The sequence below is a fragment of the Callospermophilus lateralis genome, chromosome 6 (genome assembly GCF_048772815.1).
Source record: "Callospermophilus lateralis isolate mCalLat2 chromosome 6, mCalLat2.hap1, whole genome shotgun sequence".
Classification (NCBI taxonomy): domain Eukaryota; kingdom Metazoa; phylum Chordata; class Mammalia; order Rodentia; family Sciuridae; genus Callospermophilus; species Callospermophilus lateralis.
Window position 1 is genome coordinate 65,224,444 of NC_135310.1, and position 144,179 is coordinate 65,368,622.

Below are 144,179 nucleotides of genomic sequence, written 5' to 3' on the forward strand. Positions count from 1 at the left end.
GGGAATTTAAAGGTTAAATGAATTTGGAAGGATCATCCTCAGCTCTTAACATGACCCTAATTTTTCCTCAGTAGGTAGTGGATACTGTTGCTGAAAGCTTGGTCCTTGTCCAAGATGCTAATCCAATAATGAGGACAAGGTTTTGAGAAAAAAGAAAAAGAAGGTTTATTGCTTGGCTAACAAAGGAGAAACACAGGGGACTCCTGTCCCAAAGGCAGGGGGCTTTTAAAGAGGTGACTCATGGGAGTTCATAACCCACTTGAGTCAAATGTATGAAAGATGATATGTCATGAGCTTTGTAATGTTTTGAACAACCAATAAAAAAAAATAAAAATCTGAAAAAAAAAAAAGAGGTGAGTCAAAGGCTACATTCCAGTGTTCTCTGGAGTTGTAATTCACTTGTTAATTTGGGAGGTAGTCATTACTGAGATCTTTCAATACCCTCCCCAAAGTTTCTGCCTAGGATGGGGAAGAAAGGTAACCCTGTTTCCCCTGAGATTAGGGAGGGGGAAAGATTAGGGAGGAGCAGGAAAAGAGGAAGAGAAAGAAACATGTTCATTTTAAAAATAAGTTGCAGTGGCAGAGCAGCAAAGATTATATTCAAAGCATAAAGTGAACACGGTTACAGTTCCAGATAATAAAAAGGAAAGGAAAGAAAAGAAAAACATGGAGTAGAAGTTAGCATTGGTATTAGATCTGGGTTGGAAAATAAAGGCATATCTGCCAGCATTCCTCTGCTTTATGGCACTTGAAATTGACCCCATTTGTCATCTTGGAGTAGATGCCTTTTAGGACTCTTCTAATTACATCATTACCCTTCACTTCTTAAGTGCTTCTGAAAATTATAGAACAGTAAAATTTCTTTTCCAGATGCTATTTCAGTTAGTTCCCCTCCCTAAGTGTACAGAAATGTGGTTGTTTTTCTAAACAGATAACTTAAAGTAAGTAAAGTAGTACAACATATCATATCAGCAGCAACAGGTAAGAAAGCAAGATGCCCCCTACTTAGATATGTAAACAGCAAAGCTTACAGAGATTGTGAAGTGACTGATTGAACATGTTTCCAGAAGATGAAGCTGCATTTCCTGAAGAAAACAAGGTTGAGGAAACTTTGCCCATAAATTAGCAATTACTGGTAGTTAGTCAATATCACAGGTTTGATAAAATGCCAGAACTCACTAAAGGTATGAGAACATTAAGTCTTCAGTCACAAAGTCATAGCAAGTCCTTGCTCAGATTTACTTTGGAACTGTCTGGACTTGGAGTTGTTGTTGCTATGAATAACAAATCTGATGTTTTTCTTATGCCCTCATTTCTAAGGCATTGTGCTACAATTATATGTGGTAAAGACAAAGGTAGGCCAGATTGGAGCAGCAGGAGATGTGATGATGATACCGCTGTTGACCGGTGAGGAGTTCTTGCTTCCCCAATGTTGAAGAATAACACCAAAGAAGCACGCCGAGGCAAGGTCAGAACAGAAATTAGAAGTTTATTAAAGGACAGCAGAAAAGACTTCTCCCGGAGGAAGAAGGGGACCTAAGAGGTGGGAATCCGTGGAAGTGCGGTTGTTTCCCCTTTTTATAGTTCTTTCAGTGATGGAATGTAGGTGGGAAAGCCCGAGGGGTGGGACACAGGTGGGTCAAATATGTAGTCTGAGCAGGAAGGACTTCTGAGTCAGCACCTTCAAGTTTGCTGGGGGCTGTTTCCTGGGCTCCATTAACATTTCTTTGAGGTGGACTTTGGCCTAGGGCCTTTTCAGGACTTCATTAACATTCCTTGAGTTGTGCTGCGTTTTCCCTGAGTCATTCCCAGCAGGGCCTCCATTTTAGATTTCACTCCATATTAGACCCGATTTACCTAACTACACTGACTACCTAATTTTAAATCTGGCTTCAATGATACAAAAGTTAAATTGGTCAAGCTTATATATTCATAGACATGCCAAAATTCTATCCCCCAAATTCTAAGACTGACTACTGGATTCAAAAATTGCTTGCAAGATAGGTCAGCTATAGTCCTCTGAGATTAAAGGGATGCCTACTTGTGCATCCCATCACCTCATAGGTTTTTACTTTGCATTTGCCTTTATAGAAAAATGAAAATAGAATATGGATTACCTCCCACTATTCCCAAGAAATTCAAAACTATCTAAAGGAGTCAACAATAACTGTTTAACAAGAGTCCACCCGTTGTCTTTCTTGAGTCTCCAGTTGAAGTTCAGGTGTTACTTTGTGAAACTGCTGGCTCATAGTAGGTCATCATAGTTTAGATATAGTATTCTGTAAGTTAAGTGGATTTAAGCTTTCTACTCAGGATGTAGTTCAGAATTTGGTCACATCTGCATCCCTGGGAGTTTGTTATAAATGCAGAACTCAGGCCCCACCCATAATCAAAATCTTCATTTTAACATGATCCTCAGAAGATTCATAAGCCCATGAAAATTTGAGAAGTGTTGGCCTATATGACAATTGGTATTTGTCAGGCATTTCATATTAAAGAATGCTTGCTTAGATCCCTATCCATACTTGAAAGCACAGATATAGAATTGTGTTGGTCAGATATTTTGCTCACTTTGATAAATACCTGAGGAAACCAACTTAGAAGAGATTTATTTTGGCTTGTGGATTCAGAGGTTTCAGTTCATGGTTGGCAAACTCCATTGCTTTGGAACTGAGATAAGGCAGAAGATCATGGGGAAGGGCATGGCAGAGGAAAGCAGCTCAGCTCATGGCAGCCAGGAAAGAGGGAGGGGCCCGGGGGCCCAGAGGAAGTGGGGAAGAAGAGGTGGCCATAGACAAGATTTAGTCTCCAGGGCATATCCCCAGTAACCTACTTCCTCCAGCCCTGCCCCACCACTTCCCAGTAGTTCATCCAGTTATCAATAGATTAATCCACTGATGAGGTCAGAGCCTCGTGTTCCAGTCACTTCCCAAAAGCTCCACTTCTAAACATTGCGGCTTTGGGAACCAAGGCTTCAATACATGAGTCTTTGAAAGACACTTCATATCCAAAGCATGACAAAAACAGACTACAAATAATTTGGTTTTGAGGTATTCACTAGTAAGAAGTAAATGAACATAAATTCTTACTAGTAAGAAAATAAACTACTAATATTATGATTACCAAAAATAAACCCCACCACTCATCAAAGTGTGACCTTCAAAGAAAGTATTTGAAAAATCTATTATTCTGTATTTTAAGTACTTGTGTTGGTTGTTTTGTTATGCCAGATTCATGGGACCCCAATAGACCTGTTATGCTCGAATTCGGGACCCCCAAAGACCACCAGAGACCCAAGATGTAAGCAGCAAAGAGGTGTTTATTGCGAGCTAGTTTGTCATGGAAACAATATCTTAGCTCCTGGTTCTTGGTACTTCTTGGTGGAAAACATTGCTAGTCTTTGTCTTTGCCATCATACTCATTGGCATATTCCTGTGCTATGGGATTTATTGCTGCATCAATCTGGTTCCAGTACTAATGAATTCTTGTTTCTCTTATAGACCACCCATCACTCAAATGGCCTTCCAGTCTATTACTTCTCAATCAGACTTTTATCATGGACCACTCGATAGACCCGATTTTTAAAGGGGGACTCCAAACTGCTTGCCCCACACCGTCCCTTTTCAGCCTGAAGAAGCCAGAAAGATCTTCTTCGCCCCCTTTCCTTACAGCAGTAAGGAGTTCCCAAATTAGAGGGGGGAATGAAGCCAGATTTAAAGCCAGGTAGTCAGTGTAGTTAGGTAAATCAGGTCTAATATCGAGTGAAATCTAAAATGGAGGCCATGCTGAGAATGATTCCAGGGAATGCAGGACAACTCATGGAATGTCAATGAAGTCCTGAAAAGGCCCTAGGCCAAAGTCCATCCCAAAGGAATGTTAATGGAGCCCAGGAAACAGCCCCAACAGATTTGGAGATAGCCCATCCCAGAGAAGTAATAATCCCATCCCAAAAGGTGATAATTAAGCCCACCTGTGTCCCACCCCTCGGGCCTACAACCTATATTCCATCACCAACACTATAAAATGGAGAGACAACCACACTTCCACGGATTCCACCTCTTGGGTCCCCTTCTTCCTCCGGGAGAAGTCTTTTCTGCTGTCCTTTAATAAACTTCTAATTTCTACTCTGACCTTGCCTCGGCGTGCTTCTTTGGTGTTATTCTTCAACATTGGGGAAGCACGAACTCGTCAACGGTCAACAGCGGTAACACCAGCTTGGTCCTCTGCACGCACACACAGCAACTGGTGATGCTGAGAGGCCCCGAGCCCAGGATTTGCAGCAGTTTTATACATTCTTTGGAGAGGGCAGGGATTTCACATACATCATAGCAAATCATCACACACTGCGGGAAAATCAAATAACAACTCTAAAACATGATTAGTACATTCACTGGTGGGAACAAGTTGGGTAGGGGTGATTGGTCAGTACAAAAGGGGTATTCATTTGAACTGATTGGTTTAAGCCAAGAGGGGTGTACATGCTGAACTACATGGTTTCCCAACTTGTAATCAACCACCATAAACTGCTGGGAGGGTCATCTGGCATCCCAGATATTTCCCTGTCTCATGCTGATTGGTGGCTGCTAGGGGGCTGCTATGAATCCCCACCTAGCCTGACTGAGTGAGGGACACCTGGCACAGCAGATCTCTCCTGTAGATAAACAACTTAGCAGGGTGGGAATGTGCCTAGGAGTGCTCTTTGGGTTTTTCCAAGGACAAAGGCATGTCCCTTCCTTGGACAGGCTTTGCTCTGAGATAGAGGCTGGTTTTTCAGACCTCCAGGAGCCGAATCCCATGCAAGCACTCTCAACAGTCTTTATTGCAAGCTCAAGCCTGGACTCACAACCATTCCCAACGCCGCGGTCCCAGAGAGTGAGTCCTGGTCCTTTTGAAGCCAGATTTAAAATTAGGTAGTCAGTGTAGTTAGGTAAACCCGGTCTAATATCGAGTGAAATCTAAAATGGAGGCCATGCTGAGAATGACTCAGGGAAAACACAGGACAACTCATGGAATGTTAATGAAGTCCTGAAAAAGCCCAAGGCCAGAGTCCATCCCAAAGAAGTGTTAATGAAGTCCTTCCTGCTCAGACTACTTTTTGGCACACCTGTGTCCCACCCCTCGGGCCTTCCCATCTACATTCCTTCACTGAAAGAACTATAAAAAAGGGAGACAACAGCCCTTCCACGGATTCCCACCTCTTGGGTCCCCTTCTTCCTCCGGGAGAAGTCTTTTCTGCTGTCCTTTAATAAACTTCTAATTTCTACTCTGACCTTGCCTCGGTGTGTGCTTTTCTGGTGTTATTCTTCAACATCGGGGAAGCAAGGACTCATCACCGGCCAACAGCGGTATCACTTTGTTCAGTGAGATTTTATAGGTTTTGGGGGGGATACTCTATGTGTCACAACATCACAGAGCAAATCACTCCATACCGCAGGAAAATCAAACAACAACTCTTAACATTGATTAGCACATTCACTGGCGGGAACAAGTTGGGTAGGGGTGATTGGCTAGTACAAGAGGGGGGTTCGTTTGAACTGATTAGTTTAGGCCACGAGGGGTGTACATGCTAAACTACTTGGTTTCCCAACATGTTATCAACCACCATAAACTACTTGGGGGTCATCTGGCATCCCAGGTATTTTCCCTGTCTTATGCTGATTGGAGGTTGCTAGGGGGGTTGCCATGGGTCCTCACCTAGCCTAACTGAGTCAGGGACACCTGGCAGACCTCTCCTGTTATTTACAGACAAACAACTCAGCAGGGTGGGTATGTACTTAGGAGTGCTCTGTAGGTTTTTCCAAGGACAAGGGTCATGCCCCCTTCCTTAGGACAGGCCTTGAGGTAGAAGCTGCTGTTATTTATTTATTTTTAAAAATTGAGTCACATTAGTTTCTCAGTCTAAAGAGGTATTTGCATTAAGGGTAATTCTAGATGCTCTAAAGGCTATGGAAATATATATGTAATTAAGGAAATAGGACATGCATAAATGAAATTAGCTTCAGTTTTTTTTATCTTATAAAATGGCTCAACACTATATGAATGGCAATCTACTTAGTAAATAATAAATAAAGTGCTTGGTTCTATAATGAATCGATCCCAACAGACCATTGTTAAATTTCATCTGGCTCACCTTCAAGTTGTCTGTGCTGTCCTGGCAGTAGCAGGCATCCCCAGAGGTAGGAGACCAGGAGGCAGGTGGAAGTGGGAATGCTGCCCACAGCTCTTCCTGGCTTCTCAACTTCTTAGTGGCATGCTCCCTTAGTCATTTGATTTAGAAGAAAAACCTCCTACTCTAAAGCTATCAAATCTCTCACTATCAAAATCCAAAATGATAAGAAAAAAACAAGAGAACAGTGTGTAAAATATGGAGGTTTATGGGGCTGGGGATCTGGCTCAAGCGGTAGCGCGCTCGTCTGCCATGCGTTCGGCCCAGGTTGGATCCTCAGCACCACATACAAACAGAGATGTTGTGTCCGCCGAATACTAAAAAATAAATATTAAAATTCTCTCTCTCTCCCTCTCTCACTCTGTCTTTAAAAAAAAATAATATGGAGGTTTATCCTTGGTAACATTTTGGCAAGCCCATTGAAGAGGTTAAGTCAATTTCTCCTCAAACTTCTGAAAACCTCCTACCAATTTTTAACTGGGAAAAAGGAAAGCTTATTTTAAAACTCATTTTTATTTCTTTTTCAATGACTTTGAAATAAAGAATTTTTTTTTTTCAAACATGGCACTGAAGAATCTATCCAAGAAACTCTAAATAGTTTCAGTATCACAAGGATGATATTTAAAGATGTTCTTTTAGGGTCTTAACAGATTATAAAAAAATTGTCCTTTCACAAACTTCAAAAGAGTTATAGGGCTGCTGGATGAAGAAAATCCATCATTGAAGGGTACTGGGTTTAGCAGAAACTTTATAATAAAGTTTCACCAATTATTGTAAAGATTTAATTTTAAATTACACTTAATAAATTATTGTTAAATCATTCTATTTACCATGCAAGTTATATTACTTATATTAAGGGTATAGAAAAATATTTATGGCTCAATGACAAAAACAGGAGAAACTTCTTCATGTTTGAAAGTAGATGGTAACCCTGAGAATAATTTTCTTCAGTATTTTTTTTTTTAATACACAAGCTGTGTTATCACAGGGAAGGGCCATGGTTGTGCAAAGGTACAGATAAATGAACACTGAAAGTTTATCTATACAACCCAGTCTCCTCAAATCTTCTGTTGTGAACAAAATAGTTGCAGGAAGTTGAAATCTTGAAGTATATGGCACATTCAGATTTAAACTCTCAGATAACCCCTTATCACTTTTGATTTGCCTGTATGAACAGAAAATTTTCATATTCCTGTGGTGTCACAGCTCTAGGTCTGAGATGAGGTGGAACATTATGGCAGAAGGGCATAGTAGAAGAAAGCAGCTCAGAACATAGCAACAGGAAGCAGAGCGAGCTCTGCTCCCTGGGCACAAAATATAAACCTCACAGGCACACCCCCTGTGACTTAGTTCTTCCCACCCAGTTAACATCAGTGGATTAATCTACTGACTAGGTTAAAGCCCTCATAACCTAATCATTTAGCCTCTGACCATTCTTATATTGTCTTACACATGAACTTTTTGGGGAGACAACCCTTACCAACCCATAACTTATGGATGCCATGTCATTCTGTAAATAGACCCAGGGACTTGCCTAATATTAATGTAGACACACAGGGACTCTTTTAAAAGTATATTCACTTAAAGAAAGGAAAAAGGAGGGAGGAGGAAGAGTGTAACCTCTATTGGTCTTACCTAAATTCCTAGCTATCAGCTTTATTTTCCTGGCTGTGGGTTCTGCCCACCCTGCTACCATAGGAGTGAAGTTATCTCAGAAGATGATCTAGTTTGTCCTCTACCTCCGTGTGATATTTCTCCCACATTTTCTCCAACCACTGACAAACTTCATTAATGCTCAATTTTTAAGGATATAATGCAAGCCACAGAAAAAAAAGTACAAGTTAAAATGGTACAATCTGAATAGATTATGTTTTTATTTTTTAAATATACTTTAAGATATTCTTTGTAGTTCTGTGTAAATGCAGTTCTAAGTTTTGTCAGATTATTATAGGCCATCTCATTGATTTAATCAGTATTCACTTTTTTAAATTATTAGAAAATTTTCATTGAAAGCTAAAAGTTAGGAGGAGTACATACTAAAGTCTTGGCTTTACAAGCAACTTGCTATAAATCTTTGGGTAGGTCATCCATTCTTTTTAGACTTTTCTCTTCTTTGGTGACAATTAAGAGGGTTAGAGTAGAATGAATTTGTAGGTTCTATGCTGACATTTTGTCCTCAGTTATGGATTTTCAACTGATAATTTTCAATTAATATTGTAATAAATATTAATAAAAACAGTATGCAAAATTCATTTGCATACTACTCTATCACTCACAAAGTGATTTTACATATATGACCTGTTTTAAATCTCTCCAGTGTCTGTGAATTAGGCACATTTCATAGGGGTGCAAACAAGTTCAGAGAAAGCTGTTACTTATCCAAGATCACAGGGTTACTAATAAGGCAGGACTGGATAGACAGGTCTTCCTGCTTCCAAGTTCAACTTTTCCATCAACTGTATTCAATTACTTCAAGGTTATGGCAATAGAAGAGCATGCTTAGTTTTTTTTTTTTTTTTTTTTTTTTTTTTACATTTAGAATAAAAAAAATGTAATGTAGAAAGAACATTGAATTATACTCTGTTTTTGAGTAAATTGTATGACACATGAATTATATATCATGAAGCTTTTTTTGCATGCTTAGTTTTTAATGAATTGTAAAGTAATCTGTTATCATAAAACAAAACTCTGATTTAAAGTTGGGAGATTTGGGGAATTTGTTTAACTTTTTCAGCCTCAGTTTCCTCATTTGTTAAAAAAAGAAGTTTGGGCTTCATGAGTTTTGAGCTTTCTTCTTGCTTAAAATTCTGGTTTTCTATTCATTGGCTTTGATCATTTTTAGATTAATTTGTGAAAGATTAATATTAAAATGCAAACTTTTAGGGTCTATAAGAGTTTTTAAATAAACTAGATATCTAGTTTTTAGATAAACTAGATGATTATTTCCCCTTGTTATTATTCATGCTTTTTGGCTACTGGCATATTAAAAACCTGGAACTGATATTATTGATCTTACTGACTGAACTCCACTTTCTAACAAACTAGTTAGTTTAAAAAATCATGGAATGGTTCATGATTTTGGGCTGAATTGTGTATAAAATGTATTTTCGGAAAGGTCTTTTCTAGAGAAAACTTACTTGGGAACTAATGCTAGAGAACCAAAGGGTTACTGTAAAGACATTTTCAGCCCTCTTTGCAGTATTCTGAAAGATATATATGATATGGAGTTTTATTGTCATGCATGCTCACAATTCAGAAAGTTTATGGTTGATAAACATCTCATTTTAAAATAAAGAAAAATCACTTGAAAATAATGAAAATACAATGGTCAGTGTTTCAAGAGTTTGGGACAAAGAGGGGTTTTGAACCTGCTGCTTCTTTGGCTGCCTCCCCACTTGAGTAGAACATTGTAACTTTTGAGGGAACATAGAATGGATCATAACTAGCTTGCTGAGCTGGTGACTTTATGCACAATTAAGCCTTGTTGAGACTTTCTTTATTTGTAATAGTGCTGTTACAGCGTGGGATGCTATTCAGCTCCAAACAACATTCCATTTAATAACTAAGCAATAGTTCAGCCACTAAATCAGGACCATCACTAACTGATAAACATCATCCCCCCTTTTTTTTCTTTTTGACCTCGCTTGGCTCTCCTGTCTAGCAAAGTAAGTATGGCCACAGCTTGAGATGAGAAAGTTGGAGGAAGGGTCATCTGAACAATAATGATCAAAATTCCATCTAGTTACAGAAATGGCACTTCCTCTTAGGCTTTTCTTTTCTTTAAATTTGAAGTTATCTACTTTCTGAGCAATAATTTAAATGCCATTGAAAACAAGACTACACAAGGCCCTTGGTTTGATCCCTAGTACAAAAAACAAGCAAGCAAAACAAAACAACAATAAAAACTGGACAAACAAACAACAACAACAACAACAAAAAACCCCAAAACCACAGCATTAACTACCACATCTCTTAGACATTGAGGAGATCAAAACCCAGAAGGGCATGAAGATATATACACCAAAAAGATATGAACGAGAATGTTAATAGTATTTTTCTGCAATAATCAAAAGTAAAAACAGTTCAATGTCCATCAAGAATAGAATAAATAAATGAACTCTAGTATATTTATTTACTAAAAACTCAAGCTAGAAACAAAGAAAGAAACTTCATAGAAACCACACATAAAAGCCCACAAAAATAAAGGTAAACAAATCATTGATTAGAAAGGCAGAACCAAACCAAAACTAAAAACTCAGATATAACTAGCTTCTGAACACTAGTAAATTATTAATTTTTGATGTGATTGGTGAGTACACAAATGCATTCACTTTTCGTCAAACTCTACATATTTTGTGCCATTTTCTGAATAAATTTTACACATTAATAAAAAAATTATTTAGAAATTATGTTAGAAATGAGAAACTGCCACGGTTAAACAGGACTTGAGTGCCTTAATAGCCATCAATTCAATTAAGACTTATCAGCAAGTATGAAAGGGTCAGTACTAATATTATTAACTTATTAATACATTAACTTATTATTTTAATTCAGTTTTTGTTTTAGAGCAGATTTAAGTTTACAGAAAAGTTGCAGTGACAGAGTGTTCCCATACACTACTCATCCACTTTCTCCTATTGTTAAGGAGGCAGAATGCCCTTCTCATAACACCATATCGGAGTGCATGTTATCGACTTACTACTGATAGTCTTAACCTTTATCTGATCAAGGTTATGTTTATCAGGCTCCTGAAATAAAACTATTTTTCTCTCCTTTCCAATACTGAATTTTTAGGAAGAAAGTCATTAAGTGCTGGGTCACACTCAAGGTTGAGGGTTATGGATTAAACTTCAATTCCTTTTTAAATTTTTCATTTTCGTAAACAATTTACACTATATATCATATATTGGGTCAGCTCATTTACATAATTTATAAATAAATATCCTTACTATTTTGCCTTTTTGCAAGCAATTAGACAGCAAATAATGCGTGATTCCACATATTGTTAAAAACTTTCCATTTTAACGGAAACTTTGTAACAAGATAAATACGTCCAACCTAAAGAAAGGGTCATACTGCAACTAATGAAAATAAATGAAAATGATTAAAGGAGAAGGTGAGAGCACCTTCTTTATCAGGGGTAATGGTTATGGGCTAATCTATGTTAAGATGGAAATGGGCCTGCATTAAGGATTTGTATCTGGGGCTGAATTATGCCTTTAGAACACTTATGATGCATAGTCTACTTTTCCTCTGTGGACGGGTCTCACGCATACCTATGCATCACCTTAGCCACCAACTCTGGGTTGAAGAAGCCCTAGCAGAACTTCTACACGGGCTGTTATTTGGAAGGCATTATTCCATCAGAAGATTTGTAGCCAGCGAACCTGGGCCATTTCTAAGGCACTACACGGTACGCTAGGAAGCCAGCAAGAAGCTCCTCCCCGCGGCGTAGAAGAGGGCGTTGCGGAAGTCTGCGAGCCCCTTCGGCCGGAGCAGCGCTCGCCCGGCCCCCAAGCCCCGCCCCACTTCGTCTCTGGGCCCCGCCCCGAGCCCCGCTCCTCCTCCAGCCCCGCCCCTCCCCGCGGCCTCCCTGTCTTCCTTCCGGGTCGCGCTGGGCCCGGCTTGCCGCGGTGGTGCCGCAGCGCGAGAGCCTGGGAGCGGTCTCGCGCCCAGGCCTTCCCGCGCCTCCTGGTCGGGGGTGAAGCCCTCGGCGCGTGCCACTCCCGGACCCTGCAGGGTACGGCCCTTCCTTTACTTCTCCCTCATGCGGGTCTCCGTCTTCCTTCGTCGCTGGGGCGGGGCCGGGAGGCGAGCTGTTTGGGGGGAGCGTGGGCGTGAGGCTGAGGCCCCCTCCACTCGCGCCTCCGCCTCCTGCTGCGCGGCGTTTGTGGGGCTTGCTGGGACCTTTGAACTCTGCTTAGGTGCCAAGTGCAGCTTCCCTGCACTAGTGTCCCTGCAGGGCTTGAGTCGTAGCACTGCGCAGAGTTGTTGACACCGGGGAGTCTGCGGGCTGCCCACACCTGCCGCTCCTTCCTGACCTGGTCTTCAGCCTGAGCCACTTGCCTGCTGAAGAAAACTTGTTGCTGGTGTACCTGCTGCCATTATTTCCCTGTGACATCTGATGGTTTCTGCCCATGCCTTTCTTCTGGACTGCCACAAGATGATGGTTGCAACCTCGTTTCCAAGTTTAGGGGTGCACCTAGAATCTGATGATGACCATCCACTTGTCCTTGTGCACATGTTTGCAGTGTGGGTCGTTTTGTGTTTCCTTGGCCCAAAAGCTCATTGCCAAAAAGACTCCCCCCCACCCTCAAGTTACTTGGAAAGAAGTTAAGATGATATAAACTTGTGGTCAGGTAGTTGCATTGATAGTTGATACTGTGTCTGGCTTTGTGCCCTGGAGGTCTCACTACTTCACCAGGTGTGGGTTTTTTGCTTGTGTCTATCTCAAGATATAAGCTGACTTTTCTGCTTTCTGCATGCATTCCTAGGTTTCTTAAGTTCAGAATATGGGTACCTTTTTCTCTTCAAACTCACCTCATGTCTCTCTTTTATTACATATTTTACCTGTTGGTTGAATACAGGGGCCTTTTTCCAGTTACCTCAAGGCACCTTTATCAGATATTAAGTTCTTGAGGGAAAGTAAAGTTTTCTTTCTAGTGGCAGTGTGCATCACCCCATAGTAGGCACTGAATTGGATTGAATTGGATTCATTTAATACTTTCAATACCAACTTTTACTTGTCACCTGCTGTCCCAAATTTTGGGTTTTCTGAACCCTGCATTTTCATATCCTTCCTTTTGTTACTGACTTGAAAATCAGAGAGTTCAGCTAAGTATAAGGTGGTTAATTTCTTTTGCTTATGCCATGATACAGTTAAAAAAAAAACACACAAAAAAACCCAATGTTAACAGATTATCTTTCACTTCTGTGTGTGTGTGGTCATCTAACAAAAACTGCCCTTTCTTTTTCTGTGTTAGAATCATTGTCTTACTCTCATAATTTTGATGTAGTGTACAATTGCCATTTAACTTCATGAATTTAACTTTGGTGTCCTCTTAGGCCACTTATCATCTAAATTTATATGAATATCCTCTTCTTTTTTCTTTTAGTACTCTTGCTGGTTTTTTTCATATATAAGGTAGGAAGCAAGACTACACCTTTTTTGTTGCTGTTAACCAGTCATGACAACATCATTTGTTGAATTCTCTTTTTCCCTTCTGATAAGTACTCTGTATATATCGCTAACTCCAGTGTATTCTTGGGACTCTTTCTGAACTGTTCAGCAGTGATTCTGACTTTTTGTGATGATGCCACACTACTCTTGTTACTCTAACTTTGCAATATGTTCTAATTTCTAGTAATTTGAACAATGTATATTGTACACATTCTTAAATATTTTGGGAATGAACTCATTTAGTTGGGACAAGTTAAGTCCCCTTCTTTACATCTTATGCCCCTAAGTTTCTTGCCTATGTTGGAACTTAATATTTTTGGTTTGCCTTTACCACAATCAGTTGAATTAGTAATGCTTGTTAAATAAATCCCTTCTGTTGCTCACTCAGTATTCACTATGTAGAGTTGCTCCCTAGAGTTGTACATAAGAGAAGCAGCCTGATTAAAAATGTGCAAATCTTTTGACTTTGCTTTTTTGTCTTTAGTACCTGTGATATATCTCTTTGTCAGTTACAAAACAGGACATTCTATACCTGTTTTCAGTATCACTTCTATAAGTGATCCCTCAGCCTTGTGTCCATTTTTATATTACCATCTCAACTGGATATCCCAAAATAATACATTTTCAAGTGTTTTTATTAATAAATACTTAAAAACTCTATTAGGTCATAAATAAATATGTATGTTCTCTTTAAAAATTAAGCAGTACATAAATAGCCAAAGGAAAATGTGATAGTGTTCTGTGCCCACCTGTCCAATAACCATGTTTCACAAAAGTCATAACTGTTTAATAATTTATTCTTACATTCCAGATTTTAAAATGAGTATAATATACATTTGTTTCATAATTGGCAGTCTATTCTGTGTAATTTTTCTGCAAGTTTTAGTTATAGTTGAGGAACATCTTTTTGTGTCAGTTCATGTAACATATTGTCCTTTTTTTGTGATACTGTAGGTTAAACTCAGGAATGCTCTACATCTGAGCTACATTCATAGGTTTTTGGAAAATTTTTTTTTTCCAGACAGTGTCTTGCTAAGTTGCCCAGGTTGGCCTCAAGCTTGTGATTCTCCTGCCTTACCTTCCTGAGTAGTTGGGACTATAGGCATGTGCCACCATGCTTGGTTCAACGTTATCTTGTCTCTAAAAAAGTCTTTTTGGCATTTAATTGTAGGAATAATCCAAAATTTATTGAACCAATCCTCTGTTGATATTTAGACTAGTATAAATTTATATTGTGTTTATAATATAAACAAAATTACAGGATAATTTTGTATGTGCAGTAGTTTCCCCTTCAGTTTTATTTTCTAATGGTTTCAGTTACCTACAGTCCAGCCTTAGTCAGAAATTATTAAATGGAAAATTCTAGAACTAAACAATTCATAAGTTTTAAATTGTACACTATTCTAAGTAGCATGATGAACTCTTATGCTTTCTTACTCCACGAATCATATCTTTGTCCAGCACATCCTTGCTGTGTCTACCATCCACTTGTTAGTCACTTGGTAGCATCAGGGTTATTAGATCAAATGCATAGTTTTGTCATTCTTGTGTTCAAGTAACCCTTTTATGTATGTATGTATGTGTATATATATATATATATATATATATATATATATATATATATATATGTATGTATGTATGTTACTAATGGCTCCAAAACTCAGTAGTAGTTATGCTGGGAATTCAGATATGCCAAGAGAAGGTATCAAGTGCTTCCTTTAAGTGAAAAGGTCAAAATTTGTCATAGATATGTGTACATGAGAAGAACAAGTATATACATGTGTTCCCTGCTATTTGTGGTTTCAGGCATCCACTGAGATCTTGAAACTTATTCCTTTAGGTGAGGGAACTACAGTATATGTTTGCACATTCATTTTCTTTAGTGCAAATACTTAAATTGCTGGGTCAAAGACTATATATATTTTTAAGTTCTCAGAGATTCTGCCATAGTGCTCTTCAAAAAGGTTGTTAAGAGTAGACATGTACAGTTTATAAAAATGCTCCTTTTGCCATCATATATCATTGCTAAGAATGGCCAAGAGTCTGCAATTGTATCCAGCTTGCAAGCTAAGAGTTTGCTAGCAGAAGACATGAGTCTTCTGGGTCAGAGACAAAGAACACAGCAGTAATGGCAGCCAGAGCATATCATCTTGTGCTGAGCCCTGGTGCCCCAGTTTCTACAGGATGATGTGACAAAGGCCAGATAACACTAGCACATGCCACAGGTTTCCTCCTGAGTTTAGAGAATCTGAATTTTTCATAGTGGAGTACAAGTAAACATGCCTGATTTTTGCCTTAGAGGGAGACATCATTTTTCTTTAAACTTACCCACTGCTCAAGAGGAAGACCTCTTTTTATATCCCAAGGCTGTTTACTATATAAATGGTATAGAAAAGATAATCTGAAATGAAGATGATCAGTGCCTCTGTTAAGACATGTAGAAATTGATGTTTCTGTATTATCTCATATAACAGTTACTATCAAGATGAAATGGTCATTTGCATTTCTTTGCTTAATGATGGGGTTGAATATCTGTATGTTTACTGGCCATTTGTATTTTTCTTGCATGATCATATCCTCCTTTTATTTTTCTGTTGAATTTCTCTTTTATTGATTTATAATAGCTCTTACATATTGTGACTATTATTGAATTGGTAAATCATTTATTAGTATTTTTTCACATTTTTTAATAATGTGATTATTGGGAATTGTTGCTACATATAAATCTTTAGATTGTTTGTTTTTGTTAGAACTTAACAAACTGTACTCTTGAAATATATGTTTTTTTGGAATGCAGTTATGTCCTGAAGTAAGTTTTAATAGTATTACACCATTTTAGGTAATTACTCTTTTAGCTATAATGGCTATCCATGACAGACTTAAAATATTGTGTTTTGAGTTTTTTTTAGTCAGGATAACTGTAACTCCTCTATATTTTTGTTAGGTAAAATGTTCTCTTGTTTTAGTATGTAAAAAATGTACAAAAATATTTAGATAGTATTTGGCTAAAGCAAATTCATATAATTAGTATGCTTTTAACAGAGATATCATTTTTTTCCTCTTCAACCAGATATGATTCATTTAAAATGTTTTAGAAAAACATATAGTATGTATTTATGAAAGATTTAAGGTTCTTTTGAATTCACCAGTCTCCTCATTCCTATAGTTTATTCTTATCTATTATGAAAAATGAAGAAAGGGTAAGATATAGTTAATATACCATAATAGTATGTGTATCTAAGACACCTTGTAACTAGAAACATATCCTTCCTTGTCACAGTGTGAGATAGTATTTAGGTGGGAAGTGTGTTTCCAGATCCATTATGTCAGAAAATCACCATTCCACTAATTCTACAATCTGCTTGCTTTTTTTTTTTTAATCATTGATTTCTCTAATTCTTTTTTCTGCTTTTCTTGCTACTAAAGATTGGTGATGAATATTTCAGGAGTTTTAAATATGCTTGTTAAAGAAACTCTAGGAGAGAGTAGAGAGAACAGTTTTTGCAGTACTCTCTGTTGCCAATTTCTAGTTAAATGGAGTCTAAATCCTGACTTTGTTTTCTGATAAATCATTTTTAGTCTGACTTTGTATACATCTCTTGCTTAGTCCTTGCCATTTTCATCAACACAGAAGAAATTTCTGAAGAAGTTAACCATGTTCTAGATTTTTTGTGTCACCTCCTTACATTTTTGAGGGTTACATTGATCCCTGAAGTGAAAGACACATTGTTTCCTTCTGCCCTTAGGGTTTTAATCGTAGTTGGTTTCTCTACCTTCTCCCTCTACCTTCAGATGCCTGGAATTTCAAGAAGCTTTGAAGCTGATTAGGAATGTTTAGTCTCCATGTTGATCTACTTAGTTCATTTAGAAACTCCACCTGTTTATTCTGTATTGGGGCCTTGTGTCAGTTAACATTCCAGCACTATAACTTTGGACCTGCAAACATGAGGATGGATTTATTTTGGCTCACAGTTTCAGAGGTTTCAAGACATAGTCACTTGGCACTATTGTGGCACAGTCCATCGTGCCAGGAAAGTGTGGCTGAGGAGGCCTGTTCACATCATGGCATCCAGGGAGCAAAAAGAGAAAGGGGCAGTATCTGCTTCAAGGCCCTCCCAATAACCTAACCATCTCCCAGTAGGCCACACCTCTTAAAGGTTCTGCCACTTCCTAGGAGCACCAGAGGCTGCAACCAAGACTTTAACACCTGGGTCGTTGGGGGACACTTATCATAGCAAACCTTGTTGATTAAAACACTAATCATAATAAAAATGTTTTAACTGAAGATTAATTTACTTAGAGGAAAAGAGGTACATAAAATCTTAAGATGCTCTCCCTAGTAGTTTCTGTACTGGGCTGATAATTTCTCAATATGTTAGTTTTAAGCATATGGTGCATTTGGAATGTAAGTAATTATGATGAAGGCAAAGTGATATACTTTTGCTAACGTTCAGTATGTGCTCCCCCACAGCATGCCTAATACTAGATCAATATTAAACCTGTCTTTTTACCCTTGCTGTTATATTCTCGTCTCTGTCAGTCTGTCTTTTCTCTAAGCTCTAATGTTATCTCTTTTTTTAAGAACTTCTTTTTTATCCATAGTTTTTCCAGTTCTCTATAATCAATCTATGGTCTTAACATAGATTTGGAATTTTTAAGAAATCATCATATTTGAGAAAATAGCTTTCTTTTCCCTCTCCAATCATCTCTTTCATGAATCTTTCTTTAATTTCAATCAGAGTTTCTTTGTGGCCAGAGTCAAGTCTCTTTTATGTATTCAGGGGGCTGCTTTTATACTAACGGAAGTTATACTTTTTAATATTTTCTTTGAACAGTAAAATTTCAATATGTATACTATTCCTTCTTGGATGGCTTCAAAGACATTCACACATTTGATTCTTAACCATTGTGTTTCAGTTTTTGTTATCCATTTTCATTCTCTTTTTCTCTGTGCCTAGATAGGGAACTTTTTTTTTTTTCCACATGTATCTTACTTATAGAGTCACTGGTTTCGTTTCTGTGTTTATTTTAAACGTGTTTATTTTAATTCTTTCATGCCACCTCTCTGCCAATGTTTGTAGAACAAGAAATGGTTATTGAGCCTAAATTGGTATGCTTTAGGCCTTAAGGATATAGTTATAATTAAGGTACATTCTTCGAACTTGAGGAATTCATAGTCTGTTGGGGTAGAAAAATATATCAGCAGATAAGAAATAGCAGATAATATGTGACATGTAAGTGCAAATGAAAGATGAGTGGTGGGTAAATTCTGAACTTGACCTTGAAGGATGGGTGAGAGGGTGTCAAAGCAGAGGAGGAGGGAGGGTATTCCATCTAAACTCATTGAAGACTCAACACTGCTGAGCCATCAAAGCCCAAGTGCTGTTGAGGGCATTGTGGAGGTTCTGGGGGTCTATAGCAAAGGTTGTGGGCATGTGAAGTGAAGAGGAAAGAGGGAAGATAGGTACAAAGGTAGGTGGACCTTTCTTATATATCATATTATTAAAAAGTCAACTTTCTTTAAATGGTATATCTGTGTATTTGAGAAAAATGAGGAGAAAAGACCCATGAAGGAATCTTAGAAGAAGTTACCAGAGAGGCAGAAAGGGTTATGAGTATGTTATTTTCTATAGAAGCCTAAAGGGGGCAGGCCAGGAAAGAGGGCTGACATGATGGTTGGATCAAATTAAAATGTAGTTTGGTTAGTGCTACTTCAAATTCACATATAATTTCGCTCTTTTGATTGGCATATTCCTTTATTCACCTGCTTTTGATTTCTAGATTTATCCAAAAATATCCTTTCTGTAGAATAGGATCTCTTGACCAGTTTCAGTAGGATTGAAAAATGATAAGCATTAGGTGTGGATTTTTTTTTCTTGATTTATTACCACATTATACATTCTGTTGCACTTTAGTACTGTGCTACAAAGCTGTCTAAATTCTCCTTTGAGGGGTGAGGGGGGTACCAGGGATTGAACTCTGGAGCACTCAACCACTGAGTTACATCCCCAGCCCAATTTTGTACTTTATTAGAGACAGAGTCTCACTGAGTTGCTTAGCACCTTGGCTTTGCTGAAGCTGGCTTTGAACTCGAAATCCTCTTGTCTCAGCCTCCCAAACTGCTGGGATTACAGGTGTGCACCACCGTGCCTAGCTAAATCCTCCTTTTTTCACTGACTTGTCTCTATGGATTATTTTACAAGTAAATTTTGTGTTTTGGTCCCTTTATTATGCTATATTGCCTATGCTATATTGCTTGCCATTTTCATCTTTTTTCCATATCTTTTCACTTCAAGTTGAGAATCTTCCTTTGAGTTTTAAACTTGTTTTCCAGGTTCTTTCATCACAGAATCAACCTAGTCTTTATGTTGTTCTAGCTCTAGATCAGTTTATTGTCTCTTTTTTTGTTTATTTCATGAAAAGTCCTCTTCTTTCCTCCTTTTCCTTCTGTCAAAGCACAAGCCGTCTTCTCTGCAGTTCCTGCCATCCTGCTTCTCTCCGCCTCATCGACTCCCCATCTCACTTCAAATCTCAGTAGTAAACATATGTTCTCCCTTGTCTATACCTCTTAATTTCTCTTTTCCACTGTTATTGCTTTCTCTGTAATTGTATTATTTAACTTTGTTAAGCATCTTATAAAATGAAAGATGTGTTTGAAAATAAAGTTGTATTATAATAACATTATGTCATATAAAGCAAGTTGTTTCCCAAGGAATAAGAAAGTCTCAAGATACAAATTAAAATGGCTGTTGTTTTGTATTCCTTGATTATGCTAGTATAAAAGTTCAGTGTGTCGTGGAGAATTTCTCAGCTTATATTCATTGTTTGTAAGTGATTGATTGGATAAAACCTTCTTGAAACTTGGAAAATAATATTTTTGTGTCATAAGAGTCTCTAAAATTGAAGTCGCTTTTTGAATGGACTAGAAAAGAGAATGACTCCCAAAATGTAGATTTTATAATCATTCTTTTGGAAAATTTAGTTTTCCAGGTTAATATTTATTTATTTGCACCATAAGGGAAAAATCATTTTGTCTTTGTATCTCATTCTCATAAAAAATAGAATTATTGTATCTTTTGTACTTGGTTCATTGCCCACTGGGATATTCATCAGTTATCACAAATTGTCTCTATTTCTTGGCAAAAAGTCCATATAGTACATGGACAATTTGGACTTCTGCTTTGGTCATTGTTACTCATGTGAATCCTGAGACAATGATTCTATTCCCCTTTTCAGCTTTATTTCCCAGAGAAAAGTAGAGAAAGCTACCTTTCTTTCTCCATATGTCTTTCCCTACCCCTAAAACACTTTTATGTGTCATCTTAGCATAATGAAAAGAAGTTTAGAATTGGTGAAGGGTGTTAGAGAGTTTGCATAATTTCTCTTTTTTGTTTCTTTGCCTTGTTTATTTTCAAAAAACAGGATTTAACTTCTATAACATTGTAGCATTGATAAAAAAGGATAACAGAATACCTTTTTTAATGTACTGTACATTACTTTTTCTTTCAAAAATTTCTTTTATTATTTTTAGCTTATTTCACAAAAAATAACTAAGGATCATTATTAAGCGTTGTAAAAAAACAAATCATCCATTTTATATTTCTGTACTGAAGAAGCTTGACTGTTTAGTATATATTTATAGTTTATAATTCACTTTTTAATATATTGCTTCCATGAAAATTTTATTGAACTTTAATAGGTTTAAAATAGTACTGCCAAGGCTAAAATTTAGCTCAATGATAGAGTGCTTGCCTAGCATGCACAAGATCCTAGGCTTGATCCCCAGCACTGCAAAACATTTTTTAAAATAAAAAAATAAAAATAAATAGTAATGTTTTCCATGTGACAGTCTTGTTGATTTTGATATTCTATAATCTTTAATAGTAAAATCTCACCAAGAAATACTCATAAAGTTTATGACTTGGTGGGGTAACCAAAATTTGACAAATTTGTCTCAATCTTTTTGTCAAGAATGATTGTGAAAGTTCACATGAAGAGTGATATCTTACTTTGCAGATAATTCTTAGGTTTTATAAACTGTTTCACTGATAAACACAGGTTTTTAAAGGAAATTGGAAGGAGTTTAGTTGTGAAGTTAGAAGAGATGTCGAAAGATCATATAGTCAATTTCTTGAGGATGTCTAGGTTGACCAAAACATCATTGTGTGGCACACGACTATATTTTAATAAATGCTTTGCTATTCTTTTTCAGAAAAAGTTTTGTTATAGTTGTTCTAATGTATTTCTTGTTCTTGGAATCTTTATTGAGTCTGGCCCTGATTACGGTTAATTTTTGTAGGGTCCTAAAATAATTTCCTGTGATGCATTTTTGGTAAGGGATTGGTTTGTTCTGTGCAGAAACATCCTTGCCTAGAGATTTCACATTTGTGCCTATCAGGTCCTAAAGTTCTACTAGTTTGAGATCATTTTCTCTTTTTCTGGATAGGGGGTGGGTTGGGATTTTTAAATCATGAAGGTAGTGTGAATTTAGGCCCACACTATGCTTGCACCTGCCTAATAGTGTTCTGATTTCCCATGATGACTTCTCCATTTCTTCAGTCAATGTCATGCGTACTTGAGCTTCCCTTAGCAAATGTATCTTCAAGTCTTGGTTTTAGGGTGATCCTTTCTGAGTTTTAGCTTCATGAGGTCCTTCCATGCTTTACTATGTCTGCATGGGTATTAGAAAGTTCCCTTACAACCATGATGACCAGTAGCTGATTCTATGAGTAATATTATCTTCATCTCTTTGATGTTCCTCTTCATTTCTCACAATTTTGTATTCTTTTTGTTTGATTTTCTGCACTTATTTGAAGCCAAGCCCTTTATTTACTGTTTCATTGATTATATTTCATCAAGCATCTCAGTGTTTAGACCTTATTGGATTTGAGAGACAGAGGGATACCATTGCATAATTTTAAGTTATTTTAGGCTCATAATGTTTTTTGTTTGCTCATCACTTTGCTATCAACAGTGTCAAACATTTTGTGTCTCCTGTGTACTGAATACATATGAAAATCTTTAACTTTCTTCCTTCAAGAAGCTTACTCCTAATATAGACCTTAGTAGAGCTAGGTCTGATACAAATGAAGTGCCAGAGAGTAAAACTGCTAATGTAAAATAAAATGATTGGAAAAGAAACAATAGTACAGTTAAAACTCAGAGTAAAACATGAACGGTGGTTAGAACTTGACTGGGTTTTCTAGGTTAGATAAAAAGAGATCTGTCTACCTTGAGGAGAGCCTTGAAACACCAAAAAAGGAAATCAGATTGTATCTTGTATGTCAGAAAAAGCCATTGATTTTTGAGTGGGAGGGACATTTAATGAAAGTAATGTTTTTCAGTCTTAGTGCTAAAGTTTTGGAAGGTTAACACATTGCTTTATTAAAGAAATTGGTATATTCATCTTCCTTTACTTAGGAGAAATTAAATTCAAGACTTACAGGTCCCAGAATAAGTGTTTGATTTTCTGTTTATATTGACAAGAGATTGCCTACTCAGTGAGGAATATGGGCCAGGTGTATGTTATAAATTATAAGTAGAACTGGCTGGGAACTAGAGTATTCACTGGGGGACTGCTAGCCTTTCATTTCAAGGTCTTCTGGATTGTTAAAGGTTATAAACCAAACATTGTTTTTTTTTGTTTGTTTGTTTATTTGTTTGTTTTTGTACTGGGGATTCAATCCAGGAATGTTTTACCCTTAACTACATCACCAGTATTTTTCACTTTTTATTTTGAGACAGGCCTTACTAAGTTACTGAGAATCTTTCCATTTTGCTAAGGCTAGCCTTGAACTTCCAATCCTCCTTCCCCAGTTTCCTGAGTTGCTGGGATTATAGGCATGTGCCACCACACTGGGCTAAACTAGACCAAGTTTTTAAAAACACTGTTTGGCCCCAGTAAAATATGTCTGTTCACATAGTTTGAAACAGAACTATGAGTTTGCAATCTCTGTATAGATAGGGTTCATTATTATACTTTCATTATAGTCTGTTTTAAAATGTAAAAAACAAACAAATAAACAAACAAAAAACCCAAAGAAAAGAAAAAGACTCTAATTCAAAATTGTCCACAATGTTTAGGAAAATGTACTCTGTTTCATTTGAAAGACTTGTGTCTTAATAAGTAGCTACTTGTTTATAGTAATAATCTTTCTGGGATATTTGACTTCCTGATTTGGAAATAAAAATGTTTTCCAAAACTCTTATCTTACAGGTAAAATAATGTCACATTTTAGCATTTGTACCTGAAAGCAGCAAGCAGATTTCAGTCCACATGGATGAGTGCCAGCTTCTACATTTCCCCTGTGTATCCTGTGACCATTCTATCTGGGGTGAGTGATTTCTAAGAGTAGCTGGCAACAAACCAGATGCTAGACAGCCAAGGACTGCCCTAACAAATAATGCTAAGAGTTATAAATTAAACACTGTCTGGTGATCTGTGATGTGTAAGGCAGTTAATTTAGTTGGTCTGAATTAACTGTCAGCTCCAAAAACTATATTCCCATAATGTGAAATCTGTACTAAGCATGTTTGGAAGAGAATAATAATTAGCAACAGGGAATCCTTTGTAAAAATGTGAAATTATGGCAGAGGCTAAGATTGAATTTATAGCTGTATTTTAGTGGTGTGCCACATATTACAAATAATTTTTTAAAGCTCTAGGACTTGGTATTTCTTGAACAGTGGTTATTATTTTATATAAAATTGGGCTTTTAGATTATACATCTTCCATTGCCTTATAACATCAGTTTTGCTTTCCATTTAGCATAATATAAGATAAATTTATAATATTTAAGTTTCTAAGAAATACCGGAGATTCACAGTTTTTGTTTAAAACTTATTTTTCAAAGTTTCATTCTGGGAAACTTCATTAGGGTAAAGCCTGCTAACTTCTCCATGCATTTTTCCACTTACTTAAATTATTTTACTTCACAAAGCCATTCATTTTTTAGAACATCCTTCAAAGAGTTCTTGCATCTTACTGAGGACACCTGACCTTTTGAAGCTTCATAATTCACATCTAGATGTCACCGGTCTTTCCCATGTTAACAGTTCTGACTATGTTTTATTATATGTGCCTTCGGCGCCGAGCCAGGACAGCTACAAGAGGAGAAATGATGAACAGCCATAGAACTATAGAATCAAACAGCCGGACTTCCCCTCTCAATGCAGAGGTGGTCCAATATGCCAAAGAAGTAGTGGATTTCAGTTCCCATTATGGAAGCGAGAATAGTATGTCCTATACCATGTGGAATTTGGCAGGTGTACCAAGTGTATTCCCAAGTTCTGGTGACTTTACTCAGACTGCTGTGTTTCGAACTTATGGAACGTGGTGGGATCAGTGTCCTAGTGCTTCCTTGCCATTCAAGAGGACACCGCCTAATTTTCAGAGCCAAGACTATGTGGAACTTACGTTTGAACAACAGGTATATCCTACAGCTGTTCATGTTCTGGAAACCTATCATCCTGGAGCAGTCATCAGAATTTTGGCTTGTTCTGCAAATCCATATTCTCCAAGTCCCCCAGCTGAAGTAAGGTAAATCTCAGTTTCAATGACCTAAGTTATATGGTTCAAGGATGTTTTTTCCACTGAAAGTATTATCTTAAGCAATTTGAACAAATCTAATTTTGAAAATTGTCCTGAATTTCCTGTGGAGAAGAGTGATCATGCTTGTGAAGATTTAATGCATGTTTTCTGTCTAAGTACCTCACATAATAATATTCATAGATTGTGACATTTGCATGACACAGAATTTATAAACGAAAAGCACAATTTGAACTAATAGTGATGTGGTATGGACCAATCTGAAAAGTTAGTAGAAAATATTACTTCTAAAATATTTCCAAACTCGCATTATGTTACTGCTTTTAATTACCGTGAACAACTCAAAATAGACCTAAGGAGTGATGCTTTAAAGGTTATCTTTAGGAGATTAGCTTTGATTTAGGTAGATGCATTTGTAACATGCATCTTGATTTAAAAGTAAGTGTTGCTTTAAGAAATTCTTGAATTTTCTTTACAATCCTATTTACATCATTAATTTGCATAGCAGCTCCTCTCATTTTTATGGTTCATCCTTCTTATTTTTAAAAATATAATTATTTGACTAGATGAAATAATCACATAGGTTAATAACCTAGAAAGTACATAATGTGCCCTTCCACATACCCTGTTCTCCATGTGCTCAGGACTCACCCCTTCCTAAAGAAACCACTTTTATCACCTCTCTTTGTATCTTTTCAGAGTTTCTTTGTGCACATATAAGCAAAAACAAATATATTTTTATTTTCTTTATTCACAAAAATAAGCATACTACTTATATTGTTTTGTACCTTATTTGTTTCAATAAGTAGTATATATTGATTATGTTCATATAAGTCAGAGAGACCTTCCTCATTCTTTCCTATAACAGGAAGTAGTGCATAATATATATGTACTCCAGTTTATTAACTTGTCAATAATTAGTGGGCACTTAGTTGTTTCCAATATTTTATAATTATAAAAATTAACTCAGGGAATAACAAAATCATAAGTCACTTTAGCTGTGTGCATGTATATCTATCTGTGGGATGAGTTTCCTGAAAGAGTTGCTTGGCCAAAGAGATACACATTTGTAATTTTGAAATACAGTAACAGATTTCCCTCCAAAGGGTTTGTACTTGTTTACATTCTCATTGGCAGTGTGTGAATGCGCATGCGTTGTCGCATTGTCAAACTTCACCCACAGAGTATGTTGATAAATCTCATTATTCTTGAAACTTAATAGATTAGAAATTGTATTTCATGTCAATTGAAAAAATCCTTATATTATCTCTGAGGTTAAATATCTTTTCATATGTTTAAGAACCATTTATATTTGCTTTCTTTCAAACTATTGGATCATGTAATTTGTTCATTTTTCTATTACTTGTGATCTTACCAGTTTTTAGATCTTTATATAATTGTTAATTCACTCACTCATTAATTTAATGTCTACCATGTGCTAAGCATTGTTTCAGATATTGAGGATAAATCAGTGAACAGAGTACAAAATAAACACAAATTCCTGCCCCTGGGAGAATATTCTATCCTGAGAATAGTTCATGGGCACCTATTAAATGTGGAACCCTAGCTGTTACCAAATAGGAGGAGTGGGGCAAGGGTCAGCTTCTACCCTGTGACATGCTGCTCCCTTGGTATCTCTCCTCAATTCTAAGGGAATACCTTCACAGCCTCCTAAAAAACAAGTACAGAGTCTCAACTCAGGTTGGAGACTGCTGGTATAATCTTTACTTATTCTTTTCAGGTATACTTTGATAATTCATTGTGTACAGTGTAATTTATAAGTTATTAAAAAAGAAACACAGACTGGGCACAGTGTAAGTGCCTATAATTCTAGCAGTTTTAGAGGCTGAAGCAACAGGATTCCAAATTCAAGGCCAGCCTTGGCAACTTAGCAAGTCCCTGTCATAAAAAGTCTCTGGGTTCAATCCCCAATACCCACCCCACTACACATGCATATACATTCACAAAGAAGAAAGAAAGAAAAGAGAGAAATTGACATCTTCTAATGTACATTTTTTTTTCCTAAAAGAAAATTAAGTAAATTTGGACCAATTATTTTCTTATGTGAGAATTGTTTTATTAGGACTTTGTCATTCTTATAGAGTTATCCACATTTCTTTCTAAAAAGCTGAACAAATTTGGGGATAAGATCTATGAAACATGTAGTGTGTTTTCTTCAATTCAAAACAATGCCTGCTGAGTTGAATATAAGTCACAGTTTTGGGTTCCTGAAAGTTATAGTTCACATTTGTGATGAAAGTTAGAACTTTATTTACAGATGTGTTTCTGATTTTCTTTATTGATATTTAGCTCCATTCCTCAGAAAATACCATTAAATTTTGAGAGAAAAGGAATCTAACCAGTATATATTATTGCAGTATAAGAATATGCATTTTTAAATTTTACTAATTATGAAATCAATAAATGTTTCATTATAAAAAATGTTAGAAAATACAAAAAAGAATATATACATGGAAAAATATCTATAATTCTTTTGCCCAGATTTAGTGACATTTTGGTGAATTTCTTTAGACTGTGACAAACATTCATTGAATGCCCTCTCTGCCAGTTCAGTGCCGAGAACAAAACAGAGCCAGACAAAGGTGGCTCTTGTTCTCTGGGCTCACAGGCCTGCTTGCAAGAGGACCATGGGATCATAGGGAACGTGTTGGCAGAGGGGAGAACCTAACCTATGTGCTTCAGACAAGGCTTCTCTGAGGAAGTGAATTCACTGAGAATGAGGATCAAGAGAGGTTCCACTGTGACTTAGAAAGGTGGAGAGAGAGAGAGAGAGCACATTGAAGGTGAAATCATGGTATTTGAAGAAGCAAGAAAAGTCCAACAAAAGTGTAAAGAATAAGCTCTGGGGGTCTGTAAGCATGAGACAGATATTAAGATCTTTACTAGTGGTTTCCCAGAAGCTAATCTTGAGGTTTCTGTTTCTGCGCAGATGTTTATTATAGAAGTGCTGTAGGGGAAACCAGTAAGGAAAGGAGAAAGCATAGTACAGAAGGGGAAGTCAGGAAGGATGCAATTTTAGAAGAATTTTCGGTCTCCTGCACCAGTCCATCTGCATTGGTCAATCTTTGGCATGGGCTGGAGCGATGAACAAATGAACTAAAAAATCTTTGGGCACTTGACATGCTCTAGAGGAAGAGACCCCAGGAACCCAAGGAAGCTCTGTGAATAGGCTTAAAGGTATAAGTGACAAAGGGTGAATCAGTCCTATCTAGAGGATGAGCACAAGGACTACCAAGGAATCTAAGTGGAGCATAAGTGAGATGAGTCAGCTGCAATAAACTAATAAACAAAATAATAGTTGTAAAGATTAGAGAACTCATGTTGAGTTGTCAGATTATTGCTTTGCTGAATAAGCAGACATTTAAAAGACATATGAAATACTAACATTATTTATCATCACAATCATTTTCATAAAAGAAACCTTAGTATATACCAAGAAATCAGTACAATCAGATCTTGAAAAAAGAACAGTTAGCGATTTTACAAGAATATTTGTGCTTGCATGCATGTATGCTGGTTTGTATATATCAATATACTTTTCCTTTTCACATTTTTTAAAATATTTTTTTAGTTGTAGTTGAACACAATACCTTTATTTTATTTATTTATTTTTATGGGGTGCTGAGGATCGAACCAGCACATCTCACATGCCTAGGCGAGAGAGAGCGCTACTGTAGAGCCACAATCCCAGCCCTCTCCCTTTTAACATTTATTCATAGAAAACTCCATCATGCAATACTGCATAGTAATCATTGGATTGTGTTTCCTATCACATTAATTGAGCACACAATTTTATCCCTATCTTAGGAGTTAGCAAACACGTATGTTTGGAATAACTCAGAAATTTGTTTGTAGAAAATGGATTTCTTACAGTCCCAAACATTCAGAATCTAAAAGCAGTCTTTTAATGATTTCATCTGATTGCATTTCTTTGTTCAGCCAATGAAATAGAAAAGTTATAGGTAGTTCTACCAGATCTCAGTCTTTTCTACTTCTTGCTCAGTGCCATTATTAAGAGAAAAAGAAAAGATGCAGTATTGAGTGTCCTGATAAGGTCTTAATAGATGCTGGTACAGGAGTCACAAATATGCTAGCTCAGGGTTACAATTTGGAAGAGACACAGGGAAAAAGGGAGGGAGAAAATGACAAGTTGAAGTCATATTAAAGAAACTGATTGGAATTACATAATTTGGGGATGAAATTTATTTTGGTGTGGGTTTTTTAAGCACTAAAAGAACTTTAACTGGATAATGAAGTTTAAAAAGCAGGGAGAACTGGTGTGGTGGCACATACCTATAATCCCAGCAACTTAGGATGCTAAGACAGGATAATGGCAAATTTGGGGACAGCGTAGGCTATTTAGTGTTACCCTGCCTCAAAGAAAGAAAGAAAGGGCTCAGTGGGTAGAGCACTTGCCTAGCACACATGAGGCCCTAGTACCATGAAAGAGGAGGAGGAGGAGGAGGAGGAGGAGGAGAAAGGGAAAAGAAAGGATGTCATAGAATTGGTAGCCAAAGAGAGTTGCTTAAGCAACAGTTTCACAAATTTATCATAGATTAGTGCCCTTGACTTTGTGGGCCCAAGAAACACGATTTTTTCATTTAAGTTAGAATTAACCAGGTCCTTCACATAGAATGGCATTTTGTTAGTTTCCAAATAGAGATGGACTGAGATGTTGTCTCTGAATACAAATAGAGGCTCTTTATATTTGATGTATTTTATTACTGATTTTCAGGAGAGAATCTGCAAAAATAATGAATATGGAATGATTTTAAAGGTTCTAGAAAATGTGTAAGTTTCATTCCTGATTCTCTTGGTGATGTTTACTAGAATTCCCACTGAGTATCCCACTTCTGGGAATACATCCAAAGAAAATGATGTCAGCATACCAAAGAGACACCTGCATACCCATGTTTGTTGTGACCCTATTCATAATGTCTAAGATGTGGAGTCAGCCTAGGTGCCCATCAATGGATGAATGGATAAAGAAAATCTGGTATATACAAACAATGGAGTATTATTCAGCCATAAAGAGAATTAAAATTCTGTCATTTGTAGCAAAATGGGTAGAACTAGAAGACATTATATTAAGTACAATAAGATAGACACAAAAGACAGGTGCTGCATGTTCTCTCTCATATGTGGAAGCTAAAAAAAGTCAACCTGGAAGTAGAAGAGTGATTACTAGAGATTGGGAAGGGTGTTAAGGGTGAGGGTGGAAAAGGGACATTGGATTTTATTGGTATATGCAACATGCATATTTGGAAATATCATACTGAATCCCATTAATATGTATAATTAATACATATTAATAAAAATGTTTAAAACTAAAAAATAAATTAAAAAAAGAAAGAATTCCCAGAGAGCATCTGTCTTACATGTTTATTCCTGTAGGTAGAAATTACCATATCTCCTTTTTCCATTCTTCCAAGATTAGAGCTGTATGACCTTGTTGACCTAAAGGCCATTAGGGTACCTATATGTCAATGACTTTGATCTACTTCAGCTTCTTATGTGTCTCATAGTAGTTTTTTGCTACTTCTTTTTTTTCTTAGATTTCAGTAGGTTATTGGGTTAATGAACCAATAGTTTATTGGGGGTTAAAAAAAATCTCATGTTTTTTATATATAAAAACATTTTATATATAAAAACATTTGAAGTTCTATTAATAATCAGTGAATTATAAATTATATTCCTAAGGAGGTGTGACTCACTATGAAATTAGAGATTATTTTAAAAAGTAGATAGTGCTTTTAGTGGTCATGTTTATATATATTGGTGTAGCTTTTTTTAAAGCAGTCTGTAGTGTTTACTGAGAGACTTTAAAATATTCTTTATTTTTCAATATAAAATTAAAAATTCTTCTAGCCAAAGTAAACAATTAGAAATAGAGGAAAAATGTTTGTAAAATATTTTTATATTGTTTTAAATTTTCTCTGCTATATTAGAAAATAATAATTAGAGAAGTAGTTAATTATGTTACATGAGAATATTAGCTTTAAAGAAGAGATGGGACAAATAATAGTAGTAGGTTGAGCATTTCATTGGGGGAACACAACATGAGCAAAGTCCCAAAGTTAGAAATAATTTACTGTGTAAAAGTAGTAACTAAGTTTCCTGGGAAGTGGGAGTTCATTTGGAGGAATAGGACTTGCTAGGTACCAGAGATAAAGAATGACTAAAAATATGAAAAAATGAAAATTCTGGAGAAGGACATATATAAAAGAATTTCCTGAAAACTTTAGTAAAACCTTATGACTGCATTAAAAAATGAGAAAAATCAAAGATAAAAACCATTTTGAGTTTGTATGAGGCCAGTAACAGGAATGGAACGCTGGACAAAGAAACCTTTGTGTGGCAAGATGAAGGTGTAGTTCCTGCAGTTGGTTTGAGATGCAGCGCACACAGGACAACATTTTCCTATGTGCTTGATCCTTAGGATTCACTTATTCTGTAAAACTGAGTGCTATTCCTCAGTTACCTCTACCAAGTTTAGTCTTTAAGTTGATCAATGTGAAATCTGCAAAGGAATAAAAAGAACTTTGGTGTTTTTATAAAAATAATTTAATTATATGTATGACATTTAGCTTTTAATTTTTTTTCATATCCTAGAAACAATTCTTGTGTTTGATTCTATTCACCTTACTTGACATGTTTCTCTCTGTGGTATATTGGGCATGGGGCTGTAATCTTAAGATACTGGTAGATATCATTCTAAACTGTATTATAGGGAAGTTTCTTTCTTTGGCAGATGGGAGATTCTTTGGTCAGAGAGACCTACGAAGGTGAATGCTTCCCAGGCTCGCCAGTTTAAACCTTGTATTAAGCAGATAAATTTTCCCACAAATCTTATTCGACTGGAAATAAATAGTTCTCTTCTGGATTATTACACTGAATTAGATGCAGTTGTGCTACATGGTATGAAGGACAAACCAGTGCTTTCTCTCAAGACTTCACTTATTGACATGAATGATCTAGAAGATGATGACTACGAAGAAGAGGATGGTTGTGGAATGGACAATCTTAACAAAAAATTTAGCAGTACTGCCCTCAAGGAAGGGCCAAATAATGGATATTTTGATAAATTACCATATGAGGTAAGCCAAAAATGTTCAGTAGCAATATTAGATACAACAGTATAGATCTTTAAATGTTTGGAAGTTACTGTTTATTTTGCTAGCTATCAGAGGAATTGGAAGCATAATAGGTAAGGGAGTATTCCGATGTGTTGCATATTTTAGTTTTGGAAAAACTAGACGAAAAAGTAATTTTGCTACTTCTTTTGGATTAACTTCAGTAATTCTGGATAAACTATTAAGTATATGTTGTTATATCATTAAATAGCAATAACCAAATACACAAGCCAATAATAAGAATAATAAGTTATACTCTAATTCACAATTATACATTATAAGTATGGGCAGTATGTGCAGTTTTATATGAGTTACATTAAAGATAAGAGAAATAATGATTGTGAGATGAATGTTTATACCATTTAATAGTCCAGATCTTTCCTAAGTATCACTTGTTCTTCCATACTAACTCTGGTATATATTCTTCTAGCTCTAAATTTTGGTCTAGGCAGGTCCAGAGTGCCTTCTCCTGGAAATACTTTTTTTTTTTTTTTTTTTGTATCTTGTTTGAAATCTTTTTTTCAGTGTACTTACAGAGGAACAGTTGTGTAGGATATTTAGCATCCCTGGGTCCCAGGTATCAAATGCCAGTAAGTATTTCCCAGCAATGTGACACTAAAACCTTTCTCCACCTGTTTCCAAATATCCCTGGTAGTGAGAGTGGGGCCAGGCATTTAGACCTCTACAAAAAAACAATGTATTCCTAAAAATGATATAATCAGTTTTTTTAAGAAAAATTTATAGACTCATTTTTTTTTTTTTTTTTTTTGGTGCTGAAGATTGAACCCAGGGCCTTGTGCATAGGAGGCAAGCACTCTACCAACTGAAGCATATCCCCAGTCCTAGTCTTAAATTTTAACCAACCTATATATCCCCCTTCCAAAATGTTGGTATTTAAAATTTCACTGTAGTAACATAGGAAGCTTAACTTGCATGGAACAATAAGGCAGTCTCTTGAATACCTAACAGTAGTTATAATGTCTGTATAATATTTTATGGCTAAAATACTGTGATGTATCTGTGAAGTAGCTATTAAAATTGCTAGACATAGATGATTTAAGGTCAAGAGTTCAAAGGTCAAGTCTTGTTTTATGGAAAGGAAGCTTCACAGATTGGATAAGACCTTCTTGGTAGAAGGGAAGAAAAATGAAGCAGAGTTGAATTGGGGCAGAGAGAGAGGAGTGTGAAATACTGAGAGTGTTCCTCCTCAGGACTCAGGGATAGCTGTTTATCTGGAGGAGAATGAATCACTTCTTTGATTTTTACCCATTTTCTAAAACTAGAAAATAGAAATTTAAAGTCAGTAAATATATTTACTGTTTAGTTTGTTGAACTTTATTCAGGCCTAATAAATGCTTGACATATAGCATTTAAATGGAAACAGGGAAACCTTAGGCAGAGAGAAAAGAATATAGAAAGGTGAGAAGTGAAACTTTGTGACTTGATTGGAAATTCCAGTATTTCAGTATGGCTGAAACATCAGATTTGACTGCAGAGGCTGCATGAAATTAGATGGAGGCTTAGCGCTGTTGCAGTGTATATCTTCATTCACATGGATGACAATGATTGGGACACCCTACCCTTGGCAGTGCACATCCTACTCTGCTGTACTATAGAGTAGGTTTTGCCTCTGGGTTTTACCAGCAGATTTGCATTTTAACCCTTTACCCAGTGGTCTTCAGGGTACTGTCTTATTCTGGTTTATAGCAAAGTTAGTTCGGGAAATCAAATACTTTAAATTTTATAAATAATTTACTTTTGCTAAAATATTAGAGCAGATTCACAATTATAATTGAATACTTTCTTTTGTTATTCTTATGCTGTCTTTGAGTGGGAGGGAAAGATGTGGAATAATAGTTAATATTCCAGAAATTATCCATAGTATTCAAGCATTTTTGTGCATGCTTTGGCCCACAATTACAATAATTATCCAGATGTTTTGGGTTCATTTGAATTTGTCTTTCAAATGGCTTATGGCATAAAAAATGATTGTGAACATTGAAGGTTTGTTTACTTTAAGGAGGAGAATTGTAAAATGAGATTTATGTCTTAGATTAAGCTGGTGAATGGAGAATAGATCAATAGGAAGTTAGGGTGGGAGGCAGAGGTCCCAGTTAGGAAGCTACTGCAATAATTTAGACAAGAAATTATGAAGCCTTCCAAGTTGGAATGTTTGAAGAAGACATTAGGTGGGAGAAATATTTCAGAAGTTCAAAGGTTGTAATCAAAAGTAACTGGTGAATGTGGAGATGAAAAACATCAGTGGGACTTTTAGGTTTCAAGTTGAAATGACCTGGTGGGTGGACATGCCGTTAATTTTAAAATAGTAGATGAAGGTAGGAAGGTGCCTATGATTCATCAAAGCAGACTTGTTTGTGGAGAATAGTGGGCACTTGCTATTTGAGTTGGAAACTCATCAGGAATGACTGAGTTTACATTTGAACAAGTCACATCTAAATAGAGGGGCACCATGGTAGATGAAGTTGACAAGTGAAACACTGTGAAGTTTGAATAAAGAGCCAGGAGTAGAATTCTGGGTAACATTAATTAAGACATCCAAGAGTTCCATAGAGGAAAATAAGCTAGAAAAGGGACTTGGGATAAAGATGAGAGAGTCTTAAACCAAACCATTAAGAAGTTGAAAATGTCTGGAAGCCATAAAAAGACATCAACTGTAGACGGTTGTTTCAAGTGCTCATTAGTTTTGGTCATTGGGAGAACTTCAATATAGTATTTTACCATGATCAATTTAATGGAGCCATTATTATAGGGTGATGAATGAGGAATGTTACCATATTTGTTCCCACATGTAGTCTCTGTGGAAGAAACCAGGCGATAGAATTGATATTCTTGGAAGGACATTGATTAGCTTTGATGAAAGCAGAGTACTATATCAAGAGTTAATACTGCAGAGTACAGTGAATGAGATTAGGTGTGTTTTGGGAGTTCTGCTCAATGTGTCACATCCTGTCTTCATTGTGTTATACAAATATACTTTATACTAGGATCCCCTCCATGCCAAAAAAACCCCCACATTTTGACAGACAGTATATATTAGGTGAGTAGTGATTAATGGATATTGTCTTGTAGACCTAAACCCTATATCTTTCATTTAATCAAAATCAAAACTGCTCTTTCACATTGTCATTGTCATGGTTTTAATGACTCTTTATTCTTTTTATATTTTAATATTTGCTTAAAATTTAATATTCAGTATCAGAATGTTTTCATATAATATATACCTTTTAATACAGTGCTTTTTCTTTGGAACTATGCCAAAAGTTTCTGGGAGTTTTTAAAGTAACCATCTGGAAAAAGTAAATTATTTATCTTCTGATACAGGATTTCTCTGTACTAGCTGCGTAAAAATTCTACAATAACTGAAACAATTTGAGTTAATTCTACAGATTTCAAATTATTACTGTTGTCAAGCTCAGATTACTTGTAGTTTTCTTTCAAACATTTATGAAACAGTCAATTCTTGTATTATTTAAACTCTGTTTCATAGTATAAAGAAGACATTTTCAACTCTTGTATGAAGCTAGGGTAACATTAATTAAGATAGCACACAAAAAGAAAACTATCAGACCGATTTTACATATATGTATAACTTAAAACAAAGGAAGTTGAATTGTTTTAAAAGGATAATACCAGAAAATCATTTGAGATTTGTTCCTGAAATTTGAGGGTGTTTTCATGTTAGAGGGTTTATGTACTAATACCATAGTACTAGGTTAAAAGGAGAAGAATCTTAAGATCATTTCAGTAGATGTGTAAACCAGTTGATAAGTGACAGCTAAATAGATAATCATATTTTAACCATTTCTTTTAAATTGTACATATTTTATTAAGCTGTCTTACCAATTATCTACTAACAACTGTCATAAACCAAGAACTAATATCACATTTAATTATCAAACAGTAGAAATGCATTGTCCAATATGGTAGCCACCAGCCATATGTACTATTGAGCACTTGAAATGTGACTAGTATGAATTGAAATGTGCTAAAGTGTAAAATAACACACAGGATTTTAAAGACCCACTTTGGAAAAAAAAGAATGTGCAATATCTCAGTAGTAATTTTTATATTGATTACATGGTAAAGTGATAGTTTTGTTTTAGTCAGCTTTTTCGCTGGTGTGACTAGAAGACCTGATAAGACCAATTAGAAGAGGAAAAGTTTATTTGGGGGCTCACAATTTCAGAGGTCTCAGTCCAAAGATGGCTGATTTCATTCCTCAGGGCCAGAAATGATACCAAACACCATGGCCGAAGAATGTGGTGGAGGAAAGGGACTCAGGACATGATCAGAAACAGAGAGAACTCTCCTCACAAGACAAGATATAAACTCCAAAGACATCCCCCTTATGACCCACCTCTTCCAACCACACCCTACCTGCTTTCAGTACCACTCAGTTAAACCTTGCTAGAGGATTAATTCACTGATTGGGTTAAGACTCTCATTTCCCAGTCATTTTACTTCTAAACCTTCTTGCATTGTTTCACACATGGGCTTTTTGGGGACACACATCTGAACCATAACATACATAAAGTGAAACTATTTCTTTTTACTTTTTAAGATGTAGTTACTAAAGAAATTGGAAATTATATATATGCCGAACTTTCATGGCTCACATTTTAATTAAAGCCATGAATAGCAATGTAATTTAACATTATTGTAGAAGTATTAGCCAGAGCTGGTAGACATGAGAAAGAAATAAAAGGCATAATTTTTGGAAAATCGTTTGCAGAGAAAATGTTTATATATCTAAAACACAGGAGAATAGACCAAAAAACTGTTAAGAACAATGAGTAAATTAGCAGGTTACAAAGTTAATAGACAAATCAATTGCAGTAGGAACTCTAGGAACAAATAGATCATTTAATGATGAGTCATAGCATGCTCTCAAGTAGAAAGATACAATAAAGAAAAAATGTCAGTTTTCTTTAAAGTAACTGTGTGTTTAACCAAGTCCAAATTAAAATGCAAATTGTTTAATTGAAAAATTCACCTAAGAAATATGAAAATAATTAGGAAAATTCCAGAAAAGAAGAATGATAGAGGGGTATTAGTCCTGATTTTCATTTGCAACCAAATGATCTAGTGCATGCCAACACATACATTGAAGAGGTTAGAAAAAGAAGTATATTTAGCTTGGAGCCAATACCCAATTCTAGTTGTTGGTCCCAGTTGTGATGCAGCACCAGTTTTGCTATCTTCTAGTAATGGAGTTATAATAAACTATATTAGTGTAACTAGAAGAAAAGTACATTTGGCTTGTAAAGTAAATCAAGGTAACAAAGAAACGCACCACCCCTAATTCAGAAGATATCAGTATCAGCCACTAATAGAACTATATAACATTCTGAGAATGCTGCAAAGACTAGAATTAGAAACTCCCAAAAGTTTGAATCATAATAGCCAATTGTCCTATTTTTTTTCTGTAAATCAATGTACTTATTAGTCAATATCTTCTGATCTTTGTTCACATTTTCATAGGTAGGATTTGGTATTCTACAATTTAATAATTTAAAACATACTATTTAGTTTTTATTGAAATTAATCATACACTTAATGTAAGGACAGAGATACCTGCAAAAAAGCAATGCTTTTATGAAAAAGAGTAGTCCTCACCCCCCTCACCTAAGCCAAACCTACTTCTCTTTTTAACTCCAGTGCCTGATCCTTATAGTCACACATCATACTTTTATATAAAATATACATATTAGTTAATGGCTATGAAATTGAGAAATACCAATTGTCCTATTACATATCGTATTATATATCCATATGTAAGGAAAAAAATTTGACCCATGACTTTCTGAATTTGTCTTATTTTACTTAACATAATATTCTCCAATCCCATTACTTTCCTGCAAATGACATAATTTCATTTTTATTTATGGCTGAATAAAACTCCATTGTCTAACATACACACTTTTTTTTTTTTTTTGGTAGGTACTAGGGATTGAACTCAAAGGCACTCGACTATCGAGCCACACCCCTAGACCTATTTTTTGTATTTTATTTAGAGAAAAAGGGTCTCAATGAGTTGCTTAGCACCTCACTTTTGCTGAGGCTGGGTTTGAACTCCTGATCCTCCAGCCTCAGCCTCCTGAGCCGTTGGGATTACAGGTGTGCACCACCATGCCTGGTTCAACACATACACTTTTAGAAATTTAGAAGAAAACTTATTTTACCTTGAGGGTTATTGAAATGGAAGAAATAATGGATAGATATATGAAACAAAATAGAGTCCAGAAATATATTAAGAGGAAAGAAGTAAACATTAGCAGCTCACTTGGAAAAAAAAGAAAAAGAAAAGAAAGAAGATAAGAAGAAACCACAAAAGTAGTCCCATACTTTCTTGTTTTGATACATCGCTGTCTATGAAGTAGGTGAATGGGTCCTTTTTTACACTGTGGATATATAAAGTGATGTAAACATTTACAAGGGCAGTTTGTCCTTATATCAAAACTTCTAAATGCATGTAATTTACCCTAACAATAAATTTTCAAAGTTTACTAAGATGAACATACATACATAATGTAACACATAATGATATTACAATATAATTTGTAATAAGAGAAAATCAAGAAATCCATCAATAAGAAACCAGTTGAATTATTATGTCACATCTATGAAATGGAATGAGGTGGACCTGTTTGTGCAGATGAAGAACCATCTATAGTAAGTATCATGAAATGAGAAAAGCAAAGTGCTGAACAATATATATCATATCATTCCTTTAGTGCATATCCAAGAATACAATTTCATACACATTTATCTGGAAGATGTCAGAAAAAACGTTAACAGTGCTTATTTCTGGGGAAAGAATTGTTAGAATTGACCTTAGAGAGGGAGAAACTTGTCATTTTCTATTTTTCTTCAGTGTTTGGATTTTCTGATTTTTTTTTACCAGAATTTTTGTTAATTCATCTTTTACATGTCAACAGGGTTATCTCATTGATGAGATTTGCTAAAGAAAATGCAGTTGTGATAGGGATAGGAATCACAGCAGTGAAATTTTACAGTGGGAGAGATTGGGCTAGTGGCAAATACCTCATGGGGTAAGTGGGAATTTATAGCCAATCAGCATGTTGAGGGTGAGTTGATGGAAAAATTACTAAGAAGAAACATCAGGAGAAAGGGGGGATTTGGATTAAACTGAATGAAAGGATTCATCCTAGAGATAGGTAATCAGGCATTCCCCGGGGGATGGTAAAGGGTGAACATTCTTGCTAAACTAACTTAGGAGGAATCGTAAAGCTTTTTGCTGGAACTGGATTTTGATAACGAAGTACACAAGGGAGCCTAGAAGGTCTAGAAGCCTAACTAAGTTTTTGACCAACCAGAGAATCTTTGTCAGCTTTTGGACAAATTATTATTTTCCTTCTCTTTCCCTATCTTCAGAATAAACATATATATATCCTAACATTATTTTTAAAGCCTAGTTCAGATGTTAAAAGTAAATAGCAAGAATACCCCAAACCTTATGAGCATCAGATGATTAATAAATATATCGCATTATATTATATATGTTCTTTTAAAGATCATACTGTTGTTACTCTGTATTTTGTAGTGTTTTTGCCAAAAAAAGAGAAATTCTTCCTAAAATTTATACTGAACCTAGATAGTAAATTGAAAAAAGATGATTTATATTATGGGGTATAATTATAAAAAAGAAAATTTATTAAATGCCCTGCATTAAATTTTTTAAAAAACAGTCCTCATCTAAATAAGATTTGAACATTTAGCAATTATTTAATTTTATTTTTATTATCCTTGGTTCAGTATAAGCTATTTAAGCAGTTGTTCTTTGTAAACTAGTTTAAAAGCCCCCAATTGTTCATTAAGAAAAAACAAATCTCAGATTAGTTCAAGGAGATAATGAGAGAAAAAGATCTTTTTGATTCCGTGTGGTTTACTTTTATGTATGTTCACTACTCCATCCTTGCTGCTTTAAGTGCCCTTTTTTCTTTTTCCTGGAATTCTACATTAGTTCCTTGGTTTGTTGTTCTTCCTGTCTCCCTTGCCTTTTGTCAGAATAAATCTAAGCTCCTCTGTGAGGCTCTGTGTAACAGTGTCCTTAATACTATTTTCATCTAGTTTGCCCCTCTCCCTTTAAAGCTGAGTCTTCCTGGCACAAGTACTTTCACTTTGGAATTAGGTGTGTGTCTTGTGTTAGGCTCTAGTAGTATTCTATGTTGCTTTCTATCAATGCTATTAAAGTACATCCTTGTACTTACTAGTACCCTCACTGGACTGTAGCACTCTGAGAATGAGAACTTTTTGTTTTCTATCACCAGTGTTTGGCATGTAGTAAATGCTGAGTCTATGAAAAATTGTATTAGTCAACAGATCACCAAAATGTATCTTTGTACCCTAAGGAAGAAGAGTTGTCAGCATGAGCTGAATATTTGAACATTTTTGAAATACAGTGTATTTATCTGTGTGTATTTTTTTTTCTATTTGAATAATTTTGTTAATTGTTGATTTATTTGCTATATGAAAATATTGTTATAAAATGTGATACTGTTTATTATTAGGCCACATTATATGTTTAATAAAATAATCTTACTCTTTTTCACTCTTGATGATCTTGGTTTCTTTGTTTTGGGTAGCTTATTCAACTGATTCTGAATCATCTTACACTACCAGACCTGTGTAGATTAGCACAAACTTGCAAACTGCTACACCAGCATTGCTGTGATCCTCTACAATATATCCACCTCAATCTGCAGCCATACTGGGCAAAGCTAAATGACACTTCTCTGGAGTTCCTGCAGGCTCGATGTACCCTTGTCCAGTGGCTTAATTTATCTTGGACTGGCAATAGAGGCTTCATCTCTGTTGCAGGATTTAGCAGGTTAGTGCAAAGCCTTATTGAGTTTTTTTTTTTATTATTATTATTATTATTAGCAGGCTACACTTACTGTGTAATAGTTTTTATAATAAATGTGAAGTTCTATACTATGTATCTTACAGAAATTAAAAAATAAACATTGGTTTATATGTAGAATGTTGCTGTTTATAAACGTAAAAGTGTTTCAGCATTCTCTTCAGCTAAACTATAGAGAAACTGGTGCACTCCTGTAATCCCATCTATTTGGGAGGCTGAGGCAGGAGGGTGGCAAGGTGAAGGCTAGTTTGGGCAACTTACTTAGACCCTGTCTCAAAGTAAAAAAGGGTTGAGGGATGTAGCTCAGTGCTAGAGCACCCCTGGATTCAGTCAGCAATATAGAAAAAAAAAAAATTCCTCACCTTTTATTTTTTAAATCCCAACCGGCTTTCAACAGAACTTTTTTTTTTCCATTCCCATATTTTCAGCTGAGATGATTAACACATTTAAAAAAAAAAACTATTTCCAAATCAAAATCTACCTCTCTAATGTGATTTGTCAGAAATGGGAAACAATTTATTACAGAACATTTTTAATTAAATCTTAATTACATGTGCAATACATCACCCAAATTTAGAAGCTCATTTAAACTAATTATGTTGAAAATGCAATTGCATGCTAGAGGACCACACTTGCAGACCTGCCCAGGTGTTTCTGCTCCTTTCTATTTAAGCATTTTGTCTCCTTACTATTAAATGTCACCTGTTAAACATTTGAAAGCTTGCCACAAGTGCATATTCATTTAGTAATGCCATAGTAATTTTTCTTATGATACAAACAGGTGCCTCTCTTAACCTTGATGATAGTTGTCCTCATTGTATATTATATATGATTCCATTATTTTCATGAAGTTAAATAATGAATTAGAAACTTTTTAGAAATTACCTGTTATTTTTAATTATTGAACAGAGTTTCATCCTGTTTTTTTTTTACAAACTAAAAATGAACTGCAGCTATCCCTACACATATCCCCAGTAAAATGCATTTTTGTATGCTGGTTTTAGAATCAGAAATTTATACATGGAGCCTTGTTTTCACTTGACTCAGATTATAAAAATAAAGATGCAGTTTCAGAAAGAAATTTGATAACATTAGATTTCAATGAAGTTCTAATGTTTGAAATAGTAACAATGTGTTAAAAATGCTAACAATGATAGTTTTCACATCAAATTAAAAAAAAATACAAGTAGTAAGGCTCCACGTTGAAACCATGGATACACTGAGTTTCTTTTCTGCCAAAAGTAGATTTTGGGAAAAGGCTCATTGCTAGATATATGACCCCTGTGCAGTGGAACACATTATAGTGCAAGAAAGAGGATGATCCCTTTTCTTCCCATCATAAAGGTCACAGCTGATACCCTATATCAAAAGATAAACAAACAAACAAACAAAAAAGTTAAAATTTTTATTTAGTCATAGTTTTACACGATACAGAACCTTTCAGAATAAAGACCCAAAGATACATGAAAAACGATCTAATGTTATGCTTAGGTTCAGTGAAGCAAGGACAGGCATGTAGAAATGTGATTGGACAAAAAGTGTATGATCCTAATAGTAATGGATTAAATGGGGAAAACTAGCAAGTCTTGTCTATTTAGATTCTTCTTTCGTTTGTGTTATAGCATTTCTTCTTCCTAAATATGGGGCAGGACTTCTCTGGAATGAGATTATTATGACCCAGTATTGGATAAGGGTATGTCAGAATTTTTTTATGACCAGCTCCTAGATAGAAAGGCAGGGTAATATGTTAAAGCTTTATGGCATGCTTCGGGGAAAAGAAATTCTATCTATGTCCTATCTTGAGAAAGAGGAATTCTGGTTTCTTTGACTTGTTCTGGGGGTGGGGTGGGGTGGGGCAAGAGACAGGGCAGGAGAAAGTCAGAGAAAACTTGGTTCTGAGGCTGCTTCTGAGACCTTCCAGTGTCTTTTAGTTCAGAGTATTCAGCATGGCAAAGCTCCATACTTTGAAGTATCATTTTCTGAATCCTAGCAATAGCTTAGTTCTTTTTATTTCTCTCTACCTTAACCGTACCCACATTGTTTGCATATTTCCCTCTCTGCTAATGGGACCAAGAAGATCCAAAACTAATGATTATGATTTAGAGCATATATTATTAATAATAAACCAAAACCAACAGAATATCAGACAGACAGAACACTTGATGTTAGTAAGCATTGTTTTACAATATACAGATGTTTAGGGCATTTTAATTACTCTCATAGCTCTTTCCACAGTGTTTTCCACTGTTAGGAATTTGTTTTTATCTTTCGTGGCAAGGCAGGGTAGTGGATATTTTTGACCATGTAAAAAGATATATAAGATATACAGTTTCTTCCTTCAGCAGGGAAGACAGTTATAAATATAAATATCTTGTTTAAACATATTATTTACATAATTTTATAAGTAAAATAACAGGGTGGCAACTAATGATTCTAGACATTAGATAAAATGTTGGTAGCAAACAGCTAAGGTCCAGTTTCTTAGGCAAAGTGCTGCGTATAATCATGATAATGAGTAAAATGTAAAGGCAATACTAAATAATTTTTTTAACATTCTCTTTTTGAAGCTTATTCATGTGCATTAGAAGAAACATGAGTTGTGAGAAGAAAACTAAGCAGTTATTTTTCTTAATTTTAGGCTAGTAATGATAAAGATTGTCTTTTGAGAAGGTACAGTTTCAGCCACTTTCTCACAAGCAATTTTCTACCATTTTTATGTTCAACCAGATGAGTTTCTGTAGGCCTATTTGAATAATCACAAAAGTGCATATATAAATTCTCCATATTTTGCTACAGTATTTTAGTCAATGAAACCATAAATTTTGCTAGCATTTTTTTCAAGCCTAGTCACTGTTTCCATTAAGAAAAGAAAGTTAAAGTAACAGGAAGAGAAAAAAATTGGGGGAGGGTGGGGGCATATTGGAGGTTTGCCTGCTGATTGCTATTGGCCCCCTCAACTTGACTACTGAATTGACAGTCATTATAACTTGTAGGCAGCATTCCCAGAATAAACAATAAATATTCATGGCTTGATTATTAATGAATAACCTATGAATAAGTATGGCCTATTTATGCTCATTACTGTGAAGAAGACTTATTTATAATACTTTAAAGAAAAAAATGTACATTTTAAAACTAGAGACCAATGATGATGGTGAGCTGCTTTTTGAGCAAGTCTTTAGGAAAAAGTTTGATGTAGTTACTTTGGTGCCTAAAAACCTTGTCTTTACAAATTAGAACTGTTTAACTGGATTTTAAAGAACTTTTTTTAATGAATTTGTATTATTCAGAATAGCAGAGAAATAGGTTAAATTGGAATAACAAGAACATAAAACTTTTAATCAGTTATTAAAAATCCTGTTCCATCCACAGATTTGTGATTTGCAACTTTGAGTACTGCTCATGAATATCATTACTCATTAAAATTACATCCATTGTAATTCCACTTTTATAATACAGTTCTCTAAAGTCTTGAATATTACTTTGCTTCCCTGACAGTTTGTGCTTTAAAGTTTCATCACTTAATTTTGTTGAAAAGGCTTTAAGTCCATTTTTCCACTACCATTTTTTTTTTTGAATAGGTTCCAAATCACCCTGATTTTTACCTCAGTGATTGCAGGTTTTTACCTTTAAACCCTTTACTTATTCTAAGTAGTGTGTATTCATTTCTTTAAAAAAAATCTTGGGTGCTTTCTAGAATCAAGAACTTTTTAGATGTTTTCACACACAGAATTATAGTTTTGTAATACAAAGAACTTATTACTCATTCATATATTTATTTAGTTGCCTGCCTATATTTTATACAAGGTTCCTCTTTTAGATTGTCAGCTCCTAGACAATAGAAACAATTTCTTTTCCACTCTTTCTACCATTACTGAATAGCACCATAATCAGTTAAGCAAGAAGTTTTGTTTTTAACGACTTTATTTTGAGCCAGATATATTAAATAATGTTCTAAGTTATTTGGAATCAAATTATTTTAAATATACTGTTTTATAGAACTGAGTGAGGTTCAACTAACAATACCTAAGATTAGGAATTAGAAGCCATGGATATTTTTATCTAATTCTCCCTTACCTCCATACTTCAGACAGGTTGTGAGGATTAGTGCCTTTTATTTTGTGATGAGTAAACTCAGATTAAATTATTCATTCATGGGATGTTAATTATTTTAGGGTGCAAGTTACCATTTAGTAAATTACTTCTCATGTACTTGTATTCTTCTGGACAAATTAATTCACCTCATAAGGATAAGCAATTTACTTTATCCTCTAGAGACTCCTTTTCTCATAGCAGGAGACATAGTTCAAATTTGTTTATCTGAACTTAGGTGTCCTCATAAAACCTTCAATTAAAAAAAAATTCTTTTAAGAATTCACAATGTAGAATGAATAGCTGTAAGAATAATGAAGCTGTAGTTCTCCTTTCAAGTGACCCATGTCATAGTTGAGATGAGTAAACAATTCACCAAGACAAAAGCATACATAGAACTACATTAAAATAAAATTTCCATGAGGAACATTAAGGAAAGAAATTGTTCAGTGAATTGAGCTTACTGTTGCTTCTGCCATTTTAGAATGGAGGTATCATGAAAAGGCAAGTAGAAAAGATCTTGTAAGAGATCCTGTAAGGAAAAGAGAATATAGGTATATTGACCAAATAATCTTCTCATAGTGGAGGTATACAATTTAAGAGTATTGAGAGTGAAAAAAAAATTCAGAAGACTAGTATAAATATGGTCATTGTCTTTATTTTGCTTTTACATTGTATCATTCATTAAGTCAACTTGAAAGTTGGCTTTCTGGTGATTGGATTTATAGCACTCAAAATACTTTGGAAGAGAAAGGTTCAGTAATTAAAGGAAAAAGAGAAGGAATGTCAAGTCTCCAAGTTATTCTAAGTTAAATATGAAACAGAAATGCAGATCAAAGTACTTTGCCAATAAAGAAGACCATAGAAATAAGATGCCTTAAAGCTTTTAATTCTAATGGAATTAATAGACATATTTAACTTTTGTAATTTGTGAATAGTTTTAGAATTATCAAATAGGATATTTTTGAATTCTCCGAAATGCTATATCTGTTTTTAGATTTCTAACTTTTAAATAATAAAAAACTCCCAATAACTACTTGTTACCTTATTCAACGTAAGGTAAACATGTTAATTTTATCCTATTTCTTGGGTATACCTTGACCTTATTAAAGGAAAAATACTGAGTGTTTGTTAATAGCACCTGGATCTTGTGTGCTCTCCTCTCTTTTCTGAATATTGAAATGGTCCCCCCTTTCTGCCTGCTTTCCTCTCAATCTCATAACACAAAAACCATAAGGATTCTGGTAAAACACAAGGAAGTGGTGACGCTCCTCTGCTCAAAACCTCTAAAGATTAGGAATTTCATTTCTCTCAAAATAAAAGCTGAAATCTTTATAATGACATGGTACCTCATCTCTCTGATCTACTTATTTCCCCCCCAGTGTACTTGCCCTTTAAACCTTCACCTAGAATGCTCTTCCTCCAGACATCTGCTTTGCTCACCCTCTCATTGAAGCTTCTCTAATCAAACTTCCTGTTGACCTTCCCTGCATTTATTTGCTCCTTATTGCTTTTCAGCCTTTAATATATTATTTATTTTATTTGTGTCTAGTCTCCTTCTGTCACTAAATTGTAAGTAGGCTGTGTGAGAGTAGGGACTGGGCTATTTCCCCAGTGCCTAGGCTACTGTCTGCGGCACAGTGGAAACTCACTATCTGCTTGCTGAATGAATGGAAATGCTTTATGCAGACTGCAGTTTAACAGATAACCAGCACAGGTAATAATAGGAAGACCTGTTGGAGGAGATCCAGGAGAAGAATTCACAGGAGGAGCATCAGAGGTTTAAGGGAGTAGTGGGCAATTGTATGAAATGTCAGAAATAAATCACATAATACAAATACTGATAAGAGAGGGCACTGAATTTAGCAATTAAAAGGAAAGGGTAAATTTAGGGAGAGCAGAACACAGACTGCAATGGATTAAAAGTAAATGGGTATTCAAGCATAATATGTATGGAAACTGGGTTATTTGCAATATTTAAAATAAATCTGAGGCAACTGAATTCTGTTGTTTAAATATGAGCTAACCAATATTTAACTGACATTTTAATATTTGTGGGGTGCTTTGACCTTTAAAAATTGCTTTCACATATTATTTGATGATCGAAACCATGAGGCAATGTAGTGAGTATTGTTCAAGTCTTCCTTTCACAGCTAAGGAAATGTAAGATTTGAAAGAATGCCTTTTCTCATGTCACTGCTAGAAAGTAGTAGAACAGTGTAAAAAAAATCCCTGTTTTTAACTTCTACTAAAGTATTGTTTCCTTTATTTACACAAGGATTCAATTTGTTTCAGTTTTATTTTGTATGTTCCTTTATCAGCTTCTTAAATCATTTAAGAAAATAAAGATGTGGCATAAATTAATAGTAGTAATATTGCTGATGTGACACTGATGGACAAGATTATGTCAAGAGAACTGAACAAGAATAATTGGTTCAATTTGCTTATTTGATAAAGTTCCATACATTCAAATGCTCCTAGATTCATTTTAGTTTTAGGTTTCTAACAGATGGTGGTTGTGGACAGGACTGTTTTCTCCCCATCTGTAATGTAGCTAATATAAAATCATGACCTACTCTGATAAAGCATTTTCTGTCACCTTGGATTATTTCTGAGTAGTTTAGTTACTAAATAGTTAGAGCTACAAGAAACATCACAACTGTGCACTTAAACAAACCTAGAAATTTTCTGAGTTGAAAGGAGGCTTTTCTGATTGCTTTGAGGTCATTTAATTGAAGATGTCATTTCATGTGCAGTGTTCCAAATATATTACCCAGTTCTGAGTATTGTTACTGGGGAAATATCTTCCAAGAGTTTAGAGTTTTTTTTTTCCTTTTAATCTTTACCAACTCAGTTGTGCATTATAGGTAAGTAGGACAAATATATCCTATGCTTTTTTAATTTTCCACTTAGCATTAGCTGACTTTTTACATGATGTGAATCCATTTTGTCTTCTCAGGTTGATTTATTTTAACCTAACCGTGCACATTTTAGCATGCAGTGAATGAGAATTTAAGTGAAAAATGTCTTATGTTTTTCATAATATAAATTCATTTTTCTAAGCCTTTCTCCTTAGAATTAATATAAGTTCCAAGTCCTTATAAAAAATATCTTTTAATTTTATGAAATTCATGTGGAATGTTGTTTTTACAGGTTTCTGAAGGTTTGTGGATCTGAATTAGTACGCCTTGAATTATCTTGCAGCCATTTCCTTAATGAAACTTGCTTGGAGGTTATTTCTGAGATGTGTCCAGATCTACAAGATTTAAATCTCTCATCCTGTGATAAATTACCACCTCAAGCATTCAACCACATTGCCAAGTTATGCAGCCTTAAACGACTTGTTCTCTATCGAACAAAAGTAGAGGTAAGAATAACTCATTTATCTTTCCTTGTGCAATAACCAACTGAATATTTGTTTTCCTTTATTTGTTCATATTATTATGATCTCTGATTTTTTAATAAAGGTTAGTATGCTATGTGATTACTCTAAAATCATTAGAGCTATTTCAGTCATTTCAGTGTTAGAGTCTATTATGTTTCTAAGTTGTAAAGAAATGTTCTTTTTCTGTTAACTCTTAAAATGTTTATGGTGCTGTGCTCTTTGTGTTCCCAGATAAAGAAACAAGCAGTGGGCTAAGGTACACTGAAATATTGGCAGGGAATGAATTAGAGAAAATGGTGGCAGGATAGTGTTTAAGAGAACATCTATCAGAGGGGAGGAAGCAAAGAGGAATTTATCCAGGCCCAGACTTAAGGGTGTAAATTCCTGATGGCATAGTTCATGAGGCTCATTTAAAAAATAATAGATTCATGTCATATATAGTAGTCTACTACCGTTTTTTATATATTATTTCTAGGACATCTTTCCAGGTTAGAACATGTACTGTCCAGTTCTTTTCATTAACTCAGTACTGTAAGTCATACCATAATCTAGTTAGCATCCTCAAAATGATCAATATTGAGTTTTTCCTAGTAATTTTTCTCTTACAAAATATATAGCAACAACATTATTCTGAACATAGTTTATGTATGCATGCTATTATTGCTGTGGGATGGAGTCCTAAAAATGGTATTGTGGATTAGAGTGTGTGCGTAGGCCCCTGTTGTAAACATACATTTTCTGTTATATACTTGTTTCTTATAAAACAGACACGTTAGCCTGCTTTCTAGTTCTCAAATATTATTACATGTTCCAAGAATTTTGTTAGATTATCAAATATTTTAATGTTTTTCTATCTCATTAAATATTTCTATAAAGATGGCTTCTTGGACCTGATAAATGCAGTCTCCCTTATTATCTGTTCCTATCATATAATCTGGTTTTATTTCCCTGTCACTCTCTGAAATGATATTTGTTTTCTTGCTTATTTTTCATCATGGTAAGGATACATAATGATAGGTTCCACATCTATTTTTTTTATGCTATGTTTTTAGCATCTAAAATAGGATTTGGTAAAGACTGGCCAAAAATATTTGTTAAGGAAAAGAATAAAGATAATCAAATTACTTTTCCAAATGATATATCAATGACTTTCCCACTCTCACTCAGTATTTCAGTTTATTTTTTTAAATATTTTTTTTTTGTCAATGGACCTTTATTTTTAAATTTATTATTTATATGTGGTCCTCACAATCAAACCCAGTGCCTCACACATGCTAGGCAAGCGCTGTACCACTGAGCCACCACCCCAGCCCCAGTATTTCAGTTTCTAGGTCTCTAAAATGGTAATATTAAAAATATAGATCTTGCCGGGTGCAGTGGCACACGCCTGTAATCCCAGAGGCTGGGAGATTGAGGCAGGAGGATCACGAGTTCAAAGCCAGCCTCAGCAAAAGCGGGGAGCTAAGCAACTCAGTGAGACCCTGTCTCTAAATTAAATACAAAATAGGGATAGGGATGTGCCTCAGTGGTTGAGTGCCTCTGAGTTCGATCCCCATTTATCCACCCCCACAAATACAGATCTCATTTAATCACTATGTACATGAACATGTACTTAGGTAGTACCTGGAACATAGTAAGTTCAATATATACTAATAAAGGTAATAGTAGTAGTAGTACTATTATCATGGCAGCTTTGTAGTATGTTTTACTATCTGTAGGAGAAGATTGTTTTCATTGTTATTTTCAAACATTTTTTTTGTGGGGGGAGTGTCCTTATTTTTTTGGATGTATCTTTCAGCAAGGATTTTATTAGAAGTGTACTCATTATATTTCATTTTGCTTTCTAATAAGATTTCCCATCTGTTCATGTAGGTCTTGTTTTATATCTAACAACATGTTGTAGTTGTCTTCACTTAGATCCTAAATCTTTCTGGTTAAATTTGTTCATTGCATGTTAAATTTTCAGGTGCTATTTTCCCTTTCATTTAACTTTAACTGGTTATTGTTAGTCTGAAGGATAATTTGTTTTTCTAAAAAAAAAAATTATTTTATCTGTTTACCTAAGTGAATGCATATAATTATTCTAATAATTTTTTTACTTATGTCTTTGGACTTTCTAATGCATGTATATAATCTGGAAATTAATATGCTTTTTATTTCTTTTCCAATGTTTGAAGTGTTACTTCTAATAGATAGAACTTCACAAATAATGTGGAATAATAGAGTTACAGCAATTTTTCCAGCGTTATTCTTAATGTAATGGGAATGTCTTTAATATTGTCTTTTCTTTTCTTATATTTATTCAACAAATGTTTGAGTATCTGTTAGGTACGTGGAACTGCTTCAGACACTTGGACTTCAGGAGTGAACTAGACAGTTTCTTATTTAGCTTTCCATTTTTACATGTTTTTGGTGTTACTTTCTGATTAAGTAGTCTTTATCATCCTTATTTCATAAAAATATTTTATGAAAGATATATATTATATATATATATATATATATATATATATATATATATATAATATATATATATTAGTATATATTGTTTTTAAGCCTTGTTAACACTCAGTTCTAGTATTGCCAGGTTTTGTTTTGTTTTGTTTTGTTTTTTGGTACTGGGGATTGAACCAAGGACCTTGAGCATATGAAGTAGACATTTTACTCCTGAATTGGACTTCCAGTCCCCAATCCCGATTTTTTTTTAATTTGTAGAATGAAAGAACTAATGTCCCAAAATGCTATTTTAAATATGGGTTTAGCCCATGTTTTCATTGGTCTGTGGTGAAATGATTCACAATTTGTGTGGGTATAAAATTTGTCATTTATTTTCTCTTAGGTAGAATTGGCCATTCTGAAATAATGCCATATTTGTTTTTCATTGCTACCTTTACTTTTTTTTCTTCTTCTTCTGGATGTATCATTCAGCAAGGATTTTATTAGAAGTGTACTCATTATTGAACCCAGGGCCTTCTGCATGCAAAGTAAGCACTCTACCAAGTGAGCTATATCCCCAGCCTCATACCTTTACTATTTTATTGGCCTTTACACTATATAGGCTGATATCCTCTGAGCAAAATAATACCTTATTCAAAACTTTTCTGAATGTTAAACTTTAAGAATAAATAATTATTGAATGAGCCTTTAAGAAGAAAAACCAAACTTACTAGGCATCATACATTTGTAATGATTTGTGAAAATATTATCCCGTGAGATGCTTTTGAAATGTTACATATTAACATGATCTAGAGAATCATGAAATAGTGTACAGTTTTCTTAATTCACCTCAAAAGACTGATAGAATATGACCCCAGTTTTTTAAAGAGTGATTTATGATGATGAGAAAATTTCATATCTCAAGAGTAGAAATTTGTATCCTAAGTCTAGATACCATTAATTCTAGCTCCCTCAATTACTTAAATGTTGATGTAAAGTCATGGTATGTATGCATTAAATAAAATTAGGTAGTACCCTATGTTACTACTTATAAATTCTTTAAAATATGGTATCTTCTATGATAACATAAAAATGAATTTCATACTGTATATTTTTCTGATGTTGATATGTTGGAAAAAAACATAAAATTGATTTTCATTGATCTAAAGTTAACTTATAATAAAATTTAAAATGATATTTTAGTAATAAAAAATGGCAAATTTAAAATTGATAAAAAAATTTTACCCAGGTTTACTATTAATGTTTCTCAAGTCTATTCACTGCTGTCTCCCTGTACTTTGCTTGCTCCTGTTATGTCATCAATCGTGGGTGGTACATCAGAGTTCCACATATAACTCACAGGGAAAAGGGAGAAAGCAATACAATCAGCTGATTTCTTTTAAAACAAGCAGAAGCCACAGTAGCACTGGTATTCATATCAATCTGTGAACACCTCCCTTGTCACATAAGCAAATACTTTGCTTCAAAACAAAACAAAACAAACAAACAAAAAACACTTCTCCCTTATATCCACATTCCCTTGAATCCTCAACTTCGTAACGTTGCTTAATGTGTACAAACAGTGAATGAGAAGACAAGATTTAGGAGACTGGTCTTTCTCAAAACCTTCTACATTGGCATTGGCTCTGTTTTGAAAAGAATGAGCAGCACCTGATTTCAGATGTTTCTGCTTGCTCTAAGGAAATATATAAGGAGAAAAAGAAAATATGAATTTGAACTTTCTAGGAGAGATTATTTTGTTTTTAAAGGACTAGAAATTATCCAGTGCTGCTTTTATTCATTTCTCTAAACCCTACAAAAACAAAAAATTAGCAAAAATTAATATTACAAAATGTTGACTCTAATACATTAACCTCAGAGAGGTCAAGTGTATGCTATAAGATTTACACTTCATGTGCCTATTTATATTAATAAATAGAGTACATCTATGTCATTTTGTAAGATTTAAGCAATCTATATGTATAATTAATAAGATTTGGATGATTTTGTAGACCTGAGTTTTACTTCAAAAGTTTGGGGAAACTTAATATATTCTGTTTGCTGTTCTAGACATTTTGCATTATTTAGTTCTTTACACCAGTCCAATGAGAATAGGTTGTATTCCCATCTTAAGATATCAAATTAAGATCCCAAAAGGTTAATATATTGCCAAGAGCCACAAAACAGGATTCAAACAGGTCTAGTGGCCTCAATGATATAGTCATCATTGTAAGATGATGTAAGGAAAAATAGCTATTCTAATGGCCTGGCTGCCTCCATCAAAAACAGTAATTTTTCTTTATAATTTGCTTCTTTTCTAGCAGTTGGTGAAGAAATATAATATTGTAACTAGCATACACACATATATCTAGTGTAAAATACAGACTATTAAATTATGTCTTATGAATATCTTCTAGTCTGAAATATTTTCTATAGAAAAATTGAGTTTTTGTCTTTTATTTTTATTATTAACAAATTTGGTTTGAAGTTTAGTAGTTCTGGTAAATCACAGTTATTCAAATTGCATTACAAACATTTAAGTGAAAGTTTGTAGAATCAATATATAATGAACTACTTCAAGCAAATTGATATAGGTGCACTCTCAATTTTATGCCATAATGGAAAGCAGCATTAGGACATATAACCCTCAAAAAAATTTAGGCCCATAAGATAATGTGCTGTTGCTGGCTAAGTGTTGAATTCTTAAGTGGTTAGCAGTATCCACACATACTGCAGGCTTGATTACTCAGTAAGACCTCAGGAGAACAAAACTGCATTATATACTGGTAGGTAGACCTGGGATTCTGATGTGGCCTGCCCCTGCATAAGTGATTATTCAGAAATTTTAGTCTTATAACATGGTAAAATATAGTTCAATTGTTTTCTTAATTTATTTCATAAGCTCTTTTTCTTTCTTCAAATGTGTTCAGAATTGCAAGAAAAAAATAGCTTCATCAGATAAATAACAAATGTCTTCTTACAACATCAGCTAAAAAAAATACAGAATAAACTATGAGCTATTTTTAGAATCAGTGGCATATATTTTTTTGAATTTCAGTAGGTACAAAGTAATAAACATATGCCTAGTAAAAAATGAAATACTAGTACATTAATGACACACAGAATAGATGGGTAGATGATAAGCCCAAATGCATACTAGTATTTCCCTAGGTTTGTGCTTGACTGAAAGATACCTGTGTTAGGAATCCATGGTAAAAGAAATGACCCTCAAGCTGACATGTGGGATCTGTGTGATCCCAGAATAACTAGAAATGAATTGATAGATAGGGTAATTTTTAAAAACTAAATTTGGTTGAAAAATAGGAAGATAGAAACTTAGGAAAGAAGCTATGCTTTATTTTTTCAACTATTTTTGGCAAGGAAATGACTATATTTGTGTTAGGTATTATAATGATTGGAATGAGTTGAGTTCAATCCCTTTTGGTCCTTTTCTTCTCTATTCATAATATTGTGTTATATATGATAAACATTGATTGAAAACCCCACTTTAGCCTTTCATGAGGATTTTTTCCCACAAAAGTAGGGCTATAAAAATCAAAATCATTAAATAGACTTTTAAATACTTAAGAAAACAATTTTTACTTCACACTTTCAGAAAAGTCTTTAGAAACAAATGAGATTTTTTTCAGAGTTAAAAAAAATTACCATATACTTTCATCCAGATTCCCACACTATATGCATAACTGTATTTTTGAACCATTTGAAAAATAAGTTGAAAACATAATGACCCTTTACTTCTACAGGGCGCTATAAGTAGAGGCATAATTAACTCCTATTCTTAACTACTATAATGGGCTGAATTGTGTCTTCCCCAAATTCATATGTTAGTGTCCTAAGCCCCAGTACTTCAGAATGTGCCTGAATTTGGAGGCAGGATCTTTAAAGAGATAAGGCAAAACAAGGTCGTTGGGGTGGTTCCTACTCTAACATCACCAGTGTCTGTATCAGAAGAGAAGAGTAGAATACAAACATACACAGGCCAGACCATGTGAAGACACCAGCACAAGATGGCACCTACAAACCAAAAAAGAGGTCTTAGAAGAAAACAACTCTATTGACACCTTGGCCTCAGACGTCCTAGCCTTCAGAATTATCTAAAACAATCTGAATTAGTTTTAGAAGTTTGAGCTTGTTTACCTTTTCTTTGTTCGTAAAAAAAAAAAAAAAAAAAAAAAAAAAAAAAAAAAAACTGGGCTGGAGAATGAGAGTGGGGTATGACAGGTAGCTCAGTAAGAATGTCATTCTGTTGCTTAGCAGCAGACAAGAAAACCAAGAGTGTTTTTTAAAAGTTGGAGTTATAAATGGAACACCTGCATCCAGTTTTGATTGCCTCACTTCAAGAATGATAGAGCATAAATTGAAAGAATCTGAAGAAGTGAAAAAACTGATTATAGGTATTGTGGGGGACTAGTATATGACAGTAATCCACAAGCATGGTTCAGCAACTGTTTACTTGGTCTGCTAAGCTGTCGACAGTTTCAAGGATCCCTCTGCCTTCATCTTCATGAAGTATAAGACAACAAAAGTAGTTGATCTTTATTTCTGTTAGTTATCAACACTCATATTTTCTCTTTTTTTGTGCCAGTTTATTCAGCAGAGCTATATATAAGTAAAAATTCTTACCACCCTGACTGTTGATGAAAGCTCTTGGACTTTCCTAGTATATAAACTTTTATCTTTTGAAAGGGAGTATGATTTGATTTGATTCCATGAATTTTGCTTCTTGTCATGCAGATATTGTGGTCTCTATATCACATTCTTATTTGACTTAAATAACACATTATTGTACACTGGCAGGTCTTTTAGTCAGCTTTTTTGCTGCTGTGACCAAAAGACCTGACAAGAATGATGTAGAGAAGGAAAAGGTTATTTGGGGTTCAGAGTTTTAGAGGTCTTAGTCCATAGGTGGCCAACTCCATTCAGGGCCAAAGTAAGACAGGACATCATGGAAGAAGAGTGGCAGAGGAAGGCTGGTTAGGACATGGTCACCAAGAAGCAGAAAGAAAGAGCTCTGCTCAACAAGGACAAAATATATACTCCAAAGATATATCCCCAGGGATCCACCTCTTCCATACCCTACCTGTCTACAGTTACCATCCAGTTAATCCTGTCAGAGGATTAATGTACTGATGAAAACTCTCATAACCCAATCATTTCACCTCTAAACTTTCTTGCATTGTCTCACACATGAACTTTTGGGGGACACTTCATATCTAAACCATAATAGCAGGGATGGCCTTTCCCTTAACAGAGTCAGTGCAACTAACAAACTCCAACTATTAGGAACAAACCATGTGGCAAATGAAAGGAATGTCCTCTTACTTAACAGAACTAATGTTGATGACTAAGACCAAAAGGAGAAGTTAATAGGAAGAACCTACTTTGATTACCTGTGTAGACTAATGGACGCTGTCATTAGCTGTTATCTAAAATGCAGCCAGTTTCAGATTAATTTAACTAAACAATACATGAAACAGAGGTTACTAGTAATTATTTCATTCTTAAGCAATCAAGATTTTTAATAACTATTGAAGTTTCATTTACTATTTATTTACTATCATATGATAAAACTAGAGTCCTTGGCATATGTGTTCAAGTAAGAATATATCTGTACTTCTCTCTCCTGATTGGCCTTGTAGAAGTTCCTAAGGAATTACATATGAGACTTTTGGTGGTAATGGTTGTGTGTGACCTTAGTGAATAGGTTGTGGTTTAGTCAGTGTCACGAGGCCTGAACTGTCAGTGCACTGACACCTCTTGGAAGAGTAGGTGACCACAGTCATGACAGGAAATCAGGTATAAAAATCTACCTGGAAAGGACATCATTATTAGAGATGGCTAATTAGCCCATTCTTTCATAATTAGCCCATTCTCTCACTGTTGGCATGTCATAAGGGCAGCTAAAGTAGAGTTATAAGACTTGCTGGTGACCATAGAATATAAACATTGAGCATTAGTTATGCGACCTAAGTCGCATAAGTGCTTAATAGCATCGGCACAGAAACAGGTTGACACCTCTATCTGAATAGAAAGGAAAGAAGTGCTTTTTAAGAAGATAAGAATCTTTGGACCAGAACACTCTCTTAACTGGGCACTGTTTAGGTGACTAGTGTCAAGCAACGTATGGCTTAGACTCTTCTTGCTTCCACAACAGCCTAATCCTTACCCCTCTGATTGAAACATTGTTTTTATATATTCAGTAAGGTTCTTGAAGAGTCCAGCTGGAGTATAAACTGATATGTCCTTTCTACTGCAAATCTGTGCTATCATCCATTGTGGGTTGTTGATCATTTAGTTGTTTGTAAGAGAAGATGTACTCAACTATATTGTTGTAGGAGAGATCTATTACAATGATTTGAAAAAAAAAAAGTTCTGAAACAAGGGGGCGGGGGCAAGGCATATGTGTTGTGAACACTTAGACTTAGATGTATTCCTATTAATACCCTGTATTATTGGAATTTGACAAATTATCCAGACCTTATCCTGAAAAGCTAAAGTTCTGAATCTGTGATTCAGGGTAGCTATAAAACACCTTGAATTGAGGTTAGAGAACTTTCCTTTATTCTCCTCAAAGGCATGTGCAAAAAGCTTTATTAATCTATGTCATTTATGATCTTTTCTTTTAGACATTAGTAAGAATTCTAACTTCTACCACAATTACAAATTTATGAACTTTCATTTAGTGAATATATTTTGATAAAATTCCAATTTATTGCTTGGAGATATTGCTCTTATATGTTTGAAATGTATTATGTGATTAGTGAAGTTATATTTGTGATCATGTGATGTCAATAGTCTATATTTTAGCTAACCTAAGTCTAATAAATAAACTTGTTATAGGTCCCATTGTCAATATGCTTTCTAGGAATCATGTTTTAGAGTAGAGAATAGTAATTTGGAATCCTACCTTATGTTGGGTATATAATTAATGGTTGTATTCTTTATTGAAGATAAGTAACAATTTCTAACATTAAGCAAATAGATTATAAATAGTTATAACAATTAGAAATGTATGTTAATGTAAAATATGGAACAAAGTTCCACATACATTGATTATAAAGTACTATTTTGGGGAAGTCAATTGCTTAAATGCTTTATTATTTAAATCTTTCTCCCTCTTTGGAACACTTTATTTTGTAGTCATTTCAAAGTGAAGAATAAAATGCTAGTCAATAATACAAGTTTTACTTGCTGTCTTAGGTAGTAGATAGGAGCTGCTTTTTTTTTTCCCTCTGTGTTTGTAGTTCTAGCAAATTATCTAGATGATTAATTGTTAATAATACTTTTTGTTACATCTTTAGAAGACATTTTATCAATAAGTCAATGAAAGTGTTTCCCTTCCACACAATTCAAGATATTTATTTACAGAAAAATAAGGTGGATACAAATATCTACACTGTACTGAATATGAACTTTGCATCTCTTGGATTAAAGTGCAAGCCATACTGGGAGCTATATTGTGGGCACAAGATATTATTTTGGCTAAGAGATGTGCTTTTTATCACTTGCTTCTGCTCTTCTGCCATGAACAGGGCTCTATATTAGATTCTTTTTTTCTTCCACATTTTTTATTGGCACTATTGATGGGTTTGTTATTTGATATTCGAGTTGCCAGAACTTTCCCCCTCCCTCCCTGCTTCCCACCCTTTGGTCCCTTTCTTCCACTGATTTCCCTTTGATTTTTAGGAGATCTACCTTCACGTTTGTTTTCCTTTTTCCTTTCTAGCTTCCACATTTGACTATTAACCTTCTGAGTTTGACTTATTTCACTTACACAATGGTCTTCAGTTCCATCCCTTTTTCTACAAATTCCATAATTTCATTTTTCCTATGGCTGAATAAAAATCCATTGTGTATATATGACACATTTTCTTTTTCCATTTATCTGTTGATGGACACCTAGGCAGGTTCCATAGTTTGGCTGTTATGAATTCTGTTGATATTAACATGCATGTGCATGTATCACCATAGTAGGATCACTTTAATTCTTTAGTTTTTTTTTTACAATTTTTTTTTATTGGTTGTTCAAAATATTACAAATCTCTTGACATATCATATTTCATACATTAGATTCAAGTGGATTATGGACTCCCATTTTTACCCCAAATACAGATTGCAGTATCACATCGGTTACACATCCACATTTTTACATAATCCCCTATTAGTAACTGTTGTATTCTGCTACCTTTCCTATCCTCTACTATCCCCCTCCCCTCCCCTCCCATCTTCTCTCTCTACCCCATCTACTCTAATTCATTTTCCTCCTTGTTTATTTTCCCCTTCCCCTCACAACCTCTTATATGTAATTTTGTATAACATTGAGGGTCTCCCTCCATTTCCATGCAATTTCCCTTTTCTCTCCCTTTCCCTCCCACCTCATGTCTCTGTTTAATGTTAATCTTTTCTTCCTGCTCTTTCTCCCTGCTCTGTTCTTAGTTGCTCTCCTTATATCAAAGAAGACATTTGGCATTTGTTTTTTAGGGATTGGCTAGCTTCACTTAGCATAATCTGCTCTAATGCCATCCATTTCCCTGCAAATTCCATGATTTTGTCATTTTTTAGTGCTGCGTAATACTCCATGGTGTATAAATGCCACATTTTTTTTGTCCATTCATCTATTGAAGGGCATCTGGATTGGTTCCACAGTCTTGCTATTGTGAATTGTGCTGCTATGAACATCGATGTGGCAGTATCTCTGTAGTATGCTCTTTTAAGGTCTTCAGGGAATAGTCCTAAAGGGCAATAGCTGGGTCAAATGGTGGTTCCATTCCCAGCTTTCCCAGGAATCTCCATACTGCTTTCCAAATTGGCCGCACCAATTTGCAGTCCCACCAGCAATGTACAAGAGTACCCTTTTCCCCACATCCTCGCCAGCGCTTATTGTTGTTTGACTTCCTAATGGCTGCCAATCTTACTGGAGTGAGATGGTATATTAGGGTGGTTTTGATTTGCATTTCTCTGACTGCTAGAGATGGTGAGCATTTTTTCATGTACCTGTTGATTGATTGTATGTCCTCCTCTGAGAAGTGTCTGTTCAGGTCCTTGGCCCATTTGTTGATTGGGTTATTTGTTATCTTATTGTCTAATTTTTTGAGTTCTTTGTATATTCTGGATATTAGGGCTCTATCTGAAGTGTGAGGAGTAAATATTTGTTCCCAGGATGTAGGCTCCCTATTTACCTCTCTTATTGTTTCTCTAGCTGAGAAAAAACTTTTCAGTTTAAGTAAATCCCATTTGTTGATTCTTGTTATTAACTCTTGGGCTATGGGTGTCCTATTAAGGAATTTGGAGCCCGACCCCACAATATGTAGATCAGAGCCAACTTTTTCTTCTATCAGATGCAGAGTCTCTGATTTGATATCTAGCTCCTTGATCCACTTTGAGTTAACTTTTGTGCATGGCGAGAGGAGGGGATTCAGTTTCATTTTGTTGCATATGGATTTCCAGTTTTCCCGACACCATTTGTTGAAGATGCTATCCTTCCTCCATTGCATGCTTTTAGCTCCTTTATCAAATATAAGATAGTTGTAGCTTTGTGGATTAGTCTCTGTGTCCTCTATTCTGTACCATTGGTCCTCCCGCCTGTTTTGGTACCAGTACCATGCTGTTTTTGTTACTATTGCTCTGTAGTACAGTTTGAAATCTGGTATCGCTATACCATCTGATTCACACTTCCTGCTTAGAATTGCTTTTGCTATTCTGGGTCTTTTATTTTTCCATATGAATTTCATGATTGCTTTATCTATTTCTACAAGAAATGCCTTTGGGATTTTTATTGGCATTGCATTAAACCTATAGAGAGCTTTTGGTAATATCTGCTGGGAGCCATCAGCCAAGTAGGTATGACAAATTCCTTGCCAGCTTACTCCCATGCTGTCTAGTGGAAGGACTTCTGAAAGGTGACCTTGCTCAAGGACCAGGGCAGGATCCGTGTTTAGGGTGTTCCCCCTTTAGAATAGGGCAGTTTAGCATAATAGGAGATTAGGGTGTTCCCCTTTAGAATAGGGCGTATCCTGCTGCTGAGTTCCTCTTGAGTTCTTAGGGTCAGACAGTATATTTTGGGAGACAGAAGCCCGGTGGAGGTGTGGATTTGGGCAGAGAACGTGGATTCCCCCAGAGCGTGTTTGTAGACGGCCGGTGTGAGTTCGAGAATAAAGAATTGCTGTTTGAATCTACAAGCTGTGTGGAGACTCGTGATTTGTGCCCAGCCAGAGACTGCGGCAAATATCGCCATTTTGATGATGTTAGTTCTGCCTATCCATGAACAGGGTATATTTTTTCATCTTCTAAGATCTTCTTCTGCTTCTCTTTTTAGGGTTTTGTAGTTTTCATTGTATAAATCTTTCACCTCTTTTGTTAGGTTGATTCCCAAGTATTTTATTTTTTTTGAGGATATTGTGAATGGAGTGTTTTTCCTCATTTCCGTTTCAGAAGTTTTGTCGCTGATATACAGAAATGCCTTTGATTTATGCGTGTTGATTTTATATCCTGCCACTTTGCTGAATTCATTTATTAGTTCTAGCAGTTTTTTTGTAGACCCTTTTGGGTCTTCTAGGTATAGAATCATGTCATCCGCAAACAGTGATAATTTAAGTTCTTCTTTTTCTATTTTTATGCCTTTAATTTCTTTCGTCTGTCTAATTGCTCTGGCCAGTGTTTTGAGAACTATACTGAATAGAAGTGGAGATAGAGGGCATCCCTGTCTTGTTCCAGATTTTAGAGGGAATGCCTTCAATTTTTCTCCATTTAGAATGATGCTAGCCTGAGGCTTATCATAGATAGCTTTTACAACATCGAGGAAAGTTCCTGTTATCCCTAGTTTTTCTAATGTTTTGAACATAAAGGGATGCTGTACTTTGTCGAATGCTTTTTCTGCGTCTATCGAGATGATCATATGGTTCTTATCTTTAAGTCTATTTATGTGGTGAATAACATTTATTGATTTCCATATATTGAACCATCCTTGCATCCCAGGGATGAATCCTACTTGATCATTGTGCACAATTTTTTTGATGTGCCTTTGTATCTGATTCGTCAGAATTTTATTGAGGATTTTTGCATCTAGGTTCATCAGAGATTTTGGTCTGTAGTTTTCTTTCTTTGAGGTGTCTTTGTCTGGTTTTGGAATAAAGGTGATGTTGGCCTCATAGAATGAATTTGGCAGAGCTCCCTCTTTTTCTATTTCCTGAAACAACTTGAAAAGTATTGGTATTAATTCTTCTTTAAAGGTTTTGTAAAACTCTGCTGTATACCCATCCGGTCCTGGGCTTTTCTTGGTTGGTAGTCTTTTGATTGCTTCTTCTATTTCATCCATTGAAATTGGTCTGTTTAAATTGTGTGTATCCTCCTGACTCAGTCTGGGCAAATCATATGACTTAAGAAATTTATCGATGTCTTCACTATCTTCTATTTTATTGGAATATAGGTTTTCAAAATAATTTCTAATTGTCTTCTGTATTTCTGTAGCATCTGTTGTGATATTGCCTTTTTCATCCCGTCTATTAGTAATTTGAGTTCTCGCTCTTCTTTTCTTCGTTAGCATGGCTAAGGGTCTGTCAATCTTATTTATTTTTTCGAAGAACCAAGTTTTAGTTTTGTTAATTTTTTCAATGGTTTCTTTTGTTTCAATATCGTTAATTTCCGCTCTGATTTTAATTATTTGTTGCCTTCTGCTACATTTGCTGTTGTTTTGCTCTTCCTTTTCTAGGGCTTTGAGATGAAGTGTGAGCTCATTTATTTGTTGGTTTTTCCTTTTTTTGAGGAATGACCTCCAGGCGATGAATTTCCCTCTTAAAACTGCTTTCATTGTGTCCCATAGATTCCTATATGTTGTGTCTGTATTTTCATTTATCTCTAAGAATTTTTTGATTTCCTCCTTCATGTCTTCTGTAACCCATTGATCATTCAGTAACATATTGTTCATTTTCCATGTGATGTAGGATTTTTCCTTCCTTCTTTTATCATTGATTTCCAGTTTCATTCCATTATGATCCGATAAAATGCATGGTATTATCTCCACCCCTTTATATTTACTGAGGGTTGCCCTATGGCATAATATATGGTCTGTTTTTGAGAAGGATCCATGTGCTGCTGAGAAAAAAGTATATCCACTTGATGATGGTTGACATATTTTATGTATGTCAGTTAAGTCTAGGTTATTGATTGTGATTTTGAGTTCTATAGTTTCTTTATTCAACTTTTGTTTGGAGGATCTGTCCAATGGTGAGAGCGGTGTGTTGCAGTCACCCATAATTATTGTGTTGTGGTCTATTTGACTCTTGAACTTGAGGAGAGTTTGTTTTATGTATGTTGCAGCACCATTATTTGGTGCATAAATATTGATAATTGTTATGTCTTGTTGGTGAATGGTTCCTTTTAACAGTATATAATGTCCTTCCTTATCCCTTTGGATTAACTTAGTCTTGAAGTCGATTTTATTCGACATGAGGATGGCCACCCCTGCTTGCATCCGAGGACTGTGTGCGTGGTATATTTTTTCCCACCCTTTCACCGTCAGCCTGTGTATGTCTTTTCCATACACTCGCTCCGCGAGTCCCACGCCACTCCTGATTCCCTCGGTCTGGCTATCGCGCTCACGGGAGAGCTGGGAGGGGCCCTTAAGGTTTCCCCGCTGTGTGGAGAGGGATGGCTCGGGGATTACACACCTGTTGTCGCTGGTTTCAGTGAAGTTCTCTCCTCCGCCTGTGACGTCAGTTCTCTGCCATGGTGGTATCCCATGCAAATGGTGACCGCTCGTTCCCTTTGCCGGGTGACCCATGCAATGGGTGGGTCCTGAGTGTCTCTCTCCCAAGCCCCGTTTCAATCCTGTGGCCACTGCCTATGATGGCTGGGTTGCCTTTTACCTCTGTAAGTTAGAAGGGCCGACCATTTATTTCAGTGGGATCGTTAGTGCTGAGTCACGAAAAGCTGGCGAACCTGAGCTTGAATGCAGCCGATCCGGGCTCAGTGTGTGTTCTCCGCGGGTTCTTTAGCACTGAGCCTGAGTAATTTGTCTGCGAGATGCAGGCGAATGGCAGTTTCCGCGGGTTCTTTAGCCCTGGGCCAGAGCAGTTCCGGGAGCCGGAATTCGGCCGCTCTGGGCTCGGTGTATGTTCTGCTAGGAGCAAGCTCCCATAAGCAGTTTCCGCGGGTTCTTTAGCACTAAGTCTGAGTAATTTGTCTGCGAGACGCAGGCGAATGGCAGTTTCTGCGGGTTCTTTAGCCCTGGACCCCACTTTAATTCTTTAGGATAAATACCGAGAGTGTTATAGCTGGATCATATGGTGGTTCCATGCCTAGTCTTTTGAGGAGCCTCTATACTGATATTCATAGTGGTTGTACTAGTTTACAGTTCCACCAACAGTGTAAAAGTGTTCTTCCATAACCCCTCCAGCATTTATTATTACTGTATTATTTTTTTAATTAATTTATTTATTTTAATTAGGTATATATGACAGCAGAATGCATTTTGATTCATGGCAGCACAACTTTTCATTTATCTGTATACAGTGTAGCGTCACATTATATATGCAGTCATGCATGTACCTAGGGTAATGATGTCCACCTCATTCCACCATCTTTCTATCCCACATCCCTCCTCCCCACCCATCCCTCCCCTTTGCCCAGTCAAAGTTCCTCTGTTTTCCCCATACCCCCACCTCACCCATTATGGATCAGCATCCACTTATCAGAGAGAACATTCGGTCTTTGGTTTTTGGGGACTTACTTAATGTCATAATTTTATTCTCTTTTAATGTTGAGTAATATTCCATTGTGTATATGTACCACAGTTTCTTTAACCATTCATCAATTGAAGGGCATCTAGATTGCTTCCATAGTTTAGCTGTTGTGAGTTGAGCATCAATTGAAGGGCATCTAGATTGCTTCCATAGTTTAGCTGTTGTGAGTTGAGCTTCTATGAACATTGATGTGGCCGTGTTACTATATTATGCTGATTTTAAGTCCTTTGGGTATGAGGAGTGTGATAGCTGGGTGAAATGACTGTTCCATTCCCAGTTTTCTAAGGAATCTCCATACTGCTTTCCAGAGTGTTTGCACCAATTGGCAATCCTACCAGAAATGTATGAATGTACCTTTTCCCCCACATTTTTTGCCAACGTTTATTGTTGTCTGTATTCTTATGAACTGCCATTCTGAGTGGTTTGAGATGAAATCTTAAGACTAATCTAGATTTGCATTTCTCTAATTACTAGAAATGTTGAACATTTTTTCATATATTCGTTGATTGAATGTTTTCTGAGAAGTTATCTATTCAGCTCCTTAGTAGCCCATTTATAGATTGGATTGTTTGTTTTTTTTGGCGATAAGTTCTTTGAATTTTTTTTATATATTCTGGAGATTAGTGATCTATCTGACTTGCATGTGGTAAAAATTTACTCCCAAAATGTAGGGTATCTTGTCTCCTCATTGATTGTTCTTTATCTGATAATAAGCTTTTTACTTTGAGTCCATCCCATTTATTAATTCTTGATTTTATTTCTTGCGCTTTAGGAGTCTTGTTAAGGAAGCTAGGGCCTAATCCTATATGATGAAGATTTGGGCCTACTTTTTCATCTATTAGGCACATAGTCTCTGTACTAATTCTTAGGTTCTTGATCCACTTTAAGCTGAGGTTTGTGTATGGCAAGAGATATGGGATTTATTTCTATTTTGCTACATATGGATTTCTCATTCTCCCAACATCATTTGTAGAAGAGGCTATCTTTTCTCCAATGTATGTTTTTGGTGCCTTTGTCTAGTATGAAAGTATTTATGTGGGTTTGTCTCTGTATCTTCTATTCTGTACCATTGTCTACATGTCTATTTTGGTGCCAATATCATGCCATTTTTGTTACTATAGCTTTATAGTATAGTTTAAGGTCTGGTATTGTGATGTTCTTGCTTCAGTCTTCTTGCTAAGGATTGCTTTGGGTATTCTGGGTCTCTTATTTTTCCAAATGAATTTCATGATTGCTTTTTCTATTTCTATAAGGAATGACGTTGGGATTTTAATTGGAATCACGTTGAATCTGTATAGCATTTTGTGTAGTATAGCCGTTTTGACAATATTAATTTTGCCTGTCCGAGAGCATGGGAGATCTTTCCATCTTCCAAGGTCTTCTTCAATTTATTTATTTAGTGATCTGTAGTTTTCATTGTAGAGGTGTTTCACCTCTTGTGTTAAGTTGATTCCCAAGGTTTTTTTTCTTTTTTTCTTTTTTTGAGGCTATTGTGAATGGGGGTAATTTTCCTAATTTCTCTTTCAGAGGATTCATCACTGATGTATAGAGATGCATTTGATTTATGGGTATTAATTTTATATCCTGCTACTTTGCTGAATTAATTAATTAATTATAGAAGTGGTAGAGAGTTTCTGGTGGAGAGTTTTTGGATCCTCTAAGTATAGAATCATGTCATCAGCAAATAATTAATAGTTTGAGTTCTTTTCCTATTTTTATCCCTTTAATTTCTTTTCTCTTTCTAATTGTTCTGGCTACAGTTTCAAGGACTATGTTGAATAGAAGTGGTAAAAGGGGGCATCCTGTCTTTTTCTAGTTTTTAGAGGGAATCCTTCCAATTTTTCTCCATTTATGATATTGGCTTTGGGTTTAGCATAGATAGCTTTTACAATGTTGAGGTATATTCCTACTATCCCTAGTTTTTCTAGCGTTTTGAACATGAAAGGGTGCTGTATTTTGTCAAATACTTTCTCTGCGTCAATTTATATAATCATATAATTCTTACCTTTAAGTCTATTGATGTGATGAATTATATTTATTGAACTGATGAATTATATTTATTCATATGTTGAACCTACCTTGCATCCCTGGAATGAACCCCACTTGATCATGGTGCACTATTTTTTAAATGTGTTTTCTATGTGATTTTTGCTAGAATTTTATTGAGAATTTTTGCATCAATATTCATCAGGGATATTATTCTGAAATTTTTCTTTCTTTGATGTGTCTCTGCCTGGTTTTGGTATCAGGATGACACTAGTTTCGTAGAATAAGTTTGGAAGGATTCATTCCTTTTCTATTTCATGGAATAATTTGAGAACTATTGGTGTGGATTCTTCTTTGTAAGTCTTGTACAACTTAGTTGTGAATCCATCTGGTCCCGGGCTTTTCTTGGTTGGTCGGCTTTTGCTGGCATCTTCTATTTCCTTGCTTGAAATTGATGTGTTTAAATTGTGTATATGCTCTTGATTCAGTTTCAGTTAATCATATGCCTCTAGAAATTTGTTGGTATCTTTGAGGTTTTCTATTTTATTATTTATTTTTTAATTTCTTTTAATTTTTAAATACATGACAGTGGAATTCATCACAATTCTTATTACACATGTAGAACACGATTTTTCATATCTCTATAATATAATGTATGTTCACACCAATTCATATCTTCATACATGTACTTTGGATAATGATGTACGTCACATTCCACCATCATTGCTAACCCTCTGTCCCCTTCCTTCCCCTCCCACTCCTCTGCCTTATCTAGAGTTCATCTATTCCTCCCATGCTCCCTCTCCCTACCCCACTATGAGTCAGTCACCTTTATCAGAGAAAACATCTGCCATTTGTTTTGGGGGATTGGCTATCTTCACTTAGTATTACCTTCTCCAACTGCATCCATTTACCTGCAAATGCCATGATTTTATTCTCTTTTATTACTGAGTAATATTCCATTGTGTATATATGCCACATTTTTTTCTTATCCACTCATCTACTGAAGGGCATTTAGGTTGCTTTCACAGTGTAGCTATTGTGAATTGTGCTGCTATAAACATTGATGTGGTTGTGTCCCTGTAGTATGCCGTTTTTAAGTCCCTTGGGTATAGACCGAAGAGAGGGGTAGCTGGGTCAAATGGGGATTCCATTCCCAGTTTTCCAAGGAATCTCCATACTGCTTTCCATATTGGCTGCACCAATTTGCAGCCCCACCAGCAATGTATGAGGAGGTTTTCTATTTTAATGGAGTATAAATTTTCAAAATCATTTCTTTTTTTTTTTTTTTTTGAGTTTCTTTTTTTTATTGGTTATTCAAAACATTACAAAGCTCTTGACATATCATATTTAATACATTCAATTCAACTGGGTTGTGAGCTCCCATTTTTACCCCAAATACAGATTGCAGAATCACATCAATTACACATCCACATCTTTTCCTCCTGCTCTTCCTCCCTGCTCTGTTCTTAGTTTCTCTCTTTATATCAAAGAAGACATTTGGCATTTGTTTTTTAGGGATTGGCTAGCTTCACTTAGCATAATCTGCTCTAATGCCATCCATTTCCCTGCAAATTCCATGATTTTGTCATTTTTTAGTGCTGCGTAATACTCCATTGTGTATAAATGCCACATTTTTTTTTTATCCATTCATCTATTGAAGGGCATCTGGGTTGGTTCCACAGTCTTGCTATTGTGAATTATGCTGCTATGAACATCGATGTGGCAGTATCCCTGTAGTACGCTATTTTAAGATCTTCAGGGAATAGTCCAAGAAGGGCAATAGCTGGGTCAAATGGTGGTTCTATTCCCAGCTTTCCCAGGAATCTCCATACTGCTTTCCAAATTGGCCGCACCAATTTGCAGTCCCACCAGCAATGTACAAGAGTACCCTTTTCCCCACATCCTCGCCAGCACTTGTTGTTGTTTGACTTCATAATGGCTGCTAATCTTACTGGAGTGAGATGATATCATAGGGTGGTTTTGATTTGCATTTCTCTGACTGCTAGAGATGGTGAGCATTTTTTCATGTACTTGTTGATTGATTGTATGTCGTCCTCTGAGAAGTGTCTGTCCAGGTCTTTGGCCCATTTGTTGATTGGGTTATTTGATATCTTATTGTTTAATTTTTTGAGTTCTTTGTATACTCTGGATATTAGGGCTGTATCTGAAGTGTGAGGAGTAAAAATTTGTTCCCAGGATGTAGGCTCCCTATTTACCTCTCTTATTGTTTCTCTTGCTGAGAAAAAACTTTTTAGTTTGAGTAAGTCCCATTTGTTGATTCTAGTTATTAACTCTTGTGCTATGGGTGTCCTATTAAGGAATTTGGAGCCCGACCCCACAATATGTAGATCAGAGCCAACTTTTTCTTCTATCAGGCGCAGAGTCTCTGATTTGATATCAAGCTCTTTGATCCATTTTGAGTTAACTTTTGTGCATGGTGAGAGAAAGGGATTCAGTTTCATTTTGTTGCATATGGATTTCCAGTTTTCCCAGCACCATTTGTTGAAGATGCTATTCTTCCTCCATTGCATGCTTTTAGCCCCTTTATCAAATATAAGAAAGTTGTAATTTTGTGGATTGGTCTCTGTGTCCTCTATTCTGTACCATTGGTCCTCCCGCCTGTTTTGGTACCAGTATCATGCTGTTTTTGTTACTATTGCTCTGTAGTACAGTTTGAAATCTGGTATCACTATACCTCCTGATTCACACTTCCTGCTTAGAATTGCTTTTGCTATTCTGGGTCTTTTATTTTTCCATATGAATTTCATGATTGCTTTATCTATTTCTACAAGAAATGCCTTTGGGATTTTGATTGGCATTGCATTAAACCTGTAGAGAACTTTGGGTAATATCGCCATTTTGATGATGTTAGTTCTTCCTATCCATGAACAGGGTATATTTTCCATCTTCTAAGGTCTTCTTCTATTTCTCTCTTTAGGGTTCTGTAGTTTTCATTGTATAAATCTTTCACTTCTTTTGTTAGGTTGATTCCCAAGTATTTTTTTTTTTTTTGAGGATATTGTGAAGGGGTGGTTGTCCTCATTTCCATTTCAGAAGATTTGTCGCTGATATACAGGAATGCCTTTGATTTATGCATGTTAATTTTATATCCTGCCACTTTGCTGAATTCATTTATTAGCTCTAGTAGTTTCTTTGTAGACCCTTTTGGGTCTGTTAGATATAGTATCATATCATCCGCAAATAGTGATAATTTAAGTTCTTCTTTTCCTATTTTTATGCCTTTAATTTCTTTTGTTTGTCTAATTGCTCTGGCTAGTATTTCAAGGACTAAATTGAATAGAAGTGGTGAGAGAGGGCATCCCTGTCTTGTTCCAGATTTTAGAGGGAATGCCTTCAGTTTTTCTCCATTCAGAATGATGCTAGCCTGAGGCTTAGTGTATATAGCTTTTATAATGTTGAGGTAAGTTCCTGTTATCCCTAGTTTTTCTAGTGTTTTTTCAAAATCATTTCTAATTGTCTTCTGTATTTCAATAGTGTCTGCTGTGATATTTCCTTTTTTTCATCACAAATTTTAGTAATTTGAGTTTTCTCTTTCTTTCTTTTCATTGCAATGGCTAAGGGTTTGTCGATTTTATTTGTTTATTCAAAGAATTAGCTTTTTGTTTAGTCAATTTTTTGAATTATATTTTTAGTTTCAATTTCATTGATTTCTGCCCTGATTTTAATTATTTCCTGTCTTCAGCTACTTTTGGTGTTGGTTTGTTCTTCTTTTTCTGGGGCTTTGACTTTTCTTCTTTTGATGAATGAACTCCATGCGATGAACTGTCCTCTTAGCACTGCCTTCATAAGTGTCCCAGAAATTTTGATAAGTTGTATTTGTGTTCTCATTTACTGCTAAATATTTTTTTTTATCTCCTCCCTGATGTCTTCTATTTTTCCATGTGTCATTTAATAGCATGTTGTTTAGTCTCCAGGTGTTAGAGTAGCTTTTCTTTTAAATTTTATCATTGATTTCTAATTTCATTCCATTATGGTCTGGTAGAATGCATGGTAGTATCTCTATTTTTTTGTATTTGCTAATAATACTTGCTTTTTGGCATAACATATGATCTATTTTGGAGAAGGATCCATGTGCTGCTGAGAAGAAAGTGTATTCACTTGTTGATGGATGGAATATATATATATATATGTCTGTGAAGTCCAAATTATTGATTGTATCATTGAGTTCTGTAGATCCTTTGTTTAGTTTGTGTTTGGAAGATTTATCCAGTGGTGAGAGAGGTATATTAAAGTCACCCAGTATTATTGTGTTGTGGTCCATTTGGTTCTTGTATTTGGGAAGGATTTGTTTGACATGCATAGATTGCTTGGGACATAGATACTTATGATTGTTACATCTTGTTGATGTATGAATCTCTTAAGCAGTATGATATGTCCTTCTTTATCCCTTTTCACTAGCTTTGGTTTGAAGTCCCCTTTATCTGATACAAGGATAGAAACTCCTGCTTGTTTATGTGGCCCATGTGGGTGGTACGTTTTTTCCCACCCTTTCACCTTCTGTCTGTGGATATGTTTTCCTGTGAGATGAGTCTCTTGAAGGCAACATATTGTTGGTTCTTTTTGTTTTTTTTCCTTATTCCAGTTTGTCAGTCTATGTCTTTTAATTGATGGATTTAGGCCATTCACTTTCAGGGTTATTATTGAAAAATGATTTGTATTCCCAGACATTTTGGTTTATTTTTGGTTATTAGCTTGACTTGGTTTCTCCTTTGATTGGCCTTTCCTTTAGTGTAGTTCCTCCCTTTGCTGATTTTCATTGTTGTTTTTCATTTCCTTCTCCTGGAGTATTTTGCTTAGGATACTCTGTAGTGCACACTTTCTCACTGTAAATTCTACGTTTTGTTTATCATGAAATGTTTTATTTCATCATCAAATCTGAAGCTTAATTTTGGTGGATATAAGATTCTTGGTTAGCATCCATTTTCGTTCAGAGTTTGGTATGTGTTGTTTTAGGATCTCCTGGCTTTGAGGGTCTGGGCTGAGAAATCTGCTGAGATACGAATTGGTCTCCCCCTATATGTGATCTGATTCCTCTCTCTTGCGGCCTTTAAGATTCTATCCTTATTCTAAATGCTAAGTATTTTCATTATAATGTGCCTTGGATAGATCTTTTGTAATTTTGTACATTTGGTGTCCTTTAAGCCTCTTGTATTTGATTTTTTAATTCATTCTTCATGTTTGGGAAATTTTCTGATATTATCTCATTGAAGAGATTGTGCATTCCATTGGTTTCAATTTCTGTGCCTTCCTCTATCCCAATAACTCTTAGATGTGGTCTTTCAATGCTATCCCATAAATTCTTGGATATTCTGTTCATGTTTTTTTACCATCTTTACTATGTTGTCAACTTTATTGTCCAGATTGTATACTTTGTCTTCATTATCTGACATTGTCTTCCAAGTGATCTATTCTGTTGGTGTTTATAGTTTCTTTCATTTCAAGGATTTCTGATTTTTTTTTCCTCAGAATCTTTCTTTTTTGAAGTAATCTTTTGCTACCTGCATTTGTTCCCTTATCTTTTAGTTTGTGTGATCAATATATGCCTGTATTTGCTCCCTTCTCTCTTTGTTGGTGTGATCAGTGGTTGCTTATATTTATTTACTCTCTCATTTCTTTATTGGAATTATCAATTTTTACCTGTATTTGCTCATTTAGGTCATTCTTTAATTCATAAATCATTCTAATTATGTGTATTCTGAACATCTTCTCAGATATGTCATCAACTGCACTGTCCATGAATTCTGTTATTATAGTGTCCTGGTTTGTTTGGGGTACTTTCTTCCTTTGTTTTTTCACATTGTCTATGTGTCTTCCTTCCTTGCAGTACTGATCTGAGACATTACAGTTTCTACCCTGTAATCTTGTAGTATCCATGCAGATTATCTGTAACTCACCTTGGTGTTGGGCTTCCAGACCCTGCTGGTGTCCCACAATGGAGGCTATAGTAACTAAAGGTGGTGACGGCAATAGCAGAGGAAACTAGAGATAGCAGTGGGAGTGTCCCAGGATGGATGTAACCTCTTTAAGAGATGAGGCCGAAAGGGTGGGACTTACCCTGGCTTTGGGATGACTGTTCCAAGATGCAGCTGCTTCTAGGCCCTGTCTGTTGTTTCAAGGTGGAGGCTATTGCGTCGGAGGGCTATGGTGGTGGCTACAGTGTCCCAAATGAAAGTGGGTTAGGCCTGGGCTCCCAGGTGGGCTTGGGGGCAGACTTGGACCTACCCTGGGCCTGGGCCCCCACATGGGTGGCAAGGGTGGTCCTGGGCTAGGGCCTAGGCTCCAGAGTGGGTCTGCAGGTCAGTGGGGGCAGTCCTGGTCTAAGACCTAAGCTTCGGCATGGGTCTGCTGGTCGTTGGGTTGGACCTGGGCCTGACCTTGGCCTGACCTTGGCTTGAGCTTCCTCACAGGTGGCAGGGGTGGTCCTGGGCTGGGACCTGGGCTGGGGCCTGGGCTAAGGTGTCTGCCGCAGCCCGGCTGCAGTAGAATATACGGGGGGGTGACGAATGACTTGTGTATCTTGATGCAGCAGGAATAGGAGCCATTTATTGTAGGATAGGAGTGGTATTTAAACATTTTATACAGCTTATCTAATTAGCATAAAATAGATACAGCAGTCAACCAATAAGGAATCTCCACACTTAATGGCTCGCTTTTGTTACTTCACAAGCTACTCCCTCTGGCATTTGGCCAGGCGCCATCCAGACTTGTTTACAGACTCTAACAGGTGTCTGTTTGTATTCTTGATGTCTGCCATTCTGACTGATGAGAGATGAAATCTCTGTGTAGTTTTGATTTGTATTTCCCTAGTTGCTAATGATATTGGACATTTTTTTTTCATGTATTTGTCGACCATTTGTATTTCTTCTTCTTTTGAGAAGTGTCTGTTTAGTTCATTTGTCTATTTATTAATTGGGTTATTTTCTTTTATAGTGTAAAGGTTTTTGAGCTCTTTATATATTCTAGATATTAATCCTCTATCAGAAAAATAGCTAGCAAAGATTTTCTCCAATTCTGTGGGTCCTCTCCTCACAGTCCTAATTGTTTTCTTTGCTGTGCAGAAAAATTTGTTGTGTCCCATTTATTAATGCTTGGTACCATTTGAACTTAGGGGTCCTATTGAGAAAGTCATTGTCTGTGACTAAAACCTGGAATGTTGACCCTACATTGTCTTCTAGGAGTTCAGAGTTTCTGGTCTCATTCCAAGGTCTTTGATCCATTTAGAGTTGATTTTTGTGCAGGACAAAAGATAGGAGCCTAGTTTAATTCTTCTACATATGGATAACCAGTTGTCCCAGCACTGTTTGTTTAAAAGGTTGTCTTTACTTCAGTGTATGTTTTTGGCACCTTTGTCAATGATCAGATTACTATAAGTATGTGTGTTTTTCTCTGTGTCTTCTGTTCTGTACTATTGGTCTATTGTCTGTTTTTATGCCAGTACCATGCAGTTTTTGTTACTATAGCTCTGTAGTGTAATTTGAAGTCAGGTATTGTGATGCCTCCAGAGTTGTTGTTGTTGTTGTTGTTGTTGTTATTATTATTATTATTATTATTATTATTGGCTTAAAATTGTCTTGGCTGCTCTGGCTTTTTACTTTTCCACATGAATTTTAGGAGAGTCTTTTCTAGTTCTATGAAGAATGTCACTGGTGTTTTGATGGGGATAACATTGAATCTGCACATTGCTTTTGTAGTACGACCATTTAAACAATAGTAATTCTGCCTATCCATGAACACTGCAGGTTCTTCCTCTTCTGAGATCTACTTCAAGTTCTTTTTTCAGTGTTCTACAGTTTTCATTGTAGAAGGTCTTTTACCTCCTTGATTAGATTTATTCTTAGAGTTTTTTTTTTTTTTGAGATTATTGTGAATGGAATTATTTTCCTGATTTCTTTTTCAGTAGGTTCATTGTTGGTGAACCTACTATAGGAAAGCTATTGATTTTTTTTATGTTGATTTTATAACTTTCTACTTTGCCAGATTTGCTTATTAGCTTTAGCAGTCTTTTGGTGGAATTTTTTTGTATCTTCTAGATATAGGATCATATCATCTGCAAACAGTGATAATTTGACTTTTTTTTTCCTATTTTTCTCTTGTGGTTTTTTTTTTTTTTTTTTTTTTTTTTGGTGGTGGTACTGAGGATTGAACCCAGGCCTTGTGCAAGTGAGGCAAGTATTCTACCAACTGAGCTATAACCCCAGCCCCTCTTTTCCCCCTATTTTTATCACTTTTATTTTCTTCTCTTGTCTCATTGTTGTGGCTAGAATTTCTAGCACTGTATTAAATAGGAGTGGTGAGATTGGACATCCTTCTCTTGTCCCAGATTTTAAAGGAAATGTGTTCAGTTTTTCCCCATTTAGTATTAGGTTGATTTGGGGGTTTTTATATATAGCATTTGTGATGTTATGGTAAATTCCTTCTATCCCTAGTTTCTACAGTGTTTTTATCATGAATGAATGCTAGATTTTGTCAAAGACATTCTCTGTATCTATTGAGATTACTAAGTGATTCTGTTAATGTGATGAATCATTTATTGATTTGTATATATTAAACAATCCTTGCATCTCTGGAATAAAACCAACTTGATTGTGGTGTACGATCTTCTTAATATGTTTTTAAACACAATTTGCTGATATTTTATTAAGTATTTTTATGTCTGAGTTCATCAGGGATAATTGTCTATAATTTTCCTTCCTTGATGTGTCCTTATCTGGTTTGGGCTTTATGGAATGAATTTGGATATGTTCTATTCCTTTCTGTTTCATGGAATAATTTGAGAGTACTGGCATTAGTTCTAAAGAAGGTTTGGTAAATTTCTGCTGAGAATCCATCTGGTCCTAGGTTTTTCTTTGTTAAAAGGCTTTTTTATTACTGCTTATATCTCATTACAAGTTATTGGTCTTTTTAGTTTTTCTATGTCCTTTTGATTTAGTTTCGGTAGATCATATTTGTCTAGAGATGGTTTTCCAATTTATTGTAGAATAAGTTTTCAAAATAGTCCCTAAAGATCTGCTGAATTTCTGAGATGTCTGTGGTGATTTGTCCCTTTTTATCTCTAATTTTATTAATTTTTTTCCTTTTTCTTTTAGTTAATTTGTCTAAGGTCTTATCACTCTCGATTATCTTTCAAAGAACCAACTCTTTGTTTCATCAATCCTTTGTATTTTTGTTTTATTCTCAAATTCATTGATTTTGGCCCTGATCTTAATTATTTTCTTCCTCCTACTGGTTTTGGTATTGGTTTGTTTTTCTTTCTCATCTCTTTGAGATGTATCATTAGGTTGTTTATTTGGAATCTAATTTTCATATGTAGGCACTAGCTTAAACTTTCCTCTTTGAATTATAATTCACAGTGCCCCAGAGGTTCTGGTGTGTTGTATCACTCTTCTCATTTGAGTGTAAGAATTTTTTAAATTCTCTCTTGATTTCTTCTGTCATTCATTCATCATTCAAAGTGGTATTGTTCAACCTCCATGTGTTGATTTATAATTTCATTCCATTATGACCTGATAAAATGAAAGGAATTATATCAAATTTTTTGTATTTGCTAAGAGATTTTTTGTTATTTTTTTTAGTTACACATAACAGAATATACTGTGACATAATTATGAAAGCATAAAATATAATTTGTTCTACTTTAGCCCCCAGTATTTCCCCTACCTCTCCCTTCCTCCCATCCCCATTTTATTCCCTCTACTTTACTGTTCTTTTGGCTAAGAGTTGCTTTGTGGCCTAAAATATGGTTTATTTTGGAGAAGGTTCCATGAGCCACTGAAAAGAATGTGTATTCAGCTGTTATTGGATGCAATATTCTATTGAGGTCTGTTAGGGCCGTTCGATTTATAATATTTTTCAAGTCTAGAGAGTCTATGTCTGGATGACCTATTTGATAGTGAAAGTGATGTGTTGAAATTACCCAGAAATTTTGTACTGGGGTCTGTCTGGGGCTTCAGTTTGAGTAGTGTCTCTTTCTTGTAATTAGTTGCACCCATGTTTGGGGCATAAATATTTATTATTGTTATATCTTCTTGTTTGATTGTCCCTTTACCAATATGAAATGACCTTCTTTGTCTCTTCTGATTAATTTAGGCATGAAATCAACTTTGTCAGATATGAGAGTAATTATTCCTGCTACTAGCTATAGTAGCTATTTCTGTGGCTCCATTCACAAAATATATCAATTTATATTCATTCATTTTTATACTGTAGCAGTCTTTGCCTGTAAGGTGTGTCTCTTGCAAATAGCATATAGGTAGGTCTTGATTTTTAATCCATTCTGCCAGCCTGTGTCTTAATTGGAGAGTTAAAACCATTTATATTTGATGTTATTATAGACAGATATTTATTAATTCCTAACACTTCTCATTTGATTAGCTACTCTTCAAATGAGATGTGTTTTCTTTGTGAGCTCTAAGAGGTTTTTTATTTCTTCTTTGTGCAGTATTTTTTAAAATGAGGTTTTGTAATGTCAGTGTAGTAGTCATAAATTGTTTTAATTTCTGATTATTATGGAAGATTTTTATTTAATTTCCAATTTTGAATGATAGCTGTGCTGGATATAGAAGTCTTGGTTGACAGCTATTTTCTTTCATGATTGGAACACTTCATTTCAAGCCCTCCTGGCTTGTAGAGTTTGTGCTGAGAAATCAGAAGTGCTTCTGATTGGCTTGCCTCTATATTTGACCTGACATTTTTCTCTTGAGGCTATTAAAAGTCTATCCTTGTTCTGTATGTTAAGCATTTAATTATAATATCTTGTGGAAAGGTTCTTTTTTGATCTTATCTGTGTGGGGTTCTGAATGCCTCCTGTATTTGGATATAAATCTCATTCTAAGGTTTGGAAAACATTCTATTATTATTTCCCTGAAGAGTTTATCCACTCCATTAGCCTACATCTCAAAGCCCTCCTCAATTCTAATGATTCTTAAATTTGGTCTCTTCATCGTGTCCCAGAGCTCATATATATTCTGATCATGGTTCCCTTTTTTTTTTTTTTTCTTTAATACTGTCTCAATATTCAAGACTGGCCACTTTGTCTTTCACCTTTGTGATTCTGCCTTCAGCGTGGTCTACTCTCTTTAAAAAACTTTTAGCTGAATATTTTATTGATTTATTGACTTTCATTTCCAAGATTTCTGTTTGGTTCTTTTAAAATATTTCTATCTCCTTTATTTCTCATTCATATTCTGTACTGACTTCCTTAATTCATTTCATTGTTGTTTTGTGTGTGTGTGTGTGTGTGTGTGTGTGTGCTTGTGTGTTCTCTTGGAATTAATTAATCATTTTTATATATTTTTAAAAATTCCTTATCTGATATTTCATCCACGTAAATATTTTTGTGATCATTTGCTGGTGAATTATGACCTTTAGGAGGTGTTGTGTTAGCTTGCTTTTTCATGGTTCTTGTATTCATGTGTTGTGTTTTATGTATTGTTGGAAGGAATTTCTCTTCCACTCTTATATGTGGACCTTTTTAGGGTACAGTCTTCACTTGCCAAAGTGTCCTGAGTGATAAAAATTGAAACCCCCCCCCCCCATAGGTGTGGTGTCCACAGCCTTTGTGTTATTTCTCCCTGTTTTTGCTATAGCAATGTATGTCTTTAGATGGGACCTGGGGGTTCACCCCTAGCCATTTCTACTTGGGGCCTACTCATTAGTTTGCGTTTTTGTGTCTTCTATTCTTTGTTTTAAAGTATAGCTGAAGACTGAATATTATTAATTTGCTGTGGAGCAAGGTGTGCTGTCTTTTGGTTGAATTTACTTTAGCAGCAGAGTTTCTACCCTGAGAACTTGTACTGTCCCTGTAGGTTCCCAGCATCCCCACAGAATGGGGGGAAACAAAAATAGCAACAACCAATGCAAACAATATACAGCATTACACTAAATATATGGTTCCTACTATGTCGTCTACAATATTAATTGTCACAAAAACCAAAATGGTAGGGTTAGCAGTTGTCAACAGCAAAAACAGTAAGTAGCTATGGACTATGTCTGGCATTAAAACAAACAATAGGTGTCAACTATGTTATCCCATCAGTAATAACTGCAACAGCATTAATGGTGGAGGGCAGGAGTTTTAGAAACCAATTAGTGCTAAAAGATAGTAAGAATATAGTTAATCAAGAGCAAAGAAAAATGTGATGGGAAGATAGAAAAGACTTTACAATTTCAAAAAGTGAAAAGAGAATGCAGAAGAGATGTAGTATGTCATGGTTATAAGAAAGGAGGAGAAAAAATAGAAGTAACAAAATAAAAGGAGAGTTAAAGAACAATAGAATTTGACTATTAGCAGAAGAAAAGAAAGAGAAACAAGTGAAAAACAATATAAAACAAAACCAAAACCTAAATATACTAATCAAGAACTCTAATCCTCAAAAAAAAATAAGGCAAGGAAAAATAACTGCATTTTAAAAAATGCTAAAAATGAGAAAAAAAGAAACAAATATGTATATGTATCCATTAACCAAATGTGCGTGCGTGCGTGCGTGCACACACACACACACACAAGAAAGAAAGAAAGGAAAAAGATCCTTAATGAAAAATGAAGGAATTATTTCCACTGAAGTGGTCAAAATAGTCAGTGAGAACAAATGGTCACTGTCTATGCCCAAATGTCTTTTTTTTCCCATTTCTTCTTGAGCTATGAACTGAATGCAAGAGCAAGGACTAAGGGTTGCTAAACCTTCCCTCCTTTTGTATTGCTCACCAAGGTGCCAGTTGGAGTGGCCTAAGATGGAGTCTGGTTCAAATAAGTCTCAGCTGGATGGGAAGTACTGTCAGTTGGAGTTTTGTCTGCCCAGACCAGACTGATGACACGGTGGGGCTGCTGCAGAGTTCTAACAGTGGGATTCCGCAAATGGAGCTTAGGTCTAATCAGGCCTTAGGGGCTTCATTGGATGGTGTTTGCTCTGGAGAGAGTATATCAACACACCCCTAAGGCCTGGAAGTTGCAGATCTCTGTGAGAAGTTTGGATCTCCAGAACTTCTCAAGGATTATACTTGGGTGAGGGAGCCAATCCTTTACCCCTTCTGCTTCCCATGAACGCAGCCTTTCCCAGTTTTAGACCTTTAGTGTATTCACACCCACCCTTTCAGATTCCTTACCCACTTAAGCTGGTCATGTGAGTTACCAGACTCAATGGGGGGAAGTGAGTTGGGCTCCCTTTCACTTTTGCAATTTGAATCCCTCTGGGTAAGATATTCTGTGTGTCTGTTTTTTTCCCATTCCTCTAGGTACACCCTAGATCACCCAGCAGGCCTTTCAAAGAAACAGTGCACAGTGTAGCCTCTGGATCAGCTAAGGGCAGGCTGCTTTTCTGATCTCAGGTGCTTCTGTGTATTCTTCCTCCCTCTCTGCCAAATAAGTGCCACTACTGATTCTGACACAACTGGCTCGGCTCCAATGTAGTCTTTTTTTGTTTAATGTACCCAAATTTCTGAGTCTCTCAGACACTCTGACAGTCCAGTATTTAGTTTTAGTGAAATTCTTTTTTCACCTACCTCGCAGAGAAACAGTTCTCCTACTGCTTGAATCCCGTGCCATGGAGCAGCTAGGAATGCAGTCTTCCTCTAGCTCACCATCTTGAATCTCTCTTCTGAAGTCCTTGATACATTGTAAAATATGCATGATATACATAAGTATAACTCTACTTAGCCATTAATCTGGACTGTCTAAAAGTTAAATGTGAGTATAATAAACAGATCATTTTTTGTTATTTTTGCTTAGAAGTCTAGAAAATGAGAAGTTATAAAGTTTAAGGGTAGCATTTCTTTATAAAACTGTCCATGAACATTTAAATTCATGCCTTCTTTTACCTATTAAAGTACCTTTTTCCTTGTAAAAAGAAAAAGCATTAATAATAATTCTTTATAACTGTATGGCACTTCATATCTGCTTACACTGAACTTTTACGTCTATTGTCTATCATTTTACTGACTGAAACTATTTTTGAAGTTGAAATTGTTCATTTTAGAGTTAGTCACTGGAGCATCTTAATATTTGGAGGCTTCACTAAGGACAGTAAGGGGAATAAATTTGCTAAAAAAAAAAAAAACGAATAGGAGGGCAGTAGTGAAAGGAGGGAAATAGTCTTCTTTCTATTGTAATCATTGCAATATGGTACTTTGACCCATGAGCATGCTTTTCCATTGTTTTTGTCTAATTGTGATAAACTTCACACTGAGCTTGTCTCTTGCTTTTGTACTTCACTCATAACCTGTTATAATATTTTACCATTTACTTTGACACCTTACTATCAGAAATGGTTATCATGTGATCTATTTAAATATTTATTATGTGTTTATTCTTACAGTGGGGTACTAGGTTAAGAAGTTACATATTCTTTCTCACTTCAATGAGTTGTTAATTTATTACTAATAGTTTTCCACTGGGCTTTGAAGCTGCTGAACAGTGTTAGTAGGTAGATTATAGGTAGAATGTAAAAGAATTCTTTATGAATGCATATTTATCAAATAACCGCATTTACTTAGAGTATATTTTGATAATCTATAGAAGAAATTTTCATGGATCCAGTCACTCCTTAGAATTCCTTTCTGTAATGATTTAAATAAGACTGGTTTTATTTGAAAATTATAAAACATTTGAAAACAAATATGCTGACTTGCATTATTAAAGCTATAACTATTTAAATTATATTTTAATTTTTAGAACTATTCTTGTGATTCTGCTGAATGGTCTTACAGAACTAACCAATAGAATTTGCAGACTTGGGGATTCAAGATACTTTATGTCTTAAATAAAAGGTTTATAAGATTTTACTTTTGATTTCTGAATTTTTTTATAGTACACTTAATGTAATTGATTCATTCATTTGCATGCTCTAGTTGTGTATAAGTGTTTCAAGTACTTATTATGGTGGAATTGTTTTCTTCTTTTAAGGAGGGATCTATAAACTTTTTCTGTGGATGGCCAGATGGTAAATATTTTACACCTTGCAGGCCATATGTCTCTGTCATGAATAGTGCAAAAACAGCCACAGACATGGGCTGGGGATGTAGCTTTGCAGTAGAGCACCTGCCTACCATGGGTGAGGTTCTGAGTTCAATCCCTAGCACCAGAAAAATAAAAATAAAACAAACAAACAACAGCAACAACAAAACGAGCCACAGACCATACATTAATGAGTGGATGTGTCCGTGTTGCAATAAAACTTTATTTACAAAAACAGCAGTAGATAGGATTTGGCCTGTGAGCAGCAGTTTGCCAATTCCTGCTCTAAACTGTTGAGTCTATGATTTCTCCAAATAAGGCCATTTTGTATTTGGAAATAAAGTGTAAATTTCTTCATAATTTCTCCTCTTTTCTTTGAAATTAACAGCGATATTTTGATTCCAAATACTAACAGTATAGAAAAAGAATATTCTAAAGATACTTTGGAAGGGAATGAGTTAACTGAATTTTAAAAAGCTATGCAACCTGTTTCTATAGATGTGTTCTTTCAGCACATCTGAGTATGCCTTAGTCTCTAGTTTTTCACTGATGAACTCTGTGGGAGAAAGCCACAAAACTGGTAATTTGTACTTGCTCACTTCAGTGGTAGCTGTCGACTCCTTGTTAAGTTCCTCACAGTATCTGTTCCTTTGGTCATCACCTCGTATCCCCATCTAAGTCTTAGCATTTTATCTCACATCTCTTATTCAGCAAAGATGAGTGATGTCATCCAACATGAATCTTCTTTTGTTCTGTATTCCTTTTCAAGGTAAAGATAAAATATCATAATTCCCTCTAAGATTACATGATTTTCTAATTCCCAGTTTAATTTGTAGTCTGGTTAAGTTGTTTTAACACCAGAATAATTATAGTCAGTCATGAGATTCTTTTCTGAATTAAAAGTTCTCCTAGAGAAAAGAATGCATCTACTATTCCACAGTATGTTTTCCAGGTACATATGAATAGTCTCTTAGTTCAAAAGGTACTTTTGTGCCTTAAAGTTACAATCTTTAGGATAGACAGTAAGTAATAGATAGTCCTCTAAGGAACATTCCAGGAAAGTTAATAATGGTTATTTTTGACAATAAATATTTTTTTGTTTTATTCTTCTTTTTAATTAGAAAAACTGATTCACCAGGGAATTCATCTAAAACTCTAACAAGAGCATCTTGTTATCCAGCCTGGGGATGTCTAATCAGAACTGGGTAGCAGTATTATAAAGCTCTCTCCAGGCCACTTTCAGGGTTTGGATGAAAGTCTTAAGAGAAAGGAGCGGTTTTGGTATAGGCAAATATATCAAGAGTACATCATGATTTGGCATTGACCATGCTTCAGGGTCAGAACTAAGCTAAACCTATTGCTGGTTCTGCAGTATTCCTAGTTCCTGTGCAGATCACTGCACCTTCAGAAGTCCTAGTTCAAAACAGAGTGATCTAGAAGATCCTGAGGGAGGAATAAAATGTCTAGGTTGGAGGGTGAAGGTTGAAAGAAATAAATTAAAAGCATCTTTTTAAAAAGAAATAAAAACTATGCAGTATAAAGAAACTAATCAAGAACAAGTAGTTGTAAAAAAGGACTGATTAGAAACCTAGGAAATAAATTGTACTTATTGGAATTTTAATTCCATAGATGAGATAAATTCTAAATTGGATACAGAGATTTGCTAAATTAGAAAAGAAGTTTGAGGACTATACTTAAGTTTGTAAAAATTGTGAATGTCAGATACTGCTGTAAGTTCTTTATATTTGTAAAATACACACCAGTTAATCCTCAAAGCTACCCTATTCATTCATTTAATAAATATATATTTACTATGTTCCATACACTATATTATATCGCTTGTTATATATTAATTACTTTGAAACTTAGTGGCTTAAAACAATTTATATTTATTATCTCACACATAATCTTGGTAGTGTTTTATTAACTGGGTAATGTTGGCTCTAAGAACCATAGAAAGGCCTCAAAGGAAGCTGCCACCAAGTTGTTACCTGGGACTCCAGTCATCCCAAAGTTTGACTACTAAGGGATCAGCTTCCAAACTCACTCTCATGACTATTGGCAGAGCTATTCTTTAGCTCTTGGCCAGAGGCCTCTGTTTCTTTCTACATGAGAGTCTCCATAGGTTGCCTGAGTGTTTTTATGATATGGCACATGATTAATGGAGGAAAAAGGGAAGCTAATACAGGACCCCCAGCCTTTTTACAACTGAATTAGTTAGGGTTCTCTAGAGAACAAAACTAATAGAAGACATATTACTGTAAGCAACTGGCTTATGTGATTATGGGGGTGTCATGCCTCAAGGTCTCCAGGCTGAGCTGGTAAGCTGGAGACCCAGGAAAGCTAATAGTATAGCTCCACTATGAAAGCCAGCAGGAATCTCAGGAAGAGCTGATATTCTGTTTATATCAAAGTCAGGACAAAGCCAGTGTCCCATTTTGAGAGCCATCAGGTGGGAAGAATTCTTCCTTATTTGGTTAAACAAAAGGGAAGGCAATCTGTTTTACTCAGTCTGTTAATTTAACTGTTAAGCTCACCCCAAACACAGCCTCATATAAACACCCAGAATAATATTTGTCCAAATGTTTGCAAGCCCAGTCAGGTTAATAAATAAAATTAATCATAATAACCTAATATCCAAAGTGGCATGCCATCACATCTGCTATATACTGTTGGTTAAAAGTAAGTCACTAAATCTATCACACCTATTACAGGGAAAGAAATTAAGCTCTACTCTGAAAGGAGGGAGCCTGGAATATCATATGGACTTTTTTTCAAGCCACTGTAAGCACTGTAACTTGGGAAATTGTAATGTCCATTGAATATCAAAGTTCAGAAGAAAAACTGGAAGGAATGTTAGAAAAGTAATGTTCAAAGAGAACTGGTAAGAATCTGCACTTTTCGTGAAGGACAATGTGAGTCTTCAAATCAAATGAACTCAGAATATCGAGTAAAATTAATGAAAATTAATCTTGAGTGCTTATTTGGAGCTTCTAGCAGGGAACTCAGCTATTCATATACCCTTGACCAAAGAATGGTCCTTCTCTATTGAGGAAGGTCATCCTCTTTGACTGAGTACACAGGTTCAGGAAGGATGCACATGGAGTGGTGAGGGAGGAAGGGGACACCCCTCTAACTAGCCAGATAAGCTGAATCAACCCTTGCAATCAATGGGGTAACAAATGTCTCAGCCAGACCATCCTCACAGCTGAAAATAAATCTTCCTAGACACATTTTTAAAAAATTGTGATCTTTAAAAATAAAGAGAGAGATCCAACATGGCGGAGGGTGGGGAAGCAGCGCTTTCAGTACCTCCTCAGTAATGGGGTCAGAGAAACACATCCATACACCTGCTGAGAGGCTCCTGGCGAAATTCCACTGAAGAGAGACCGCCGGCAATTGGTAGGATTTTGGGAGGTGACAGTTTGCCCCAGACGAGTGAATCTCCCCCACGCAGCGCAGCGCAGAGGTCTGAACCCGCCAGCTGCTGCCTGGTCAACTCGACTCGGCGACTGCCCACCCACCGGCTGCCCGCCCACCGGCTGCCCGCCCACCCGTGGCCCCCGCGACTGGGCGGCTGGACCCCGAGGCGCAGCCCAGCAGGTGTGGCGCAGGGACTCTGGGAAGAGGTCTCTAGCCAGGCCTTCATGAAGTAGCGAACCGGGAGCTGAAACCCGCCAGAGACAGACCAGTCCCACCCGTCCCTTCGGACACTCCAACAAGGAGCCTGGGGCCCACCATAGCAGAGAGGTGACGTCACCGGAGTTCGGCCGACAGAATTCCTTCCCAGCAGAATCCACTTTAGCAAGTGTGTGACTCCCAACCCCTCCAGACACAAGCAGCCAGGAAACCACGGGAATCTCCCTGGGGGCGTGTCTGTAGGGAAGCAGAGGGGATTCCCGATCCCCAACTCCCCTTAACTCCAGCTGCGACACCCAAGGTCTTAGCCACCAGTTTCCAGGGGCATGCCCACCAAAGGGGTCCCGAAAAATTAAAACTGTTGGTCCCCAGATCACTGCACCACAGCACTGGGGCTTAGATTAATGACGGAGAGAGCCGTCAGTCATTCGGGAAATAGGACACGTGGTGGGGCTGCAAGTGTAACCAGATCATTGGGGAACCACCGCTGGTAAACAGGACCTGGCTGGCTGGCTGGCAGGAGGAAGAGGGGGAGGGGCCGGAGAAGTGAAACGGCTCTGGACTAACAGGACTGAGAGACTCCCAGGAGCCGCATTACAGGGCTTGCTATGTGCAAAATAGCACCCAAAACTAACAGTGGGAGGTATCTCAGTAAAAGGGGAGAAAAATAACCAAAGAGGAAAAATGAGCCAAACTAAAATAAATAAATAAATGAGCATGACTGGAAGTACAAACCATATTTCAATAGTAACCTTAAATGTTAATGGCTTAAATTCACCAATCAAGAGACATAGGCTAGTAACCTGGATTAAAAAAACAGATCCAACAATATGCTGCCTTCAGGACACTCATATGATAGGAAAAGACATACACAATGCTGAAGGTGAAGGTTGGGAAAAATCATACCACTCACATGGCCCTCGGAAGCAAGCAGGAGTGGCCATAATCATATCGAATAAAATCAACTTCAAACCTAAATTAATCAAAAGGGATAAAGAAGGACACTATATACTGTTAAAAGGAACCATCCACCAACAAGACATAACAATTATCAATTTTGTATGCACCAAATAATGGTGCTGCAACATACATAAAACAAACTCTCCTCAAGTTCAAGAGTCAAATAGACCACAACACAATAATTATGGGTGACTGCAACACACCGCTCTCGCCATTAGACAGATCCTCCAGACAAATGCTGAATAAAGAAACTATAGAACTCAATAACACAATCAGTAACCTAGACTTAACCAACATATATAGAATATATCAACCATCATCAAGTGGATACATGTTCTTCTCAGCAGCAGAGGGATCTTACTCAAAGATAGACCATATACTATGCCATAGGGCAACTCTTAGTAAATATAAAGGTGTGGAGATAATACCATGCACCTTGTCTGATCATAATGGAATGAAACTGGAAATCAATGATAAAAAAAGGAAGGAAAAATCCTGCATCACCTGGAAAATGAACAATATGTTACTGAATGATCAATGGGTTACAGAGGACATAAAGGAGGAAATCAAAAAATTCTTAGAGATAAACGACAATACAGACACAACATACCGGAATCTATGGGACACAGTGAAAGCAGTTTTAAGAGGGAAATTCATTTCCTGGAGTTCATTCCTCAAAAAAAGAAAAAAACCAACAAATAAATGAACTCACACTTCATCTCAAAACCCTAGAAAAGGAAGAGCAAAACAACAGCAAAGGTAGTAGAAGACAAGAAATTATTAAAATCAGAGCAGAAATCAACAAAATTGAAACAAAAAAACCATTGAAAAAATTGATAAAACTAAAAGTTGGTTCTTCGAAAAAATAAATAAGATCGACAGACCCTTAGCCATGCTAACGAAGAGAAGAAGAGAGAATTCAAATTACTAACATATGGGATGAAAAAGGCAATATCACAATGGACGCCACAGAAATACAGAAGATAATTAGAAAGTATTTTGAAACCCTATATTCCAATAAAATAGAAGATAGTGAAGATATCGATAAATTTCTTAGGTCATATGATCTGCCCAGATTGAGTCAGGAAGACACAAACAATTTAAACAGACCAATAACAAAGGAAGAAATAGAAGAAGCCATCCAAAGACTACCAACCAAGAAAAGCCCTGGACCAGATGGGTATACAGCAGAGTTTACAAAACCTTTAAAGAAGAACTAATACCAATACTTTTCAAGCTATTTCAAGAAATAGAAAAAGAGGGAGAACTTCCAAATTCATTCTATGAGGCCAACATCACCCTGATCCCAAAACCAGACAAAGACACTTCAAAGAAAGAAAACTACAGACCAATATCTCTAATGAACTTAGATGCAAAAATTCTCAATAAAATCCTGGCGAATCGAATATAAAAACATATCAAAAAAATGTGCACCATGATCAAGTAGGATTTATCCCTGGGATGCAAGGCTGGTTCAATATACGGAAATCAATAAATGTTATTCACCACATCAATAGACTTAAAGATAAGAACCATATGATCATCTCGATAGATGCAGAAAAAGCATTCGACAAAGTACAGCATCCCTTTATGTTCAAAACACTAGAAAAACCAGGGATAACAGGAACTTACCTCAACATTGTAAAAGCTATCTATGCTAAGCCTCAGGCTAGCATCATTCTAAATGGAGAAAAACTGAAGGCATTCCCTCTAAAATCTGGAAAAAGACAGGGATGCCCTCTCTCACCACTTCTATTCAATTTAGATCTTGAAATACTAGCCAGAGCAATTAGACAAACAAAAGAAATTAAAGGCATAAAAATAGGAAAAGAAGAACTTAAATTATCACTATTTGCGGATGATATGATACTATATCTAACAGACCCAAAAGGGTCTACAAAGAAACTACTAGAGTTAATAAATGAATTCAGCAAAATGGCAGGATATAAAATCAACACGCATAAATCAAAGGCATTCCTGTATATCAGCAACAAAACTTCTGAAATGGAAATGAGGAAAACCACTCCATTCACAATATCCTCAAAAAAAATAAAATACTTCGGAAACAACCTAACAAAAGAGGTGAAAGATTTATACAATGAAAACTATAGAACCCTAAATAGAGAGATAGAAGAAGATCTTAGAAGATGGAAAAATGTACCCTGTTCATGGATAGGAAGAACTAACATCATCAAAATGGCAATATTATCCAAAGTTCTCTACAGGTTTAATGCGATGCCAATCAAAATCCCAACGACATTTCTTGTAGAAATAAATAAAGCAATCATGAAATTCATATGGAAAAACAAAAGACCCAGAATAGCAAAAGCAATTCTAAGCAGGAAGTGTGAATCAGGAGGTATAGTGATACCAGATTTCAAACTGTACTACAGAGCAATAGTAACAAAAACAGCATGATACTGGTACCAAAACAGGCGGGAGGACCAATGGTACAGAATAGAGGACACAGAGACCAATCCACAAAATTACAACTTTCTTATATTTGATAAAGGGGCTAAAAGCATGCAATGGAGGAAGGATAGCATCTTCAACAAATGGTGCTGGGAAAACTGGAAATCCATATGCAACAAAATGAAACTGAATCCCTTTCTCTCACCATGCACAAAAGTTAACTCAAAATGGATCAAAGAGCTTGATATCAAATCAGAGACTCTGCGCCTGATAGAAGAAAAAGTTGGCTCCGATCTACATATTGTGGGGTCGGGCTCCAAATTCCTTAATAGGACACCCATAGCACAAGAGTTAATAACTAGAATCAACAAATGGGACTTACTCAAACTAAAAAGTTTTTTCTCAGCAAGAGAAACAATAAGAGAGGTAAATAGGGAGCCTACATCCTGGGAACAAATTTTTATCCCTCACACTTCGGATAGAGCCCTAATATCCAGAATATTCAAAGAACTCAAAAAGTTAGACAATAAGATAACAAATAACCCAGTCAACAAATGGGCCAAGGACCTGAACAGACACTTCTCAGAGGAGGATATACAATCAATCACAAGTACATGAAAAAATGCTCACCATCTCTAGCAGTCATAGAAATGCAAATCAAAACCACCCTAAGATACCATCTCACTCCAGTAAGATTAGCAGCCATTATGAAGTCAAACAACAACAAGTGCTGGCGAGGATGTGGGGAAAAGGGTACACTTGTACATTGCTGGTGGGACTGCAAATTGGTGCGGCCAATTTGGAAAGCAGTATGGAGATTCCTGGGAAAGCTCGGAATGGAACCACCATTTGACCCAGCTATTGCCCTTCTCGGACTATTCCCTGAGGACCTTAAAAGAGAGTACTATAGGGATACTGCCACATCAGTGATCATAGCAGCACAATTCACAATAGCTAGACTGTGGAACCAACCTAGATGCCCTTCAATAGATGAATGGATAAAAAAAAAATGTGGCATTTATACACAATGGAGTATTACGCAGCACTAAAAAATGACAAAATCATGGAATTTGCAGGGAAATGGATGGCATTAGAGCAGATTATGCTAAGTGAAGCTAGCCAATCCTTAAAAAACAAATGCCAAATTTCTTCTTTGATATAAGGAGAGCAACTAAGAACAGAGCAGGGAGGAAGAGCATGAGGAAAAGGTTAACATTAAACAGAGACGAGTGGTTGGAGGGAAAGGGAGAGAGAAGGGAAATTGTATGGAAATGGACGGAGACCCTCAATGTTACACAAAATTACATATAAGAAGTTGTGAGGGGAAAGGGGGGGGAAGGGAGAGAATTGAACAACAGCAGATGAGGTAGAGAGGGAAGATGGGAGGGGAGGGGAGGGGGGATAATAGGGGATAGGAAAGGTAGCAGAATACAACAGTCACTAATATGGCATTATGTAAAAATGTGAATGTGTAACTGATGCGATTCTGCAATTTGTATTTGGGGTAAAAATGGGAGTTCATAACCCACTTGAATCAAATGTATGAAAGATGATATGTCATGAGCTTTGTAATGTTTTTAACAACCAATAAAAAAACAAAAATAAATAAAAATAAAGAGACAAGAGCTATTGGCGGTGGTGGGGGGGGGAGGGGGAGGAAACCACTGTCCGCTGTGCACAAAAGAGGACACTTAGATTGGGAGTAGACTTCTTATTAAATAACAGTGGCTAAGAATTAATGGAGTAATATTTTCAAAGTAGTAGAAGAAGATAACAGTTATCTTTAAGTTTTAAGCTTGGCTAAACTTACAGTCAAGATTGAGGATAAATAACATGTAAGTTGTTTAGCTTTGTGACTCAAATTTCTCACCTATAAATGGTAATAATGATTATAGTTCATAAGTTATTATCTGTTCTGTTCACTGCTATATCCCAAGTGTCTGATACATAGAAGGCATTCATGACTATTTGTTAAGTGAATGAATGAATGGAGTTGTTGTGAATTTTAGTTAAAGAATTTATAGCAATGCCTGACTTATCAATATGTACTCAATAAATAATTGTTAAGATTTTACCACCCGTTAACTAAAAGAACTGTTAAAAAAATTCAGTGGGGAGGTATCAAATGTAATAAATAATTATAAAAAATGATAAGATGCCAGTAAATTAATTAATGATTATGGAGGGGGGAGAAAGGGTAATCTTTTTGTATTGTTTTGAAAAAGGTAAAACCAAAATTTAGAAGGTGATTCTTAAATTGATGTGAAAGAACAAAAAGGTCAAAAACAGCTGAGAGTGTTGAGGAATGAAGGATGTTTACCCTACTAGATTTTAAGGCTTATTACAAACAATAATGAGACTTAAGAGTTGGTGCAGGGAAAGGCAAATAGACCAGTGAAACAAAATGATCCAAAAGTATACACACACATATATGGAAATTCAACATATGACAGAAAGCATCACAAATCAAAGGATAAAGTAGACTTCAATAAATTGAACTGGACAAGGGGTGAGAATGAAATATTATATTCTGTCATATATAAAAACTGTTCATTAAGAACTTAATGTCAAAATGAAGACTTTAAAGCTATTATTTTATTAAAAAGAATATTTTGTTTTGAGTAAAGAACTGTTTAAAGGGGCTGGGGTTGTGGCTCAGTGGTAGAGTGCTCACCTAGAATGCACAAGGCACTGGGTTTGATCCTCAGCACCACATAAATGTAAAATAAAGATTTTGTGTCCACCTAAAACTAAAAAATAAGTATTAAAAAAAGAAATGCTTAAAGACAGCAGGATGCAATCATAAAGAAAAAAAGATTAATATGACCAAATTAAATTTTAAAATATGCACATCTCAAAAGATCCTCTATAGAGGATCAGATTTAGAGAAGGTATTTGTAATAACTATAGCTAACAAAGATCCTATGTATGCATACACATATGCATATATCATACTTAAAGAATTTCTGAAAATTAAGGAAAAAACAGCCAGTGGAAAAATCAGCAAAGAATATAATTATGTAATTTACAGAGCAAGAAATATGAGTGGCCAATAAACATATAGAAAGACTCTCATCCTCACCAGTGATCATACTACTTAAAATTATACCATTCCATATTCATCAGAGGGATAATTGTTAGAAGGGATGAAAAGACAGTTGTGTTGACAAAGATGTAATAAAACTAAAAATACCACTTATTTAAATTAGTATGACTCAAACATTAAATAGAGCTATTTTGCTGAATTATATAAAGTAAGAGCATACCAAAACATGTAAAAATTGTTACTCTGAGGTGTGCTCTAGAGAAATGTTCTTCTATATGGACAAGAAAGTACATTTAAGAATGTTTATTATAACACTTTTGTAATAGGGAAAATTGTAAACAACTGCTCATCAAATGAGAGTATATGTTATAATTTATTTCTAAAATGGAATATTATACAACATTTAAAATTAGTGAACTAGAACTATATGTAGCAACGTGGACAAATACCTTACAAAACAAATGAGGAAGATGAGAAATACACATATGCATATACCATGAATACCAATATTAAATACTAACTACGGATGTATCGAGTATAGTAAAATTATATCACCTGTGTGTGTTTTGGGGTGGGGGGTATCTCCAACATAAGTGACCTACCACTGAGTTTTAAAATTATATTTTAAAGTTATGTTTCCTAGGCTGACCTCAAATTTGCTATCTTCCTACCTCAGCTTCCTGAGTGTCTGGAATTATAGGCATGCACCACAGTGCCCAGCTTCAAATATGTTTTTAATCACCAAGTCATTATAAAGTTACTTATGAGGAAGTATATGTATGGATGGAGAGATATAAAAATAGAGATATTAGTAAAGAAGGCAAAATGTTAGTTGATAAATTTGAGTATTAACTACATGGGTATTATATTGGATCCTATACTTGTCCATATACTTGAGATTCTTCATAATAAATCATTTTAAAATAAATCACAAAACATGGTTCATGAACTATTTGTAGACCTCCACATGTGTCTGTATATATTTTTTTTAATTTAAAATTTCTTACTCTTTAGGAAGTCTCTCTAATGTATTCTGGGTCTTGCTCATGGGAGAGTCTTATAAAATAATTTTCTTATAAGGATTTGGTATTCTAATAAAAAACAAATCAAATGTTCTATATTTGATAGTAAGTCATCTGGCTTAAGTATTATGGAGAACCTCAAAGTTAGTTTATCTTAATATACTGTTTCTAATGTTAATATTCTAAGAGCTACATGGGATTGTCTTATAAATGTTATGGTAAAACAAGTGTAAAATCAATGTGAACTTTTTTTGTTTTTTGCTTAAATTTAAAGAAATGCTCAAGAGGGGAGTAATTAGACTAAAGTCTAACTTATTATAACCATTAATATATATTTTTGCTTTAAATAAACTGATTTTTATGTAAAATTCTTTCTTTATTTTCTCAATGAAAATCTTATCTGAGATTTGACTAAACGTTTTGTGTTACCATTGACACATTCTTCACCCCCCAATGTGTTCAGTAGCTGAACATATTATGTAAGCTTTAACCTAGGTTGTATAAGAGCTCAATTTTGTTAGATATAATTTAGGTCAGATGTTTAAAAAGTGATTTTGCTGTGTAAGTCTGAATAGTTTTCTCCTTAATTTACAAAAGAAATGCTAGAAATTTGGATATTTTACATTGCTTTATTTATTTCTTTTTACAAATTTTCATTGTAGGTATGCTATAAAATAGGATTTTAAAAATATTTGAGACTGGTATGATTATGTAGCAGTCTAGCATATCTTTGGGTTTCTTTAGTGGTGAGACCGTTTACATTGGACAGGATAAATTGGCTTAAATGGCAAGAACATGACTAGAAAGTGCATGTTAGGTACATTTCAGTCAGCATGTTGCTACTGACAGGTGCTCAATGGTTGTTGGTATCCTTGTCAGCAAATAGAATCCTTTGACATTAAAGTCACCAGCTTAGTCCTGATTTGGGGTGACTCTATTGGCAGTTCCATCAGACTGCAACTGATCAGTGAATGTCAGAGCTGCTGCTGTTTTTCAGGAGTGTCACTAGGCCCCTGTGGTGCATGCATGTGTGCACTCACTCTCTCTCTCTCTGCATGCTCGCTTGCTCTCTCTCATTCTGTCTTTGGAGGGAGGGATGGTTTAATTTGTCTTATAACCAGGCTTTCAAATTGCTTTCCTCTGGGAAATAAACTGAGAGGTTACAGGGAATACAGTATCTTTGGAGCATGCCAAACCATATACAACGTGATGACTTACATGGAGACTAGTAATGATTACCTTGACTCCAAGCCAATCAATGGTGGGCGCACCTGGGGACTCATTAAATGGCATTTGTGGAATCTGTAACTTAGGTTTTGAGCTGTATTTCAGGAAAAGCAGTGACAGCTTTTAATGTCTAATTGACCTCTTCTCTTTGTTTCACTTTCATTCACTTTCCATATTTGCCTCTGATGTGGTCCCCGATGGCAGCAAACAGCACTGCTCAGCATTTTGAACTTCTGTTCAGAGCTTCAGCACCTCAGTTTGGGCAGTTGTGTAATGGCAAGTATTTGAAAATTCTTTATACTCAATTGCTTTTTCTTTTTCTTCCCATGAGTGAATTTCCTGGTCCACTGCACCCAACACTTATCCACAGTTTCTGACTTATGGTTAACTGTTTTGTACCCCACTTTCAAACATTTTTCTTGGCGAGGATGTCTTTGAAACACTAACATTTATCAACAAGAGACATTTATCAACAAGAGTAAGAAAAGTACAGAGGGTGGAAAAAGTTCAGTTCTGCCCAAGCTAGCTGTTATCGCAAACAAACTATTTACCTCTCTGGGTTTCTTTACAAAATAAGATATCAGTCATATCCATGTGTTAATAGTTTAATAATTTTTTACAAAGTTAATTTTAGTTTTTGTAAATTCTTGGAATATTTCCAAGGAATATTGATGATAATAGACTTTTTTGTTTCTATAGAGTTTTTTATTTATTTTAACTGTCCTACTTGGCAAAATAAAAAGACCAACACCTTATATTAGAACTTAGTTGTTTTTGAAATTTTACTCTGTGAAATCCAGAGTCCTAGGAACTCTTAGACTAGATAGATAATTTCTAAAATCCTTCAAGATTCAAAATTGTGATTTCACATACCCCCAAAAGAAGTTGTGAGAAAATTAAATTTTTTTCATCTAAACTACTTAATTATGTGGCTTACAAATAACACTGAGACTTACAAGATAATTGATTCTTGGGGTATGTGTATGTGCATGTAAATACTCACCAGAAATGAATCTTCCCGTGGAGTAGTTCATTTCTCTTCACTTTTTTCAATACCTCTATCCAGAGCAGATTTAGGAGATCCCCAGACCAGTCCAGTTTTGTATCCACTCAACAGAAAGACATGAATAAACAGTTCGGTTGCAATGTTCCAGAGAAATTCTAGTACCCTAGACTTGGAATCAACAGGCAGCATCTCTGACCTAAAAGACATTTCATTTGAGCATCTTTTAGAGCTTAGCAATGGCTTCAGAGATCTCCCAGGATTTGGCAATGTAGGCTAGACAGATGTCTCTTATAGTAACATATTTACCTCCATTGGTCTTTATCCCAATGGTCTTTAATCCTGGCAGTTTGCTCTTATTAAACTACAAGCATTGTCTCAGTCTGTCCTAGTCTTTTGAAATAATTTGACTTGCAGTAAGGAGAAACCACAAGTTTCTCCTTACTGCAAGTCAAATTCTTACCTTTGTAAGCCATTTCATAGCTTTCTTTGGATCCCTGTAGTGGGTTTCTAGATGAGCCCATTGATAGTTGGTGGCAGTTTCTGTGACAACAAACCAGCCACTTGGATTTTTTAATATTACTAGCCTTCTCTTGTTATATTGGTTACAAACAAACAAAAAACCCTGTTTAACTAGATGTTGCTTATTCTGCTTCTTATTTACCTTCTCTTAAACTGGAGCAATATTCCTTAGAAAAGCAAGCCTCTAGCCATAGACACTTTTAGAGTTGGAATTATATAGATAGTTAGAATCACATGTATTTCAAATTAGCATTTTTCTAAATTGGTCTATGAAAAATTGGTCCTGAAGGATATTCAGTTATAAAAAGGTAGGTATATAAGGGTACAGTGGAGATTTAAAGTCAAAATTAGGAAGTGATATTACTGAGTCCTCCTCTTAAGAGTTTTAACTTGCAACAAAGAAACTCTTGCCATCACTAAACCCAGTGTTTTCTAACCTTATTTGACTATTGAACCTGTTTTCCTATGTTACATATATTAATATATACTATACTTTAGATAAATAGGCTATTTTTTAAATTGAAGTATATAGTTACCAGTAAGATTTTTACCATTGTTATCTGTTTGTTAACTATCAGGTACTTGACAGAGGAATTCAGAAATAATGCTAATATTGCTGTTAACATCATGATTAGTGCTTCAATAAGTGTCACAGAAATACTGTTTTTATTTCACAGTAGGGCCAGGGTTCACCAGGACAGTGACATGCATAGCCCTTGGTTGATAGTTTAATACCATGCTTATCTCAGTTTCTTTCCTATCAAGTTGATCAAAAGTCAGGATGTTTTACTGGATGTTTTATTTTGACTATCCAAATGGTAGCAATTTACAGATTTGTGTTATTTATGAACCTGTTATCCTTACAGATAGAGCACTGTATTGACTTTGCACAATGCTTATGATTTATTATTTATCTTCCCTGATCATTTTCCTAATAACATACTTTTTCTGTATTGAATATAGTGTAGATACAAATTAATTGTACCACTTTTTTTTTCTGAAACTAATCTTTGTGCTACAAGTGCCAGCCTGACAGATTTGCAGTGATCAGAACTTCTGAAGAATAATATCTCACCAGTAACAAATCTAGATATTTTAGTCACTGCCATAAACATTTTTGGTAGGATTCTGAAATTTTAAATTTTTTCTGTCATTTGGAAAGAGAATTTTTTAAAATTTGTATTGGAATAACTGATTATCTCTTCAGTTTAAAGTTGTATTATCCATGGTAGTGGAAAACGATGAACAAATAGATAACAAAGCCCTTGAAAAGTATTCAGAAGTTTGCTTTAACCATTAGTTCCAGCTCGCACGCTCTCTCTCCCTCTCTCTCCCTCTCTCTCTCTCTCTCTCTCTCTCTCTCTCTCTCTACCAAATCTTTTAGCCAAGTTTGTAAGCAAATGTATTGGTTACAATTAGGTTTAAGTGCCAATGATAGAAAAACTCCAAATGACTATGTTTAAACAAGAGAGTTATTTCTCTTTCATATAATGAAGTGCTGGAAGTGAGCAACCCATGCTCTACTCCTTAGGCTCCCAAAAGGTCCTGACCTCTAGATCACTGCTCTGCAGTCTCTTTATGTCATACATTTGATCTCCTGGTTTAAGGTGAAACTTCAGCCATCACATCTCCAGGTCAAGCAGCAGGAATGGAAAAAGACATAATACCTTCCTTTATGGACCCTTTCCAGAAATTGCATGCCTTTTGAGGACTCTTTCCTATTATCCAGAACTTAATACTTGTAGTTTGAAAGTCTGGGAAATATAGTTTTTATTCTGGACAGCCTGAATTGATTTTGCCCATTTATTTGTCTCTGTTTTTCCAAAAAAATGTGAACCAAAAAATGTTTTTTGTTTACTTTTGTTCCTGGTTTCTAGAGTGGTGCTAGTACATATAGTAGCACAAATATTTATTGAAAATCGAATAAACCAGCGAACATAAGGAAGTAATCATTATAAATCTTCACTATTTTGTTTTCTTTTTGTCTTCTCGTAATAACTTTGATACCTGATCATAACAAAATCAAATGAATCTCCTAAAAAGAATATACTTAAAGAAACATTATTAAAGTATATAAAGCCCAAGAACTGAAATGTTAAATCCGTAATTAATAGCTGCTTATCCTATAATGATGACATAAGTATTGGATACCTTCAGTAACTGACAATGATTAATGTTATCATTATTTTTGTGTTGTATTTTTAGTCTGTAAAAGCCTCACTTAATCCAGAGCTGCTATCCTAATGAGTACTATTAGAATTTCCACACAGTTTTAGAACCTGCCAAGGTGCCACCTTCATTAAAGAGATATTATATACCTACCTAACTATATTAATATATATAAAATAAAAGATACTAGGCCTAGTGACCAGCAACAAGGTCAAAATGGTAGGCATAAAAGAATAACACATAATCCTCCAATTCTCAATGAGAGATTGAAGACTTGAGATTGCTTTGAGATTTAATTCATAAATGTCCTCTGTCAATTCTGTTAAATGGAGTTTTAAGTAAGTGATTACTCTTGCTGTTTTGTTAAATCATGTCAGATCTGTAAGATGAATGGGTAAATCTATATTAACAAGGATGTGGGTATATTTACATGGAAGCAAACAATAAGAGATGATTAACAATATTCTAACAAGCTCTAAACAGTTTGCATTTCTGAGCACAACATATAAAAGCTTGGAATTGTTTGATTTCCAGATTGAAGACTATGATGTGATAGCTAGCATGATAGGAGCCAAGTGTAAAAAGCTCCGCACCCTGGATCTATGGAGATGTAAGAATATTACTGAGAATGGAATAGCGGAACTGGCTTCTGGATGTCCACTTCTGGAGGAACTTGACCTTGGCTGGTGTCCTACTCTGCAGAGCAGTACTGGGTGCTTCGCCAGATTGGCACGCCAGCTCCCAAACTTGCAAAAACTATTTCTTACAGCTAATAGATCTGTGTGTGACACAGATATAGAAGAACTTGCATGTAATTGTATCAGATTACGGCAACTGGACATATTAGGTAAGGATGCAATATATAAATTTTTTTGAAAGCCTGTTTCCTTGACATAAAACCTAATATCAGATTTTTTTCAAGGAAACCACAAAGAAACGTAACAAAATTTTTCCCAAGAAGACTGCTTGGTTTGATAGAAAATATAAGAAATAAGGAATAATTATATATATATATATATATATATATATATATATATATATATATATGTATGTGTGTGTGTGTGTGTGTGTGTGTGTGTGTGTGTGTGTGTGTACACACACACTTAAGTAAGTTACAACTATATTGTTGAACATCTCACAAGTTCTAAATAACTATTAATTCTTGGTCTAATTAGAAGAGAGAATTTAGGTGAACTGTGTTCTCCATTTTTCTTGAGGAGAAATGAAGAAATGAATCCATTTTAAAATGAATTCAAGTTAGATTTTCTTTTAAAGTTTCTTAATGTTGAACTGTTAATAAAGGAATGTTGTGATGTCTCCATCCTTGCTAATTTCAGTTTTTAGAAATAGTTCTACCCTGAGGCAGATCTCTTGAAAATTCTTTCCAGTTCTGGGATTCCTTGTGTCCTTATTGCATTCATCAGCAAGGAGCCCTTTGAGATGTCATTACTTACTTCTGATCTTATTCAAAGGTGCTAGTGGTGCCTCTGTACTTGTCATTGCCCACACAACTGGTAATTTGTGATCTCACATAGCACTTGAACTGTTTTCTGGCAGTCTGTTACTACTAATTTACAATTGATTAGTCCATAAAGTACATGTGTATCCCTTCCTCTTTTATTAAACATTCAACAAAAGGAAAACCTGAAGATTCTCAGTTAAAATCTCTCCACATTCAGGTTTATGATACATTTGTAGATGCTGCTTATGTTGTTGCACATTACTTATTCAAACTACTTTTAGACCTCTCATGTGCACACTTTGGATTAAATACTTCATCTGTGTGATATTTTATTTGATCTTCACAGCTCGGGAAGTTTTATATCATTGTGTTTTCATAGGTGAGGGTACTGGCACCCAGTGGTTAATAAATGGCAGAGAAAAGGTTCAAATCTAATGTCTTTGGTTCCATAGTCAGTACCTTTTTTTTTTCTTCTTTTTTTTGGTCACACCATACCTACTCTATGGTTATTTCTTTTCCATCCTACCTATCTTTCCTATTGAATTGTCCTAAGCCTTTTGTAAGATAAATATTTCAAAAAGTTCAAGAAAAAGCTGTGAATTCATAAGAACATGAGTTTCACTTCAGAAGATAGTGCTGTTGCTGGTTAAAATCTATTTTTTATAAATCCTTCCTCAAAAACAAACAAACAAACAAACAAGCAAAAAACCATCATATACTGACTTGCGCAATAGCCAATGTCTGGAGTAGATACTACAGAACTATGAAAGTGTCAGGAACACTGATTCTAAGCAATGCTCAATTGTGATGAGCAGTGGGGTTGGTTGTCAGGTGATCTAAATTTGGCCTGTTAATTGTGTGGATGAGGGAGTATAACTCAGTGGTAGAACATTTGACTGCAAATGTATGAATAGTTTTACAGAGATGTAAAAGAAAAATAAGTATAATGACTCTCTTTGGGAGAGTCTGTTCTAACCACTGTGCTGCATTTTCTTTACTTTTGTTGTTGTTTGATTTTCTTTCATTTTTAAGTGTTATAAGGCTTTTTTGAAAATAAGGATTCTCAGTTCAATCAAGGCAATAGTCATTATTTTGTCATTGCTCAATAGAAGTGTTAAGTGGCATACCTGCTTCACAGTGAAAATGCTGTTCATCAGTACAAAGCTGAGTGAGTAGTATATTCCTTCCTTTAAAGAGATCATAACTAGGGGCTGTGGCTGTGGCTCAACAGTAGAGTGCTTGCCTCACACATGTGAGGCACTGGGTTCAATCCTCAGCGCCACATAAAAATAAATAAATAAAGTAAAAAGTTATTGTGTCCATCTTTAAAAAATGAGATTATAGCTAGTAAGAAGGAGAAAAACAATCATAATACAAGCCAGAGGCAAGTCCATTTTAATGGGGCTCAGAAAAAGATAGCATATATGATTACAGAATAAAGGAAGTTTATTATTATATTATAATTAACCTTTATTTAAAAGGTTAGTAGATATTTTAAAGACATCCTTAAAAAGTGATGAGGAAATGGGAAGGGATGACATCATTATAAGCACGAAGAACAGCATGAAGCAAAAATATAGCAGTTGATTTTCAGACTACCTTTAGAGAACAAATCATCGAATTTAATTGTATATATCTATTTTGTTAGTACAATGAAAGCTTTAATGGAGAATTTTGAACACTGGGATGAAAAATCTGCACAAAATTAAGTGAGGAATAGCTATTATGGGATTTTTTAGTTAGGAGAATGAATGACATATTCATGGCCACATTTTACCTGGGAATGCATAGCAAGTTGATTGGAAAAGGAAGAGATTAAAATCAGAGAAATTTGTTGCAGTAATCCATGTAATGAGGGTCCAAACCAAAGTGATGGTATTGGGAATTAACCAACAAAAACAAAAATATAAGCTACTTCAGAAGCATATTTAAAATTTAAATTTTAAAGTTGAGTTCCTTCACAGAATTCTTTAAGGCTTTACAGAACTCGTTCATCAGGAAACTCAGGTTCTATTGGCAAGACAAGCAAATAACAATCACAATCCTGAGTTTAAGAAAACGAACAACTAAGTGTCTAGGGTTGAGGTTGTCACAAAACAGAAAACCAGAAGCCCACTTAGAATAACTTAAGCATAAAGAAAATAAAATTATTATAAAGATACAGTTTTATCGCTTAGATCCCATGAGATCTCTCTTCTTCATTCATTCCTCCTCCCCCTCCCTTCCTTCCTCCCTTCTTACTTTTCCTGTCCTGTATGCTTTAGTTCTGTCTCCTACCCCACCCTCTGCAACTTTGTATTCACAGACTTTTATGTGTGCTTTTCCCTTGACTTTCCTTGTTTTTTCTGATCCTCATAGTCACCTATGCTTCTCTGGGTGTACATGGCCAAATATAACAGGTGCAGCCCACTGTTACCTGTCTATAGAAATAGTAATCTGTGGACATTGAAGGCTTTGCCTAATCCCAATTCTAAATTCCCAGGGGAATCTGGATTGATTTACCTTGGTACCAGTCACAGATGGTGACAATAGAATTTAGCTCTGGAGCCCACAACAGGGAGGGGAATAGAAAAGAGTTATCAGAGAACTAGGCTTAAGTTAACATTTCAGAAATCCTAATGCCCTTCCTACTAGATGTATATATATGATGATTGTGATTGTTTCTCCCCAGAAAATGGAGAGTTAAAGCAAGGTATGTTTTACAACAGATCATCTCTTAGAATCAAGTGATATTTGGTATTTATTAAGTACCTACCATGTATCAGATGCTTTACATAATTAATTTAGCATCTAACTAAATATTCCATGATTGCTTCAGTTTTTACATGGACTAAAATAACTCATCACCCATCACCTACCATTCACTGTAAAACTTATCAAATTTTGTTATATGTATTTGTTTTCAATGCTGGTCGGTGAGTTCCTGAGGCAGACATGAGTCTTAATCATCTTTGCATTTCCAGTGCCTAAAACTGATACTCAATACTTAACAGAGTAGTTGCTCAGTAATTACATTGCATGGAATTAGAGGTTGAATTATTGTAGACATTGCTGCCTAATTTGACCTGTGGGTTAAGGAAAATGAGATGTGAAAAACATTTTACACTAGAGTGATAGAAGTAGGAAAGTCTAGATTAACTGATTAGAAGGGGTCAGAAGTAGAAATATAAATGGCAGGTAGATGACTGACAATATTCAGATACTGGATGCCACATTGCCTGGGAACACTCAATGATTTTTTGTTGTTGTTGTTGTTGTTTTTAGTACAACTATTTCAATATGAAGACTTTTATTTAAAAAATGCTTTTAATTTTTAAAAGGACATTTATTTTAAGTATATTTTAAATAAAAAGGGACTCAAAATAGGACATTTATAATATTATATTTAAGTTATTTTGTTTGATTTTGTTTTTTCAAACAGGAACAAGAATGGTAAGTCCTGCATCCTTAAGAAAACTCCTGGAATCTTGTAAAGATCTTTCCTTACTTGATGTATCCTTCTGTTCACAGATTGATAACAGAGCTGTATTAGAACTGAATGCAACCTTTCCAAAAGTGTTCATAAAAAAGAGCTTTACTCAGTGACTTAATATATATTATGTCACTAAAAGTTGATATGCTTTGTAAGGATTTTATTTGGGGGTGGTTTTGTTGTATCTTTTGTTTTTATAATGGTGAGAATTAAGACATTTGTGGATTTTAAAGAAAAATATGAAATTTCCCATTGAATCAAGTAAAAAATGTGAAGAAATGTTCTCACAAAATACTGTAAGTCATTTTCATCAAGAATATGTTAGTCACTGATATTATTTTTACTTTGTGTTAAAGTGGAATTATGTTTTAATCAATAATTGTGTTAATAAAAGAATAATATGAAAACATTTTAACTTATTTTTAAAGGGACGCTTTTAGCATTAAAGTATCATGATATTTATGCAAAAATAAAGTTTTTTTCACACTTCATGTAAGAATGCCTCATTAAAGCTTTATGACTCAGCATATATTTTGTCTGGTATATTCAAAATTGTCAGAGCTAGTTGGGGAAAGAGACATGTTTTTCCATCTAAGTTTTTTTTAAACTGTTCAACAGGAAAATAAGGTTTTTTTCACTTCTGATATTTATCTGTTTCATTACTAGATGTTGCCAATATAAAAATCTAGGCATTGGGGCTGGAGTTGTGGCTCAGCAGTAGAGTGCTCGCCTCACATGTGCAACACCCTGGGTTCGATCCTCAGCACCACATGTAAATAAATAAAGGTATTATGTCATCTACAACTAAAAAAAAAAAATCTAGGCATAAGCAAGACTAAGAGGTAAACTACTAATTGAAATAACTTTCCAACTGTTAAACAGATGCCATGAAAATTTGCCAGAGAAAAAGGTTTAAGGCTTTTGAATTACATGTAGATTTTAATTACATTTAAAAATCATATATGTGGGTTTTAAATTTTTTTCCTGTGCAATAATAACTTTAATGATTAGAATTCAGCTACAGTTAAGGGGTGGCAAGAGAGAAAGGTCAAAACAACAAAAAAAGCAAATATTATTTGTTAAATAGTGAATTGATTTAATTTTATTATTAAGAAAGTAGACAGAAAATATTTTGTGGCATGGAAAGGTAAGGCTGTTTTCAATAACAAACTAAAACTGTGTAGTGTAACAAACATTATTTGCCACTAAAGGCAAAAATGTTCTACAGTGATCCTATAGAATATGCTGTCCAATTTTTAACTTTAGTTAAATCTAAAATACATTTTCTCATTTGCACGTGTTTACTAGTCACGTAAGGCTACCTACTAGTTATTATGTTGGACACACAGATATAGAACATTTTTATCATTGCAGAAACTTGGGGGGGGCGGGGACAGGAGTACTCTTAAGTTTCTTGTTGTAAGAACTATTCATTTAAGAAAAAAGCACATTAGCTCTTAATATATATCTTTAAGCAAATTTTGAGGGTTCTGTCAATAGTACATATACTGAAACACTTTTTCCCTCAAAGTTCTTAAGCTAGTAAATTTGGCAAATAGTAGATATTCAGTATATATTTACTGAATGTAAGTAAATAAATAAGAATATGTTATTTGTATATGCTATTGACTTCTAAAATATCAGTTTTAAACTGTAAATTTTAAAATTTAATGGTACTATTTAATCTTTTGTAAACTATAAAGAGTATAATATGAAATTTAAAATATTAAAACATTAATACAAGCTGGGCATGGTGCCCTATGCCTGTAATCTCAGCGACTTGGGAGGCTAAGGCAGGAGGATAGCAAGTTCAAACCCAGCCTCAGTAATTTAGTGATGTCCTAAGCAACGTGGTGAGACTCTGTCTCTAATAAAATGTTTTTTAAAAGGGCTGAGGATGTGTCTTGATGATTAAGTGCTCCTGGGTTCAATCCCTGGTACCCCCCCAAAATTATACAATCTCTTCTATATTAAAAAAAGTATATATATGTATATATATATATATATGAGAATTGCCATCCTGATCATACCAATAGTATGCCCACTCAGACTTCTGTTTGAGGGAAGAGGTTGGGAGCAGTTGGGAAAAGGGCTTGGTTATCCTTTATCTTTGTACACTACAATTTTCTTTTCAGTCTTTAATGTATGTAAACATTTCAAATGTCTTATTCAAAAAGGTGAGGAGATGTATAATTTGATTATCAACTGATTGAAGTCTACCATTATCTTAAGTTGGAAGCTCATAGTAGTTAAATTCTTTGTACCAGGTACTGATTCCAGTGCTGTGCATTTACTAATTCACTTAATCCTCACAGCAACTTTAAAAAATAGATTCCATTACTTAGTCCTATTTACAGATGGGGAAATTGAAGCAAAGGACTTTCCTAATGATCATATAGCTGTGGGTGACAGAGCCAGTATGCAAAACCAGGTCATTTGGATTTAGAGGCATTGCATTTAACCTATACTTTTAAGCATCTAGGGTGGCATCTGGTTCTAGAATAAAGGTTGACAATCCTTTTTCTGTAAAGGACCAGATAGTAAATATGGGACTGTGGCCAAGAGGAAAAATTGAGATTATTGTGGAAAGTAAGTAAATGGAGAGAAAACAGATTTCTACAAAATTTTTGATGAAATTCAAGACATAATAATTGAGAATTTTTTTTCTGTTTTTAAAATATGACTCTACCAATGAGAAGAATTAAATGACTTTGGGAGTATCCTTTCACTTAACTGTAGTTCAAAGTTAGTATGTTCTATCATCAAAATGATAGGGACTGGCAAGCTGGGGTTGTGGTTCAGTGGTAGAATGTTTTTCTCCCATGCGTGAGGTACTAGGTTCGATCCTGAGAACCACATAAATAAAATAAAGGTATTGTGCCCATCTACAACTAAAAAAAAAAAAAAAAAAAAAATCTTTATTAAAAAAAAATGATAGGGACTGTGATGTAGATCAGTGGTGTATGTATGAAGCTGTAGGTTCAGTCCTAACAGTGAAAAAAATTTTTTATCATAGGTATTCATCTGCTAATGCTAATTTGAAAGATTTTACATATTTCATCTTTTCTTAAAAGTAGGTATTATCAAATACTTAAATTAATCCATGAGAATATTATTTTTGTTGGGCATATCTATCACTTGGAAGGAAGGCATTGATAGAATTAGGTTATTTTATTTCTCTTGATATTTTTCTTTTAGCATGTTATTACATTGTAGATTAATCACTTCCAATTGAAGATTAAGTGGAAACTCCTCTTTGGCACAGTTAAATAGATTTTGGGAAATGGAGGTTTCATTTTCATGGCTTGCATCAAGGCCCCCAAAACACTCCTAGACTGAATTACAAATTTGTGTAGTGGAGATCTTGCTTCTTGTTTGCCTTTTGATAGTACAGGAAGTATATAAAGCAGCTGGATCTTACTTGTGATTAAAATGTTAATTGTCATCAAAATAATGTAAGGGTATTTCACATTTAAACACTGGTTTTTGACACAGTGTCATGCCTGTAATCCCAGTGGCTCAGGAGGCTGAGACAAGAGGATCTCGAGTTCAAAGTCAGCACCAGCAAAAGCAAGGCACTAAGCAACTCAGTGAGACCCTGTCTCTAAATAAAACACAAAATAGGACTGGGAATGTGGCTCAGTTGTTGAGTGCCCCTGAGTTCAATCCCCAGTACCAAATAAATAAATAACTAAACAAACATAAACAAACAAATAAAATAAACACTGGTTTGCTTTGTAATATTTGGTTGAATTCATTACAAAACATCATCAAATCAGCAGCAAAATCCAAATTCCAAAACAATTCACTGTGAGATTTAATCCTACAATCATGATTGAGGGCATTTCTTCTTGTAAAGAAAATTTTTTTAATATCAGCCCTAAGCTCAGAAACTCATCATAAATCTCATATGACCACTAAGCCATAAACTACTATGTGGGAAAGCAAAGCAAGGATATTCTGTTTCTATATCTGATGAAAGATAAAAGAACTGTTGATGTATAAGTCTGTGAGAGTAAATGATGTTCTCTGTTAACACTATTAGTTCAGTAATACAAGATAGAATACAATATATTTCACAAAATAACCTATTAGTGAATAATATAGTAAGTAACCACAGGTTTTAAACACCTTACATTTTTAAAGGTTTTGCTTTGTAAGTTTAACCCACTAAATCTTGTTTTGGACCACACATATTTTTACTGCTACCAGTTGTGACATATCTTAGCAGATTCTACATCAGGTTGTATGTAGTTTATGTTTTCTTCTTAGAAAATATTCTTGTCTGTAATTGTTTTACACAGACAATTCATAGGGACCAACTCTTCACTCCCTTTATCCTTGTCATTGATTCATCAAATAAACAATAACTAGGCAGTATCAGTCACATGTGTTGACTCATCAGTAGCCAAGGAAGACCCCTCGTGGTCATTTGTTTTATTATTTTTTCTTCTGTTGACTGTTGATGTGGTTCCCAGAGTTCTCAGTTCTTCAGCTGTTCTTGCCAAAAGTCTAATAGTCATGAGCATGTTACTTTTCTTCAGCTGATGCAATAAAAAGATTGAAATCAGTAAAAGACTTTCCTTTCTTTATACCAATTCAGTCCTTTACTTTGGCAGCTTGATTTTCATAAATTAATTCTGCTGTGGTGAGTTATCTTGTTTTAAATTTTCTAATTTTTCTGACCACTACATTCCTATAAATTAAGGATTTTGTAATGAGTGTTTAGCTTGGTATTTCATCATTGCATGTTAAATACCATGCATTGCCATCAAATTTTATAACAAAATAATCTTCGTTCTATTATGCCTTAAATATATTATCACTTGAAGTTTACTTTTCTTTTGTTTTGACATTATAGGTAGACATTGTTAATAAAGGATGTGTGTGTGTGTGTGTGTGTGTGTGTGTGTGTAAACAAATTTCAGCATCTCATTACCTTACTTTCAAAACTAATTTGTTTCAGGATACTGCTTTAATATAATGGAAGGTTTGTGTGTGTGTGTGTGTGTGTACACAATTTGTGTGGTATTCAATATACTGGTAGTATAATTTTTAGTGTACCAAGCAGCAGTGCAGAATGCTGAGAGTATCACATGAGTCTCAACTCTACCTCTGTGGTGTGAAAACAATCATAGATAATACATAAATCAATGAATGTGTCCAAATTCCAATAAAAATTTGTGGACAATGAAAGTCAAACTCTACATAGTTTTAATGTGTTACAAAATATTTTTTTCTAGCCATTGAAGAACAGTTTTGAAGGGCAGGCTGGATTTGGTTTGTGAACCTAATTTCTAGCCCCTGTGCTAGAGTATTATCAAATCAGTTAGTAGATTCAGGTTTGTCCATTTCTAATTTTATAAGCCATATTCAAACATATTCTCAATTATATTTCTCATTTTACTATTTAGGTTTTAAAATAGAATATTTTGTTTACCATAACAAGAATTTATGTAGACTCTATACATTAAAATCTGAAGCCAAATGACTCATTGTTAGCTTTTACAACTGTCTTAAATTTTTGCATAATTATTAGTGTTTTGCTAAGGTAAATTATTTTCTAAGTGGCTACTAACAGAAAAAATATGTCCCTGATATGTTTGAGAGCATAATATAATGATACTCTTATGTAAATTTCTCTGCAATAAGATCTTAAAAATATCTAATATAGACAATTAATATCCTTAGTTTCCTGTTGAGTGTTTAGTTTTGAGCCAAATTATAGAAAAGAAAAATTTATTGCAAAAGCATTTTGGTGTGTGGAGGTTCCTTCAAATTAGCTAAAACAAAAGCTCACTATTGCAAGTGTAATAATACTAAGCAAGAATAGTAAATTAAAATTATATTTGGATACCAGGTATATTAATTTTGAATGTTTGCTTTTAATTTTTTACTTGAAGTTATTAAAGGATTCCTAATACTAACAGACTAATTTTTATTTTCAAAGCCATTTATCATATATTTATCAGTGTCACATTAGTTTTCTTCTCATTTTAGCCCATTTGATATTGGTATGTCTGAAGAACTTTTCTTTTTTATCACCTGAAAATCTTGTCAATGACTCTTACTAATAATCATCTCTATTTTCATATTGACAATATACTGTTAGTATACTAAGCTATAAGATTAACCATAGCTATTAGAATAGGGGTTTTTGGCATGAGCTAACATTCTGTTGAATCTTTTTATTTTAACCATAGATTATGATTTATTGTGTATTTTTATAAGTATTGATAAAGACTTTAAGATTTTTACTTTGGCACAGCAAGAAGTATACTTAAGATATTTGTAAGTGAATTTGTGGTTTAAATTTTTGAACATATAGATACTATTAGTTTATTTGCATTTTTAAAGGGAAGAATAGTTCTGTCAAAATTGCTATTTTCAGGGGGAAATTTTAATTTATGAATTTACAATGAGTAAAGAAAACTGGAAAATTTTTAAGGAAAAATATAAAATTAACACAGTCATATGATCTCATAGATTGCCTAGAATACACCAAAGATCCCATCTTTGTTTTGTAACAAATACCTGTACAGACAAGTGATTAAGATGTTTAGATTTTGTTTGCATAAAAAGTTGAATGTCTGTTATTATTATTTTTCTATATTTTAAAATAATAAATTTAAGTAGCTCACTAGCTCACTTTCAGAACTGATCATTTCAGGACACTGTCTTTAGTATAATGGAAAGTTTAGGTCCATAAGTTTGTAACACAGCTCCTATAAGTTAAATAGGATAAGCCTAGAAGATAAGATATCATGTATGTACAGAACACTAACAGTCCATACATATGCTATGAAATGACATCAGAGATGTTATTGTATGCATTTTTAAAACTAAAATACATGAATCTGCAATTTAAATGGAGTTTACACTGTTACTTTTTTCTACTTTCTTAGCAATTTTTCCTAATTAAAATGTATTTACTCAAAAACTTGTTACTTATAACAAGCCAAAGTTTGACACAGTGTTTTCCCTTTTTATTTACAAAGTATCATGTATTTGCTTTTTTGTATATTCATCCATCTATATTATATAGTCAATATTTATATTGACAATAAAAATATATTGATAGTTTGTGCCTGGCACAGATCGGGCTAAGGGAGCCTGAGTATAAAGAATTATATAAATAACCAACAACCATTTTTGAAGATCAGTGTTTTCCAAGAAAAAAATTCTATAGTAAAATATTGTTGGGTGCTGGGGATATAACTCAGTTGGTAGAGTGCTTGCCTCACATGCACAAGGCCCTGGGTTCAATCCCCAGCACCACAAAATAAATAAACAAATAGAGAGACAAATAAATAGATAAATAACAAAAACAATAGCATTAGATACAGTAGATTAAACAAAGTTAGGCAGACATCTTTGCTGCTGAACTTGAGGGCCTCTAAGATGCTCTTAGATACCTTGATGGGGTGAGTTAAGATTTGTCATATTCACCAGTCTTTTCTAGAATAAGTCACCATTTCTTAGAAACTTCTGGTTTTCAGAGCACAGTTTGCAAAATGCCACTAAGCAGCATTATATGGCATAACATGAAAGGTATTCACTAGTATAGCTTTTAACAAACTTGCTAAAGATTATGAATTGTAGTTCATTTCTAATAGAAATGTTTTGTTATTTAAGAAGATTTGAAAGTTGACTAATACTTTGGTCATGTGATTTAAAACATTTGTTTAATATATGTTTCATTTTGTTAAACTTTTTTTAGTGGAAGTTATATTTCTGTGATGTTTTATATAGGATATTTTTAAGTTGTTGCTAAGATTACAACAAAATTCAGAGAATTTTCAATACTAATAGAAATCCTGGCACACCATTTTTCTTGAGATTTTTTTTTTTTATTGGTTATTCAAAACATTACAAAGATTGCAAAATCACATCGGAACAGTTACTATTATGGTATTATGTAAAAATGTGGATGTGTAACCGATGTGATTCTTGAGATGTTTTAGCTGACAGATAACTCAGTGAAGAATTGACATAGTTGAAGCTCTGATAGCTTTTAAACATGTTTAGAAGTCCTAAAAGCAATGCCACCTGATGAAACCCAAAATAAATACTTCTAAGTCTTTAAAAACAGACATATTTGAAAAACTGAAAGACCTCAATGTTATGTACCTAGCATATGTTGTCCTCATTGTCATCAGTGTGTTTTTCACTATGTATGATTACACAGAAAAGAGAAACACTATTGTAATGTTAGAGGACTGTTCTGCCTCTGTTTGTCAAAATGTCTTCTGCTTTCCAATTTATGTGCACTCTTTGCTAGAATCATGGGTATCATTTCCTACTTTAGGTGCATCCATTTTACCAAGGCCTGGAGTAGAAAGGACTTCTGGAGCATCATTAGACTGTTCCTCAGTGCTTTCAGTTCTGCCATACCTCTAGCAGCTACTAGCTTTAGTTTTAACTTTGTAATCTTAAATCTTCCCCCCATACAACCAATTAAGCTGTTTTTAAATTATTTCAATTAAAATACCAAATGATAAAGAAGGTGGATTTTTTAAACCTAGTGGTACACTGATAAATATTTAACCAATTTTATGGGAGGAAAAAGCCCTGATTTGTATTGCTTTCCAGTTTTTACTATGTAAATACTCCAACTATAGCTGATTTCAGGCCATCAATGTGAAGTCATTTAATGCTGAATTGGGATGAGATTCACACACTTTGCTGTTTTGAGTTGGTATGAACTAGCTTTAAGCCATCACTTCCAGATGAAGTCATTAAACATTGGTCTCATAGTTTCTTCAGTAGTCAGAGTCAAGTAGTAAGTAGTGCTTGAAGATCTATGAAATTCCTCTTTGCAATTGGATACATTGTAAAAATAAAAAGAAATTTTTCTAACATATTCAATAATCACAAATAGGAAAATAAGGAATATTAAGAAGAAAATCTCTGAAAAACTTATAAGGAAAGGCAAATTATTTTTTGCTGATGTAAATCTGACATAAATCATGTAAGCTGATACAGCATTGAATGTTTGTGGTCTTATAATTTTTTTAAAAATTTCTCCTATATTTCCATGGACTTTGAAAATTATATCCCCAGATAAATTGTGACATTTCCTTCCTGCATGTTGGTGAAATTTTACATTATGAAATTGTCACATAAATTCATTATACCCATTTTTCAAACACAAATGACCATAACTCAAATGTATACCTATCATATACCATGCTCAAAACTACATAAAAGCATTCTAACATTAATGTACTTTAGGAACATTGATAAGGTATTTACCTATTTTCATAAGAAAAATGCTTGGTCTTGGAATCTCAAAATATTTACTTTGGATATCTTTTTACTTAAGGTATCAGATTTTTGGCCTAGATTTAGGTCCATGTATATATTATCTTTTCTCAGGCTACAGTGAATTCAGTGATGTTCAGCAATACAATTTTCTCATATGGCTTGTTGGCTCCTGTGAATTGGTTGCTGTGGCTGCACTGCAGGGGTGGTCCAGGTTCACTCCAGCCAGGGCCTAGTCTGTACATGAAGACTCTATCTTGGCCTATACCCTTCTGTGGCAAAGGCTCTGAAGCAAGAGGAGTGGCAGAAATATGAAAGTGTTCCAAGTGGATGCAGTGCTCAAGTCTACTCAAATTCTGTTGGCCAGAGATTATGTGGTCTAGTCATTGACAGCAGAGCTTCTCTTCCTGTCATTGTAAGTAACATCAAAAGGTTTTGGGAACCTTTAATTCTAGTCAATAACACCTCAAGTACAATAGTCTCCTACAAATATTTGAGCTCCTTATAAGTAGCCAAAATATGTCTTAATAATATGAAAGGAAATAACATTTTTTTTTAATTACTGTATGCTAACTGTGTGGGTTTAAGTTCTGAATTTCTAGAAAGATCTTCATTCTTTGAATTTTTTGGTGGTGTGGGGGGAGATTCTCCCAAATATCAGTATCACCTAATTCTGTAGGAAATAAGCTTAAGTAGTAGAAATGTCCCTGGGTCATTGATGGTACAGCAATGGAAATGATAGGAGGATAGAAGGAAAGCAAAAGTCACAAAAAAGTCTGGACTCTGCTACTTCTCAGCTGTTATTTAACTTTGAATTTCAATTTCTTCAGAAGTTCTGTAAGTTTTCTAAGGTCATTCTTACTATAAAGCTCCATTCTAATGCTGTTTTATTGTCATTTAACTGATGAAGCATATCCTCCAATTTTTATTATATTTTAACTCACTGTTTTTCTTAGACTTTAGAATAGAGTAATGGAACTTTAGTTTTCCTTAATTCGTATCCCATCTTATTATTACAGGATTTGAGATAAGTAGTATATGATCCTCCTTTGTTTTTAATCTTAATATTGAACCTAGTCAGGCTTTAAAACATTCAAATCACTAAAATGCTCTTTTGGTACTCATGAAGTTTGCTTACATCATTATATGTAAGAACAACCTGGGATATTTTTTAAAATTTAAATTTCTATTCCCAACCCTTGGATAGTCTGATACTAGATAGAACCCTCAAAACTACTTTTTAAACAAATACCCCAGATGTCCAAAGTAGTCTAAGCTATACAAACCCTATATGTTGTTTGGGTAATAATGAGAAAAAAAAAATGCTAGATGCTACATATCTTTATTTGGACTTTATATTTTGTTTTCATGAATTTATTTTTGCCACCACATTTAGTGTATCAGGCCTCTATAAGTGATGAAATTTTGATTATTTATGATATGGTTAGGATAAGTGTCCTCCAAAAGATCATATGTTTTACGGTTGTTTCCCAGGACTGCACCATTTGGAAGTAATTAAGTAATCTTAAGAATTGGGGTTTTGCTGGGTACAGTAGTACATACCTCTAATCCCAGCTACTTGGGAGGCTGAGACAGGAGGATTGCAAATTTAAGGCCAGCCTGGGCATCTTTTTGAGACAATGCCTCAAAATAAAATTTTCAAAAGGGCTTGGGATGTAGCTCAGTGGGAGAGTGCTCCTGGATTTAATCCCAAATACGTATCAAAAAAAGGTCTCAAGGTCATTGGGCACATGCCCTTCAAGAATACTATGGGACTCCAACCCTTTTATTCTTCCTGTCTTCTATTTCCTAGCTATTAGGTAAGTGGTTTTGTTCTCCCACCATGATGTCCTGTCTCACCATAGGCTCAAAGCTATGCTGCCAATCAGTCATATACTGGAATTTCCAAAGGAAGGAGAAAATAAACCTTTTCTCTTAATCTCAGGTATTTGTGTCAGTAATGGAAAGCTGATTAACACAAATATAAAATTCAGAAGTATGGGAACCAAAATAACTTGTTACTTTGAAGGGAAAGTGCTTTGATTAGTATTCACATCCTCCCAGTGCACACAACAGATGATCAACCTCAGGATGAACTACAAAATAACAATTATTGTTGAATTATTACATCCAGTCTCTCTGCTGCTTCCCCTGTATCCTTAAAACCTAATCTCTACAGCTATTGTGCTCCTTTTTTAAGTAATCAGATAATGTTGCTTATATGCTTAAAATCCTTCAGAATAAAAGTGATGGTCCTTACCCTGGCTACTTGTAGGATCTTACACCCTACCCCCTCACCTCTTCCACAACACATCCTGCACACACACATACCTCAGCTCTCTGCACCAGGAGGACCCTTGCTAGGATGCTCTTCTCCATATATCCTCACTACTCCAACTCTCTCTTTCAAGTCTCTTTATTGCCTATGCTGAGAAGCCCATATTGACCTTTCAAAATGAAATAGCATATTCCCTTCCCCCATTAATCACTATCCCTTGTAACCTGCCATATTTTATACTATTTATGATTATTTGATATATTGTATATTCATATGTATCTACTGCTCTATAATTTAAACCCTGCAAGCACAAAGACTTTGTTGTGTACATTATTGCCAAGGTTTAGATTAGTACCTGGCACATAGTAGACACTCAATAAATATTTGCTGAGCAAATATTGGAGATTATCCACACCTTGGCCTGTCTCCAGTATAAGGCAAGACTATTAAGATCCAAGTTTTATAAATTAGGCAATGTTTTTAATGGCAGTTTTATTTTCTCTAAATTTCCCATCTATTTTGAAAGTCATTTTATTACTTTTAAATTTATCATCCCTTTTTACAAACAGTATTCTCATCTTTTTCTAGTCTATTTTTCAATTATATGTGACACTTATTTTGAATTATGGCATTTTAAAGTTGATATTTCAACAAGTTTTAATTACTTGATTGAAATGTGAAACTCCTACTATGAATTCAATGTTAGGGAAAGACACTAGATGTACATTCCTATTACACTGGCACTTTCATGGTATACGTATCTGAGATAGATATACAAATGGGTAACAATATTCAGATATTGTGAAAACCAGGAATCTTCTTGATGAAGAAACAAACTGAAGGCAGCTTGTTCTTTTGTATCCTCTGATACATGGCCTCTAAAGCCAGTTGTAGTAGTACAAGTTTTATGCCATAGAAATCTGATTCGAAGATAACTGAGGTTTACTTAGACAATAGGTTCAAACCATTTTGAAAACTGAAGGGGGAAATGTAACTGTTAAACTGTTAAAATACTTTTAGTCACATAAGATTAAGTCTCATTAAAATAGTCTTATTTGGACACTTCCCCTTCCTGGTCTACACTGCCCTGCCTGGAATGCCCCATGTGTCAGTACACTTTCAATGACTGACAGATCTATTTGGACTCACACCTGTCCTAAGAATTAAGTTGAACAGTAAGTATTGAATAGTGGGCCAAGAAATTTCTCCAAATTATGTGTAATTATTTAGAGTCAAATTAGGCCAACATATGAAATCCCCTATGTTTAGCACATAAGAAAGTCAATTCCCCTTGGATCTTATTGGTTCTTGCACCATTTTATAGCCAGTAAACATATCCTAAATTATTATGTAAGAGTCTAATTATTGTGTAACCACAGCTGGTGGCAAGTTGATTACATAGGCTCACTTCATGGAAGAGGCAGCCATTTGTTTTTTCTGGAATACACATTTACTTTGGATATGCATTTGTCTTCCCTGCTTGCAAAACCACCATCATAGTATTGCACATAGCATTGCTTTTGATCAAGGAACTCACTTCACAGCAAATGGATCCAGAGACATGGAATCACTCATCTTATTTCTCCTACCATCCTGAAGTAGTGGACTTGATAGAATAGTAGAATGACATTTTGAACACAGTTACAGCACCAGCAAAGTGGCAATACCTGTAATATACGACAGGGTTCTCCAGAAGGCTGTGTATACTCTGAATCAGCATCCAATAATTGTGCTATTTTTCCCATAGCCAGGACTTTCAGGTTCAGGAACCAAGGGATGGGACTGGGAATGGCACCATTCACCATCTAACTGTTTGAAGGCCCATAGAAAATAAACAAACTAGCCTTCTCATGGAAAGACAGAATTTCTCAAGCAGACTGCCTTTGAACTGCAAGGTTGACTGTTCCTGGTTCCACAGCAACTGCCTCAGGACTTGAGTTGTAACACCTAGTGCTCCAGCCTGCTGGTCTAGAGATGACAACTCCAGCATGACTTTCTGATCTCCAGCCTGCCAGTCTACTTGCAGATTTTTGACTTGCCTGCCTCCATAGTCATATGAGCCAAGTCCTTATAATAAATCTCTTTAAAATACATATCCTGGGGAGGGGTTGTGGCTCAGTGGTGGAGTGCTTGCCTCACATGCATGAGGCCCTGGGTTCAATGCTCAGCACACATAAAAAATAAAGATATTGGGTCCATCTACAACTAAAAAAATATTTTAGAAAATACATATCCTACCATTTCTCTTTCTCTGGGGAACCCTAACACAGATATTTCCCAGAAAAGGGAAAAAAAGGCATGGGACTGACAATTTATTTACAGAAAATAAAGGCATTTTATTCACAGGATTAAAAATATTCTATATGTACTAATGTCCACAACATATAAGAGTATCAGAAGTTTCCATTATGTATGCTTTGTCCTTGAGATGTAGTCGTCATTGGGCTTGACATGTTCACACTTGAAGTGTCACCATGCTCTTGCCTATCTTATAGAAAACTATTTAAATTTTTTTATTAGAGTCTTATACATAGTATTTGAGTTCTTTCTGACAAAATTATGTATCAAGGAGTTCTGTTTCAATCCAAATTTATCCTCCCTTTTCCTTCCCAGTTCTCTCCCCCTTACTCCCTCCTTTATTCTAATGATCTTCCTTTTACTTCTTTATTTATTTATTTTTGATTGGTACTTTCTATGTATATGTGAAGGAGAAATTCCCTGTAGTGCATTCATATTTGTTCATAATGTGATTCTGTTAGATTCATGTCATATTTCTTCCCTTTCCCTTCCTTTCTCCCTCTATTCTCCTACTTCTACTCTACTGATCTTTCCTATATCTCTATGATATCTGATCCCCTTCTCTACTGCCTTTTCCCCCTTGTTTTGCTCTAGCTTCCATGCATGAGAGAAAGCATTCAATGTTTGATTTTCTGAGTCTAGCTTATTTCACTTCACATGATTTCTCCATTTCTAGCCATTTACAGGCAAATGCTATTATTCATTCTTCTTTATGGTAGAGTAAAACTTCATCGTGTAAAAATGCCATATTTTCTTGATCCATTCATCTATTGATGGCCATCTGGGTTGATTCCATAATTTGGCTATTGTGAATTGTGCTTCTGTAAACTTTATAGTGGCTGTATCACTATAGTGCCAATTTTAGTTCATTTGGATAAATACTGAGGAGTCAGGTAGTTGAGTCATACAGAGGTTCCATTGCTAGTTTTTTGAGGAATTACCACACTGCTTTCCACAGTGGTTGTACTAATAATGTGTAAGTGGACATTTCCCCCCAAACCTTGCTAGCATTTATTATTATTTGTGTTCTTGATTATTGCCATTCTGACTAGAGTGAGATGAGTTCTTTATATATTTTGGATATTAATCCCCTGTCAGAAGAGTAGCTGGCAAAGATTTTTCCCATTCTGAAGGCTATCTCTGAACTCTCTTAATTATTTCCTTCGCTGTGCAAAAGCTTTTTAATTTGATAGCAACTCACTTATTTATTCTTAGTTTTATCCCTTAAGATTTAAGGGTCTTGCAGAAGTCAGTGCCTGCACCTATATGGTGGAGTGTTGACCCTATGTTTTCTTCTAGCAGATGCATGGTTTCTGGTTTAGTTCCTAAGTCTTTGATCCATTTTGATTTGACTTCTGTGCAGGGTAAAAGACAAGCATCTGATTTTATTCTTCTACATATAGATATCCAGTTTTCCAAGCACCATTTGTTTAAAAGACTGTCTTTTCTCCAACATACATTTTTAGCACCTTTGTCAAGTATCAGATGGCTGTAAGTATGTGGGTTTGTTTCTGAGTCTTCCATTCTATTCCATTGGTCTTCATGTCTACTTTGGTGCCAATACTATGCTTAAACTACTATTTTTTTAGAAACATAGTTTTTGTAGGACTTTTCCTTTTTTATTAACCGAAACCTAGAATATTTCAATTACTTTATCACTGCTGTTAGTTTAATTCTAAACCTAACATAACACTGATACACAATAAACCTAATATCAACTTTTGTGTATTATCAATAGTGGAAACTTAATTTCTTTTATAAAATATTTTATGTTGTATATATGGTTACCTAATATCTATAGACTGAATACAAGCTAGGAAGAAAATATAAAAATGAGATTTAAATATTCTGGCTATTACATTCATTAAATTAATCATATATGAAACTGAATCCTAGGGGGGAAAGCACAAAATAATGGGGTATATTCTTAGAATAATTCCTAAAACTTTTATGAGATATTGAGGCTCTGTAGAGCAGTTTACAAAATAAGATAAATTCTAGTATAATATTAGTAGGCTTCCTACAAGAGGGTAAAAAAGCAATTTTTGAAGTTCCTTCAAGGACAAAAGATAATGGATGTTTTTATAGTTTGCATCTGGACTAGCTCTATTAGCATCATTAGTGGTAATGTATTCCAGAAGCCATTTAATGTAATTATGCAGATAATATTTTTTTCGTTAAGAATGTTGTGGAATTTCAAATAAGTACATTTTTAGATAAAATCTTTTAATCTTCAAAGAGTAGTTTCCTAGAAAGGTCTATTACCTATACAGTAAGAAATATAACTATAGGTTGAGAGACTATTAATAAACTTCACTTTTGTGTCTCACATAGATACAATCAATTTCTTTACATCACTAAGTCAATATAGAAGTTCTTTTACTTTTAGGTCTTTTTCTAAAGATGTTTACAACATCAGCATACTCTATTAAAAGTATGTTAATTATAGTGAACAGCCACACACACACACACATTTTTTCTTATTCATCCACATTTTAACTCTTCTTGAGTTGCCATTCTTTCTCTAGAACAGCTCTTTCAGAGAAGTGTCCTTATGTCTCAGAGCCTTGCAAACCCTCCCCTGACAGTGTGGTGGCGGTGATACTTCTGATGTTGATGCTGTTGTTGTGGTTAACTGGGGATTTAAATCAGGGGCACTCTACCACTGAGCTACAGCCTTAGCCCTTTTTATTTTTCTTTTTGAGGTAGGGTCTCACTAGGTTGCCCAGACTAGCTTCAGATTTGTGATCTTACTGAGTTATTGAGTGGCTGGGATTACAGGCATGCACATTGCACAGGTATTATTTAAACAATACCTGACACACAGGTATTATTTAAAGAGATGGACAATAAAAGTAATTCTGAGTCTCTGGCAGAACTCTTAAGTCTGGGACTGCTTGTAGTATAAAATATAAGTCTAGCATTCTAGTCACCAGAATGAGTTCACCTTCTAGGACATGAAAAGAGCCAGACTCAGTCCTGATGATGTAATTGTCCCCCTGGATCAAGTCATTTCCGAAATCTTGTTTTATAATTCATTGAATTACTTTTCCTTATTAGGACTGGGTAGTTTGATTACAGTTAGTTTTATTTGGTTTCAAATAAAAGAGTCTTGAGAGTTATGTATTACTATCTTTAAAAAATATTCTTTTAAGCAACTCTTTCTCCCACCCACTTCCTAAGAAGGCAAGTTATCCTTATCTTTTCCAGTTGTTCCCTTCACAAAGTGCCTTCCCATTCTTTCCTGCCTGATTACACGTTCACATTTTATTAAATACTACTAAATCATTCTTATTTTACTCCTTCTAACTTTGAATTCTCCTCCTATAAATTTTAATTGAATTAGCTTACATGTAATATATTCTTTCTGTTTTTCTGGAAATTGTTATGTATTTGTGTTCATGGATTATACCGTCCTTGTAGCAATTATAAGTAATATTGCTATCAGAGTAGTTCAGGGTTTTCCACACACTTAGCAGTAAGTGTCAAATAGTGTCATTTGTTGTTTGAAAATTTTAAGCCATTATTAAAGTTCTTTCTCATGTTTAAGATACTTCAGAAGACTGAATTGGGTGGGAACTCCAAGACCTTTAAAGGTTCAGCTTTACTATGACACAGAACTGATGAAACATCCTTTTTGTAAATGTTTTTCTTATATCTTCACCTTATGGTGCAAAGATGCCAAACCTATAACAACATCATTCTCTTATGACTTTTATTTATTGCTGCATTGTAACCACATCAAAATGTATAGCTTAAAGTGAATGATTTCTTATTTCTCAGGATTTTGTGGATTTGGTCAATTCTTCTGTCTTGCTCAAGTTCACACGTGGTGGTATGCACCTAGCTAATTGACCGTACTCTAGTTCAGTTGGGTTGTTGGCCAGGTACCTCATTTCTCTCTCCTCTCAGGGCTTCCAAGGTTGCAAAAATAGAAGTTACAATGTCTCTTAAAGGTTAACCTTTTAAGGTACATGGAGTCATTTCCATAGCTGCCTTTTCTTGATCAACAAGGAGCAGCCCAGCCTAGGAAGGACCTTGCTTTCACTACTTGAAAGCAAGCAAAGGCAGATGCTCATTGTAGGAACCACCCAGGATGGGGATATGGTAGTGACCATATTCAGAAACGATCTACCATACTTTAGGTGCTATTTATAATTAGAATTAGAATAAGAATATAATCTGAATATTCTTCCAGATACCCTTCATGAACACAATAGAATTATTCCCAAACCATTTTATATCCATAAAACTACTTAAAATGAAAACTAATGCTTTTTTATTGGGAAATAAATATTTCTGAAGTGGCAACTATTAGGACATACAGTTATATAAGTAAGAACACACACATGCTAGTCTATTTCCATTGGCTTATTTATACAATTGAGCTTATAATTTTTAAAATATGTAGGCTTTGGTCATATTGAAAAAGGCAACACATAGGGCTAAGGGTGTAGCTCAGTGCAGAGCACTTGCCTAGCATATGTGAGGCCCTGGGTTCAAAATAAAGCAAAACATAAATTTTGTTATTATTACCTATTCTGCCTTTTGCTCTGCTCTGGAGCATTTCAATTTTTAAATTTATAACTGGTTTGGAAGATCCATATAGGATTGAGTTGAAACAATGTATTATGTAAGTCTATATATCCAATGTACCTTGTCTTTTGCACCTAAAATACTTTTACATTTTCTATGAATTATGGCTTATTCAAAAGTTTTATATCATTTGTACAAAGTTTTAAAATACAACAGACTTTTAAGAATACAGATAAATGTGTAAGACATAAAGGAATTCATGGAAATGGTTAAATATGAAATTCAGTTGTTTACTTCAGGTGGAGAAGAGGAGATGATGACCAGGGAGTCATAACTACATGAGGAATAGCATGTTTTATTTCTTAAATAAGTGGAAGATATGCAGGTACTTGTCATGTTTTTTCTTTATATGTTTTCTAGGTGAAATACTGCAAAATTATAAAGAGAATTTTATGTATTATATTTATCATCTGATTAAGATTCCATTCAAATCTATGCCACATGAAGCTCTTTTAGAAATAAACTTTTTACCAGTTTCTAAAATGTTGCTTCCCTATACAGATAATTCTGATAATTCAGCCCCCATGCAGTACTGATAATACCTTTTCCTCTTCCTTCCAAATTAAGAGATTATGCTAATGACGTTAGAGAGGCAGGCAGCATCTGGCAGATCCTCTGCTGTACACATACATCTTCTAACTCAGAGCCAATAGCCTTCCCAGTCCACTTAGTTGCACCCAACAGGTTTTTTATATGGTACAGTTTGTAAAATATGCGGGGGTGGGGGGGATGTGTGGGATTAGTATGTCTTCCTCTGAAAAAATGCTTGCATAATGACTACAGAAAACTTTAATTTCATTAACAAATTAGAGCTAAATCTTATTCTGACAAATGTTGCAGAAAATAGTTTCTCATTTTCCCCCAGTATCTTAAAATATTAATCTTTAATAAACATTTTCAGGTAAGTTTTTTTTTTTCTTTCTGAATACCACTTGGAGATTTTCCAAGAAAAAAAATTAAGGTCCTCTGGTTAGTTTGATTTAAAATGGGTAGTGGAAAATAGAACCAACTTAAGTCGACTGTCTTAGATAGAGGAGAAATTTTATGAAAGTTTTATATCATTTGTACAAGGTTTTAAAATATGACAGACTTTCAAGAATACAGATAATACAGGCCATGGCCTGTCTTTATTCCCACCCCCCAGGTTCATTAAGGCATAATTAACAAATAAAAATTGTATATTTTATGGTATATAATGTTATATTTTGATAAATGTATACATTGTGAAATTATTTAATAAAGCTTATTAACATATCTATAACTTTACATACTTACTTTTTTGTGGTGAAAAAATTTGCTAACATCTCCCAATCCTCAACAGATGTCCCAGTCCTGAGAATTACCATATTCTGTGTTCTGAGTTCACCCCCCTTTTTTTTTTTTTTTTTAATTCGACATGTAAGTAAGAACATGCAATATATCCTTTTGTGCCTGGCTTACTTCACACAGCATAATGTGTTCCAGGTTCATCTGTGTTGAATACAAATGACACAAATTGTTACGAATGCAAGGGTTCCTTCTTTTTAAAATACTGAATAGTATTCCAATGTGCACAGGTGTATGTGTGTGTGTGATATTTTCTTTTTTGATTATCCATTGTATTTAATATTTTGGCTATTGTGAATAATACCACAGTAAATGTGGGCATGCAGATGTCTCTCTGATATATTGATTTTATTTCCTTTGGCTATATGCTTAGTAGTGAAATTGCTGAATCATGTGGTAGTTCTATTTAAAAATTTTTTAGAAACCTACATACTGTTTTCTTTATTGGCTGCACACATTTGCAATGCCTCCAAAAGTGTACAAGGGTTCCCTTTTCTCATATCCTCACTAGCATCTTTTGTCTTTTTATGATAATAGCTATTTTAACGTGTGAGGTGATAGCTCATTGTGGTTTTGATTTGCAATTCCCTGATGATTAATGGCACTAGGCATTTTTTTATATACCTGTTGTCTATTTGTACGTCTTCTTTTGGATGTGTCTTTTTAGACCTATTTCCCTTTCTTAAAAAAAATTAGACTTTCTCCTTTCCATTATTTTATTAATCCCTTATCAGATGTATGGTTTTCAAATATTTTTTTCTTATTCAACAGGTTCTCTTCACCCTGCTTATTGTCTCTTTTGCTGTGGGAACTTTTTCATTTGATATAATCTCACTTGCCTATTTTTGACTGTTGTCTGTGCTTTCAGGGTTGTGTCAAAAAAAAAAAAAAATTGTCCAGACCAATCAACAAACTTGTGACCTATTTTTTTTATTGGTTTGACAGTTTCAGATTTTACTTTAAGTTTTAATTCATTTTGAGTTTTTTTAATGTAGTGTGAGACAAGAGTCACTTTAATTTTTCTGCATGTAGATATGCAGTTTTCCCATTACCATTTATTAAAGATATTGTCCTTTCCCATTGCATTTTGGGCAACTTTATCAAAAATCAATTGACTGTAATTTATTTCTGGGATTTCCATTCTATTGATCTGTATGCCACTGCATCCCTATTTTGAATACTATAGTTTTGTAATATATTTTGAAATCAAGTAGTGTGATTCCTTCAGGTTTGTTCCTTTTTGCTTAAAATTGTTTTTGCTATCCCTGGTCTTTTGTGATTCCAAATAAATTTTATTATTTAAAAGTTTTTTTCTATTAAAAATGACATTGGAATTTTGATAGGGGTTGAATTGACTCTATAGATTACTTTGGATAGTATGGACATTTTAATAATTTTAGTTCTTCTAATACATGAACATGGGATATATTTCCATATATCAATTTCTCTTATTGGTGTTTTATAGTTTTCAGTGTACACATTTAATTTCTTTGGTTAAGTATTTTCAAAATTCTGTAAACACAATTATATTCTTATTCCTTTTTTGGAAATAAAGACGCTTATAAATTGTTCTTAGTGTATGTTAATACTATTGATTTTTATATGTCAGTTTTGTATCCTGCATTCTTATTGAATTTAATTATTAGTTCTAACAGCTTTGTTTAGCATTTTAGTGTCTTTAGAGTTTCCTATCTATGAGAACAAGTCATCTGCAACCAGAGACAATTTCACTTCTTTATTTCCAATTTGGATGCTCCCCCCTCCCCTTTTCTAATTACTCCGGCTAGGACCTACCTGGTGCAATGAATACAAGTGGTAAGAGTGAGCATCCTTTTCTTGCTCCTGATCTTAGAGGGAAAACTTTCAGCTTTCTCATGCTCTTTGTTTAAAAACTGGGCAGTGTCAGTCACTTTTTACTATATTCAAGAGAATATTGACGAGCTTGTATACAGTGGTCCTCCATTCAAATTACTTTGTTTTTTCCTATTTGTGAATAATCCAGTATACTATTCCTACCTTTTAAAGGCTGGGAAATCCTAGAGAGAGGGCTTTTATGCATTAGTTGAGAAGTAGTAGTAAATGTAACTGAATATATTTTCCTAAAATCTAACCCCTCATAATTTTAGTTGGCTGAATATGTTTTTTTAAAAAAGTTTAATATATGCCCAAATTTCTTTAAAATAGATTGTTAAAGCTGTCTTTGAAACAAAGATTTAAATGAACATACATGTAGACGACACATGAAAAAAATAAGTGATATGGTCCATGCAGGTCTCATAGGAAGCTTGTAGAAGTCTGGCTGTAATCCTTCTAAAGTTTTCTCAAACTCACGGATAGTGCCTATAAGACGAAAAAATGTATGGCCTGTGACTTATGTTCATTTTTTTCTTCCTTCATATTCTGTCAGTTACAGAGACATCATTTAAGACAGGATCCAGCATTAATTAATTAGTTAATTAATTAATTTTTAATTAAATAAATCCTGAATTGGAGTCAGCTTTAGAGGTGGATTCAATGGATAAATGTTGAAAATGTGCTGTACTGATGGTTTTATGATGCACGTATGCAAGTGTGTGTGATTCTAGAGAAATACATCTAAAACACAATTTTTCCAATTCCCTTTTATTTTCCTCTATCCTTGCACAATTGATTCTCCTAAAATGTAATCATGGTCTCACCTCTTCAAATGTCTCCTTTTTTAGCCCCTCCAGCCATTTAAACACCATCATCTGCGTGTATCAGACTACCTTGACTGACCACTTTGAGTCAGTCAGCCTCTTTCATAGCTAATGTTCTGTGCTCATCCTCACCCCTTTCCAACCTGATACCCCATGCCAACTCTCTTCCTCCCAAAGCATTATTTTCACCGGATCTCTTCTCTACAATGACTCTTAATTGCTGTTAGAATCTAATTAAATCTTCTTCTAGACCCTCTACCAATTAACTCCATGCACAGTCTCCCTCAGCAGTCTTCTTATGCTGGCCGCCAGTTTCTGTTCTCTGGCCCAGACTTTCAAACCTGCTCACCCTCTGCCTTTTCCTGCTTCTGAGCCTCTCACATTGTGCCAGTTGCATCCTATCTAGAGTGCCCACTCAACTTCTTTCTGCCAAACAGTTCTTTCTCCTTTTTTTTTTTTTAATTGCTGAATGACCTTTCTCTTCTAACTTTGATTACTCCAACTAAGAATTCCAATCGATTGAACTCAGATCTGTCCTTTTGCAAATGCATGTGTGTTCATGCACCTGCATTATCAACCCAAGACCTTGTAGGCAGCAGGCCCACAAATCTTGGTTCAAGTGTCCCCAAGGTCTTGGCAGTAGGTCGTCTGTTCTTGAAGCTACGGTTTGGCCTTTCCCATACCTAGTGAAAGTGCCTCTAGTGCTAAGTCTGGCTCCTGTTCGACATGCCTGCTACCAGAATGTCCTGGTTCCTGCCTCGACTTCCCTCTCTCCCACCCTCCTGAAAGACGCGCTGTTCTTGGGGCCTTAGGCAGCCATCGCTGCTCTCTCTTCTGATCCTGGTGCTATGGGAAGAGAAGCCTTTCGGGGCACATCCTGGGGCCGCGTGGAGCCTCAGATCTTTTCCGGTCAGGCTGCTTTGGGGTTTTTTGCAAGGCTGCTTCGCGGGTGCCTGGGTGTTGGGGTCACTGTGATGCTGACACCCTGTTTGGTGTGGCAGATCCAGTCATCCACCTCCTTTCCCCTCTCCACGCTGAACTTCTGAGGCGACAGCACGTTTTTGTAAATCTCAACCCCGGCAGAGCCAAAGCGGCCCTTGATGGCCAATGCGGAGGAAGGGCAAGGGCGGGCCAAATCCTTGAGCCTCCCGGAGAGAAACCTTTCCTCCGCCAGCGCAGGGTCTGGCTCGCACACCTGCCTCCTCCACTCAGGAGCAACACAGAACACCTGGCTTCCTCGCGGAATAGGAAACGACCACAGCCCCCCCCCCCCCATATGTCAGGCTGGATGCCTGGGGGCCCACCTACTGGGACAAACGGAGGGTATGGCCTGGGCCACTCCTCTGCTAAAGGTTAGGAGGTCCCTCCTCCTCCATCAGAGGAAGGGCACTGAGGCAAGTGAAAGGACTTCCTGAATGGAATGGGACCCCTTAGTGATGAAGGGCACCCCAGAATGGGGACCGGCTTCTCCCCTAGAGCCCCTCCTAGATATTAGAGCATGTCGCAGAGTGCCTGTGGGATCCAAACCATCTTTATTTCTAAGTCCAGTGGCTGGATGTAGCTCTTTTCACAGGTAGGTGGCCCTCAGGGATTCTCCTGTGGTTATTGCCGTGGCTGTGGCTTTGGGTGCGGTTGGTTTTGAGTGTATGATCCCAGTGTTGTCTTCTTGATTGACTCATGCTGCTATAAAAGACACCCAGAGGAAAATGCTGAAACGTTAAGAGATGTTAAAGACATGGAGTGTTTCTCAGAGTACTAGGCTAAATCTCACATCATAGCAAAGATGCTCTCTCTGCGATCCCTGGTGTGTAGTGCTGGAGTCCCTAATGATGAGCTTTAGCTACAAACTAGGGTCTGAATATCCTAAATGCAGAAAGTCTGGTGAGTAGCAACCCTAATTTAAAACTAATCAGAATTGTGGTGCCTTCCTAGATAATGCAATTGGGACGGCTGTCCTTGAATTTCTTTTTCCTTGCACTGGCAGACATAAGGCTGTATCAATTTTAAGTTAGAAACATTTCTTGCTGGACAATCACAGTGGAGGCCTCCACTAGAGTTGACAGCAACAGCACTTCACATTAGATTTATACTTTATTTAGTGCTTTCATGTGCATAATGTCATTTGAGCCTTACTGCAACCCTGTTGGAAAGATTAAAAAGTGATATTATCCACATTCTGCACATGAAGAAATAGATTTGCTGATATCCCCCAGGTTGCTGGCTAGCTAAGTACAGAGCTGGCACACAAACGCAGGTGTTCTGACTGGCAAGCCTATTGCCAGTTCCATAACTACTGCTGAGTACTGCCTGAAGATCTTGTCCTCTCTCTTCTCCTCCATGTCATGTTATTTGGGATAAAGGCATGGGAAGGAAAGACCACTCACAGTGAAAGTGGCCTGTGTTGTGGGGAAAGGATTAATTCACTGGGCTCTAAAGGAAGCAAAGCTCTATAGACTGAATCGATACTTTTGGTAGCCATCTGCTGCTTTGTCATATTCTCCTGTTTAAGGGCCTCCCGGACTAACACAAAAGGTGGCGGAAAGTACATTGGATCATTTAGAGATTGGGATGCTTTCTCTATTCTGGAAAAATTTCCAAGGATGTGTCTCTGTTCAAGTGGCCCACTTGGGTGGAACAAACAAACTCATTTTGAACCCTAAAATGGGACAAACCTACTATGTAGAAAGAAATATCAGATGACTCCTGGATTGAATTAAAATAGCATTTTCTGGACTCCCTTTCTCCTAATTGAAGCATTCAACCTGCTTTTAAATTATGGCTTCTAACTTGGTATTCTGGTGTTGATGCCCATGGGATGCTGGGACTTCTCTGAGACAAAAATACTTGCCTAATAACAGTCCTAACCTGTAGAAACTAAGACTTGAGTTTGTTTTTTTTTTCTTCTTCTTCTTCTTCCTCCCTTCCTTTGGGAACTTTTCTGGTATAGAGTGTATGGTCCCCTTTGGTGATATTTTCCAAATCTCTCCTAAGGAACTACCTAGGACGGGATGTTGAGAAGTCTTTGTATGAGTCATATGCATAGAGTAACCTTCAAATTATTTGGCTGGCAGGGTAAGGGAAAGAATGTAGAGTGAAGAGGGAGAGGAGAAGGGGGAAGGTGAATTTGATTTGGAAACAAAACATTTGAACGGATTAGGCGGCTGTAAAATCAAGAGTAGTTGCAAGCTGGTGCCACTGTGCGGCGCCAAAGTTCTACTGGGCCAAGGCCTGCAGCCTTCTTGGGTGCGAGGACTGAAGTCCTCGAGAACAGATGCACTGGGGTGGGGTGGGGGGAGGAAGGAGGGTGGGGCTAGGGTGTCCTTTATTCTCCAGTTAAACTAGCTTGGGAGACTTTGTTACATAACAAGTCTCTGCGTGGGGGATGAAGACTTTGTTTGAGGGGAAGAAGGAGGGTGTGAGTGGGGGAAGCTCTTAGAAAAGAAGAAAATCTCCGACTACTTAGCTGACCTGGGAGCACAAACGGTCCTCTTCGCTTCAGAAATTCTTTGGCTTCTTCTCAAACTGGGGCCACGACCTCTTTTAAAGGGGGCGTGCAAGGAGGGGATATACATTTGGACAGGGTGCACTCTCCTCCCGCCACACACACATACACAACAGCGACCCAGCCCAACTTCCTAGGCCCCCTACTCCACTCCACCACCCCTCCCAGGCCTGGGGGCTGCTGCTTTCAGGAAGCCGGGTGCTTTTTCCTCCGGGGCGCCGCGGGGTTGCACGTCTCCATCTGCAGCCCCCGAGGACTCTTCAGCCAGGATAAAGGGCGGTCTCCCCCGCCTGCGAGCGCCCTGGATGCTCAGCCGTCAGCTGCCGAGAGGCGCTGATTTCATTCCCGCGCGGCTTTCGCTGCGGGCGGCGAGGGGCGGAGGGGCAGGGGCTGGGGGGCGGGGCGGGGGCGGGAGGCGGCGGCGCGACCAGCCGAAGCTGAGCGCCCAGCCCGCCAGGGTTTATTACATCCAGCCACCGGCAAAGGTTAGGAACGCGCATTTAGAGACAGGATAATCCGAGTTTAAATATTAAAAGTAAAAGCAGAACCGGTCGAATATTTACCTAGAGACTGAGCAGATCTCCCTTTGAGAGGGGAGAGGACCGCGCAGGAGGCCCAGCAACCAAGCCTGCGGCACTGGCGCTGCGCTTCCCCAGTGGCAGCGGCGGGACTGCAAGGATCCACCTGGAAAGCCTCCTCCGACTGTGGAGGGCGGCGGTCCCCATACCCCTCGCTTTCCCAAGTAGATCGGAGTCCGCGGGGCTCGGTCCAAATCTGCTGCTTTGTCATATTCTCCTGTTTAAGGGCCTCCCGGACTAACACAAAAGGTGGCGGAAAGTACGTTGGATCAATAGCAAAGATTGTTATTTAGATAACGAATTAATCTCCCTGTTATAATACTTTTTATAGTGAACTTTGTACCCCTTCCGTAAGAAAAAGGAATTTAAAGGAAAAAAGTCTCAAACAGGATTAAGGTTTTAATTACAATTCCCTATCGAAATAGTATGTTTGATGAGCTGATCTTATCAATTAATAGTAACATTAAAGCTCAAGAAACAGATTCACGGAAAATATGCTTAAGGGAGTCTTTTAAAGGCAGTCGCACCAGGGGAAGTAGCAGGGCAGCAGGCCAGGGAGGCTGAGTCCGAGCAGGTTTCGGATCTCTGTTTCCTGGAACTCGGTCAGAGACCGGAGCGCATCTGGGGCGCAGGATGGGGCAGGGGCCGCGGGCCCCGCGCTGGGAGACTAGGCTGCGCGGATGGGAGCAAACTAATAAATACCAGACGCCTCTTCCAAGCCCAGGCCCACATCAAAGTTGGGCCCCCACAAGGGCCGTGCAGTTCACTGCGTTTGGGTCAGCGTTATATTCTAGGGGCAAATAAAGTGATTTGAACATGCATCAACAGTTTTCCATAAAATACGAGTTAAAAGAAGTAATAGAACTAATCACTGTCTTCTCAAATCAAGTAGAAAACATTTCAATGCACTAATTAGAGTAATTAGAATAATAAGCCTCTGCCTATATGTGGTAAGACAATGTGTACAAACAACTTTATTTAATGTATACTGGTAATCAGCGATGCGTGCCTGCTTGAATGCTTAGCGCAATAAAACTACCCTCCGTCCGCCCAAACAATCAAATACAAATTAGTTTAATGATTGTGCCTGCTGAATGTCTTAGAAATCCACAGGCAGAGGCGAGTAAATAGAAGCATCCTTGTTTGTGTACGACCCCGCCCGGGCTAGCAGCGGAGCGCGGTGAGTGGCCGCAGGCCGGCGCGGCAGGAGCGAGAGGGAGGCTTGGGCCGCCCCTCGGAAGCCAGGCCCGGAGCCAGCACAGACCTGCCCCCCGCGGGAGCCCCAGCCTCTGCCTTTGGTTGCCTTCCCACCGCTCCCAGCCAGCTTCCCGCCACAGCAGCCAGGACGTGCACCCCAGGATCCAAGTGACCCTGACCCCCAACCGGCCTCATCTCTTAGAGGAGAGGAAAGACCGAGTTGGAACTCCCAACACCCTTCTGCAAGGCTTTTAAGAGCCGAGTTTTTTTTTTTTTTTTTTTTTCTTCTCACTGGGAGACTTCTCACAGGAGCCTGGGATAGCTAATAGGCGTGGAGGGGTCCCAAGGCCCTAGGAGTGGCCAACCCACCCAGGTGAACGCCAGGCCCCCAGTCCTGGGGCGCGACCCTCTCTACTCACAGCTTTCAGCCCTAGCTTGGGATCATAGGGTGCCCAGAGGGGCTCCTGGGTGCCCGTCTCTGGGGAACTGACTTTTCTTTGCTGAGAACTGACTTTAGGCTCAGCAGGGAGTGGCCGGCTTCTGGGGGTTAGAGAATGGCTTTCCTTCACGCGTCTAGAGGAAAAGTTCCTCTCCATTGGAGGCAGGGAATCGAGGTCAAACAGCCAGAAGTTTGATGGGTGGGAACTGAAGGGCGCATGCTTCAGAACTTTGCTCCCCAGCTTTCCACTGTCCTCCATTCTTTGCCCTCGTAGACCTAATTCTTTTATTTCCCATGCAGCAGTCCATTTTCTTCCCCAGTTTTCTTGTAGTTGTTTACTCTCCCCTTTTTTCTTGGGGCACCGTCTCCCACAATTGCCTCTCCCAAGTGGAAGCAATGTCCTGGGCCCGACTTTGCAGAGTCAAGCACAAAAGCACCGCAGGCAGAAAGCTAGGAGATTCACGGTCCTCTGAGCCCTCCATTCCTAAGCAACCCCTTGAGCCCCACCACATCTCTCTGGTAGTCATGCGTTGCCTTCAGAAAAGCCCTTCCAACTCCTGTTCTTAGATGTCCTTTCCCTGGAACGGCGGCCATACCCAAGGCATCCGAATTCCACCTAACCACTTCTAGCCTCAGTCTCCAGCCAGTGAACTCACCAATCGTCCACGCAGTGGACGTCCCCCACATGGGCCTCCCTAGGAAGGGAGAGAGTTGGAATAGCCCTCAAAGTCGGAGCTGTCAACCCTTTCCACTGGGGTCCTGGCGTCGGAGCCCCGGGGCGCGGCAAAGAATCCTCAATTTCCAGACACTCCCAGGGGCTGTTTGCAGCATTCTGGACCGTAGGCCTGGGCTGCAAGTACAAGGGATGCCCGGTTTCTCTCACTTCTCTCCTCTCCCAGAGCTCACAAGCCGAGCTTTCTGGGCCCTCATCTCATCTGCCTGGGTGGGGTGGGTGCACGCTGTGAGGGCCTGGCTCCTGTTTAGCGGCTGAGTGCAGAAGCTGATGCCCGCTGGCAGCACACTGGCCTGCCTTGCCTAGACCCGCCTTGCCCAGTGGCTGCACCAACTTTGAAGGAATATTTGTTAGGGGGACAACATCAAAAAAAAGTTATTAATATCAAATAATTCTCTCCAGAATCATGTGCCTTAGAACATAAAAGGTCACATAAAAATTCCTCTGATAGAATGAGATTTCTTAACAGGAGGAGGGAAAGAGCCCCCATCACCTTCCACATGGATTTTCCTTAAAGCCCTGTGATTTACAATGGCTAATTTGTTACAAACCCACAAGAAACTTTCTTTTTCCCACTCTGCTGCAGAACTCTGTGGCCATATTTTTCGATGTGTGGCTTTTCCTTTTCTTTTTTAAACAACAAATCCAGAAGAAATGCTGGTGGGAGGAAAAATATATGACCCAAATAAAAAAGGGCACAGGTTCAAATTTACTCCACAGCAAGGTTTCCTATTGGCGTTGTTTGGCACACTCAGTGTTAATTCATAACAATCAAAATCCCTTCCATATCGCTCAGATGGGGTCCTAACCCTCCCCTGTCTTTCTAAAATCAGTGACAACTACGCCTTTGTGGGGGCATTTATTTCTCTCTCTCTCTCTCTCTCTCTCTCTCTCTCCTGGATGACAACTCCCCATTCTACGAGCAGAGGGCTGTTTGCCGCCAACTACAGACCCTTTCAGAGCCCAAGCTCTTCATGCACAAGCCGCATATGGAAATCGCCCCCCCCCACACACAATTCCAGACAAAGAGCTATAAAAACTCAAAAAGACATGGAAGGAATAAACTTTAAGATATAGATGCACTTTTACTGGTGTATTAAATAACATTTCAGACATTTTTTTTAAAAAGGGAAATACATCTTAATGTTACCAACAATCAGAATTCTAGGAACAATAAGAGACCAGGATTGTTTTGATGGGATATGTATGATACTGTTTCTAAAACCTCTAAGAGCTAAGCCAAGCAGAGGCGTTATTGCAGAGGTGTTATTAAGGTAAAGGAAAGGTATTACATGATAAAGTTAATTAACTTTTCTTTCTTTTTTTATAAAAGAGGAGGAAACAAATTTCCTAGCTTCCCACCAAACACCAGAACAATGTGAAAATATTCTGTTTCTTTACTCCATAACCAAGCAAAGCCTTAAAGAAAATTAAAAGCCATTTTCTGGCAATCCCATACTCCTCTCTGGGTAAGGGGGCATTAAAATAACACTAGCCCAAGTTCTGCAAATATGGGCCAGTTGATTCTTTGATTTGCTAACTGGATGGCAGGTCCCTGCCACTTTTACATTGTTTTCCATCCCGAATCAAGTAGTGGGAATAGGTATCAGAAGCCCTGGTTCTCTGCTACTACCATCTGTCCCCTGTTAAGAGGCTACGCATCATTGAAAAAGTAAACTTTCCTAAATAGGGAAAATATTTATATAAAATTTAGCTGTACATCCCATTTCATCATATCGTTAAGATTTATAGTACTTCAATATGCTTCTTTCTCTTTCATTTTAGATAAACACTGTCCCTTTGCCTTATCCACTAAAATATACAAGCAGACCCAAAGAAACCCTCACTTCACCATCCTTTCTCTTTCTGTACAAGCTCCATTCTTTACCTCATTTTTTAACTTCTGTAGGAATTCAATAGAATCTAGAACAGAGTTCTATGAATTGGTTGAAAAAAATCACAAAGACATGTCACAGAAAGGAGTGATAAAAGGGTAATTTCATCCCACTCCCCAGCACTATCCAAGATGCTGCCATACTAAGAAAAATAAAAGGCAAATAAGTGAATGCAACAAATAGACATACACATGTGGGTACCAAGGCACCCAAATGTCATCCCCTTGTTGTTGCTTTTGCATCTCTTTATTAGTTGCTTTTGAAGAAATAAGAAGAAAGATGAGTGCTTTTATCAAAATTATTTTACCAGAAAATTTTGCCAACCAGTGTGTGACCTCCCTTGGTAGGAGCAGGAGGGAAAGGAGAAGAGTGCTTTTGTTGCTGCCATCTGAAATATAAAGGAGGTTACTTCGTGGGAACCGAGAATGTTTAGAAATGCCAAGCATAATATTATTTGTGGCCATTCCCTCCATCTGACCTTCACATAACTCTTTCCCACATGATCATTTCCCCCTATCTTACATTATAAATCTAAAAAGTGACATATTTTTTAAAAAACATAAGAGTTCTATCAGGATGGCTATATTCTGTATTATTGTCTTTAGAAGAAAGAAAGGGTACGTCATGTCATTGTGGCTAAGCCCACATCCTAGGAACGAATGCCCTACAGATTTCTCCCAGTGGCCATGATAGTTTTTCACCATAGGTGTAATACCTTCCCTAACTGGCATGGAAACTAGCAGCTTAGGATCTGAATGGCAAGCCTAGGTCAAGACCATGATGTGTCCGCTTAACATGTGATATTTTCCAGTCAGTAGCCCCTGTGGTTAAGAGCAAAAATTCCTTCTCAAGGTCCACTGAAATGCCCTGCAGAGGGCAGATGCTGCTTGTTTTCTGCCTACAGTGAAGGGATATTGACCCAGAACTCAAATCTATACCCAGCTTAAACATTTTACCCATCAGCATGTCTGCGGTCACAAAACACTTCTTCTTTCTGTCACTTCTTGTTCAGACTATTGATAAGATCATTTGGCTGAATCTGTTTGGGACCCATGTAATATTGACTAGGAGTTAGAAAAGATGATCAGATGTAATAAGCCCAGAAACTACCTTTCTAAATGAACATTTATACTTAAACCAATGTTCCAAGGAGGAGTTTAAATACATCAACAAACTTGTAAACTAACTCAAGTCTGCTTGGAATTCTCACTAAGCTTAAAACTGATTTTTTTTTTTTTTAAACGATAGTGTTCTAAGACTGAAAGAATCTGTTAGCATTATGGCTTAATTTCTCCCATACATGCCCCCTGCTTCTTATTTTAGAGCCCGTTTGTTTGCCTGATAAGAAACAGACACTATAGTATAGACCACTGCAAAATCTATCTTTTCCTGTAAACCTAACATTAATAATATATAGAATCTACTTCTAATCATTTGGTAAACACGCACATAGCATATTGTCCGAGTTATTCTTTGTTGAAAGATATTTGTTAGTTATTAAGAGGAATAATCTTCTAACTAAGCCCTGCTTTTCTGCAGATCCCGAATTATGTAGTTCAGTTGATGTTCCCTCAACAGCCCAATTGGATAAGGTATATCTAACCTGGAAAGAAAATGCAGTAATATCTGCATATATTTACAGGGCAAACATCTCTTTGTCAGACCATGAAATGGCAAACAAATTGAAGCTCAAATCCAGTGACCATTTCAATTTAATGCTACAGGCATAGTGACTGAAAGGTTTGGAACTGATGATAGTTTTGCAAAGAAAAGTAAATCAGAACAGTAGTCTTCATTAAAAAAAAAAAAAAAAGCTTCTGAAAGTTATAAACATGAAACCTGGCAGTATATGCATAAAATTTATTCCAAAACTTCAAGAAGTATAAAGGAAGGGAGGTGTTTTACACACAACTCAACTCAGTCAGTATAAGGTCTAAAGGTTTTTTTTTTTCCCCCTTAAAACTTGGCACTATCTTTAAAAATAAAATAAAGATATTTCAATAATTAGAACAAACTATGAAGGTATTGTGCATTTCTGTTTTATGTAATAATAAAATATTACTTTAACATAAATATATAAGGATCTCTGCGCTTTTATTTTCCCCACAAGCACAACCAAATGTACCAAAACAAAGTATTTTTAAAGAGACTGAACAAAAAAAATTACATCCCATATAGATTTTGCTCACCTACTCATTTAAAGCTACAGAAAAACAGTTTCCAGAACCTTTTTGCTTCAAAAGAAATAAATATACATTGAGGCAGGCCACTTAAAAATGATATGAAAATATTTCCCTGGGTAGCATTAAAAAAAGAAAAATAGACAAAGAAACATTTAAACTATTTCTGCATTTCAAAAGACAGATATTAAACATATATACATTGTGGTAAGGTTCAGTGGTAACTTTCATCTTAGTAAACCTATGAGAGCTAGAGGAACTGTAGAAACATCCCCTGAACTCCAGCTTCTGACCTTACCTACTTGGTAATAAGTATCTGAAAATTCATTTCCTCCCTTTACCATTAGGTCTCTGCCCTGCTCTGGATTGCTTCACTGAAGGCCAGTCCCCACACCTTAGGAACAAGCAGAGTGATGTACCCGAAGCAGCTCCCGTGCCCATCTACTTGTGACATTCATTGGGGGAAATGAAATACAGGCAAATAAATATGCCCATTATAAGTCACCATTTATCTTGCAAAAACATTGAAAATGAAACAATCACAGTTGTTTGGAAAGACAATACTGCATAAAGCATATTTTCTAAAACCTTAACTACTGAGTGCAATACTAATCTGATGCTGAACCATAATTTTATGTAGTGAAAATTCAACTTTTTAAAATAAACATTTATCTACTACCTAGCCAGGAAAAAAAGCCCCAAACTTTTAAGGTTAATAAAAAGTGTCTTCCCTTTTAGCGCCCTTTTGTGCTGATTATTATTTTTAAAATTTTAACTGATCACAGTTTAATGGTATTTATTTTCAATACAGTTACAAGTTTGTTTGTTTGTTTTCACCTACACTTTCCAGTAGAGTTTTTTGTGTTGGGAGTTAACTGTTTTCCATCAAGATAAGGTAAAAAAAAAAAAAAATGCACTTAAAACTATTAACAAAGGGGAGAGAGGAAGGATTGAAAATGGCATTTTATTTTCACTTCATTTGGCTTCCTTATTGAAGGGAGGTGCTGTCCAAGTGAAATTGGTATTTTCTGTAATAAGTTAGAGGGAAAGAAGATCTGGGACCCCTAAATATGACTGATAAACAAATGAACTAGTGAGGACAAATCCAGTCTATGGTCTATGTATGCATATGGGTATTTGTGTGCTAAGAAACACGGTATGTGCATACATCATTGAGTTCCTGGGTTATGTTATTTATGCTTTAAAAAAAAAAGACAATTTGAGGAACAAAGTTTAGTTGCTGCAGTCAGCACAAATAATTTCTCATAATTAACTTATTAAAACTAAAAGCAGAGAACTATATGGGGGTATCTGAAGATATATATTCACTTAGCTCTCTTCAAAGTGCCACTTTCTTTCTGTTGGACAACTCTGGAAATATATTTAACCTCCACGTTTCCTGTGAGCTCTTTCACAATGGGCCCGCCTGATAAAATGAAGCAATCAGTCACTCACTATTGATTTTTCTTTTTCTCCCCTGTATAACCTCCCCCAGAAACACTGCCTGAAAATGAAGTTTACTTTGTGGGTGGTAGGAAAACCAATGCTTGACTCTTATTTTTATATTCTAAACTAGAGTCTTGCCTTGGATAAAGTGTGTAGACCATACACATTTCCCCAAAGCAGGCAGTTGGTTTTTTTTTTTTTTTTGTATGAATTCAATCATTTTGCTTTGGTAAAAAGAACAAATAAATGTTACATCAATGCAAAGGGAATATGAAGGTAATCAAACTTCCCAAACAGTAAGAAGGGGCAATACAAGAACTAGAAATGGAGAGCGGCCAAGAACTGGCTTCAATTCTCTCTACTGAGTAAGCAAAGCAAAGCAAAGCAAAACCAAACCAAAACGGCAATTCCAAAATTAACCGTGGGGATTAAAAGAAAAAATATGTTTATGAATTTGTTCATGTAAACTTCAATTTTCTTGCAGTGCAAATTTATATGGTTAAATTTTGCCTATATCAAAGAATGTGTGATTTTTTTCCTCTTTCCTGATGGGAATCCACATTAAATAAACACAGCAGCATGTCCTAACTCCAAGCATCGAGCATGAGGGAGCTGCAGTTTTGTGTTTATCACGGTTTGGTGGGTTTCTTTTTCTTTTTGGTAATTTATTTAGTTTTGCCAAGTATTTATCTCAGTGCTTGCCACCTCTCTTTCTCTCTTTCACTCACACAAACACACACTCTTCTCACTCTCTCTAGGAGACACTCCACTTCATTGCCTGGGTACTCGCCTGTAAAGGTCAAAACACATCAATACACCTGCTACCGTTTATAGGATAGTCCAGTGTCTTAGTTGCTTTCCTTTTTCCTTATTTTTTTTTTCTTTTTAAGGGACGGGGAAATAATAATTAAAAATAAAAAGAACAATCAGAAGTTAGAGAGGGAACAGGGGTCCAGAAAGGACTGTGGGCCGAAGGGGAGGGGGAGCCCCGCGCTCTGCCCCTCCCCCCCGCTCGAGTTCACTGGACGGGCGTCTGCACCCCGTGGTGTGGTGGCGTGTCCCTACTCCCCCCGTACACATCCTCGGCGCCCGGCAGAGTCCCTCCGGGAGGGGTCATCCTTTTCTCTTTCTGTCTCCTGTTACAAAACCAAACTCTCACCACCTCCTTCTCCAGCTGTAAGCTGTCCGCGAGGGAGGTGATCTCCTGGGCCGAGGGCTTGGGGCATTTGAGGAAATGGCTCTCCAGAGCCCCCTTGACGCTCACCTCGATGGAGGTCCGCTTTTTCCGCTTGCGCCCCTGCGCTGCAATCTTGTCTATGCTTGTGGGGCTGCCCGAGGATGAGTCTGCCTCTTCCAACCACTTGTTCAACAAAGGCTTCAGCTTGCACATGTTCTTGAAGCTCAGCTGCAGGGCCTCAAACCTGCAGATGGTGGTCTGCGAGAACACGTTGCCGTACAGGGTGCCCAGCGCCAGCCCCACGTCTGCTTGGGTAAATCCCAGTTTGATCCGCCTCTGTTTGAACTGCTTGGCGAACTGCTCCAGGTCGTCCGAGGTCGGCGTGTCCTCGTCCGAGTGCGGGTCGTGGTGCGCGCCTGGGTGGCCTGGCGGGCCCTGTGGGGGCGGCGGCGGCGGTGGCTGCTGGTGTGGGTGAGAGTGAGGGTGCGGGTGGTGGTCGGTATGATGTGGCTCGTCGTGCGCGTCCCGCAGGCCGTGGTGGTGCAGCCCTGTCGGCTGCCCGCCGGCGCCCAGCATGCCGTTCACGGTGAAGCTGGGCTGTGAGTAGAGCAAGCCACCGTTGGACGCTCCCATGGAGGGTGGGAGGTGCGCTGCAGCCGCCGCGCTCCTCCATGCCCCGGGCCCGGGGTGGTGGTTGGCAGCGTGGTGCACCAGATGCGGCGGCCGTTGCTGCTGCTGCTGCTGCTGCTGTTGCTGCTGTTGCTGTTGCTGCTGCTGTTGCTGCTGCTGGTGCTGCTGCTGCAGGGCGCCTGGCCCGTGTAGCTCGTCGCCGCGGCCGCCCTGCTGCACCACCACTGAGGGCTTGATGTCCGGCTGGCCCAGGGGGCTGGTGGACCAAGGGGAGCCGTCGCTGCCGCCCCCGCCGCCGCCCCCGCCCCCGCCGCCGCCGCCCCCGCCGCCGCCGCCGCCGCCGTGGGACAGCGCGGTGATCCACTGGTGAGCGTGGCTGAGTGGGTGCCCGTTGCTCTGCAGCGCGCCGTAGTCGCCCTGCACCAGGCTCTGCGCCTCGCGGTAGCCCCCCGCGCCTTGCTGCATGCCGCCGGGCGGCTCGGCGTGCACGATGGAGGCGCTGGAGGTGAGCAGGCTGTAGTGGTTAGACGCTGCGGTCGCCATGACTCTCGGAGCCGGACTGAGCGCTCCGGTTAAAGGAGCCGCGCATTTGACAGTTACTTTTTCGCCTCTGGCTCCCTCTCCTCCTCGCCCTCTTTCTCTTTCCTCTCTCTCTCTCCCCTACCGGGCAGCTCCGACGCCCGCTCCGACGCCTTCTGTTGCTGCTCTTGCTATTACTGCTGCTGCTGCCGCCGCCGTCGCCTCCCGCCCGCCCGCCCTCGCTCTCTTTCTCCTCTCCCTCCTTCTCGCTCTCGCTCACTCTGACTCGCTCCGCGCTCCCCCCTCTCCCTGCTCTCTCCAGCTCTCTCCCGCTCTCTTGGCAGCGCTGGCTCGCAGCGGCACGCGCCTGGGCCCCGCCCCCTCCGCCCCCTCCCATTGGCTCCGCGCCCTTTGATTTACGTGGATACCGCTAGCAACCTCCCAGGCCGGAGCCACTGATTGGCGCAAAGCTGCCCCCTCTCCTCCCCCAGGCTTGGAGTCTTCCTAGCCCTCCTCCTAGTCCCCCCTAGCCCGGCGATTCAGATTCTCTCAGTTCTCGCCCCCCTCTTCTTCCCCATCCCCGGCCTCCTCCGCCCCCTCTCGGATGGGACCCGCCCCCCATCTGTCTCCCAGGCAGAGAAGCCGGGCAGGGGGTTGGTTCCGGCTCTCTTATCGACCACAGCCACTTGGAAGACTTGGATAGGGTGTGTGTGGGGGGGTCCACTTTTTCTTTCCAATAGGGCTTTTGAGGGAGTGGGGGGAGCGATGGAGAAAAAGAAAGGCTGGGTCGCATCGAGCCAGCGGGAGTTCGATTTTCATTCACCTAGGGATACACACACACCAGTGTCGCTTAAACCTAGAGCCAGGAGCCAGAATTGTCCCCTAGTTGAAGACCCCTTCCTCTCGTAGTTAGAATTTCAGTGCACAGGTACCTTTTGCTCCTGTGTGGACACTTTTGACTGGAATGAAGGTTCCCTCCTTCATCTCCACCCCGCTAGCTAGCACAGGCTCTTGATTCCAGGCCCGGCTGCCTCTCAGTCCTTCACCGAAAAGACTCAGCGAGAGGCAAGCTCAGCCTATGCCGCGGCTTGTGAGCCACTCCTATCAAGGCGCAGAGTTGGCTGCTCTAACAGTACAGCGGTCTGAACTGAAAACAAAACTCTAAAAGTCTGTCAGATTCACACTCGGGCGCGCGCACAGTTTTTGGTTTAGGAAACTAGGAGCTTGTGTGGGTAGACCTTCGACTTGTGCGAGGCTGCAGAAGTGCTGGCGAGGGGTGCACTTGGTTTGGTGAATATTCAAGACAAGCTCTGGGAAGCGGTGCTGATGGAGATGTATGAGCTCCCCCCCCCCACTCCCCGTGTTCTTTGCGCTTATTGGCGCAACTTTTCCGTTAAGTCACTTCAAAAGGGAAGAAAAAGGTGAAAGTATATGAAACCTTTCTCATCAATAACTTTTGCGGGCGCCATTGGGTGGGGTTAATCTAAGCTCTAGGACGCTGGTCAGTCAAGCTTCCAGCTCAGCAGGCAGCCATGAACTCCAGAACAAGACCGCGGGACAGTGCACCCGGGGCGCCGCTCTGCAGAGCGCGAGCGAGTGTGTCACGCCTTCTGTTTCTTAGCCCACAGGAGCAGGTGTCTGCTGCCAGTTTTCGAGCCTGAGAACCTGATATCAGGGATCTAGGGGCGGATTCAGGCTGAAGCAGCGGTCCGCCAGGAAGTGTCGGTAGTACAGCACCGGTACTAGTACCAAAGCGAAGTAAAAGTTATTGCCAGGAAGGGAAAGACTCCAGGGAACACGAGTAGCTTCCGCACCTCTCATCCCTGGTCCCCGCGTTGTGATGCTAGCTCGGCAGGCTCTGTCAGCGATGGTAGGCTTGTGAGGGAAGCCAAATTAACGCTCAAAGGGAGCATTTTGGGGCCTCCGAGCATCTTAATCTAGACAGCAGAATAGAGCAGACCAGAAAATTCATCATGACTAACGAGGAGCGGAGCTCTTTGGGGAGTGGCTGAGCTGTTTATAAATCACCACGTTGAGCACCCGCCCGGGCAAGGCGCTTTGGCTGAGAATTTCCACGTGTCCTGTGTTTATGAGGGTGTGTGTGAGGAGAGAGAGAGAAATGGTTAGGGGAGGGGCGAGCCCGCAGGCAGCGGCAGGACGGACCTACACTCCCGCCACGCGCGCGCACCCGCGGCTACGATCTACAATGTGGAGCGGTGACTCCCAGCGCAATCGCCCAGCCACTCTAACCGCTCGCCTGGGAGCTGCTAGGGATCCAGTAACTTGGCCTGGCCAGGAAAAAAGAAAAAATAAAAGAAAAAGAAAAAGTCGAAGCCTCGCAGCGTGCAGACTCAGCGGGCGGTGCAGGCGGCCCTCGCACGGAAAGCAGCCCGGATTGCTGGGGAGGGCGAGGCAACCTCTGTAACGCTTCAGCCCAGTGTCCCCTACCTGGGTACATGGCTTTACCCCGCCCTAGGGAAACTCGCAGGCCTTTTGCCAACAGTGTTCCCTTCCGGCCCCGGCGCCTTTCTTTCCTTTCCTCCCGGGGAGCTCCGAGCTTCTACCTAGGGAAGAATCCAGCTGCCGGGGAAGGCTGCCTCTGGTTACTAAGCACCTCGCACCCCGATTCCCCGCTCCCCCTTTAAAGACAGGTGTCCGTTTTTCTCTGGATTGAATTTTACATTTCTGGAAGGACCTGCCCCTTAGCAGCTTGATGCATTAGAGAGAATAAGTTTCCAGATGCATTTCCGAGGGAACTGAGGGTGCCTGGCTTTGAGCAATTTAAAAGTCCCTCCTCTGGTCTCCCTCAGTACCCTCATCTCCCACCTCGGGCTTAAGGCGCTACTGTGTGTGCGGTGGGGGGAGGTAAGAAGAGGCAGCACGTGTACATCAAAACTTCCTGTCTGCGATGGGACATCACTGGCGATTAATGCTCGGAGATCCTTCCCACTTTGACGTCCCAGGTCTCCACTCCACCCCCCAGCCCCGCCTCATTTCGCTGGCGTGCGAAAGAGCTGAAACGTTCCCAACAGGGCGAGCTGAGATAGTTCTATCGGACTTAATATGCTCTATAAATCCCGAGAGTATACAAAGCCGTGCCCTACCCGGGGCCTCAGACTGTGCGTCCCCCTCCCCCGCAGTAGGGCTAATCGTTGGGCGGGCAAGCTAGGCGCGCAACACTACTCTGAGTTCTACCTCCTCCCACCCCTCCCAGAGCCACCGCCTGCTCCCTGCCGGTAGCTGGGGGCCCGGTTGGCGCGAATGCCGGCTCCTGAGCAGCTTGGGCTTCCCTGTCCCATTCCCCGCAAGGTCTCCTCACTGGAGATCACGGAACCTAGGCTTTAGTTCCAGACGGGGGAGTCTCCACACTTCCCTCTCCCCCCCCCCCCACAGTCATGGACGCAGTCCCTTGGTCTGACCGGGTTCAGGGCAGAGCCGGCGCGAATGCCTTCCTATCTCCGCCCCCATAAAAGCAAGGTGAAGGTGTCTCAGGCAGACACCTCCAGGTTTTGATTCAGCTCATTCCTTTTCACTGTTCAAAGCAGCTGTTCAAATACAGAGGCTGCTTACGTTGACGTGGAGAGGATTTCAAACAACCATAAAAGGCTTTGAACTGACAAGGTGTCTTGATATCTCCCTCACTCCAGCACAGCTCCTCGAGAACACTCGCTAGGACAATGGCTGAACAGGCAATTCCTACGGGCCTCTCTGCCTTAGGCATCTACTGTGGGGTCCCCAAAGCCCTTTCCACAAGACAGTCTTGGAGGCACCCGGTGCAGAGATTCTGGCTTTGGCGCCAGCCCAGGATCTTCTTCAAGGTCTGGAGCAAGATCATTATCTTGGGCTGAACTAGTGTGAAGAAGTGGTGCCGGCTTTCTCCTATTGGGGTGCGCTGCATGTAAGAGAAACAGCCAACACGGAAAAGATGCCAATATTCATCTCTCACACTTTTATACTCCTTGAGATAGTGTCCCCAGGTTTGGATCTTTCTAGCAATCAGCACCTTGGCCAAGTTCCCTAAAATCTTCAAGAGCATCAGTTATAGGATCAGCCCATGCACTGTAAGTTGAACTCTAATTTACTAACTTGTCCCTTTGGTAAACATACCCATGTCATATATAAAATACCATTTAAGGTATTTCTGTATACCAGGAGTTAGCAGAAAACTCGCCTAATCACTCCCATACATTGAACTGGAAACAGTTACTAAAAGAGAGGGGAGATGGCAATTCACTTGATAGATCTTAATTCTCATTTATGTAATCCCAGGATAAGGGAAACCAGAAAACAACACAAAACAAAGAAAAAAAATATTTTGGAGGTGGCCATTGGAGGAGTAGAGTTAACAACTAGTTAAAACTTAATTAAAATTACTCCTTGATGTTTCTCTTTTAATATATCCACCTTGGGGGAGGTTTGTTTGAGTGTTCCTCTTCCTTCTCTCTCAACCTTGCCTGTATTCATTCATTCCTATGTTTTCTGCTCTCCTGCTAGCCCGAACAGCTGTTTGATTTCATGGATAACCACCCCTTGCACCCCTAGACATCATATGAATGGAACTTCTTTACTAAGGGTCCACAGAATGTCAAAACTGAGGCTCCGACTTCAAGGCTATAGCTTTAAGCAGCCAATCCACACAAAGAGGCAGCTGGCTGCTTTAATGAAAACCGCCTTAAAGCTTGAAGAACTGCAGCCTTGGGGAATGCATTTATAAGAAGCAGAGAAACATGCACTTCCAAGTTGCCAGTTCTTAGGAAAGACACACAATAAAGGTTTACCTAAAATACATAAAAACACAGAAATTAACCTTTAATGACACAGCAGTATATTTTCTCTTGAATAAAAAAAATCCGCCCATCTAGATTTATATAATTTCTGTCTATACCTACAGTTTGCAAGTTTCTAAATACACATCTGGCCTCAGTTCAT

The 144,179-nt window shown here is 36.7% G+C and overlaps 2 protein-coding genes across 4 annotated transcripts; one reads left to right on the plus strand and one right to left on the minus strand.

Annotated features, from left to right (window-relative positions):
- Positions 1–11,778: 11,778 nt before the first annotated feature.
- On the plus strand, positions 11,779–102,942 carry Fbxl4 (F-box and leucine rich repeat protein 4). 3 transcript variants are annotated; one of them, XM_076859902.2, is made up of 9 exons: positions 11,779–11,906; positions 23,563–23,680; positions 24,287–24,885; positions 31,667–32,012; positions 40,676–40,920; positions 48,199–48,412; positions 94,091–94,162; positions 98,115–98,427; positions 102,464–102,942. In XM_076859902.2, exons 3-9 carry the CDS (start codon positions 24,374–24,376, stop codon positions 102,625–102,627), a joined length of 1,866 nt encoding a protein of 621 aa, XP_076716017.2. In that variant the 5' UTR covers positions 11,779–11,906; positions 23,563–23,680; positions 24,287–24,373; the 3' UTR covers positions 102,628–102,942. The 3 variants fall into 3 exon arrangements, with proteins under 3 accessions (XP_076716017.2, XP_076716016.2, XP_076716018.2); XM_076859901.2 differs by having other exon boundaries at positions 24,302–24,885; XM_076859903.2 differs by having other exon boundaries at positions 24,445–24,885.
- Positions 102,943–137,942: 35,000 nt separating this feature from the next.
- On the minus strand, positions 137,943–139,274 carry Pou3f2 (POU class 3 homeobox 2). The gene has a single exon (XM_076859904.1). The coding sequence runs from the start codon at positions 139,272–139,274 to the stop codon at positions 137,943–137,945; it is 1,332 nt and encodes a 443-aa protein (XP_076716019.1).
- Between the last annotated feature and the right edge of the window lie 4,905 nt (positions 139,275–144,179).

Bases quoted from the DNA above. Each gene is read 5' to 3' on its own strand.
- Fbxl4 (XM_076859902.2), top strand. From the start codon at position 24,374: ATGTCACCGGTCTTTCCCATGTTAACAGTTCTGACTATGTTTTATTAT. The intron at 32,013-40,675 runs GTAAGCCAAAAA...TGTTTTGGGTAG, and splicing joins TTGATAAATTACCATATGAG to CTTATTCAACTGATTCTGAA. The intron at 98,428-102,463 runs GTAAGGATGCAA...TTTTTCAAACAG, and splicing joins ACGGCAACTGGACATATTAG to GAACAAGAATGGTAAGTCCT.
- Pou3f2 (XM_076859904.1), bottom strand. From the start codon at position 139,274: ATGGCGACCGCAGCGTCTAACCACTACAGCCTGCTCACCTCCAGCGCC.